This window comes from Pezoporus wallicus, unplaced genomic scaffold, assembly GCF_028554395.1.
Source record: "Pezoporus wallicus isolate ANWC-B61680 ecotype Strahan unplaced genomic scaffold, APGP_CSIRO_Pwel_v1 contig_6944, whole genome shotgun sequence".
NCBI lineage: Eukaryota > Metazoa > Chordata > Aves > Psittaciformes > Psittacidae > Pezoporus > Pezoporus wallicus.
This window is the reverse complement of record NW_026636656.1, coordinates 723,340-835,268: the sequence shown is the minus strand read 5'-3', so window position 1 is coordinate 835,268 and position 111,929 is coordinate 723,340. Positions and strand designations below refer to the sequence as shown.

Genomic DNA, 111,929 nt, shown 5'->3' with positions numbered 1-111,929 from the left:
GAAAGCTGACACAAGAACAGGCGTAGGAAGAAAAGAGGCTAATCAAGAACAGGCAGAAACTACAAAGGAATTTGTTGACAAACCATCATATTCTTTTTGGATTCCCAAAAGTTACATTCCACCACAGTCATTCCAAATTAGCAGAGCTATTTACTTTTTAGATACGATTTCCAAGATTTGTATTCCTCTGCAAAATTGAGTTAGGTGGTCTTTGCCAGCATTACCCAGGAAGGTAATCTTTTAAGGCACTTTGACCTACATGGTTTCTTGCTTAGCCACATTTTCATTCCTTATTTTTTGCAAAATTCTCACATTAGTGATACGCATATTACATTAGAGATATGGACTGCCTTCATATTTTCTTTTTCTAGAGTGGTAGATGTCCTCTCGAATGGGTATTTCTGTGTAATTGTTTGTATGTGTAGTTACATCCTTATCTTAGCTTTATCAAAGGAAAGTACTCAATGGCAAATTCCATGCTTTCATTTCAAGAAGATAAGAGATGCATTTTGTAAACACAACTTTCAAAACATTACCTGTCTACCTATGTTCAAGAATCAGTGTTAGTATTCAACCACTTGAAGTGGATAAAAAATATGAAAGGAAAATAAACCAGGTGAGTAACTTCAGCTTTATGGAAGGTGTTGACATCAAGAGCAGTTACACTGACATGGGTGTAGCTACAGCCAAATAAGGCTGTGCTCTTGTAGCTGAACTTTGGATGGAGATCTATGAAGTATGTGTGTCATGCAGCTTAATGCAGCTGAGTGTGGCGGGTAGACCAAGAATTTTACACTATAAAATGTACTTTGTTTCTCTTCTCTGAATGAGATGCTGTAAGTTTCCAGAGCCGAGAAAGCAGCAATGCGGCAGTTATTCTTTCATGATTGCCCTTCTCAGTAAACATACAACTCCTGCTTTCATCAAATCCCAAATAGACCAGTGGTTTAAGAAGATTATAAATCATGAACCAGGAGTCAGGCAGTGGTATGCACCTGTCAAGAAATGCATTTTCTTGTAAGAATTAGCATGATGAATTGTATTGCGTTGGAACAGTAGTGAATACCAGGAGAGAATGGTAAATCAAACAGTATTTTTTTGCAAAGAGCATGTTTTCCACCACTAATGAAGTGTACATGCCACTGATAGGAAACAAGAGACTGTACTAACATCTGATTACAGTTGTCTAAACCAAAGTCCTCTGCTTTCTGAGGCCACTACAAATCTGTTGAAAGGCATAGGGAGAAACACTGGAACATTTGGAATACATGTGTAGAGGCTTTAGCATGGCATTGCTTACAGAGCTGTAAAATACCTGCTGCTGGAGGGGTTTTCGCTTAGTCTCTTCCAAATCTCAGAGCCATTTGCTTTCTGGAATTTGGCCAATTCCAAAAAGCAAATGATAGGTAACAAGTTTGACAATGCCAAGTAGATACAGAGCTTGCAGAAAGATTGTAGTTGCCAGCCCAAATAAAGAAGTATTTTTTGTTCTATGTTCACTAAAGTCACGTGAATAGTCTTATTTTGCCTTACATCTACACACAGTCTCTTTCGGACACTCTTTTAGAGTCCTCCCTCAAAAATGAAAAAGCTTCCAGATTGAACATCTCTTGGCTGTGAGTAAAAATCTCAACATTAAAGAAAGACAAAAAAATTATGCATGCAAGAGGAAAGATGACTGAGATGAGGTGGTGTTGAGTCAGACATTATGAGTGTTTTCAAATCTCTTCCCCATGATTCTGCTCCATCAGACTCAAAACTGTAGCACCAATTAGCTCAGTCACCCAGGATGAAGATCAAGGTTTGGTTTAGGATGCCCAGGAATAATAAATGCAGGCAATAGGCTTTTTTAGAACATCACAGAGAAGTTGTTTTTCCCACTATGTGTTAAGCATGGGCTTCAGCCCTAGACGTCGTCCCCCTGAGCATACCAATACACATCCGTATTCAGGAATGGATCAACACTAGTCAGTGACTGTGACTGACTGCAGAGCACTCCTTTACCCTATCCTCATTTCCTCGCCTCCTTTTATTTTCCTTTCCTTCTCCACTCTGTTTCTTGCCCTGCCGTCAGCTTGTGTTTCACAGGGAGAAGGTGGGGAGAAGAAGAGGAAAAGGAGAATGTCCTCAGCCCAGGACCAAGGACCAGACGGGAGAAGGCACAGCTTTCTCACTTGCACTCTGCTCCTGAAACCCCTAAGAAGCCAGCTTCACCTGAGAGTACGAAGTGTTCATTCCTGTGAAAGCTCAGCCTCTGAACAACATATCAGTTCTCAGTTATTCCAGCAAAAAACTCCCAGTGATATTGTTTCCCATTCCTTTCCTTCCCAAGCCAAATGAAATAATAACAATAAACCCCACAAACCTTAGCACAGTGTATAATCACATATAAATACTGTCATCCTGCTAATGAAATTCGTTTAGTTTCCTAGCCTTCAGACCCCACACTGCTGTAAAAAACAGCAGTTTTCCCCAGACATCACCACTTCTGTCATGAAATTGCGGGAGAAATTGCATTGATTCTTGTCCCGAAGTATTCTGGAGCTTGGCTTTTCAGCCTGAGAACTTCCCAGGCAAATATGCAAATGTTGCTGGGACATGACCAAGTACAGATACAGAGGCACAGAAAACATGTTTACAAGAAAACACTGATTATGCTCTGGATGTTGAAGGAGATAGTACCACAAAATTGAAGCAGGTCAGTCACATATTTCCCATTATAAACTGTAACACCATGACAATGGTTTGCTTTTCAAACACCATGCAACACATTTGGATACTTACATGGAATTAAGCAGAGCACAGAATGGGAAAGGATGGTCAGTAAATCTAAAAAAGGTATCTCTGGCATGATTTCAGGGCTTAAAAACTTTAGGAGGGATATATTTAAATGTTGAAAGGTCACTGAACTACTTGGTTTCCAGATGGACTGGTTTTAGTCTGCCAAAACAGCTGTTTGTGTGCAAGAGCTATGTGGCTAGGATGAACTTGTTTCTTCATTTCCAAGGTCTATTGCTGTTATCAAGACTTCTTTTTCTGTATTTTAAAATTTCTGTTGCTATCTTTCATTTAGGACAGTAAATGAACAAGCCTTTCTTTGACATAGGTGGCATTATATTCTTTTAACAGAATAATTTCTAAATAAGCACATGGAGATTATTCAATTTTCAGTTCTGAAAAATAATGTTTTTAGAAAGTACCCAGGAGTCACAACTGAATGTGAGTTTCCAATGTAGTATTGTGGAAAATAAAGTTAATCAGATTATTTTGGATAAAACATAGTTGGCACTGGAGCAGACAATACCAGATTATAACTTTCCATTTTGGTGCTCATAATTTGACAAGTATGTTGAAAATTTGGAAAAGATGCAGCAAAAAGCTCCTGAAACTATCTGGAATTTTGAGAAAATAATGCCGGAGTCTGAAAGAACTTAATGTGTTTAGTCTGTGAAAACCTAATTGAAGGTCAATTGAAGGCCTGACTCCAGTATAACATTATTTCATAGAACACCCCAGATCAGAATGGACCTCAGAAGATCATCTTGTCCAATCTGGTTCATTTCCAGAGTAGCCAATATTAAACAGCTGCTTAATAAAGCAAAAGAAGAGACACCAGATGATGAAGATGCATTTAAGATATTGAACAAACTGCCGTCAGAGCAAACTGTTCAGTAACATGTTCCTGTCTACATCTTCATCCATTCAGTCAGAAACTAATTCCTTCTCCAAAGACAGACTTCAGTCAGACTAGCCTCAGCAAAAAAGGGAAATTGTTGAATCTAATCCATGTTATGACATACAGAACGATTAAAAGATTTTAAAGATTCTTTCTTGTCTCAAGGTGCTACAATATCAAGTGCCACTAATCCATATGAGAGGCAGCTACTGAGTGATGAGCAAGATGCAGCATTGCAATTCCCCTCCTTTTGAGTGGTTGCCCTGCTGTGACAGAGAGCTGGGAAGGGATCAGATCCCACTGAACAGCTTCCTGGCTACTCTCAGTACTGGCTTTTACAAGACAGGTGAAGCTGGGCTCAGCCTGTGGAAGCTGTGATCATGCTTTACCAGATCCTGATAATTTTAGAAGACATGAATGTGGTTAGCAGCTCTCAATCAGGTGTGTTGAGTCACATCACACACCCTGTGAGAGTGATGGGCTGCCTGGATATGCTCTTAATTACCAGCAAGGCTTGACTTAAGAAAAGGGCTGTAGCTGCTGGGCCTAAGTTTAATTGGGTGCTAAGCTAGAAACAAACTAGAAAACAAAAAGCTGTCCCACACCTTCAGCTCCTCATATGTGCTCTTCCCCTGGTCCATTTGGAGATATGAGACAGATCTATGTCATCACCTGCAAGCGTGATGGCATTGGCTCTGTGGCTGAGACATTCCGAAATGCTGTCAGAACCATATGGCTTTCTTAAGGTTTACAAATTTGGGCTCTGGGCAGTGTCATCTGCTCTCAGTCATCGCTCTGTCTAATGCATTGCTGCCTGAAAACTTGCTGCCTGAAGAGATGGAGGATTTTTTGAATGTTGCAGTAAGCTCCCCTCTGACGGGAAGACTGGAGACCAGCCAGACGTGAAAGCTAATCTGTACGTGTGGTATGAAACACTAGGTTTGGGCTTTCTGGCAGGGTAAGCAGTACCCCTAAGATTCAAGAAGGAAAAGTAGAATATATAACCCCAAGAGTCCTTTCCTGCTCTAAAGGTAATGATCTGAGGCAAACACAGCTGGAGCAAGAACGGAGCTCTTTGGGCTGCTTCAAAAAGCAATTCAAAGGATTTGCAAGAACACATCCAAATCCTGGTATTAGACCTTGGTTACAGTAATGTAGAGGTGTTTCTGACATGTCACAGATTTGGGATGTCAGTGGTGACAAGCAAATGTGTCAATGGCCTTATTGCAGATGATTTCTCAGTGACATGAAAGTTCTAACTCTACCAAATTCTATTTTCAGGATCATACAGGCAGGTCACGGGAATTGATGCCTGGATGTGCAGGCATAGTTCTGTGTTTTGTGAAGTAGACATGGCGGTATTAAGGGCTTACGTGAGCAGGAGAGGTTGTCATTGCTCTCAGGAACTTGCAATTGTGTTCAGTGTCTCAGTTATTTAAGACAAAAGTACATATGTGTGCTCATGAGCAGATACATTTCTACTGCCTTTAGCAAAAGAATGATTAGCAGCATAGCAAATTAGAGCTGCACACTGGCAGGTGTCCAACAACTCAGAGGAGGGGTTGCTTCCCTACCACATCAGAATGGGAGATGGGCTGGGTGGAGGCACCCTCTTGAAGGAGGTGGTCAGTTGAATTGGTACAGGAAGGCAGCAACGCATTTTTTCCTTCTTGCCTAAATCCTGCGTGAAGTGAGAGTGCCCTAGAGGGCTGGTACCACGGCAGGCTAGTAAAGGCAAAGAGATGTGTTTGCCACACTACTGGTGAGATAGATAAGCTAAAGATACATAGAGAGAATTTTGCAATCTGATTATGTGTTGCAATGTTAAAGATCTGTATTATCAGGTGGAATATTGTGAAGGAACAAGAGCGCTTTTCTGATCTGCAGAACACAGTACAGCTCATTCTCATTATTAATTTTCATAACATTGTTAGTGTACGTCAAAATATTTTATGCAATTTTGATTACTTTGGCATAGTTGGACCTTATCTTCAAAATATACAGTGTTATTTCAGGTATATTCTTCATGTTAAGCTTTTTTCTGTGTTCCTACTCAATAGCACAGCACAGTACTCAGGAAGGGTTACTTGCATGTGCTTTTAGATACACTTATTCAGAACTACTAACACAATCAGACAATGACAGACATAATCAGATAATGACAGACACATCATCAGACACAGGCAGGATTTCTGATTCCTCAGTTCTACCATGGTTTCTGCTTGACCCCAGGCTGGGTCAAGAGTCCCCATGGAGCTATTTCCATGGTCCATGCAGCTCCCTGGCTTGGGTGGGGTGGGTCTGGGCAGATGTTTCTGGAGGGTCACTGTAGGGTCCAGGGCAGGTCAGGCAATCCCTGAAGAGCTTGGGAGCATGGAGGGAGTTGGGGTTGCCACCGAGGAGCTTCAGCAGTGGGTAGAGGGCTTCAGGTGCCACTGAGATGGTCAGTACCAGAGGCCAAGCCAGAGGTCACAGAGGGCTCGAGACTGTGTTGGGAGTGGCACTGTGAGGAAGAGGGGGCTCCCCATAGTGGAGGCAGGACCTGCCCCACCACGCCAGCCAGGGAGCAGGGCAGGCAGGGGAGCAGCAGTCCATAGTGACAGCAACCAGGGTAAGACACAGCCCAATGGTAGCCACGAAGGCCCCTGGCAATGAGGCAAGTCCAAGGTCAAACTGGGAAGTCGATTTGGCAGGTCAGGGACAGGGGCCAGCACAGGATCAGCAGCCCATGGCTTCCAGCAAGGGCAAAGATCTGGAGCCCCACCTTAAAAGCAGATCCCACAGGGCAGAGGGGAACACTTGCCATGGCTTCCCTGCAGCATTATGAGGGGAGACTGGGAGCCTCCCCACATCTCCAGCATGAAAGGGCTGCCCTCGGCTGCACTGTTTGTAAGCTGACCCCAAGCCCTGGCAGTCAAGCCTCCAGGAGAGGAGGATGCACTCAGAGCCCTTACATGGCTTTTCTCAAGGCTGAGTTCACTTGGATGCCAGCCTCATACTTTTTTTCATCATTGTGATGTTTTTCTTCAGTGTTTGTGTGTGTCTGTAGTACTTACATCACAGTATTTCTGTTATTACCCTTTTTCACAGCTTCCTTCTTTCTTCATCCGTGTTGCAATCATTTCACTTTGTATCCGTACTCTTTCAAAGCATTGAACTCTTCAGTCCACAGTCCCCTGGTGCTTGTTCATGTCTAATACTAGTGCTTCCAGTAATGCTATTGGTTTCCTGTAGCACAGGCTAGTTCCAATAGTGGCTGGGTTTGAATAGTTCAATCTATAAAAATACATTTTCATTGAGCCCATCACTTCATCAATGTCTACTCAGAAGTTCACAGCAAAGCACGATGACCATGGCTTTCAACACTGATCAGACTTACGACTTGTCCTACCATTTAAACCTCACTGCATTTTAGTGTTTTGCATTTTATAGTTTTATGAAGATGAAACCATTTTGACTTTCTGCCACTTATTGCGAATCTAGGCAGAGTGTGCCAACAATAACTATAAACTTAATGACAGCAGACGCCTTTAATCAAAATATGTTTGCTAGTGTCCGTTGTCAACAGCATAAACTAAGTTGTTTAATGCTAGATCATCCAAAAATAGCATTTTAAAATCCATCTTTCACATGATGAAAAAAGCAGGGTTAATCCTGTGTATTTTTATTCTCCCACCAAACACTGATTTGAGCCAGTTGTCCAATATCGCCCTCATTCTTATGTAAATATTCAAAAAGTACTCATGAATATAATATACACAAGTAAGTAGTTTTCCCACAAAACAACTGACATAAAATGCTTAAAAATGTAATAAGCAGAGCTTTTATCTATATAGATATTAAATACATTCATATATGAATATAGATATTCATGTATATTCTTTAAAACACACATACCTAGTTGTATAAAGTTAGTGTAAATCCTGAACTGGGTTACCTTCTGTATCCATAAATTCTTAAAGCAATTCTTCTAGTGATGAGTACATGGAGTTTCTCTTTCTGTACTACAGCAATATAACTGTACTACTAATAATAGGATTATACTATAGTATGTAACAGTAATCGTATCATTGTATTGTGACTACATCCTGAATAAAAATTTGGAATGAGCATAAGACTCTGAGATTGCCTTCTCTGCGTATGTCAGCCAGCACTTCATGAGTCGCAAGGTGAGCAGCAAATGTCTCAAACCACAACTACTTCATGCCATCATAATCTGATATTGTCCTTTTGCTATAGCAAAATGTGCAATTGTCTTTTTCCCACAAGTTTTCCATTTCCAGGAATTTCATTGCTTCTTGAAATTTCAAATTCCTCTTTAGGAGGTGCCTTTTCAGCCTTTGTCAGTTTACCCAGGCAGTGCATGCATCTAGAAGAGTCAGCAGGAACTGGCACTGAACTGGAATTCTGCTTGCAACACCATTTCATACTTTGCTGCCAGTTCTCAGGAACCCTTTTTGTGTTTGTGTTATTGGCCCAGCCATACTGCCATACAGCTTAGCCTTTGCCATGTCTTGAGTAGTGATGTCGCCAGGCTTTTTGGTTTCTTCACCGCTTTGCACAATACTTTTACTTCTTCAGCTTCTCCAGAAGTCATGAATTAAACATTCAGTCTCTTTAACTTCTAGTTTTACAGCTTGTCCAACTTCTTAATGTTTTTTTAGGCCTCTCATAACTTCCTCCACAGTGCTCAGGATCAGTTTGCGTTGTCCACCCACTCTGCAGAGGGATATCTTTGGCATTGGTACTTATTTATCTGGGACACTTTCTCCCTGTTACCTTAGGTACCTCCTTTGCAGAGCTCTCCTGTTTCTTATGCAGATAACATCAGGATTGATTTGCACTTAGTTCTTTTTGTAATTTTACCATAAATTTTCCCACAGCTAACTCAGTTTAGCTAAGAGTCTATATCTTCCTGAGAGAAACATATACTGTCAGCAGTCAGATCTGTATCAGCCAACATACCAGTCTTGGGAACTCCTCCAGCTAGTAGGTTACAACAATTAACATAGGCTGAAGTAGAAATCACAAACCGGAGGCCACAGCTTACCTATATAAACAATCTTGCCCTGCCACAAAGGTGTCGCTGTGTTTAAGAACTGCACTGGACTGATTTATACGGAGAATATCAGTAGGAATATGACGTGCTACTGACAGAGTATTGAATTAAACACTCTGCAATACATCAAATAATTAGCTAGTGTATCTGTGGAGTTTTGGGAAAATGGTTTGACAAAGGCCTGTAGCATTTTTTTCCAGCTCTCTGTTTGAACACTTCTTAAGCACCCAGCTGTTTTCCAACTTTTGTCTGTTCAGTAACAGAGAAAAGAAGTTTTGGTATAATGGAAAATGCCATTAACAGGTTAACTTTTAACTTTTCCTTGAACTTCTTAAATGACTGATTAACTTGCTTCCTGACAGTTTACAGAAGAAATGAGGGTTGTAAACAGGACTGCTTACTTCTTTCTTATCACTTAAGTATCTGTTTAATTTAGTTATCACTCACACACTAACTGCCTAGAAACAACACGGGGTGAAGTGCTTGTAACCATGAATTTCCACAAAGTCATGCACTAGAGGCAAATCAGGGTAAAGGCCAAGAAGCCACTAAGTCCTTCTTAAGGTGTAAAAGTGTAGTCTACAGTTCAAGTGGTGCCTAAAGGCACTTTCCACTAAAGTAAGTCAATTTCACTGTCCCAGGAGCATGACACTCATGAGTGAATGTGTACTGGATGGAACCTTTGTATATGATCATCTAAGAGTGAGAAGGGGAAATGACTTAGGAGTTTGTATTGCAGTTTATCTAAAACCAGAAATGTGAAGCATTTAAACCTAGCATGATAGGTTTAAAAGAACGAGGTCTTAATGAGGAAGCACCACTGCCTTTGATCCAGGTCACTAAGAAGCAAGCAGGTAGCCCTCTCCTGCTGAGCCTCAGTAGCTCCTCATAGGCTATGTTGATGAGGCATGCTGCTATGCACAGCAGAAAGCAGACCAGGGAGGGGTGGGACAGTGTTTGCATCCAGTCACCTTTGCTTTTCCAGCCCAAATGAGCCACAGTTTTTATGCGGATCAGTGAGAACACTCAGAGAAAGTCCAGGACAAGGCCTGAATTCACCATTAAATGTAAAACATGTCTTTGAGCTTCTCTGAGCACCAAGCCGATGCCCCTGTCACTGGGATGGTTTAAAAAAATAAAGGTACCTAATGACATTTCGGAAAAATTGCTTCCTGTCTGTGTAATATTGTCCTCATCATTAAAACAACCTGCTATATTATAGTGCTGCTCTATAGCAAAGCAACTTTCTGTGTGTCCCAAGCTGGCTGTGTTCATAAAAAGCTTTCCACTTGCCCTTGACGTGCGGGAAGTGTGCCTACTAATTACTCTGAAAAGAAATTCCTACTTGTAATGTCATTACCTGTTCTGTATAATCATGCTTCTGGGGCCTACTTCTCCGCACTGAGGCAAAGGCTGGTTAAAGTGGAAGTGTCAGGTGATGGTTCAACTGGACACTCTCAGTAAAACTCCTCTTGCTCTTCACATGGAATGTCAGTGATATTTCAGCATCCTTGATCACCCCTACTTGAGGTCTGGGGAGTCTACAGAAAAACTCTGATGCCAAAATTCAGCGTGGTATTTATCACAGCTGTAACATGGAGAAGCAACACTAGAAGCACCCAAAGAGAAAAAAAACAGACTACTTTCATTGTCAAAAGTGATGGTGTATGCTCAATAGCCAGGGTGATCTCATGTCACCACACGGCATACAGCAACACCAAAGAGAAGAGATGCATGCTTCCCTTTCAGAGAACAGGACAAAAGGACCAGGGAATAAGGAGGGGCATGAATAAAGCTGGAAGCTGATATCTTAAAAGAGTGAGGGCCACACATGTAGAATAATAAAAACATAGAAGGGTTTGGGTTCCAGAGGACCTTAAGATGATCCAGTTCCAACCTCCCTGCCATGGGCAGGGACACCTTCCACTAAACCAAGTTGCTCAAGCCCCATCCAACCTGGCCTCTAACACTGCCTGGGATGGGGAAGCCACAGCTTCTCTGGGCAGCCTGTGCCAGCACCTCACCACCCTCACAGTATTCTTCCTTATGACCAACCCTCTTTAAGTTTGAAATCATTCCCCCTTGTCCCATCACTACAGCCCCTGATGAAGAGTCCCTCTCTGGCATCATTATAGGCCCCCTTCAGATACTGGAAGGCTGCTACGAGGTCTCCACCTCATAGCAGCCTGCTCTTCTCCAGACTGAACAGCCCCAACTTTCTTAGCTCACTTCACATGGGAGGTGCTCCAGCCCTCGATCATCCTCATGGACTTCCTCCAACAGTTCCATGTCCTTATGCTGGGGATACCAGAACTGTATGCAGTAAATGCAAAACCATGTGTAGGTCCCACACCAGTAATGACAGCATATTCAGGAACTGGAAGTAGAATAGCAGTTTCAGTGCGGTGCTGTCAGTGCCTGCTACTTTAAAGGTGACATTTTATTAAATCAGTTATATTCTCTGAGGATTTTTCATGGCTTGATTGCAGGAGCTCAGTCGGTGGTGGGACAAATGTTTCTGCACTATGTTCATCATGCAGAGCAGACGTTCCATAAGAAGCAGAAAATTTTCTATACTGACCAGAGAATTCTCAGTGGGGGCTACACGAGGTTCATTCTGCTGACTACTGCAGCTGTGTCACTGCTAAGGGACCGCTTGCTGTTCTGTTGTTGCCCTAGGTTTGCTACTCTGCAAATACATCCACAAACGCTGCCTTCAAGATACTACTGTTTTAGAGCTGCTTGAATGTTGGCTGCTTATGGCTGAATTAATTTCACAGGCTTCTAAAAATATTCAAGTGTTGTGCGATCCTTCAAAAATGTTATGGTAATCTGTTAAATAGCTGTAGTTTGGACTCTGAACTTATTTTGCTAGACGCAATGGTTGTAAGTTTCCAATTAACTAAAAATTAAGCATTAACTGGAATACCTTAATTGAAAAAATATGGAAACACTTTAATTAATTTCTACAATTAGAAATTAGTACGTAAGTGTTGGTAATTAGCTCCCATAAAGTTGTACCTTGTCTTTCTTCCTCAACATTGTAACACCTAGGGCCTTTCTTGAGTCACTCGAGCATGACAATTTCTTTCAGGCACATTAACTTTCCATAGCAAGTGTTACTGAACTTCTTCAAGTGTAATTTGCTTATGTTATGCCTTTTTGCTTACTCACATGACTGAAGTACTTTTCTCTCCACACAGTGGCATTACTAAGTCCCTGGGGTACAGAGAAACATGCTAGGAATACAGATTATAGCTTTCATATTTTGTTTCTGTGGGCTAGGAGCTGCTATTGCTGCTACTGCATCAAATGAGTGGAAAGTCACTAGTCGAGCATCATCTGTTATCACTGCAACTTGGGTTTTCCAGGGTCTCTGGATGAACTGTGCTGGTAATGCACTGGGTGCTTTTCACTGCAGACCTCACCTTACTATCTTCAAAGTAGAAGGTAAGTAAGTGTAATTTAACTGTGTCGTATGGAAAGCTGTGTGTATTGCAAGATGTGAGCCTGAGGAGAAAAAGATTATTTTGGCTTGTGCAAGAGATTGTGATTAAAGCATTGTGATGAGTAAAAGTAAAGGATATTGTAGGTAGAATACCAAATACAGCTTTACAGGAATGATATGTATTCCAAGAAAGACAGTAAGCTGTACTCTATGGTTGGTAATATGTGATAAGTATACCAGACAAAGTTCCAGTAAATATAGTATTAGTAACAAACTACTGTTAGCAGAGGACTAAACTGTTTTACAGCTCTAATTTCCACGCAAAAAATAAGCATCCTCTTTGATGGATGAGGAGAGGAGGAAAGACAGCAAGTTCTGCGACAGCTATCAGCACTCTTCTTAGTATCTAAGGAAATCAGATATCAAAAAGCCACTTCTACAAATACCATGCAAATATTCATGTTCTGGGAATTAAGTGCACATGCATATACTTGCTTTATCACAGACTAATAATTTAACTTTAAAGATCAAAGGTGTGCTGTTTCAGAATGTCCATTTTAATGGAAAGCATTGGATTTGAAAGCCATCTATCAGAGTGTAAAAACAAACAGGGTCTTCTTGCCTTATCTCAGGGACAGGTTTTCTCAGCAACAGGGACTGACTAAAAGTTTACTATGCAATGTGTTTTCTGTTTTGTTCTGTGTGTAAAGCGGCAAATGGAAATGGTTTTCTTTCTATTTGCTGTTAAGCATTGAGACAGTAGGCAAGATAGTTGTTTTCAGTAAAACTGCATAAGTACTCACAAGGACAAGGGCAGGGGGACCCCTCTCTCCTGGATATGGGCAGCACACAAGCAAGATGGAGTCAGGCTAGAGTGGAAAAAATGGATTAAGACACTAGTATTTTAGGAAACCAGAAGGGAAATCCTGGCTAGACAGAGCCAGTCTTCTGAAGCTTTTGTGTGACCAAAAAGAAGCACAGTTCTAAGATACTAATAGCCAGTGGCTGAACGAGATATAATATGTACTGTTGTGTGGTTATTGCCATATTACATAGACACACACACACACACCTCTCACACACATGAGGAAACCTGGAAACATGGGGATGTTACCAGTTCATACCTTTTCTTGCCTCTCATGCCCCTGCTACATCAGATTGTGTGCTGGGACATACAGAATGACTCTTACATCTGCAGAGGATTTTGATATAAAAATCAGCATGAATTTTAGTACACATTTGATCACGCCCTGCTCAAAACCATCACAGATCACATGTGAGAGGTATGAATGGATATGAATAGTTTTATTTCTTTTAAGAATGTTGTTCATCAAAAATAACTTAAAAGCCATAGAAACTAACACATATGCTTTAAAAGGAAATATTGCATCTTTGCAAAGAACCCTTTATGCATTATTTCTCTTGAAATGTAAAGAAAAAAATTAACACGTCCTCTTAGGCACATATGATAAAATTTGTTTAAAGCAGTGTTAAGTACTTCAGTAACTAGAAATTACCATTATTGTTATTACTAGTAGTACAAAAGCTGCTTTCAGAATAATCAGTTCTGTAATATGTAATCCATAATCCATTTGCCACTTTGTATCGTTAGTATCATTTTATATCATTAAAATACATACTTAAGCTTTTGAGTGAGATTTTTCTTACTTGCTGTTAAGGTAACATCGACAAGAAACTCACAACAAATTAAAGTAGCACACTTTTGTTAAGATAAGAGAGTAACAAGCTGCTGCACTGACATTTAGGAAATCTAATTTTAACCTGCCAGTGCACGCACCAGCCAAGGGTAATGTTACATGTAGCATAAACACTAAGAGGTATTTTGTTTGGAAAACCTGCTAAACATAAACTCCTGGTAATCCAGTGGAAACAAGAGTGCAACAGGGAAAGAGATTTGCACTCTCATTCCGTCCTACATTGTAAAACAATAAAACATTCAGATTAAAGAAGTAAGAAACTCCCATCTCTGTCCTCCGAGTCTCAATATATCATCATTACTGGCATAGTGATGTCAGGGTGGGCTGGCAATATAACTTTTTCTGTTGCATTTTTATGATTTCATGGAATCTATTGGCAATTTGTCCTATAGCCAAAGATAACTCTGTTACACAAGCTCCTCACTCTGTTCCTACTTATTCATCTTCAGCTTACCACACAGAAAGCATTAGCAGTAAATAACATGAGTCACTTCTATTCCAAAGCAGATTCATTTGATTATTAAAGTTTCGGTTGCACTTTGGGAGGATTTTGCAAGAGAGGCTTTTACATAAGCTATAGGAAGTTTAAAGATATTTTTTTTTCTCCTGTCCAAATCAGAGTAAACAAAAAATGTACTCCAGAGGTCTTTCTTTGAGCAGGATTACCCTGCAGTCATAGGCAGTATGCAGCTATTTACCAGAACCGACTTTCAGCTGAAGGACTGGTTGTGCAGATAGGAGCATAGCCAAGGCAGTAAGATCTCAGGTTGTGCAGCCCAGCCCACCTACAGATCTTGAGGGGTTCATGTTTCTGGACATCTGGGTTAGCACAGCCACACTGCTAACGGTATCCAAAAGATCTGAGCAGTTGCCAAATGTACACATACCTTCACATGTACAGCTGCAGTGGACTCCACTGCAGTGACTGAAACATTCAGGTGAAAGATCATGGAGGAGTATGGCTCATTTACTGTAACACCAATAGTAATAGTGTTGTAACTGCAGTCATTTAAGGCAATGCTTGTGGGAAGAAGCAGTATCTTTTATTAAATCATCTGCTCTGGGAGAAGTATGCAGCAAAGTCATTCATCAGATCTGATGCAAATACGGCAAGCTTGAAGCTAAATATTATCTGGGAACTTTGTCTCTTCAGTTAACTTGGTTACGATTATCAGTGCACCAGATATACTTATGGAAATGGCATGATCAAAACCAAGGGCCCATTGCACACATGTCACATGGCATTAGCCAGAAATTCAAACTGGAGGCACGATATTGTTTAACAAACCCACTAACCTCTGGTTATCCCCTTATCAGTAAGAAAGACCCACAAAGACCCTTCAAAGAGCAAGCCTGGGAACTGAAGCTCCTGATTCCACTGGAGTCAGAGCTGTCATAGACTCCAGAAAGATACTGACGTTTTATAGCAGAGTTTCCACCCACCTTGTCCCCTGCTGAGTCCTCAGTGACCTGCAGGCAGTGGTTGCCTCTCTTCTCATTACTCTCATGTTTATCGTCTTGAATTCTAACAATTCCAGATTTCACAAGAACTACTAGTCTCAGTAGTCTTAGTAGTCTGGCACTGCTTACACACCTTATTTAGGCATTTTGCTTTTGGTGATGCTGCAGAGAACCGTTTCATTCACGTAAAATACAGAAGTGTATCTACCAAACTGAATTGTGCCCACATCCCTTTCGTATGACACTTCCCTAGTCTGTCAGGGCAGCTACCAGGTTTCTTCAAACAATTTCTTCAGCACTTTGCATGCCAGCCCTATGACTCTGTTTCATGACTCCTCTGCACTCCCTGGTTTTCCATGCCATGCATTCAGGGAGGTGTACCAGAAAGTAGAATAATGTGCTTCTCTAAACCTTTGCTTATTTGAGCCTCATATCTTCTGCTGGCATCTCTTAGTCTTGCTAATAACTGTTTTGATGGAACCAAGTGGGGCAAGTAGCACTATCCTAATGGCGCCAATATGGAAAAGGCAATGCCCAGCTGTTTTGGGTCACATCAGCAGACAAATGCAGAGCTGCCGTTTCATGAAGCAGCCATTGTAATGCAGCTATGGGGTGGAAGGAAGCTGAAACAAGACAACTACTACTGTAGCACCTGTACCCAGAACAGCCATGAATAGGCAAGCACTGTTTGAGTTCATTGGGGTGTGGAGAGCAATTCCAGACATGCTTCAGGGTGACACTGGCAACTTTCCCAGAAAGCCCAACCCAGAGCAGGAAGGGACTGACATGAGAGTTTCCCTCACCAGAGAAAGCTTGCTGCCAGGAAAAACACACTATCAATTTGACTGCTGCCAGTCAACAACGAGCCAGCCAGGTATCTGTATGGCAGCAAAGGCCAGGCTTCACCTGAGGGAGGTGGGAACTTAGCGCTATGTCCCCCAGTGGGCAACGCCACTGCTCTGTACCGAAGTGGGGTTACATGTGGGGCAGGCAGAGTGAGGGCTGGGACTACAGAATTCACTCCTGCTCCCTGCCGACCTCTGTATCCCCATGCCCTGCCTATTGCTCCCTGCCCCCTCCCCATCTGCTGCCTGCTCCCTGCCCCCTCTCTGTCCACTTCCCGCTCGCTGCCTACTTCCTGCCCGCTCCCCGCCCGCTGCCCTCCCCGTCCTGCGGACTGCGGCCCGCTCCTCTCTCCATGGTGCTGCAGGCGGTGCCGCCGGGAGAGCGGGCGGGCGGGCGGGGGACACAGGCTGCCCTCGTCCTGGCAAGGCAGCAGCCCCGGCCTGCTCCGGTGGGCGGCCACGGGACAAGAACCTTTTCACTGTACCCAGAGCCACGGCAGAGCATCGGCACTGCACCTTCGCGAGGCTGGAAGGGGAGAGCTCTGGGCCGTCATCCAGGGGTGAATGGCTGCAGCCATCAGCCAGAAGGCAGAATTCATGGAACCACAGAATGGTTTGGCCTGGAAGGGACCTTAAAGCTCATCCAGTTCCAACCCCTCTGTCACAGGAAGGGACACCTTCCACTAGACTAGGGTGCTCAGAGCCCCATACAACCTGGCCTTGAACACTGCCAGGGATGGGGCAGCCACAGCTTCTCTGGACAAACTGTGCCAGTGCCTCATCACCCTCACAGGGAAGAATTTCTTCCTAATGTCTGATCTGAATCTTTCCTCTTTCAGTTTAAAGCTGTTTCCCCTTTCCTATCACCGCATGCCTCGTAGAAAGTCCCTCTTCTCTTTTTTGTAGACCGCCTTTACGTACTGGGGCTGCTACCTGGTCTCCCCAAAATCCATCAGGGAGGTTTTCTTCAGGCTGATGGCCAGCCACAGAAGTATCTGCTGAGGGATACTGCAGGTATTTAAAGGGACAGAGTCACAGTGGTCTGATACTGAGGTTAGAGTATAACTGTGACTGAGAAATTTCCTGTACCAAGCAAATCCTTCTAGGAAAAGCACAAACTGAGGGGAGGCATGGTTGATTTGTGTTTGACAGTCTGAGTTACCCCTCTGTTCAGTTTTTCTGAATACAATATCCATTTGCTGATTTAGGAAAAAAAGAAAGTCAAACCCACACTGGCAAAGTTGCACCAATATAAGAAGAAATAGACACTAGAATCAATAGCACAAATTTGGGAGTGGTGACCATGAGACATGGCCAGAATTCCTGGCAGGGTTTTATGGCTTAATTCCAAAGTACTCTCCATTTCTCAGCAGTCAGAAGGGTCAACAGACTGACTGAAATGCTGATGCCAGTATGGGGATTTTTGCGTATGCAGGGAAATAGAGTGCTAAATCTTGGTAATGAAAGGTTCTCTGCTCCCACAGTTTGCCTCTCAACTGTAGCAAGCCCTTTTCCATGCTTGTGGCCTCTGTTCTGACATTAGATGACTAAGTCTGCTCTCCACTCAAACAAGATAGCCTGAAGCACACATTTGGTCCCTAGAGGAAGCTGGTAATGCAGTAGAGGTCAAAAGACATCATGACCATGACAATATATAGCAAATGTTTTTGGAATCTGTCATATTGCACACTCTCTCCTCCCCTCACCCCAAAAAAGTGAAAGGAGAAAGTAAATCAAACAGTTCAGCCCAGGGAGGAGTTGTCTGAGACATAGCACATCTTATTTAGGGTGCTTTCAAGTAAGGAAAGGAATTGATTCATATGCAGCAGGGCCACTCATGAAACAGAGAATCACATTTGACCTAGCAGCCCCAGGCAGATCAGATATGAACCGAAGAAGGGGGCTAACTCCCAAGCATCCAAGAGATCTTTCCCCAGCAAGCTCCAGCAGCAGCTTTGCAGTAGATCCAGAGCAAAAACGGGGGCTTCCACAGGGGTGGTAATTTCCAAAAGAAGCATCCAGAAGACAGGAATCCCCTACAAGGCAGGACAGCTCTCTGAAACCTGGGGTTTTGGATGTCAGAGCTGAAATACAGGTTAGGGGTTTTGAGGCGGCTCAGAAGGAATCCTGCTGCTAAGCTTTGTTTTCTTTTCAAGCTCTTTGTTTCCAAGATTTTTATCTATAAGCTCTGAAAATTCATGAATGCTAAACCACAATGCTATTTACTGTGAAGACTGCCTGGCTCTGGCCAGAGCTATGGGGCAAACTGGAAAGAGGTGTGCCTACTGAGGCAACTGCAGCCAGAAAGATACATAAAAAGAGTCCAAGAACTTGCAGGACTAAACTGCTCAGGGCCAGCTGGAAAACACTGAGGGTGAGGGCTTTCACAGGCAGCCACCAGTCCTGGAGAAGGTGATGGCAGGTTACAAAGGACAGGCTCTGACACTGCTTTAAAATCAGCAGGATTGCAGGAAAACGTGCAGCATTGTAAACCAGCCCTCCTTCACAACTCCTGTTTACCCCTGGCAATTTGACAGCATCTCTTTGTGCTATAAGCCTTCTATCTTTCTGCCTCTGTACAATGGCAGAGGTTACAGCACTGAGACCTTTTTCACATTTGTCAAGGCCTGGACAAGAGTGATGCTGCTTGTGCTTCTCTTCTATCATCCTTACAGCCTTTTCCCTAGTGGACCTGCTGAAGACCACCTCAAAGGTAGTCTTCATTTGCAGAAAATCAGTGAGTAAATCTGAAAGGTATGAAGTGCTGCTATTTGCTAGGGTGGGTTCCCATGCAGCTGGTGCGAGGATGGGAATGCAAAGCTTGTTATTGGGGCATTAATAACAAAGCTCTTTCATCTTCTAATACTCACACCAGGATAGATTGTTATCTCCACTTTGCTTTTAGCTTTCTTTGATTACTCCTACATAGCAGCAGAGAGCATACTGCAAAATGAATAGGATCCAGCAGTAACTGGTATGCAGCCAATGTCTTGAAATACCCCTGTTAAACAGATTTTGTACCCTGGTCTGCCTTGTGAGCACTGGGGTGGGTGAGGGGAGCTTCCCTCTAGCCTGCGCTGAGAAGCCTAAGGCCAATGTACCTCTTCTAATCTTTGTATCAGTCATGCTGTAATCAGAACTTCATTCAAAGTTAGAGGTACAATCCATTTCATTTTTACAAGCCCCTGCAGCAGGAGGGGAGAGGAGACCTGACAAAAACAGCCCTGGTAGGTGGATGGGTGAGACAGGGAGACTGAAGTAAAGATCATTAAATCTGATGATTTTAGAGTTCACACTGCTGGGATTTAAGATTTTAAATCTTTAGCCTTCTAGCATATAGGACATTTGCAGAGGGTGGTGCAAGGGGCAGGGGAAAGAGAGGCTGAGCAGCAAGCAGCTTGAGAATGGGTAAGAGGGAATAAGTGTAGCCAATGGTCATGAGATGAGAAACTGCAAGAAAAAAATACATGTACATAAAAATCTCTCCTGCGGATACCATATGGAGCGCGCTGGGCAAGCGTGAGTTAAGTGCCAGTGTGGTAGAGAAAGAAAATTGCTATGAGACAATAGGGGTATTAAATCCCTCAGTGCAGTTGTTATTCTATGTCTCATGGTTCTTACACATAGTTTTGCAGTATCAAGCAGGATGTTCAATGGGTGCAGCTATTTTAATAGAAATATGCACATGGGATTCCTCTCCATATCCCACATGCATCAAGTCCTAGAGTGTCTGGCTATCCTTACAAGCCTTCCATGGAGTGGGTGCCATGGGACTCACTGATGGTTTAGGGTCTGATTGATGTATCTTCTTGGGTGTTTCACTGGTTCAAATGAAATCAAATCCTTGAAGCGGTGGTGCTATCAGGGGTGTAACTGAGGGCTTCAAATTACCACTTTTTTAAGGCACGTATTCCTTGACTCAGTCCTGGTGCCAGTACTGTGAGGGACCTCTGGCTGTGCCCAACAGATGTCTGCCATCCACTCAATCTTCTCTCTACAGACTGGACAATGAAGCTCAGTGCTCATGCATGGCTTTCCTCTTCAGGGATGCATTTGCTAACACAAAAGAGAGCACATCAGCTCAGATGGCTGTGCCTTAAAGCAGGGTTCTGTTATGCACAAGGACAATTTCTTTTCCCAGTCTATGCCCCTCATGGCCTCATTTGCCCAGCACAGCCTTGTAGCTGCTCATGGAGCCGCTGACCAAATGATCCTAGCATACGGATGAGCAGCCAAGGTGCAGTAGGTAAGGCAGAGGACTGGAAGCAGGGCAGCTGAGAAGGGTCCCAAACTGAATGTATGAGATGGACAAACCCAGCAGTGGGGTACCTGGCAAGGAAAGGGGCACTTCTGATGACATTTCACTATCAAAGTGAAGAAGCAGCACCTCCATTTTGATGGTGCTCAGGATTTAATAATGGGTTTGTGCCATTAAATCTTCCAGGATCTTATTACTTTTTTAAAAAAAAAAACAACACATATATCTATTCAAACTAAAAATTCAAGTCACAAAGCCAAGTGTTCAAACCTTCATTAGTTTCACTGTTAATAATAAACCAGCAAAGTCTTCCTGTTCCAAGTGTGCTTTCTGTCAGAGAGAAATGAACAAAAGGCATGAAACCAGAACCAAAGGAAACCAAACAAAAGATGTTAAAGCATCCACTGATGAGGTGGCACTGATAACCAACAACACTGAGCAGATATATACCAGAACCTGTTACTGTAGACCCTAAAACTGTCATTTAGCTATCTGAAGTCACCCCAGAACAAGGATGGTGACTAAATAGAATGGACCTGTAGAACAAGGGTTTCTACTTCATGCCAGGTGCAGGACTGTCAGGGAATAGCCGAATATGCTAGCCTGGAGAGAAAGCTGGAAAGCCAGATTCTTGTTCTGCTACTTTTATGGGATGCTGGGAAATACTGTTGCCTGCTCAAATATTAACAATTCTATAACTTAAACACTGATGGTCTTAATTCAGCAAAGCACACATTGAAATCCAGGTGCATGGCAAATCTCCTGAGGATATTTCATTCCTCTTGCACCTTAAATACCTTGTAATGGTCACCCACACATTTGCCCCTTATATTTCTAAAGAAGGATCTGAAACAAGTAGCAAAGCAGAGGCATTGAAAGCTTCTACAGGTCATATTCAACGGTCTGCTGATGTGATCACTTTACAACTACCTCTCTTTTTTACTGTGTTAACTATTCTAAATAAAATGTATGTTAGTCTGAAGGTAATGAATCAAGCTCTGGTAAAACACATCCTCAGAGTTAAACTGCTTAAAGATAGCATTTTCTTAATTCCACATCCTAAGCTAAGACTTATGATACACCGCTGAACAGTTTTCCACAGATCATGACTTCCATATAGGAGATTTGAATACTGTACACCATCAACAGTATGATTGATCTTATTTTATAATATTATTTTAGGTTAGACTCCAAAATTTCCCTTCTAGCCCCAAATTTTCCCAGAATTTAATTCTGTAGATTCTACTGGTATTAGAAAGAATACAATTACATAAACTGACAGTCAAAATGAGAAGCAAAACTGAGTACTGGAGGAATCTCATGAATTTCCTTTTATAATAATAAATGCTAATAATTCTACCAGGTCCACTCTACCAATGTTTATACTTGTTATTATTTTGCATGTGGGACTACTCTTCTGAAGATACCAGCAGACACAAAGATGTGTCTCGAGCTCATAGTCAGGGCACACTGATTCATATTTCCAGAGGAAATGAGAGCTCAGAAGTTCTAAATTTCCGCTGCAGATGGAAATCCGCCAAAATCTTCTGTTATTTGGAGACTGCCTTTTCCTTCTTCACAAATGAATTTCTGAACAATAACATGGAATGTCACATAAAAGCCTTTCTATTGATATTTCATCCTGTAAGCAGCAAAAGCAGAAACCAAACCCCAGCCACTAAGAAATGGTGAAAGTGACTCACTAACCGTATCTCAGTGCAGGGTTTCATTGGGTGACCAGGAGAACAGGACTTGCCAGAGGTATTAACACATTCTCTACTGCAAACCCACCACAAGCCCAAGCTGCTGCCCCAGGCTGGCATCCCAATCCAAGCAATTATCACAACATACTGGGCCCTGAGTCAGCCACCTTTTGTTAATAACAGAAGCAGTTATCCCACAAAGTGGGGAAAAGAGGTAATTTAATTAACTAAATTATCATTAATGGCATCTGGCTTATCAATAGCATATTTTAATGGAAACATTCCACCTTACAAATCATGATATAATTATATTCTAGCAAAACCAATGCCACAGACAATTTTGCTTTCATTTACTCTAACTTTCAACGTTTTCATACTGCAAGTAGCTTTGCTTTACTTAGTGGCTATTATGAAACCCCCAATATCATCTTTACCTAACGTTTTCCCTAGAAACTCAGCTCTTTAGAGGAAGTCAGCATTTTCAAGTGTCTGTGACTGTTGTGCCTCTGCATGCAGCAAAGCTCAGGACCTCATCAAGCAGACCTATTTGCCTAACTTGGTGCCGGGCTGGCAAGCAACGAGGTTTTTGACCCTCATGCATGCATCCCTGTTCAGATCTAAGCAAAGATGACCTTTTAATGCAAAAGCCAAAGCTTCTTCAGCTTCCTTGATGATCTGGGAGTCATCTTGCTGGGCTACAGAATCCCCACACGGGGTGTACGCAGAGGTGGGATTTGTCGAAACGGTGATACAGCCTGACCAAAAAGCTGAGAAGTCACCCCCTGGCCTTGTCAGAGCCCTGGACTTTGACTTTTAAAGCAAGGGCACTCACCACAGCCAGTGGTAAGATACAAGTGGATGGCAGAAAGCTTGCTGTCCTCCCTGCCAGGGATTCGGGTCAATTCCTGCTGAGTCAGAAAGACTCCTGCCTTCCCAGCCAGCGGACAGCAGCCAGGGCTTCTCACCCCGGTGTCCCAGAGGCTGAGCAAGCACCGCAGGCTGGCCCTGCTCACCAGGAGCTGTTAGGGAGGTCACAGCCCGAGGCACTGTGAGCACAGCATGGCCATCCTGCGTAACCCCTGCCAACCCCACGGCATTTGTCTTCTTTGCTTTTCTCCCTCAGCCCTTTTGTCCCAAGAACATCTCCAGCTGAGACCATCATATGGTTCCTCTCGTGTTTCTGGCTGACACTGAATAGCACAGGCTGTAGAAGGACCAGCCCATTGCCACTGCCTCTGTGTAGGTGTTTGAGATGGGTATCTCCTTCCAGGAGGCATAGGGAGCTCAGCTGAGGTGGAGGGTGGAATAATCAAAGGTAAAGAAATAATCTAAAGCTGGAAATGTGTGACCTTAAGGGAGCAGGAGGCCACATACAGTAGAGCCACCTTCCCCTAAAGCAAATGAGACACTGTGGTTGGAGATGGTGCAGTTCAGTGCAGGGGTGTAGCAGGGAGCAAAGAGGTTGTTCTTCTCTAGACCTGTGCATCTCTGCTGCTTTCCAAACTGTGGTATGGAGCTTACTCTCAGAGGCTCAATGGCCAGTTGGCTCTCTGTGGCTAGGACACCCTGCACTGCCACAGCCATGCTTTAGCCTGGCCTTCACTAGAGATGTGGACACCCTCAACCCATGGCTCAGTCAGCTTCCATCTGAGTGGTGAAGCTCTCCTGCCCTGGTTGTTGGCAGTGGTCCCTCCCAAAGTGCCATGTTGACACAGCCAGGGAAAGAGGCAGAAGGAGATACAGGCAGCTGAAGGCAGCTGCCTGCAGGCAGCAGTTCTGTCTGTGGGCAAACTCCTCACCAGACAGGTGGAGCAGGGGTGCCTTGGTCTGTGAGGGGGGTGGCTGCATGGGGTGGTGAGTCCTTCCCCTTCCTCCACTTGGCACACACAGAGAAGAACACTGTGTGTGTGAACAGGAACAAGCATAAATATTTCCAGCCAAGGTACTGAACACGAGTCTGTTTGCCAAGTGGCTTCCCTACCTTCTTTGGTTAAGTTTAAGAGAAATGTTGTTGCTCAAAGGAGGAAACAAGTGGGGTGTTTTCCCCCCTTCCTGTCTGCAAATCCAGGCATCTCTGGTCTGCAGTTCCTTATAAACAAAAGAAGGAGTTTTGTAGACCCTGTTGATAAGAGATACTCCACACCACCCCACATCCCACAGATCTGTATTATTATTTTTATGTTTGCAATGATACGCAAATATTTAGGTGCTTGCTAAGGTCATTTGCTAGTTGTGCTGCAGTGTGCTGGTTGCTCCAGCTACTGCAGAGACCTAAGGGCAAGCACAGGCACGACGGGTTGTCTGGGCCAGCTTATAGGGTTTGCACTCCATTAGGAACTTCTAAGTGTGCAGGACTCAGATGTGCCCCAGTGAAAGTAGAGTCAGGTAAATAGGAATGGCCTTATTTTCCACTCCTCTTTTCTGGGAACAGTGTTCAAGGAGAAAAAGACTTGCAGCCAAGGGAGTCCGTCTGGTGTATGACAGCTGGGCCACAGAGTGGCAAAAGAGCTCTGGATAAAACACATAGGCCACAGCCACCCAAAATACATCAGACAGATTGATGGAAGCAGATCATTAGGAAGCAGAAAATGAGCTTGTGAGGTGCAGGACTCTACCTTGACCTGGGATTGAAAATTGGGCCACCAGTATTCAGTATGAGAGGAACTGGGCCCAAGTTGTCCACAATCTCAGCAAAGGCTAACCACTCAACTAGGAGAAACTGGATCATTTCCAAAAACTTCTTGTATTTTAATCAAAATAAAGGGTGGGAGATCTTATTTGAGGAGTCTGAGTGCTCTCAACCACCTGTTCTTTGCAGTTTTACCACCTTGAATTGTTTCAAATAAACATCTGTGTTCAGCATCAGAATTCTGTATTGTGCCTGCTTGTTCACACAGCCTTGCAGCAAGATAGTCGTAGTTCATAATACTGGAGGGAAAGTACTGCTGATAAGGCAGACGAACTAGGAAGCATAAAATTGTATTTTAGGTGTTAAAGGCTTCTGAGTTGCCACTTAAAAGAAGAAAAAGTGACAAGGAAAAGTCTGCTTCCAAACAAGACTAATTTCTATTATGCATGAGTCATATAAAACAATTTTTAGGGCCAGAGATTTTTTTCACTGGCATTGCTCACTTTTCTCAATAACATTACTTCAAGGTCTGAAGTTCACTAGGTTACATCTGCTTTCACTCAGTTCTACCAACAGCAATATTTTCTAAATGGATTTATTTCTTTTCTTTCCCTTTTCTCCACATCTTCGCAGCCTTACTGTCTCCTTCATGCCACTAGCAGAGACAGGATCATAAATTAGTTCAGTGCTATGTCTGACATAGTACTGTTGCTCAAGTGATGTTAAGTTTTTATAAGCTATCCCCTCCTTTGCCCCAAAATATCTACCTTCTCTCTTCTAAACAACTTACTGGGAACTCAACAGAAAAAAATGCCCGCAAGCTTCTGGTCAGGTATCAGGTCTGGGGAGGTGGACCAGCAGGTATCAATCCACTATCGGGGGTCCTCTCAGCTGGGATCAGACAGTGCATGACACATAGATTGAACCATGTTGCAAAAATAAAAAAGGTAAGTCTTTATGAAAAATAGCTTGAGAGAGTTTCTGCTTGGCCTCTGCTGCAGTACTGTGTCCAGTTTGGGTACTACACTTGAAGCAAGATGCAGAGAACTTTGAAAGAGCACACAGATAAAAGCAGCTAGAATCCCTCAAGTTTATGAAACATGATCTATGAAGAAAGACTGAAGAGTTAAGAATATTTATTCTAAAGAAGAGTAGGTATGAAAATATCCTTCAAATATATAAAAAGTGTCTCAAACAGTAAAAGTGCAATCAGTTCCCCATGTCCAGTGGCAATGCCATAGGACCTGGTGAGCTTGGATTACCACAAAGACTATTAGCAGTTTTAGATTCTACCCTAAAAGTAACTGTCCTTTTTTGTCTGTCTGTGGACAGCTTACCTCTAGCCCTTAGTTTAATTTCATTACTCTATGGTTGTTTTACTCTCTGGCTGTCTGAAGCAGCCCAGCCTCACACCCTGTGGTCAGTTCTAGCTGCCAGAAGTGAAATGTCCCGCTGATGTCCTCACCTCTTCTCTCTTGGACTCCCCCTTGCAGCAGGCTTAGGTGGAAAGCTGTAATTCACAAAATACAATTTATGAAGTATCTAAGGTTCAGTTGTTGGTAGCCTTTGGTCTACAAAAGTCCTTTAGTGAATTTTGGCCTGCAAAGGTTGGCCCATGATTTGTCCTAGATATCGATAAGAGATCTACAGCCCTAAGCAAAGGCAGCACACTCACATTCATCCCTTTTCACTTCTCTGTGCTATTTTCACTGGAAAACAATACTCTCCTAACATATCTGAAACAGCCCAAAATAGAGGAGTCAGGGAGACAATATAGGCCAAAATGCTTGAAGTAATGAAGCTGTACAGTCTTGCATCAACTAAAACCAGCATTTATACTGGAATCTGAACAAAAAACACTCCTCAGTTAGTGGCCAGCTCAGGGAAGAGTCAAGCAAGGCTGGCAGGAAGGGCAATGCTTTGAATAAACTTCATGTTTTCTGTAACAGCTGAGATTTGCCATGAGATTATAATCTTGTGTGCAGAACAGAGTCACACATTAGTAATGTTGAATGGTGTGGGTTCCATAGTTCTCTTCCTGCCTAGGAGATGTTGTACTGCTTCATCAGGCACCTGAAGTTGGGTACAGATAAAGTGTTAAAATTACTGCACTGGATCTCAAGCATAGGTTTAAGATTTATCCCAGACCACTTCAGGCATCTGTGGTGTAAAATGCCATGTGTGAGCTAGTCACCCAGTGATCACCTTCTAGTCAAACAGGAAGAGGGGATCCTGTCCCCTTCTAGGATAGGTTCCATCTTATCTCTGGGAGACATCTACACCGTGTCAGAGGATCAGTCTAGACATGCCAATTAATTGACAGTAAAGCAGATGGATGATTAGTGAAGGTATGGACATACCAGCAGGATTCAACTGAATCCCACCCTGACTCAGCAGATACCTGTGGGTGAATCCTACACTACCTCAGATTACTTGGATGTAATTTATACCCACAGCTTTCAGTCCAAGCCAGAATGCACCTGGAGAGCAATTTCCTTCTTTCCTTCTGCAGCTAATTTTCCCATATTTCTCGTCTCTCCTTTCTCACAGTCAGTGCCCAAAGAGAGCCATGCTTTTATTAAAAGCTGTTGTAGGGGTAAAGCACTGAAGCCTTTAAAATGTCCATCCCACATTATTCAGTCTTCATTGAATAGACGTTTAGCTGACCAGACTCAAACCTCCTTGATGTACAAAGCCTTTTGCCCCCTCTTTTCGCACAGGCTAGATGCCTCAATAAAAACTACATTCCTCTTTAACCATAGTGATGGGCATGAGTATGGAATACAAGTCTCTGATGAGCATTCACTGGCAGCCAGGATCTCACTCATGCAAGGGGTAATGCCAGTTATTTCAAAAACTAAGCCTGCCATTTATTATTTCGATGGAGCTTTTACATAAAACATGCTCTGTGCACGCACACAGACACACACAAAGTCGAGCTATCCCACATTCTCCTTGTGCAGAAATAATCCTATCCTTCTTCAAAGATGCTTCATTAATACCAGGCTGGCGGAGAACTAGTTACAGCGGGCAAAAAGGCTAATCAAGAGGAAGGGCTGGTTTAGCTCAGTTGTTGAAAGCTTTGTCTCATTGCCAGGCAGCTCTTGGGTATCAATGGACATTTTCATAAAGCGTTTAATAGTTAGAATGCATTGAGACAATATAAACCCTTTCCAAAGGAGCCCTTTGTTGAAATGTTGGCAGCATATTTCTGGCTGGAGTCAAATAAATTAGTCATCAGATAAATCAGTCATGCCAGCTAAGAGAGTGATACCAAAATAAACAGAATGTTTTTAGTCAAATCCATGAAACAAAAGGATCTGAAAATCGTATTTAAAATTCCCCCATGTAATTGATGCATAATTAAGCTTCTAAACATGAATGCAAGTGCACTGTTCCAGAGTATGTGATGATGAAGATTGCATCTTTGGAAGTAAAAGGGGATCTACAGATGTGATTAGAAGTAATTTTTGCATTGCTGGTTCCAAGCTCCTACTAGCAAAATCCAAGAAATTCAAAGCCTGAGTCATTCCTAAATTGCTGTAGCTTTGATGCCAGGGAAACTCCACAGATTTTGATGGAGTTACAGCAGACTCAGACTGAATCAGCCAAACAGAACTTTGACCTATTAAAAATGTATTGACAAATATTTTAAAAAGAAGATGTCAGGCTAAGTTTATAGATATCACATTCTACTGCAACAGCAACAAAAATTGCGGGTGTGTGGGGTGTAGCACATGGCAACATGAGGTGGGAAAAGGTAACATGACTGCTTTATCCAAAAGATGTTGCCTTAAGTAATCTTACTAGGTCTAAAAAACACAAACAACCTGAACTCTTTTAATTTTTTTCTGTCCTAATATACACACAAAACAATAACAATAATAACTTCATAACTATTCCAGTTATCCTTATGTTTAGCTCATATATTAATCATAGAATCATAGGATAGTTAGGGTTGGAAAGGACTTTAAGATCATCAAGTTCCAACCCCCCTGCCGTGGGCAGGGACACCTCACACTAAACCATGCCACCCAAGGCCTCGTCCAACCTTGTCTTGAACACTGCCAGGGATGGAGCATTCACAACCTCCCTGGGCAACCCATTCCAGTGCTTCACCACCCTAACAGGAAAGGATTTCCTTCTTATATCCAATCTAAACATCCCCTGTTTAAGTTTTAACCCGTTACCCCTTGTCCTGTCACTACAGTCCCTAATGAAGAGTCCCTCCCCAGCATCCCTATAGGCCCCCTTCAGATACTGGAAGGCTGCTATGAGGTCTCCACGCAGCCTTGTCTTCTCCAGGCTGAACAGCCCCAACTTTCTCAGCCTATCTTCATACGGGAGGTGCTCCAGTCCCCTGATCATCCTTGTGGCCCTTCTCTGGACTTGTTCCAACAGTTCCATGTCCTTTTTATGTTGAGGACATCAGAACTGCACACAGTACTCCAGGTGAGGTCTCACAAGAGCAGAGTAAAGGGGCAGGATCACCTCCTTCGACCTGCTGGTCATGCTCCTTTTGATGCAGCCCAGGATAAAATATTTTCTTAAAGCTACTTCTTTTACCAGCGTTCTCCTTACACCACTCCTTGGGATGCCTGTCAGTCCAGCAAAGGACCGAGGTCCCAGGAGGGGAGAAGCAGGGCATGAGAAGACAACCACGTGCCTGGTCACAGTGCTATCATGTATGGTAGCACCTTGTGGGAGGAAAGAAGCATTGATTTTAAATGGGTTGAGAGAGTTTAAAATGTTGTGAGGAAACTCTTTTTATCTATTTGGTGTTTGTTTCCCAATAACTGCTATCTCAGTCCAAAATATTACTCTTTGGGTGCCTAACCTCAGATAAGTAAGCAGGTTAACTGGCCTTGCACATACAGGATGCAGTTCTCACTGTCTTCGGCTGTCTGAGCCTCTGAAATCAAGTCTGGAAGGGTTCAGGGGCAGATTCTCCTTTACCCAGAATGCATTCAGATACATCGAGTCTCACAGCTTTGATGTGAGTCTTCCACTGTTCTTCCATCCCAAATTTCGCTGTGCCAGTGCCGTCACTCCCTTCCTGCACAGCCATGGCCACCTTGTCCTTCTCCAGTCCTCTCTATGCAAGGGAAGCTGATGATCCTGTCCAAGGAGACCTGCAAGGGGATGGCGTGAGTATGGTCCCATGCCTAAGCATTAAAGCAGTTAATGCATTTCAGCTCAGTCTGATGATGGGATTCCTCACAGAAGCAGTCTTAGAGAGCTCTCAGAAACAGGATTTCTCTTCCTTTCCATTACTGAGCACTTGTTTCCATGAGAGGCCTCTCCCCAAAACTAAAAATGCTTGTCTCTTATCAAGTCCCTTAGTAGGACATATCCTAAAAGTAACAGCTTTTGTCACATTTATTCACTAATGGTGCATTCCACATGCATATACAAGAAAGGACAAGCCATCATCCCTGTACACACACACCAAATTCCACCAAAAAGAGACTAGGGAACAAACTTCAAATGTGTATTCTTTAGTGGAATATCCTCAAAGCAGAGAAATCTCACATTTCCTCATGGAAATGTAGGAGCCTTGTTAAGATTTGGCAATGTGGCAAATAGAAGTGGTAAAGTTTGACTTACATTACTTTCCTTTTACGGTAGCTTGTATACTATTGAATTCCATACCTATGATTCAATTCCAGCAATAATGTTGTGGACTTTCTCTTAAAGGATCAAACTGATGTCAGTACTGTATTTGCATCAGAAAGGCTGTGCAGATTTTAGAACTGACAAGGACTAGAAGGAAAAATATTGCTCCATAGGGTGCTTAGGGAATTTGTGAATCTGAATCTGCTTCATGCAATACTTTCACTGCTCTGCTGATGGTCAGATATACTCACTTTTTGGGGGGATTATGTCTCATGCAGTGCTCCACAAAGGAACCAAGCACAGGCATTGTGCTCTGTTTGCACTTACCAGGAACCGCTGAAACCAGAACAGTGTTTATTGTTTATTATTATTATTGGCTTCTAGGAGAACCTCTTGTAATTGGCACTGTGCAAACACAGAACACAAAGTACAGCTCTGTCCCAAAGTGTTTATGATCTAGGGAGCAAACTTCAAAGGAAGTGGGTAGGTTTATTAAAGAGAGGGAGGAAGAAGCAGGTGGAAGAAGATCAAGATTGTTTGTTCATGCTGCTTAACAAAAGCAAAAGGAAAATATCCTTTGGATTGGTGAGGTTTGTAGGCTTTATGTCAGGCTGTTCCTCCAGGGCGCTAGGAGTTACACCACCAGTCACTGCTCCATTTCCCAGCCTGGAATCATTCCTGTTACAACCAAGGAGGTACAGCACCCCAGCTCTCCTTCTGAAGTGTTTTATGGCTTACAGTTGTTGGCATCTTGAAGGAAAGGATCAAAATGTCCAGTCAGACCACACACAGAAATCAGATGGGAGCCAGAACTGTTTGCTATGATGTGACCGCTGGACAGGAAATCACATTTGTGACAGGAGTAGCCGGGGTCTTGGTGGCTCCCATGCGTCTGCAGCAGGCACCTTACTCTGCTGGGTAATGAAGGTAGCAACCCACGAGAGGCAATGTTAGGTGTGGGAAACTGGAACCAGACCTCTCCAGCTCCTGAGTTTCACATCAAGCCTTAGTTCATCTTGGGACAAAAAAATAGTCTGCATGATGAGTGGGTGAAAACAAATAACCATTAGGGGAAGAATTTTATGAAGACACATCAATAATTGCCTTGGTGGCAGGATTAAATATTTTGATGTCATTCTCTGAGATAAATATGTCTAAAAATTTTATTTTGGGATCCCTAAATTACTGTGCACAGAGAAAACCAATTTTTTTCTCACCTATAAACAAAAAGGAGAGGAAAGTGTCACATTACCCAGCCACAGGTGTTGCTTCCTGCTCCGGTTCCTGTTGCATGTTCAACTGGACTTTACTTAGAAAGAGGAGACTTTTTACAGTGGATAATCCTTTTTGTCCTTGAAATGCCCAGAAATGTGAACCTTGTTGTTTGTTTGGGTTATTTTCTATGATTTTAACTCCTATTTCTAGAGATTCAAAGCTTCATTAGTAAAAACCTAAAGCCATCCTGTTAGGATGTCCAGTCCAATTGCGACTAAGACATGAAAGAACAGGCAAATCCAGCAAAATTTCCACAACATGTAAAACGTTATCAAATGTTAATACATTTCATTTGAAATGCTGTCTTGCATAACCCTTGGATGCTAACATATGTCATTAACGTTTAAACTTACACCCAGCACTCGTTAATCTGCTTCTAGCTCCCCTTAGCAGTATCAGTGAAAAGGTATACACTAAAACTGAGGTAATTAATCTGGGTTTACATAAGTCTGGGGCATCTTATCTCATTTAAAGGGGGCTAGCAACTCCTTTCATAAGCCTGGCAACTCCAGATGAGCCTTAGTTGGAAGCACTGTGACCCATGCCATCTAGAGCAGCCCCTGCCCCCAGAGAGGTCAGGGGTTGCCAGGGAGCTAGGCACAAACAACAATCTTGTATGTAGGAATAATCTTGTAAGTAATGTGACTGAGTTGGGAATACTTCAATCTACACACACATAGTTTCAATAGCCTGTGCTGTAGTTCTGCCAGCAACAATAGAATTCCTATTCGCTGGCTATGCTAATGAAGGACAAAAAAGTAGCAGGTTCAGCACAGATCCCTGCAGACCCCTTTGGAGGGTATCATGGACAGAAAGCCACTTACGATCCAGTGAGTGCTTGGAGTCCTGCTTTAGGGTGATTTTGTCAAACTTCACATTGTTTTTACTGAGTGTAAAAAACTCGAGGTATACAACATTTAAGTACACCTACCTACCCAGAAGACCTACTCTATTCTTCTCCCCCCTCTACTCTGCTCTTGTGAGATCCCACCTGCAGTATGTTTACCAGTAGGGTCCCCAATACAGGAGGGAAGTGGACCTGTTGGAGAGAGTCCAGAGGAGGGCCATGAAGATGTTCAGAGGGTTGGAGCACCTCTCCTACGAAGACAGGCTGAGAAAGTTGGACTTGTTCAGCCTGGAAAAGAGAAGGCTCCAGGGAGACCTTAGAGCAGCTTCCAGTACCTAATGGGGCCTACAAGAAATCTGGAGAGGGACTTTTTACAAAGGCATGTAGTGATAGGACAAGGGGAAATGGCTTTATGTGGAAAGAGGGGACATTTAGATTAGACATTAGAAAGAAATTCTTTACCATGGGGGTGGGGAGGCACTGGCACAGGTTGCCCAGAGACACTGTGGCTGCCCCATCCCTGGCAGTTTTCAAGGCCAGGTTGGATGGGGCTTGGAACAACCTAGTCTAGTGGAAGATGTCCCTGCCCATGTGTCGTGGTTTAAACCCAGTCAGGTAACTTGGGGCTTGGGACTAGGTGATCTTTAAGGTCTCTTCCTACCCAAATCATTTTGTGATTCCTGGTAGAATCATATGATTCTATAATTCTATTAGGAAAGAAGCTAGATTGATTTGACATAGCTAATTTGTACCAGCTATTACACAGCTCTTCATTGTTTTACAGGTACTTACAAATAGTTTATTTCCCTACCTGTTCCAAACAAAATTCAAACAATTCATGTTAGGTGAACAAGTTTCTAATTCCCAGATGTTTCTGCTGTGTTTTTTTTAAGTTTGCCCCTTTTCTATGCTTCTGCCATTCAAAAATCCTCTATGAGCCTAAGAAGGATCTGACTATGGCATGAAATAAAACAGGCCAGGCTGGTTCAGAATTGCTTAGGGGCACACTCCAGAGTAGATATGTCTAGGGGAGAGCCAGTTGGTGTGGCCAAAACCAAGCCATAAAGTTGTACAACTGGCAACCAAGGTCTGACGCCAGAGCTCATTGCTTGGACCTTTTTTATACAGAAATATGTGTGTACTGAAAATTGCATGAACTTCCCTAAAGCTGTTACAAACTCATGGTCTCATTCCATGCTATATATAGGATTTCTGCGTTCTCCCCGTATAACAAAAGCTCTAGTATACCAGAAAAGTGGCACACAGGCACACTGCCCTGGTTGAATGCTTGCTGGGGTATTCCTGCCCCATCATTGTGCCACCAAGACATAGAGAGAACATGGCAAGGGCAGAGAAGTTTTATCCATAGAGATTTTGCTGCCACTTCTGATCTTTAAAGTTCTTCAGTGATCTTCCACTTTTAAAACACTTTTTAGAGTAAAAGGAATGCTTCAAGCAGGTAGAATTACAATGTCACACATATCACATTCCTTCAAATATGTGATATTTAAAAATCACCTTCCAAGGTTTTGGCTCTAAGTCTGTATCTAGGCATTTTTCAGACAACATTTTTGCCTGATCCCTCACAGGAGAGCAGATGGAAGTCAGGAAGCTTCAAGTCCCAGATTAACTTCAAATCATGCGTTATAATGCCAGACAGGAATGCCCAAGCTTAGTAAGTACCACTTGCATAGTGCCCTGGATGCTCCTGTGATTCTCTATCATCCCTAAATCCTATTTTCAAGGGAAATTTCAAGGCTAAAGGAAGACTCCCCAGATAGACAACAAAGCAGCAAGGTTTCCTGACACTAGCACATTAAGATAAGTTGGCCCTGGCTTCCTTTGTTATATGAGAGCTTTCAGGATGGAATAATGTGAGGGGTGTTCAAATCTCACCAGTACTACACAGGGACATGGAGAACAAGCCAAGAGTTTCGACGTCGGGTTTTGTTTACAGAGATCTGTCAGTGTGAGCATGCAAAAGGATTGCCTTTTGCTTTCGCCATGGATTCTTTGGATCTGCTTCCCTCTAAAGGCCGTTCCGTGAATTATGGTGGTGCCCTGAATGTCACTCAAGTCCTAACACAAAATCGATTCTCAGATATATTCCTTTTCTGGAGAGGTGTTTGAGCTCTGTGAGGGAGAAGAATAAATACTTTGAGGGTTACTTCTTGTTGTAAGATAGCTTAAAAGAAATAATGTTTAAATCAGATTTTATCAACAAGCAGAGGGTTTCATGATCAAATTTATCTAAAACTGAATCTCAAGCACACATGCTTTTGAAATAGCACCATATTGTACAGAAAAGGGAACCACAAAAGTGAAGTGGCTGGTCCCAGGCAGAAACTGGCATCTGGCCATCCTTTCTTCCAGCCCTGTGCACAGGGGAGCAAGTGGATCTCTCCAAGCACCTTGGGTGTTTCACTTCTCAGGCACAGCTACAGTATTGCTAGTTTTGTGTGATCCCAGGTAAGGAGCTTTCTGGTGTAGTAGAGTTTGGGCAGACTGTGTGTTATCTCAAAAGGTGAACTGTTCCTTCAGCTGAGAGGCTCAGGTATGCCATGAAATTGAGACCTTTAACTGAGGTGTTGGTCTCCCACTGCACCTAGAGGGTAGAGAGAAACCCAAGCTGGAGTGGCACGCCAGGTGTTCAAAGTTTACCTTTTTGTTGTTTGGGCAGACCGTGAGAAATTGGATAATCTCTAAGTATACTTGTAATCTGAGTAATAAACTTTGTCAACTGGTATTTATGTTCAGTTTCAGCACTGTATAGACTTCTCCAGAGGAAAGGGGATCAAATTTTAGGTAAATTGAGTACCTCTATCCATTGCTTTCTGCAGGAGGATCACAGGGCAGTTAACTCCTGAGTTAAGTAGAATGAATCAGGGCCTGAGAGGAGGGCTCATCTAACTTAGAGAGAAGGGTTTTTAACACAGGCCATCTTAAATGCCCTTAAAATCTCTGAGACTTTCCACAGGCCTCACAAACATGAAGAGGAGTCCACATCCAACAGTCACTGGAGGATACCTTAGGGCAATGAAAACAGCACTAGCCACCTATACTTATGTACCTGCATTGCTCCCTAGTTGTTTTGTCTGCTGTAATTGCCTTAACCAGGAAAGGAATTGTCTTCTGGGACTCCTTCTCTCTCTGCAAACTACAAGAATCTACATGACAAATTTGGGGTAAATCTTTTTGCTAAAGCTAGCTGAGTCTCAACCTGCCCCACTGTAAGGCAGAATCAGGAGCACTCTTTACTAGTGTTTTAGCCCCAAGTGACTCACAGCTGCTTGTGGTCCTGTTCTCAAAGACCCGATTCTCCAAGTGCAGAGTCACCCACATTGCCACTGTCTTCACCAAGCCTTTCTTCACCTTCCTCCCCATCACTGTCCACACTACATCATTTAATTCACTCCCAGCATCTTTTGGGGGGATAATTATTTAATTTGACCAAAATATAGCCGGGGATGCAATTCTGAGGATGGCAGGCTCCACAGATTGGCTTTACCAACAGGCAGCACCTTCTCCCACATGCACTGACATGCTGTATCAGAATGCAAAAAACCTTAAATTCAGTTTCATTGTTCAAAAACAATGAAAAACCCTACCTTAAAATTCATCATTATATCTTAGAGCCATCACTTACAATCTGAAAGAGATCCAAACCTGACGACACACAATGAGATCCTAGACAATTTCCTTTAGCAATAGCAAGTGGGTGGATATAAGCTACTCTGCAAACTTGGTCTGAGAGCACTGTCCCCAACAGTGCCTTTAGCTAAGCAGAGACAGCCCATAATTCTTAGGCCTTTAGGAAGGTACCAAAGCTGCTCATTAATGCAGTGTTTACAGCAGCCAGCCCAGCTGACTCCACAGCTCACATCAGTTGATAGAAAAGCCATTGCTACAGGGGGCCTGCTGAAGGTATCAGTCACAAAGGTATGGCAAGGGAAACCTTCTGCAGACTTTACCCTCTTCAAAGCAGGCAGAACAAATTCAAAATGAAGCCACCTTGGTGATTTAGATACTTTGGGACAGGTTTGCATCCTGAGCCACTGCATCGTTTTATGAGAGTGCATCTCCTTTGTTCTTCAAGCTGATCTTGCCAGTTTCAGTGCTTAAGACTGCTCATCTTTGCTTTATGCATCCATGCAGCTCACCCTGCAATCTTCTGCTTAACTTCTGCTCTTAACGAGAGTACTGCCGCATGCCTCACACTTTCAAAGGTCAGCCCCAAAATATAAAGCCCATTCAAGCCACAGAACATTCAAACTTAATAAATGAGAAATTGTTAAAATAGGTGAGAGAGCAGATATCGCCAAAGGTGTTTTGGAACAGCTGCAAAACATTAGACATAACCAGTTTTGCAAGAACTGTGTCCAGAGTATCTGTAGAGTCCAAACCTCTGTGAGAGGCTCCTGTGAGAGCAGAGAACAATATACAGTAAAATGAGATATCCTGAATACACTTAAGTACCATTTACAGAAAACATTGTGTTCTCTGGGGGCAAAAAGAGGTGTTAGAATGTGAAAAGATATAAGCTAAATCTTCTACCAAGAAGTTGTTAATAGGAAGGAGCTGTATAAGCCCAGTCAGATTTTATCTCTTGTAGACCAAAGCATCCTACAGCCATAGCTCGGTCCAGCAAATAAGGAGATAAACAGGTTAGTAATGAAGTTCATCACAAAGTACTGTTCAGAGTATGGCTGGCTTTCAGGAAAACTCCTGTTGCAGCCTCTGCACACCCATGTTCTCTCTCACATTGCTCTTAGGGAGTATGGAAGTCTGAACAGGCCTATTCCTCCATCACAGTGTTGAGTTTGGGAACTCACAGGAAATCTAGCTCCCAAAGAACAGATTTTTTCCCATCCTTGGAAAGCCTAGGTGCCCTGTTGCTGTGATGTCCTGGTAGCAAAATGTGTTCAGGTCCAAGATCAGGTGCAGTGCAGGAAAACCAAACAGCCATTCAGTACCGCAGGAGGTGGGAGCCACTACCAATCTGCACAAGCAAGACTAGAAGTGGAGGGCAGACAAGACTCCCTGGGCACAGAGCTTGGCCAGAGCTGCAAGGTCTCCATTTCAGAGGCTCAGATGGCAGTTCAGGGGATAGCAGGGGCCACTGGGGCTCTGATAGCCTTGTATGCCCCTGCCCACCGCACAGGGAATGCTGGTGGTTACTGCAGTGCTCAGCACTGAGCAGAAGCTGCATAGTAGGACCCCAGACCTTTACTGATGAAAAATACAGGCATTTCTAACAAGCCGTATTTGCACAGTTGTGGGTAAGAACAGCTTCAGACCCAGCCTGATCTTTGTGGGATGGCAAAAGGGCTGGACACAAAATTTTCATGTACACTCCAGTGTTATTCCTTTCCCCCAGAAAAGGAGATGGGTCTACAGCATTGCATATCCATATACTGCCCCACTGGTCCCCCCTTTCCAAGGATAGTTAGCAAAGCTAACAATGAACAACTCGTCAAAGCAAAGCTAATAGTCAGGCTGGTGTCTGACTTGATCCTGCCTTATCCACACTGGAAAAGAGAACCGGCTTGAAGGACAGCTGATTTCGCAAACCAGATCTCATTTCTTCTTGCTGGCAAAGCTTCTTTTCTTTCTGAAGCTCAAAATGGCTTGAGGGAATTGACTATTCCAGTGACCCTTTTCAGACCATTGGCTAAGACTCTGCCAAAGATGTTATGACCAGGCTTAACACACATCATTGGTCTGGCAGCAATACAAAGAGTAGTTTATGATCCTTGCAATTTTAACATAGTAAATCCATATGTTGATATAAGTGTTTATTTGCTATTCACTTGCTGATACTTAGCCAGCATGCAGCAAGCTTCTGAGTGATTGCAAGTTTTCAGCATGTAACCGCATGGTATCAGCAGAAAGCAGATACCCCGCAAAAACTTCTGCTGGGACCATACAGACTGGGGACTGTACTAATTGCCTGCTCCGTTGTAATTTACCCTGCTTAAATGAGAAATTTGGAAGAGGTGTCATTCAGCTTGAATTGGATGAAAACACTCAAGAGATAGGAATGTGCAGATCCCCCTGGAAAATTGTCCATACTCTTCTCATTCCCTTTTTTCATACGTGTTTCAAGTTTCAGATAATGAACCTCCCACATAAGTGGGTGAACTGGGAGCACTCTTTTTTGATAGGTGAAATTACCATTCTTCCAAGGTCAGACTCACTAGGTCAACCATTTCTTTTGCTTGCATTATCCATCTGCCACATTTCAGCTTGTTCAGGGCGATAAGGTGTGTGATACGGCACTGAGAAGTGCCATTTCTTCTTACAAGTGAAAAAATAATTACTGTTTGCTTTCCTGTGACTGGACATAGGATCTGATTATGAGCTCAGAGCTGCATAAATCTAAACTGTGGACACTAATTGAGTGATGTTGCTGTACAGCTGCCACAGTTGAGTTCATAGTCGGATTTGGGGTGTTTTCTGCTCTGGGTATTTTGGGTGAACAGATACCAGCAGACTTAAAAAAACAAAAAACAAAAAACAACTTTGTTTTCATTGAGCTCTGGTGTATTCACTTGGAAGATATTTCACAAGAGACCCCAGTCTGGTTATTAACTTCATCAGCAGACAGATTCAGGAGCCATATGTACTGGTAATTGTAAGTGATCAGAACTGAAGGAATAGTCAGCATCTACCAAGTTGTTCATTGTGACAAGTCTGCTCTAAGAAAATGAGGAGAGAATTTCACTGTACAGACTTCTTTATATGCATATATATATGATATCAATGTATCAAACATTTCTTCCAGAAGAGGGCGCAATATTTATCTCCAGCCTGTATTTGTGAATGCCAAAACCTTTTCAGACTGTTTCTCCATTTGTAAATACGGGATTTGACATTAAACATAGTAAAAATCCCATGCTATGACATTTGTGATATAGATAACTACATATGAATTTGTTTGTCTTGGTTCCTTTTACAGTCAGTAAAATGAAACAGGTGATTCAGGGATACAATTAATCCCATTTCACCCTAAATTTGACCAGCTGAGTAGCTCTCCAGACTCCTTTGACTATACTGCCTGGAGCTCCAATGGATAGCTCAGATGTGAACATCTGCATTTTGGATATCTAAGTTGGAGAGGATTCTGCTTCTTGCATTTGCCAGGTAATGCTCCACAGTGACAGTGTGGGACAGGGTTACCTATACTGTGCTTATTGCCAAACAGCAGTTTAGCATCATATGAATATGGCATCATATCCATTGCAAATTTAAGTTAACTAACTTATGGAAAAATCCAATTACTTCATTTGTGGGCTGTTATCAATGTTGCAATATAGACGAGGATGAAGGGCTTCTTTCAGAGCTAAAGAAGTCATGATGAGAATGTCTGGCAAAGGAAGGGAGAGGAAGAAGAATGTCACTGTGGTTAGATCACGCTGTTACTTATGCCAGCTGTCACACAGATCGATAGCTCTGTTTATTCTTGTGTCATCAGTCGTTGTTACCATTTCACATGGCCTTTGTGAGTGCTCTTTAAAAACTTCCCAGACCAGCGGATCTTGAGGAGTGGTTGAAAGCTTGAAGTAAGCCTTTCCTGCTAAGCCTTCCTCATAACTTCACATGAAAATGAACAAGCATGGACCATTATTCAAAATCATGACTCATTTCAGAGATGCACATGTGGTGTAGATTGTATCACCTCCACTGGATATGATACAATCTTCAAACACAGTCCTTCTATGATTTATGTATTTACAAAGAGCTTCTTTCAGCTCAAAGATGTAACCCTGCCCCTTAAGCATATATACAGCAATCATCACAAAAAAACACTTCTGCTAATGTGTCTCTGCATACTCAGGTGCAAAGCAAGAGTCACATTTCTAGCTGTGGTCCAGCCAAATAGGGAGGTTATACAGTGTGCCCTCCTGTCATCTCAGCCTACAAAGGGGGGGAAACTTTTGTATTACTCTGGAGTTTTCCATTCAATGATTGTTTTCCAGGCGCAAACACGTTTTAACCTCACCCTTACTCTCAGCAAACAGGAATAGCTAATAATTATATAGTAGTATTGTCTTAGTTTACGAAACAACAAAAGTAAATCTAAGAGAAATTCATGAGCATGCTAATGCATAAGGCAAGGTCAACCCTTACCATCACAATTTTGAGATCCTTCCTGAAGTGGGCATCAGGAAAGAGTCTGGAAGCTGGAGAAACAGCACGTGAATTTATCTGCTTCACACCTACATTAAAATACTCTGTTATTAACGTAATAACAAAGTAAATCCCTCACTGGCTTGCTTCTTACGGTGTCGATCCTTCACCCCTTCCAAAATAATCCTAAAACCCACCAGGATCAGGCTCATAACAAAGAAGGAACCACTGGCAATTGGTTTTGGGAGGGAATTATTTAGTGAGTTGGTTGTGAGCAGACATCATTCAAATAAGACTGTAAGTTGCTGGATGCACAGGGCAGAAATCATTGTGCAAACCAACAGCTGGCCGTTGTGGAGGAAGACCCCAGGCAGAGCAGGACTACAGCAGATATACATGAGCTGGCAACTTCATCCTTTCAATAGAAAATCTGGCAAACTCTACTGATGAGTACAAATTACTCCAAAATTACACGCACAAGGGAGTGATTATACAGGGCCACTGTCAAAGCTCTGGGTACTCCAAGCTTGCAAATGTACCAGGACAGTAGGGCTAAAGTCACCGAAGACAATGGAACTCTGAAGTGAAAAATAATGCATTGCAATGGTACAAAGCATGCCCAAAGAAATACTGAACTCTATCCTAATTGCCCACCAGAATATCAGGTAGGGTTTGAGAAGGTTATGTAGCCAGGCATTACTGCTGCTATAAGAAAGTGAAATCGGCATCAAATGCTGGAAATCAACAGGGAAAAAACCTCAGACACACCTCTCCATTCAAGGCTACTGCAGCTCTATTGAAAGTAAATGGAGGTTACTCAAGAACCTTACTTCCCCATTACAAAAATCCCACTGTTGTACAAACAAACCAAGCCAGAATATGATACTTCATCATAACCCGCTGTTTGAAAGGAGCTGATGAAAGATAGTGGTCCACAGTTCACAACTCGCTCATTTGGGAAATCTTCTCCAATGGATTAAACACCCTAGAGCACGTTCTAAATAGCAAGAACACAAAGAGTGTAGAAATAAAATTAAAAAGAATAAATAAATAAAAGGATGAAAATCCTAATGAAATTACTGTCCTGATGGGCATTTTTAGTCCAGGGAGTTTTAAGGCAAAACTACAATTTGTTTTGCAAGCAAATGTAGATAATTCCTGATAATGCTAATGAATTGCTTGTGTTATTACATGTCCATCCCACTTCTAGTAATAAAAATCCTAGAGATATACAAGTGGTGGGTAGTAGTATGTAGGAGTATCTATAATGCAGAAGAAATTCTGTGAATAAAGAGAAGCGCTGTGATCAGACATCATTTGTAATCTCGTTATAGATTTCTGTAAGGAGAGGGAAAAGAACATTTTTGTCTGCTAAGGGAGGGCTGGGTTACTTTAGACTCCTCTATTTACTCTAAACCTTTCTTTCTCTTGCTGTTTTTGAATTGGCTTCATCTGTTTCTTGTGGTAATACTTATTGAGCTGTATATCTGTTTAATTTTGTTAAGAAAAGATCAAGCTGTAGTTGGTGGGGTTGTTGGCTAACAATTTTGCTCCTATATCAGGTAAATAGCAGTTTGGATAAAGAAAAGATGTTTCTGACACAAAGATCCTGATCTTTCTTTCCTATTCCAAGACATAAGGCAAGGATGTAAAAAAGTCTTTGCATCACAATCTTTCAATATATACAAATATGTATATACACACATACGAGTGGGTTTACTTGCTTTGTTCTAAGATGTGAGAGATTTTTGTTGTGAAAGGTCAGTGATTGGTATTTCAGTCTGTTTGACAACCTGCAGAGAAAATGCTGCTTTTAGGGATGTGCATCCCAGTCTTATGGCTTTCTTTTATTTACTCATGTATATTAATATATTCAATGATGCATGTGCCACATAAAGGACTTGGGATAATTTCTCAAAATTATTAGTATGTGGCATTCTCCTAAGCAAAGCTACAGGCTTTGATATATTCAAAGGAGGGCTTTCTCTGCCGAGTTTGAAGTTCAGAAGTTCAAAGGCACTTCTCATTAGAAATTAACTATGACACTTTAACAATGAGAAGGGAACAACTTACTCCATGCCTGAAAAACTTGGCAGAGGCCATTCCCACAAGCCAACAGATAGCAGTGTGCCGAGAACTGTTGCAGAAGAGGGGTTGAGGTCAGGGGCAGCACAAGCAGGAGAGTGATCTCTTACAGTGCTGCCTTGGAAAACACTGCCCCTTGGCTTCTCCAAGCCTTGTTTGGAGAGCCAGGTCTGCAATATGACTGTAACAAGCTTTATATCTTGAATATCCAGAGGGACGTCCGCCCTTGCTGCTTCATACCAGTCTCAGAGAGTTCAAGCAAATCTTTAACTTTCATGTCTTCTCTGGTGTGGTCATAGAAACCCTTAAGCTGGCAGAAGAAGTCAGCAGGTTAATCACTGAAATGCAGCTGGGCAAAGAGCCTGTGAGCCATGAGGCATGCATCCAAAGATGACACTGGTCCCTGGCAAAAGCCAAGAAACACACCGGCGCCCATGAGGTTTGCCAGGCAACTGGGCAGTTCCTGCCTCACGAGACACTCTCCCATGTGAGCCACTGTTGGAGACATGAGAGGGGCAGAGAGATGAGGGCTCAAAACTTGAGGATGCCCATCTGCTGAGCCACTCGTGGTGACTCATCAGCATGACAGCAGGCAGATGATGTATATGGTGGGAGGCCTGGAAGAGCACAGGATGATATTGGGCTAGTGGAATGGTCAAGAAGGGGGTGCTCGGTCAGTGCTCCAGGAGTGAGGCTTGCTAGAAAAACACGAGAAATAACTTTTGTTGAACCAGGGGAAGGATTTCACGTTCCCTTTGTTTTAAATGTATTTTTTCCTTTCTATACCTTAAACTAAATCATCAAAAAAACATCATTTCTTTCATTTCTCTGGTTAACCTGTGTAGAGCTGGGCTGTAACAGCTGCCTGAGGCTGGTGACATTCAGTCAGCATCCCCACAGAAGCAGTGGCTTGAAACAGAGCTGCTATGGGGTCCTGCAGAGAGAGACCACAGGCAGGGGAGAGGGACTTGCACCTTGGGTCACCCTTAAGCAAACTTCAGCCAGCAGAGGTATCCAGTGCTGGGGCTTGTGCTGCCAGAGCTGGAAATCAATTGTGGCAGAGCTGGGTAAAACCTCCTGCAAAGTATAGACAGCAAAAGGACTTGGAGCAACCTCCAGAGCATTACACTGGCTTGAGGATCTCAGCTTGAGGTTAGCTCCTGTTTGGGATGGGAGGAAAACTGAAACAGGTTCAGGTATGTGATCCCAGAATCAATATTTTCACAGCTCAGGGCATGTGACGTGTCACCGGAAAGTGCCTGACAAGGACAATGGCTGGCACAGGACCACAGCTCTGCAAGGCACTAGTGCCACTGACCAGCCTGTGCACAGGTATCTATAAGCTGATGCCTTTGCCCAAGGCAGTTCCTCTAGGTTTCCTTCACGGGCAATAGCATTCATCTCAGAAGTCTGCACATCTTCCTATATTCCTATAGATTCCCTGTATTTCACGGGGACTAGAAAGGGTGTGTGTGTGCAGGGTTTATGACTGGGAATTGAATTTCATGCATGGTTATATTTTGCATTTCATACTGAAGTACAGTATTAGCAGAATATTCAGCAATAACACAAACACTTCCTCCAGCTGAATTTTAACATTTGTGTCAGGTTCTTTAATGGGTATGGCAAACCTGCAGCTCTTGTGTACCAGATTATGTACTAACTGGATCCTACCTTCTCTTACCAAACTTTCATCCTGCACTCTTACCAAATCAGGTTTTCCCCATATGTGCATAGCAAAGTTAACACCTGAAGGATACCACATTAAAAAAAAAAAAAATGCTCTAAGCCATCTTTCCAAATAAACCCTTAATCCTCAGACATCACCAAAAGTCATTTTTGTCAACAGCACACTATCTTGTAGAAAAACAAAGAGCAGTCACTACAATAACCACTGGTGTCTCCAACCTCACTGCTTGGCAGCCACTGGCATTTGTATTTTGTTGGTATTTGTCAAGCAACTCAGAATCAAAAGCCACCACTTTGTCAGATGGAGACTTCTGAAATTGAGGAATTTGCTGTTGGAAGTTTTCTGACTCCTCTCTAGACACAGGAGGTATGATAACTACACCAGACACTGGGAAAGAAAAACAGAACACATTTTCCCAGAGCTGGCACAAACCAAAGAGATAGCTTCATTATCCCATCTTCTCCCTCTTTACAATTTTTCTTACTGAAAAAATATGCAATGCAATATTTAAATATTCAAAAATAAAGGCCTTGCCACCAAAATCACAACTGTTGGCCATGTACATGAGGCATCATTCACTGCTCCAGACTTTTCTTAAAAAATGGAATTAAGTCAAAAGTTCCAAGAATTTCTCCTCTTCCCAAAGTTGAAATGCATTTCTGGCATGAAAATAAACTTTACATCATTTCAACACTAAATTCTCAAAAGTGATTCTGCCCTTCTTCAGCTGGCTTGCAGCTAAAATGAATTCAAAAGCTAGAATGGAGGCCTTATGGCTCCTTGCAACTACCCAGAAGGAGGCTGTAGCAAGGTCAGTGTAGATTTCTTTTCCCAAGTAACAAGTGATAGGATGAGAGGGAACAGACTCAAGTTGCACCAGGGGAGGTTCAGAGGATATTAAGAAAAATGTCTTCCCCAAAAGGGTTGTGAAGCACTGGGCCAGGCTGCCCAAGGAAGTGATGGAGTCCCCATCCCTGGAAGTATTTGAAAGACATATAGATGTGGCACTTCAGGACATGGTTTAGTGGTGAACTTGGCAGTGCTAGGCTAATGGTTGTACTTAATGATCCTTAATGTCTTTTCCAACCTAAATGATTCTACGATATAAAGCAACCACTGAAATAAATAGCTGAGAAAAGACATTTGAACAAAAAGGGAAACAGATATACACAGTGCATAGCTAAATCTCTATTATCTGTGGAAAATGCTTTCTTTCTTTATGGAAGGGCAATGGTAAGGTAGAGCTACTGCAGTGTAATGCAAGAGAAATATTTTCAGTATAGGAACATGAAAGCATTGACATACAAGGCAGAGCACATTGTGTCCTGTTCTTGGTGTACATCTTGTTGGCTACTCTGAACTGTGACCCAGCAAAAATAAGCTAGGTAATCTACCGCTTCATTAACTACATGCAGTAGACAGTGGGAGACTTTTCTCAAGAGTGTGGAGACACAACATTGCACTGAGGAATAGGAAGACCCCGTGCTGCACACAAACTGCACACAAAATGAAGCAAAGGACTGTTTGCTATGCTGAAAAACTTGTGTTGGGTTGATCTGACTTTTGATAAGGCAGTGATCTCAGAGGATGGAAACATAAGGAGAACGTGACCATGGTCTCCAGCATATGCACGTTCCCATTAGCATCTATATTTTTAAGGCATTTTTTTCTCCCCAGATCTCATTGCTGTCAGTTTCATTTGAGAGGAAGTTTAAATCTGACTTTAAATCTGTCCTCTTTATCAAAGAGCTTCTATGCCTGCAGGCAGCCCCTCTTTTCACTGACTTCTGTCAAATCGGTCTGGCTATCACTTCCATTTCAAATACACACCTCACTTCAGAAACCAAATCAAACCAGTGGGACCCATCAGTACTGCTGATGGATCAAATGTACATTCATTTCAACCTGTTTATCAATTTTTTTTAATCTATATCTATCAAAAGAGTCACACAGTATTATTTCCTTATTCCCTTTGTTTCTGAGCTGCTTGAGAATGTTGATCTAAGTCAGCTTTTAACTCCGCTTTGTCACCATGACTTTTTTTTGATCCCAGGCCGTTTGCTCTCAAATTGAGTCACACTACAGGAGCTGCTTTGCTCCAGGTTGTGGTTTTCATGCTGTCAGTTAAACAAAATCTTTCTATGCCACCAGCCGGTACAATTGGTGTCTGATAAACAGTAGGGCCAGAGGCAGTAAAGCACACCATCTTCTTTATGGCACAACCCTTCTCTGAGTAAATAAAGGGCCGCTGTGGAAACTGGGGTGAGGAACCAGAGGAGGGCATGGGGAAGAGCTTCCTTGCAGATAGAGATACTGCAGTGCTTATTATAGCTTTAAGTGGCACACTGGTGCACTAATGATTGCATATTATTCTTAAGCTCAGAATACGATTGCATGTGGTCCCTGCTGCCCTGTTATTTAAGCCATACACTGAAATCTTCTTTTCACATATATGTGTATTTCAGTTCATATCAGCCATACATATATCTACTTTTCCACTTATTTACGCAGAGGTAAATTTTTTCCAATGGTAGCCACTGTATTTGATTCAGTGAGGTAACAAAATCATAGGGTAATAGAATAATTCAGGGATGTCCAGAGGTCATCTAGTCCAAAACACATCTAATCAGATGGGTCATGTTCAGTTAAGTCTAGAGCATCTCCAAGGAGGGAGATCCCACCGCCTCTCTGAGCAGCCCACTCCAGTGCTCGACCTCATTGTTTACAACGATCCTCATGGTAAAAGATTTTTTTCCTAATACCTAATGGGAATTTTCCATGTCCCAGTTCACAGCCCTTGTCCTGCTGTGCTCCTCCCAGAGGGTTGGCTCAGGCTTGTCCAAATCCTCTAAGTGGGAGCTATCCCAATACCTGCAAAAGTTGACAGACTCCCTGTGCCCACATCTACCAAGTGCTCAGGAAACAGCAGAGAGCAGCTCTGGCACACAAGGGCAGAGGACGCACTTGGTGGGAAAGCATTCCCACTCTGGAAACACCATGGTCTCAGCTCTGGCATGCAGCTCAGACACCAGGCAGAATTCAACCTCTTCATCTTTATGGATCACTGCAAGGATTGCTTCTGAACACTGGCTGTTTTGGAAAGACATTTGCTCATCTGCCTCCCACCTCGACTAAATCCTTTCAAATTCCATTAGATACAGTATTCTTTTATTATGCAAACCCTTTCTAAATCGCATTACATAGGGCCAAACGTTCTAAAGATCAGTCTGAAAGCTTCTCTCCTTTCCACTGCAACCTACTTGTGTTCAGTAAAACTTAACTTGACATGGAGGCAACTTCTGAAGCTCGAGAGCTGCACCTGTACTGCTGGCCAGGAGGAATGCATCTCCAGTAAAGTAGGAGATGCACTGCTTCACATTTCCTGCTCAGTTTGTTAAACAGGTTATATCTATTTTTAAAGCATTATATTGCAAACTTTCAGGGAGCAACACCGGCTTTTTCAGCAAACTTAAGCTGAGCTGAAAGGAAAAAAAAAGAAGAAAGAAACACTGCATTTATCTCAGTGTCAAGAAACAAAGCCTGCAATGTCCGAACATGCTGCACAGAATGGGAGAGGGGAAAGTTTATTGGCTTGCGGAATGCAATTTTTCATTCCTTTAAAATGCTTTGGGTTGTCACTTCCTATTAATTTTTTACTTTTTGTTACGTAATATATGAACTGCATACCTCAAAATCATTCTTATCCTGGCATTTCACAAAAGGTGTGCAGTAATTCAGTGTAACTCATTTCTGGTAGCTTAAGAAAAACAGCAGTGGTGACCCCACCAGCACTGACTGGTGATTATTAACTGATGTTCCCACTCTGATGGATTTTTTCAGATGACACAGAAACATTCTGTGTCTGCTCTCCTTTAAAGGATCTGGCTGCTCACTTTTTAGGTGGTACTTTTTGTTCTGCACAATGCAGAAGCCTCCTCCTTTTACGATTGCGTCTATCTCCTCTAACGCATATGCCAATTTGAGGTGTATCCCCCAGATCTATTATTGACAGTGGACCTGACCTTGCCCAGGTGATAACACTCTTACAAGCCTGTCTATATACCCTGCATGTCTGCCTTACCTTTCAGCATTCAAATCCTCAGGGAAACCCTAGCAAACAAGGAAGTTGTCCTTCAGGCTTAGAAAGATAAAGTTGGTGGGGGTTTTCTTCTTACACCAGTGCTCTATGCACCCTGGAAATCATAAGATGGCAGAGCCATGAAAAAGTCCCAAGTTGCCCAACCTATGCATGGTAAAATTACAAGAAAAATTACTGCGGAACAAAGGCATGACGACCCTAGCCTGCTTATCCTGGCTGCAGAACAAATGCTGTTGTCATCCAGTGTTTAACTTATGAGGCAATAACGATTGCTTGTGATTTTGATCCTGCAACAGCTAAAATAATATCCTGTATCTGAGACCGGAGAGCAAAGCTGTTTCTGAAGTACTCTTCTGTACTTAGCAATACAATAATCTTTTGTACATTACGAAAATCCAACCATTGAATAATATTCAATTCTGATTTGTAAAATACATGTAGTTCAAAAATCCTGGGAATCTGGGGAGGTCCCTCCTGAGTGGAAGTTAGACAGTATAATTCCAATTTACAAGAAGGGCGTGAGGAAAGACAAGGGGAACTACAGACCTGTTAGTCTAACCTCAGTTCCTGGAAAATTTACGGAGAAGATTATACTGGGTATTACTGAAAGGCATCTAAATAACAATGTAATCATCAGGCACAGTCAACATGGATTCACAAAGGGAAAATCCTGTTTAATTAATATGATATCCTTCTACAGTAAGGTCACCCACCTAGTGGGTGAAGAGAAGGTGGTGGATGTAGTTTTTCTGGATTTCAGTAATACTTTTGGTACTGTCCCTCAACAGCATCCTTCTAGACAAGTTGTCCAACTGTGAGGAGAGCAGGCTCACAGTGCATGGGGTGACGGACTGGTTGAAGGGCAGAGCTCAAAAGGTTGTAGTGAATGGGGCTACATCTGGCTGGCAACTGGTTACCTCAGACATTCCTCAGGGTTCAGTTCTGGGGCCAGTCCTATTCCATATATTTATCAATGATCTGGATGTGGGAGTTGAACACACTATTAGCAAGTTTGCTGATGATACCACACTGGGAGGTGCTGTTGACTCTCCTGAGGGACAAGAGGTCTTGCAAAGGGATCTAGATAGACTGGAGCATTGGGCAATCGTCAGTGGGATGAAATTTAGCAAGTGAAAATGCTGGACTCTGCACCTAGGACATAGCAATGCCAAGCACAAGTATGGATTGAGAGAGGAGTGGCTGGAGAGCAGCCCTGCAGACGGCTATCTGGAGGTGCTGTTTTGACAACAGGCTCAATAGTAGTCAGCAGTGAGACCTGGCAGCTGGGAGAGCAAACCACCACATCCTGGGGTGCATCAAACACAGCATCCCCAGCTGGTCAAAAGGGGTAATTGTCCCACTGTATCCAGAGCTGGCGTAGGCTCACCTTGAGTACTGTGGGCAGTTCAGGACCCCACCATTTAACAACAACATGAAGGTCCTTGAATACATTCAGAGGAGAGCAACAAAGCTGCTGGCAGGGATGGAAGAAATGTCCTATGAGGAGCAGCTGAGGACCTCGTAGGCTTGTCTATCTTGGAGAGAAGGAGGCTGAGGGGCAACAAGGCTGAGGAAGGGAAGTGGAGAGGAAAGTTCTGATGTCCTTTCCCTGATACCCGGTTACAGGACTTGTGGAAATGGTTCAAAACTCTGCCAGGGGATGGTTAGACTGGACATTAGGAAGCACTGCTTTACCAAGAGGGTGGTCAAACACTGGAACAGGCTTTCTAGAGAGGTGGTCGATGCCCCAAGCTTATCAGGGTTTAAGAGCCATTTGGACAAAGCCCTTAACAACATGCTTTAACTTTTGGCCAGCCCCAAAGTGGTCAGGCAGTTGGACTAGATGATCACTGTAGGTCCCTTTTAATTGAAATAGTCAATTCTAAGCACTTACTAATAACTCCCACTCCCAATGCCATTTTTATGCCCAAGAGTCAATGAGACTTCCTACAGAAAATGAACCACAAGGGTTGATATTCTAACAAAAAGGTGTGAGTACTTTTCTTTCTCAGTCTGAGGGAATAAATCCACATTCATTCAAATGACCCAGTGCAAAACCGTGTTAATGCAATGATCTGATGTACAGAAAAGAACAGGAAGCAGTCCCACAGTGGTCTGAAGAACTTCCAAAAAGATCACGAGTCACAGCCTGTCCCAAAACACAGGAGCAAGAAGCAAAGCAAAGGCCAAGTCTTTCACTCTACTGTATACGTTTAAAATAGTAAGGAAAGCCAAGTAGGAAAAGCCAAAGCTGGTGGCAGAAAGACAGATGTTGAAGGGAGTTACAGGCATGTCTTCATATGGATATTAAGCTCCTACCACAGGAACAGAGAGAAAAGGGACCATTGTTTTCTGGAAGACTGGAAGCTGGAAGATGTCTGAGTTAAACTCATGACAGAGGGACTTGGAGTTGCACAAGAGAGAGGAGCTGGAAATGTAATAAGGGGAGAAACAGCCTCACAGATGAATGTTTTCCAATGTCTAATCCCTGCAGATCCCAGCCAACACAAAGAAAATGCCAAAGGGGAAGTCTATCTCTTCCAACTTCCCTTACTCTTCAACAAGGGGGGAATACTCAGCTGTGAACAATGTCATTTTGGGTTTACACCACCACAGGTGAGATCAGAAGCTGAACTCCATGTTTGATTTTAGATGGGAAAGACAGTAACAACTGGACCAGTAACACAAACATCCTCAGAAGCAGCAGTATCAGGAGTAGAAAAGAGGAGCCTTTCCCTGGAGCTAAAGTGAGCCTGGGTCTCATACATACATGCTGAGACCACTTTACATATTCTGGATAAAATGGGGTTTTCAAGGAAATGAATATATAAATTTTCAGGTTGGATATAAGGAGGAAGTTCTTTACTGTGAGGGTGGTGAGGCACTGGAATGGGTTGCCCAGGGAAGTGGTGAATGCTCCATCCCTGGTGGTGTTCAAGGCCAGGTTGGACAAAGCCTTGGGTGAGATGGTTTAGTGTGAGGTGTCCCTGCCCATTGCAGGGGCGGTTGGAACTAGATGATCTTAAGGTCCTTTCCAACCTGAACCATTCTATGATCCTATGAAATTAGCCCTGCTGGAATGGTCCTTACTGACAGGCAGAGAGTGGGTTTGAGGTGGAATTAGTTTCATCTGTCCTAAGCTACCTTCATGGGCTCCCTCTGAAGTCCCTGTCAGTAGATGGGTGCCTGTCAGAAACACATGGATCCGTGCTGCACATCATAGCCAAAGCCCAGCTCTGTTAAAAGCACAGTGGTCTGGGACAGCAGATTTGGTTGCTGGAGATCACAGTCAGAGCCCACAGCAGCTTCAGCAGGGTTGGTTACCCCCTTCAGCAGGGTCACCCACCTAGCCTGCCCCTTTCACAGGCCCTGTGGGAAGGGATGCCTGCACTTGTCAGGAATCTCCTCTTCCTTCTCCTCTTCTTCCCTGGGGTTCAGACATAGAAGTCTCCAGGTTGTGCCCCTATCCTGCAAAGCTCGCTCCAGCCTGCTGGTTATAGTGTGGCAGTACACTGAAAACCTCTGATGGGCTCTGGCCAAAACTTGCCCAGGCACTAGTCCCTGGATTCAACAAGCTTTACACCAACTAGAGCAGTGTTATCAACAAAAGAATAGGTCAGCTCCCCACATCAAGAAAACACAATGACCCAGACCTGGTCTCAAGTCTCCTGGATTAGATCCCAGCTGATAGCTGCTTGGATTGGCCTAGCATTCCACCACCAAGAGAAATCCAGTCTGCAAGAGCTCAAAGTGCTATCCTGGTGGCAAAGATTAAAAACAAAACAAAACACCTTTTTTTTTCTTTCTTTTTTTTTTTTTTTTTTAGCTTTTTGCTGCCAGGCCCTACAATAAATCACGGAATCACAGAATGGTTTGGGTTGGAAGGGACTTTTAAAGCTCATCCAGTTCCAACCTCCCTGTCACAGGCAGGGACACCTTCCGCAAGACCAGGTTGCTCAGAGCCCCACTCAACCTGGCCTTGAACACTGCCAGGGATGGGGCATCCACAGCTTCTCTGGGCAACCTGTGCCAGTGTCTCACCACCCTCACAGTAAAGAATTTCTTCCTAATGTCTAATCTAAATCTATCCTCTTTCTGTTTGAAGCTGTTTCGCCTTTTCCTACCACCACAGGCCCTTATAAAAAGTCCCTCTCTAGAGGAACTTGGATTATAATGTCATGTAGGTAAGACTTGGAGAGTATTCGGAGAGTACCTAGGAGGCAGAGAGCAGGCAGAAAGCCACCACATCAGTAAATGTGGCTGTGGACCCCATTTTATCCTGCTGGGGCATTAACAGATCAGCACCCTGCTCCCACTGAACTCTGACACACACCCCAGGGTACACCTTACTGTAGCTGGGTTTTTTCCCCTCCCCCCCCCCTTTTCTTTTTAATGTCTATAAGATGATTACATCCGGGTTTGTGTCCACATGGAAAAAACAAAGAGCATTCATCAGAAGAATAATGATGTAAATGTGGCTTCTTATCCTCCACTGATTGCCTGGCTGGCAAAAAGGTTTAGAAATTGTAACAATAGTTTTGAAATAAATAGGAGGAAAGTAAAGACCGGCAGTGTACTTTCCACATCAATGGCAAATATATTACTGATGTAGAAAGTAAACAGCTTAGAAAAAGAGGAGAAGCCATGGTGGATAATTTCAGCCATGCGAGCTGCAGGCTCAAATGCCAGTGCATTAAGACTGAGATAGAAAAGCCCAGTTCATCACTACACATTGCAAAACCAGCTATTAAAAGCTGTATCCTCTGTGGATGGGTAGTAACAGGAGCACAGATGAAATCCAGAGTGTTCAAAAAGCCTTGCTATGTCATTTCAAAAGCTTACCTCCTCGTATGAACCTGGAGCGCTCGATATGGTTGGCACATATGTTTTCTACAAGCATTGCTCAGAACTAACCCCCGCACGGCTATTTTGGAAGGGGAAAAGGAGAGCGTCTACATGCAGAAGGAGATGCAAACCTGAAACTACTAATGCTAAGGAAGCATCTGCCGCGAGGCTGCCCGCTCTCCCTGCGACGCTCACCTGCGGGGCAGGGAGAACCCAAAGCCTCTTTAGGGGCCGCCCCGCTGTTTGCCCGGGGCTTTGGTGTCGGGGCTGTTCTTTATTGCCCCCGCGAGGGGCGCTCCGCTCCGGGGCGCGGCCGGGGGACCCCGGGGAGGCGCCGGGGGCCGGGCCGGGCGGGGCGGGGGGGCTCCGGGAGCTCCCTCTGCTGATTGGGCTGCGCGGCCCAGGGCTGCCGCCGCCACCGCCCCGCTCCTCCGGGCTCCGCTCCGCCTGCCCCAGCCGCTGCCGCTGCTGCCGCCGCCGGGTCTCCGCCGCTCCCGGGCTGCCGCCGCCGCGGCTCCGCGCCGCTGCCCGCCCGCCCGCTGACTGCTTGCTGCCGGGCCCATGGCGAGCACGTCGGCGGAGATCATCGCCTTCCTGCTGACCATCTCGGGCTGGGTGCTGGTCTCCTCCACGCTGCCCACCGACTACTGGAAGGTGTCCACCATCGACGGCACGGTCATCACCACCGCCACCTTCTGGGCCAACCTCTGGAAGACCTGTGTGACCGACTCCACCGGCGTCTCCAACTGCAAGGACTTCCCATCCATGCTGGCGCTGGACGGTCAGGCTCCCGCCGAACCCCATCCCAATTTCCCTACCACACATCTCACCTTCCGTGCCGGTCTGCAGGGCTGGGGGCTCCGGGGCTCCTCCCGGCGGGGCCGGCGGGCAGCGGGGGTCCGGGGAGTTGTGATCAGGGCCGGGGGGGCGGCTGGGACCCCGGGAAGGCAAGTGCCCTCATGTCCCCTAGCAGGTGGCAGAGCACTAGCTGTGCACGCCCGTGGAAGTGTCTTTTAACCCCTAAAACCTGCCGATTGAGGTTGTATTTGGAGCCCAACCGCCCGGTTTAGCTTCTCTCACTGCCTTCTTGTTTTTCCCCCATCGGAAGACTCCATGCGTGTGGATTTGACACAAGAAGAATGCAGAGGAATTTTTCTTGCTGGTTTATTTCCCGACCGTCGTGACATTCCTCTTTTCCTATGGCTTCGCCAGCCATGCAATGGTCGGTGGAGAAGAACAAGCCTTGGCGTCGTTTTGTTTTAATTAATGTTCCTTTGCTTCTCTTGCTAAGCGGTTATTAACTGGGATGTAATTGCGTCGTTGATAAATGACAGTGCAAAAGCTTGGGGCAGTAAGGGATGCAAAGGTATGCAGAAGCAAGGCATAGTTTTACAACAGAGTTATTTTGTGTAAAGCTGAGAGTTTTGCTGCAGTGCCTAAAACTAAAGGCCGAGTTAGTGGGGTGTCCCTTCCTTGGTTGAGGGGAAACATTTTTGCTCTTTAAGGAAGGCCTAGCGGGAAACTGTCACTGCAGGAAATCTGTGCAACTGGACTTTCAGTTGATAAATCTGCACTGGTTATGATAGAATGATTGGGGTTGAAAGGGACCTTAAAGGTCATCCAGTTCCCAACCCCCTACTACAGGCAGCAACACCTTCCACTAGACCAGGGTGCTCAAAACCCCATCCAGGCTGGCCTTGAACACTTCCTTATGGCTGGCAGAAACAGGGAAGGTGCAGATGTCATCAGCTTACATAGTCTCAGGAATGGCTATAGAGAAAGGGAGCAAAAGTTTTTAAAATCATGGCACATTTTCCAATTTTTTATAGCCGTAACAACGCAACATACAATGTCCCAGGGGCTTTGATATAAAAAATCAGGCCTACTGTTCACAGTCTGGCCAGACATTCTCTCTGCAGTGGAGTCTGAGGGTGGATTTTGTAGTGAAAGGTTTGCTTAAATGAAAGTGTGTTAATGAAATCACTAACAGTGATAAATATTATCATTACAGGGATTAATATTGTCATGAAGCTAATTAATATCAATATCAGAAAACCTCTGTAGGGCTAAAATATGTCAAAATACTAAAAAGAAGTAGTGCAGGCATCCTTTTAAGCATCACTATTGCAGGATGCTTCCTTTGGGTAGAGAAGTAGCATACCCCAGACCTTCTCTTGACACAGCCCCATGGTGACAGAGGGGGTTACTGGTTCCTCCGAAGGGGTGGAACAGCTGGTGGGCCTCCATTTGCATCAGTCACTTTATGGCCAAGTGCAGCAGCCAAGAATACGGTTTCCAGGCTTGGGCAAGGAGCTGTGGTCTGGTGCAGGCCGGCACAGAGTGATCGCTGGTGCGTAACCTTTCAGATCCACTGAATCTATTGTTCAGCTGTTCTTTTAGTTTTGGGTTAATCTGGGTTTTAGAGTAAGAGAAGTGTAGTTACAACATGTATAGAATTGGGAACATTTGAAATTCCAAAGAAGAAACTTGACAGCAAAGTCCTTACCATCCCTTTCTCCAAACACTTGTGTGTTGAAAGCTTGTGCGTTGGGTAACAAGTTCCAACAACTTCCCCAATAAATGAGTTTCTGAGGCATCTTCTTCACAGGTGAAGCAGCCATCAGAGCACTAACTCATTTAGGGCAGAAGTCAATCTGACATGCTTCTCTGGAAGGGCTATATCCCAGGCTCCTGGCCAGGGTGTTTATCAGTAGCGGAAGGTTCTTGGCTTCAGTGTTGCTCAGTGACATCTCTAAATGCTATGGGGTGAGATCCTCATTCCCAGACACAACATGAATGAAAGTCATGCTGGAGAGAGGCTAACATAACCCCCAGCTCCGGCCAGGCAGTGAGGGATGGAGCAAAAGGGCACCCACCAGAGTGAGAGGTGTTTTCAGTAGCTAGCCTAGCCTGGACTGCCCTCCTCATGGTTACAGGCCCTACTGGGAACCCGTCAGCGCCCGACAGTGGGTGTGTATATTCCCCTTTTGACCCAAACCCTTCCCCAGTGCAGGGGCTGTGGTGCATCACCCATAGCTTAGGATTGGTGTGTCAGCATGAAGCTGAATCAGCCTCACCCCTCAAGTAGCCTCTTCCTTCCCTCCTCTTCTTCTTCGCACTGACTTCAGTGGCTAAGCTGGATCCCAGTCCCTGGGATCAGGAGCATGGGAACTTCTAGTTGAAGATGTCCCTGCTCATTGCCAGGGGGTTGAACTAGGTGACCTCTGAAGGTCCCTTGCAACCCAAACTATTTTATGAATCTATGATTCTTCATTCCATCCCCAGATGGGGGACTCAGAAGACATAAAAAAAGGCAGATCAGATCTGACTTTCCATTTTCCCTCAAATGTTTGTGAGCGGAAGCAATAACCCTGTAGAGATATATATAGCAATGACATGTAGCTCTCCTCCAAATGGTAGGGCAGGACTGGGAAATTACTAGAAATACTTTTGCTGCCCCAGGGAAAGGTGGTTCTGCTCCATTCTTTCCTCATGGATCTGGAGAGGATTTGCCTCACAGAGTGATTCCTCTTCTATGGAAATGTTTTTTTGTCAAATCTGAAACCTCTGAGTTTTGCTGGACTTCTTGTCCAGAGAGACTGCTCAGGTCTGCCAGAGGATCAGAGGCAAAACGGCAGGTAAGAAATCAGGCTCTCACTATGCCAGTGGCTGAGGCTCTCCCATGGGATGCAGAAGAAGTCCTTCTTTCTTCAGGAGCAGTGTCATAATTCAGGTCAGAGTGATCCAGAGATGGTTCCCCATTACCCTTGTTTTAGTTTGCATCACAAACTGGTCTTGGGCTGTGGTCCCCAGGTTGCTGAGGGTGGTATTGTGTTGGGGCTGCCTCAGTGGCTCTCAGGCCACCACAAGAGTGGCCACCACGAGAGTGGCCACCAGAGAAAATTGAATGTGATGCCCTTCCACCTTTATGCATACATAATCAATTTGGCCAGCCCTTGTTAAGGAGCCAGCCCCACATTCTGTGTGCAAGCAAAAATGTTCTTGCTGTCTGTGGGACTCAAAAACACTTCAGGTTTACTTTTGTGTGCTACTGGGCATGGGTGGAAACTTAGTGATGAAATCACCTCTGCAAATGAGGACGTACCAGTTTCCATGTCTCCAGCAATGGATCCAATGACCTTTTGCAAGAACAAAAATGTATTTATGAGCTAAAAGAGGGTATTAGAGCTTAGGAGAACATACAAAAGCAATAGGTGTGTACTTCTGGAAGGAATCTGTGCTTTATCTGTAAGGCAACCTCTTATATTTCATATGATGCAGACTTCAAGATGCCACCAGAGGCATTTACTGTGAAAGTGACAGTCCCCAGAGCGTGGCGCATATATATATATATATATATATATATTTATTTATTTATTTCTGAGTGTTATATGATATGGATATATGAATTCCTCCTAACTCTTTGTGAGCATGAGAGGCAAGCATGAGAGCAGCGAGGCAAGAAAGATGAAGTTCTAGAAAGATTAATTTTAATGCAAGACAAAACACATTTGTTTTAAAAAAAAAAAAAGCCTTGAAATTGGTTTCTCTTGGAATGCTGCTAAACATGACTTTATGAGTAATGCATGTTTGCTTGTCTGCTTGAAACACATGGGGGTTTGTTGCTTGGGAGCTTCATTTGGGTGGTCAGTACATATAGAACAAACTTCCTGCAGGAGCTGGCATAAATACAGACAATAGACATTTGGAAGGGGGATGGTCTTTGGTCTTGAGTGGAGGAATGTGAAGAAATAGGCAGCTCCCCTTTACATTTCTCTGAATGATAAGCCTTAGTAAGCAGTGTAATGTTCTTGCTTTCCAGGAGGCAAAGAAGAAGTTTAGTTACTCTTACAGCCAAATGCTATACATAGTTTTAACTTCAGGTCCATGAAACAGGAAGCCGGATTTGGTGAAAAGGTTGATTATACCCTTTGATGCTTCCTAATGCTCCAATCAACTTAGTGGGACTGACAGGGTCTTCTGCTCTTCCATGTTACTGGTGTAGATTGTGATCTAACTTTTCCATACATTTTGTTCTAAAAACATGTGCCAGTTGGGTGATTGCTGTGGTGAACTGAAACATGTGCCCGCTGCAGCTGCCCTGCCCAATTTGGTGAAATATTTAGTGAGGAAGGTTATTCATTCAGCAGAACTGAGCAGGCCTCCAGCTCACGCTGTTTATAATTGAAAATGATTTCTGGGTGAGTGAGTTAATTATTTCTTGCTGTCTCACTACCCTCTACCTATTGTAAAACCGTGTACTGACCTTCAGGAACTGCTAAATTTCAGCCCTGTGGTTCCCAGCATATGCTGGTTATTTTGTTTGGGGTGAATATTTACTGTTTCTCCTAGGAGGTTTGGGCATAAATAAAAGTTTACAGGACCTCCGGGTAAATGTGTTCATGGTTCAGCACTTTAATGTGTCAATTAGCTGCTAACAGTGTCAATAAATTGGACCTGTCAAAAATAATAGCTTCTTTGCCAGTCTTCCTCTCCTGCTTTACCTTTGTGCTACAGGAAATACATCACACACCACCAAAAGTAGTAAAAGCCAATTTTTCCATGCCTACAGCAAAAAATTAACAAAGCAGAACTGCTTTCTTCAGGCTTGAGTCTGGCACAAATGACTCTGTCTCTTACGTTCCAACATGCGAGTCGTATGACAGTTACAGTCATGGACCATTGTGTTTCTATAACAGATGGGCTACAAAAACATGTTGCAAATGGAAGATAGTCTATGTATGCCAACAGAGGTAGATATATGCCAGTAAGTTGTGTGCAGCACAGCACTTGAATTCAGTAGGAATGGTGAAACAGGGTGTTATGTGCCACAAATTGCTTCTTGTGTGCTGCGTGTTGCACAAAGCTGGGAATTAAGGGTGGGTGCGTGTGCATGTTGAACACTCTTCGAACACAGAGTGGTCATCCTGGAGCCCATTGGCCTCCAGCAGCGGCTAAAGTGGCTGGCACTAAGGAGAGCAGAAGGCAGCCAGGCAGCAGTGGTAGCCACCTGCAGCGCAAGGGCCTGCCAGCCAGACACAGATTTCTCTTTAATGAATGTATGCAGTCTCTTTCTGAATCTCTGTAAACCTTTAGCATCCACATACCGTATGGAAAGGAGTTCCACAACTTTGTTATATGAACAAACACGCTTTTCGTTTGGAATCTGCTGCCTTCTATTTTTATTAGGTGTCCTCTATTTCCTGCCTTTATATATTTATTTCCTATAAATGAAAGACTTTTATGCATGAGGGATGGTGATCTCTTGTTATTATGTAAAATTTGCTGTAATAGGCAATGGAAACGTGGTTTAGCTCTCAACATTTTCACTGACTGGAGATCAAAGCGAAAACGATGAATGCCCCAATAGTGGAAGTACATTTTCATTTTAAATGAGATGTAACAACAGGTTATAAAGAAAAACATCTTGTGATGGTTATTCAGCTGTGTAAGATTGCAGCATTCCACCCTGTAAACAGTGATATGAGATTATCACAGTCTTTCAATTACAAGATATTCTTGGAAGAGAGAAGAGGCCAAGCAGCCCATTGTCCTGCTGAAAGGCTCTGCCAGCTCAGGGCAGTGTCAGCCAGCACAGCAAAGCTGTATGTAGCTAAAGCCAGCCAAAAGCCATTTGTCCAGGCTTACATATGACAGTGGTTTGTTTTATCTCAAGGGTCTACTGCCGTCTGTGAAGCTGAGCAAGCATGTGATTTTCTTGCAGAATGCGGGCCTTCTTGGTGAATCCACTCCAAATCAGTGGCATGTACAGGCAGGCCCAGGACCCCAGCCAGTGTCACTGCTGCCAACCTGCTGCTTGTTGTATTACATTTGCAGCATACACACAAGAAGACTGACTTATTTTATGCACACAGAGTAGCTCTGGAACCTGTGACAGCTATTGCACAGACCATGTGGAGCTGCTCTTCAAAACCTCTTGGGTACAACCTCTTGCAGATACTATACAATGGGATTATTTTTTCGCAGCCCTGTATACCATAGTGTGTCTCTTATAAACTGGGCTCAGGTGATGATGCCATGTGAAGGGCACACGTCACTTTGAAGAATACATTCAATGAATGGCAAGTTGACATCAGTCCAGCCAAGGTCTGACTGGATTTGCAATAGTGAAGAGTGCCTATCACTGCACGGAGGGAGAGGAGCTACAGTGAAACCCATTGTGGTCCCAGTTCTCACATTAGCCTTACTCTTTCTCACTGCAGGTTACATCCAAGCCTGCAGAGGACTGATGATCTCCGCCGTGTGCCTGGGCTTCTTCGGTGCCATTTTTGGACTGGTTGGGATGAAGTGCACTAAAGTTGGAGGCTCTGATCAGACTAAAGCAAAAATAGCTTGTTTAGCCGGACTGATTTTCATACTCTCTGGTAAATATACTTTATGTCTCTAAGTTTATGTATTTGAAGTCATATCAGAGCTGCTTCTTTTCCGCAGAAATCCGGGCACAATTCTCCATGACTTCATTGGCTTCAGGGTCAGGCCCAAAGCTCTTCTGCTGGCTCCACTGAATGGTTTGTCTTATGCTTTTCAGGGTTGTGCTCTATGACTAGTTGTTCCCTGTATGCAAACAGGATTACGTCTGAGTTCTTTGATCCTTCTTTTGTTGCACAAAAGTAAGTACTTTCCTATACCCATAAATCTTTCAAAGATGTAGACCTTAAGTTTCGTACTGTGCACCAGAGCCCTTTTAGACAGAGCGTGTGCTTCTCCTTTATGGCGGAGGAGGAGAGTGGGCTGCAGTTTTACTTGATCACGTTTTCCAACTGGAGTATCCATGTGCTGAGATTTAATAATTTAACCTGCCGGTAGGGTGATTTATTGCTCTGTCATCTTTGTGCCCAGGCTCATTGGAGCTTAGCAGGGTTCTGCCCTGCTTACTGCAGAGCAGAGTGGGTTAATCAGAAGTGAAGCTTGTGGTTTTGTCAGACGTGCAGCAAAAGGATTGCACAAGACAGGCACTCATTGGGTGCATCATTCAATACAAGAGGAAGAAAATTATTTCCTCAAGCTTTCGAGAGGTGGTTTCCATAAAGGTGTTGAGCACTGCGCAGTCCTGACTCCTCTTGAAGAGAGGTTTCTGCAGGCTGTGTGGACTTTTCACTGACAGATGTTCAAATCCAGGTGACTGAAATTTGGATCATAAATCTTGTTGTAATCCATGATCTTATATGCACAACAGGATCCATACCAGAAATAAAGAGCATCCCTAAAGACTCCATTTAAGGTTGTGCAAGTTCTTAGGACCTACATAGGCAGCAATTCACAAACCAGTGCTTGGATTTTGGATCACGTGTTCACTACCAGGTCTGAAAACACTGGCTGTGAATTACAGCATCAAAGACTTTACTATTTTGGCTTCTTACATAATGTAGATTTATCTTTAAATGGGGCTTTGAGCAACTTGGTCTAGTGGAAGGTGTCCCTGCCCATGACAGGGGGTTGGAACTGGGTGGTCTTTGAGGTCCCTCCCAACCCAAACCATTCCATGATTCTGTGATCTTTAAAGGCAAGAATTGCAAAGTGTTTTTGGTGGTGATTTCAGGATATTTCAAGCATTGGGTATACATTTCTCTGAGACCCAAGTAAGGGCTCAGTAAGGAACCCTGGGCATTTTCTGTTTCTCCTTGATAGGAAGAAAATGGTCTGAATAAATAGCATTAACTGGATCCATATTTGCGGTAGGCTGGCACCTGCAGCAGTAGGGCTGTCCCATCTTGAAAATGAATTCATATTAGTTTCCTCCATAATTCTAATACAGTTTCTGCTTGTTTGGTACAGTAAGGACAGGATCAAAAGGCCTCCAAAAGAAACAAGGTTGTGAGGTACTGTGAAGAAAACGGATCTGTCTATATAGCCCAAAGTTAATTATTCATCAGGCTTACTGTTCCCTAGTGAAAAATGCCGTGGTTGTTGCCAGAAGTCCCTTTCCTACACTGTATTCCTACACTCTTTTGCTGCAAAAGAGCAAGCAAACCCGGAAGTAGATTTTTACTGCGAGGGAATGGGAAATAGTGAAATAAAGGTGGCAAAACATCCTCTGCAGGAATTCCTTTTTTCCCTGGACAACCAGCATAGCTCAGCTGTGGGCACACGTAATCATGACTGCAAAGATAAAGGCAGAGAGGAAAGCCAGAAGCTGTAATTTGAGTTCTGCATGGTGTGTGGAGCTCATGCAATGGCCTTGTGTTGAATGAAGCTAATGGTGGCATTCAGCATCTTCCTCTCTCAATCAGTGTAAAATATGTTGGAGTAATGTATTTCACTGCCATCTGCCAACTGATATGCATTGTGGAAGCATTTAATTTGCTTCACTGTACATTGTGAAGATTTGGCATTGGCTCTTCACTGAGAGGGTTTCAGCCTTTCACCTTTTACTGCACATTTCCCTCCTGAAGTTATTCTGGCAGTGTTAAGGACAAGCTTGAGATACTGTTAGTGGATAAACAAAGTGACACAAGGTGTTTAGCATCATCTCGGCTGTCAGAATTTCCCTCCAGCCTTCTGCATTTGGAAGAGGCACCCTGCCTCCATATGGGTGCAGGAGGAATCAGACACCTGCCTATAGTTGTTCCCCAATAGACTCCTGGTTTAAATGGTGTACCTAACTGAGGAATGACAGGTACCAAAAGGACAGCCTAAACCCCACCTTACTTAGAAAAAAACCTTAGGCTGGATTTTGTATCCCGATGCAATCTTTTGCATTGCCAGTTTAAGACAGGTTCAAAGGAATTGCTTGACCATACGTAATAACACACTTGGAGGCATCCTGTGCCAAGGTATCCCGTGCTGGCTTTGCGGCACGGGATACCTTGGTGCTTGCAGCCAAAGTGGATTTAGTTTTTCTTCAGACACCTCTAATAGGGAAAATCTATGCATCTCTTGCTGTTTTGTTCACGTTGCATCCCACAGTTTCTCTTAGGAAACTATTTTGTCACTCTACTACTTCCAGTTAAAAACCCCCTCCTCTCTAGACTTTTTCCTCTTTGTCCCTTGCCACAGTTTGAACTCCATAAGCATGATCATTCGTACTAATAAATGGGTTTAGTTCATCCAAATTATCTGACTAACTTCCCATTCTCTTTTATGGAGAATCATTTCCCTTCATCTTGCTTGTCTTGGAATGGATTGTGCACAGTTCACACAGGCCCTCTCTCCACATTTAAACCTATTACATTTAAAAGTGTTACATTTAAATCTAGTTTTTATTTTCCAAGGATTTTTTTCTTATTGCAAGAATAAGAATCGGACATTCAAAGTGTGCATTTCCCTCAGGTAGTTGTGCTGATTCTGTTGGGGTTTTTCATACGATAAGGGTTTTTTTTACATACTGGATTTTGATGGGAGGTTAGGGTTGGCTTCTTAAATGCTGAAAAGATGGATTGGGTAAAATCCAGGGGACCGTAATGTCCTGATTTCAGCTGGGATAGAGTTATTTTCTTCCTGAACCACAACACGTACTCAGATTGATACACAGGTGAAAATTTTAAGTCTTCCTCATAAGCACCAGGGTAAATCAGAAAGTTGTTCATCTGTTTAAAGATGTGGAAGAAAGACCAATCAGGCCACCTCTGCAACCCATTAATCTAGCCATGCGGCAACCACCTGAGAAGGGTTTGTATATGCAACCTGTTTATCCATGTTGTAACAATAGCTATATATATAAAGTAACAACTATATATAACACACACACATATATATATATATATATATAGTAACAAACGTTGCTTACAAAGTAGAAACAATCTTAAGAACAAAGGCAGGACACCCCGTCTTCTTTCCCAACGCTTAGGCAACAGCCAGGTAACCCTTCTCTACCCAATTAAACCCAATGTAACCTTGATTTCTTTTCTGTGCAACTGAAGAGCTTCAGGAGGGGAGATGGCAGTTTGTCTCCTCAGCCTCTCCTATGTTAGCCTTGGGCCAACTGTTCAGTGTTGTTAGGTGGAAATGTGGAAATGATCTTGTGTTTCACAGTTTCTAGGCAAATGGTCTTGGCAAGCAAGTTGTTACAGCAACAGCCTTACTGAATCTTAGTCCAGATATGTTCTCCAGCTCTGCAGTGGTCTGCACTGACTTTCGTGGGGAGTCTAACCCTGGTCCATGTACTTTAGGGGTGCTCTGGCAGTACCTGTGGGGTTTGAGGGGTCCCTAGCCTGAGGCTTACCTCACATTGGTGTTAGTCACTTTGATCTGCCTTTACAGCTTGTTAAAATAGGTGCCTTGGGGTGTTCTAGAAGCGAACTTTGTGTGTATTAATTTCTTGCATGTTGACTATAACGGGATCCTAGGTGAGGAGCTCTGACGTAGATACCCGTTTCTAATCAGAGAACCCCCAGTCCCTGAGCAGACAGAAATCTGATCAAGTCTTGTGAAAACCATGGTCAGAAAGGTGAGAATAGTTAGAATAAAAGCTGTACACGTTTGTCAGATTACCAAGTCAGAAGAAGCCGGGTGCAGAGTTTCCTAGGGTGCAAGGCGACTGAGCTATGGTTTAATCTGGGGGTTGGGTGCCTACGTCCCACCCACACTGGGTATTGAAAATGTTTGGGGAAATCTGATCCTTTTTTTAGCAAGGGGTGATAAATAAAAACTCTGGTTAGATGATGTGGACAGAAAATGAAGAAGCCTAGAGGTTAGAGCATTAGCAGGGCCATGAAGAGTCAGGAGCAAGCCCTCATCAGTATCCTACCTCTGAGCTCCAGTGTCTCCGTCTCTTGTTGGCAGTAAGTCCCTGAGTCAGCAATGACTTGAACCTGGATATTCATAGCATCCAGGATTGGTATCCCAAGTGTGGCTTTTTATCCTGTGTGCCTTTTTGGTTTTTTTAAAGTCTGTGCTTAACCTTTGGTTAGACTCTCAGGAAACATGGAAAAGTGATCTGTTTCTTCTCCAGCCAGTGTTCACCCTCGTGTAACCTGTTACAGAATTTGCTAGATCATTTTCTGGGTGTCTGCTCACAGGCAATTTCTGAGTGTTGCTGCGGTGTCACCTTTGTAAAGGCACAAGTTTTGTAGAACAGCTTACAGGTGCTTTCAGTTACGTATTTTGGCTCATGTGAAATTAGGGTCTCTTCACATGGAAGTGTTCAGAACTAGCTGAAAAGCATGCAGCTGCACTGTGAACAGTCATTCGGTTGTACAGGGAGGCTGTCAAGTGGAGGGTTTCATTCGGCTACCTCACCAGAGCTTACACTAAATAAACAGACTTACTAACAAAGGCCTGAACCGCGCAGGCACCTGACCAGTAACTGTGGCTGAATCAGGGACAGGGGCCTGTGTTTTCAGTGCAGGATGCCAGGAGTCAGGAAGAGATAAAGGTTTCCTCAAGGAGGAACTGGAGCAGAGAAGAAGGAGCGAGAGGCACACGATCTGTCCTAACAGTGAGGAGTAAGAGACTGTTGGGCCTGTCCTCTAATGCAGGTCATCCTGAAAGTGTTTTAAAGAGCTGTACCTCTGGCAAAGAGCCGGGGAATAGACCAGACAAGTGACAGACATGGTTTGCTGCTTGTCTTGAAGCTCCAGAGATCAGGCTGTGGGTGCTGAGCAAAGATGAGGAAAGAGTCTCTTCCCCATGCCCTTCTTTTCCTTCATTTCCTACTGTTACTTTAGAAACGTGGACTCACCCTTGCGTGATAATGCTCCTAAAGCGCCACCATCTCCTCTCAATCTCAAAGTGAGCTGTTTCTGGCTGCAAACACTTTGTGGCTGCCCTGGAGCAGAGGGCATGCCCATTGGTGACGTGGAGCTGAGCCCAACAGCTCAGAGAGGAGACAGAACCCAGCCGCAGGGACTAGATAAGCAAGAGATGCTGGCGTGTGCACAGATGTACACCTGCATATGTGTGCATGTATGTATGTATCTGTATATGCATATATCAGCTACATCTGTATGTGCATGTGCATGTATCACGTGTGTGTATATATGTTGCATATGCATATTCTGTATATGTACGAAACACTCAAGTTTTAAGCAGGGTGAGTGTGGATAGGGAGGGGGAGAGATCCTACAAGCCAGAGGGAAGAGTTAAGGAGAGCTGTTGGCAGCAGCAGCTCTAGTCACAGGCTCAGCAAAGCCCCAGTCAGTTTGGGAGCCAACAGAAACAAACCTGAAATGCTTTAAAAGCACTGAAGAATCACACAGTGCCACAGCCAAGCTATCCAGGAGGAGACGTGGAAAAGCCAGGCACCCTGGAGAGAAGCATCACCCAAGTGTACCACAGGGACAGAGTTTGCTACCCACGGAAGAGGGGAATAATGAACAGAATGTGGGTGAGTGGCAGAGCTGCTGATTTTGCAATGAATAATGTGTCAATGGAAAGCTATTCAGGAACAAATAAAATTTAGTTCTTTTATGCTGAAAAAAACCAAACCCTGGTAAATCCATGCTCTGTGTTGTTAAACCCATTTATTAACTTCCTGCAGGTATGAATTAGGAGCAGCTTTGTTCATTGGATGGGCTGGAGCTTCACTCTGCATAATTGGTGGCAGTATATTCTGCTTCTCAATAGCTGAAAACAGCAATTCTCCAAGGTAAAACACAAGTTGTCCTTATCCAAAGAAATCAATACTAGCACATTTGTACCCACTATGTGTATACGGTTTGATTACTTTTCCAAAACACTTTGTAGTGAGGGTCAGAAAAAGATGGTGTGGATGTAAGAAAATAACGGGATTTAAGGATAATGCTCTGTCCATCATTAATGTAATTAAAGAAAGCTATTAAACAAGAACTTACATATACATCATAAATTTACTGCAGCTGAGAAAAAATGCATATTCAGTGACGTAGGAAAAGTGGTCAGGTCACTTCACAGGTGTGAATAGGCAAGTTTCTTTACTCCAAATCATCAGATCAAAAATGAGGGAGGTGAAGGACAGCAGTGGTGGCAGCAGGACCTCCAGCAGCAGAAGAAGGTAATAATGAGGCACAGCTGCAAGGACTAACTACTTCATAGGATCTGCCACAGCCCAAATATTTCATGATTGGGCCCTAATTTACTTAGCTGTGAACAAGGGATATGTGTTCATAGAAAAGTGAGTTGCAAAAAGAGATGCTGGAGGCAGAATGTCAAACCAGGATGAGACTACACAGGGAAAGGTGTCCCCCTTCACCCTCCTTTGAGATTTATCATTGTTGGAAGTACATTCTTCTTCCTTTCATCTAGTTTTATGTTACTGTAACACTTGGATGCAGAGATGTTTTCCCTCTGTGGGATAAGCTGTGAATGGTTGATTCTCTTTTCAGGAGGGGGTATGCATATAACGGAGCCACATCTGTGATGTCTGCTCGGACAAAGGTCCAGAACAGCATTCCAGACAAAACCACACCGAAGCACTTTGACAAGAATGCTTATGTTTAAGTGTACTGTGGGAAGATTCAGAGCGTTTTAAAGATGAGTTTGTACATTTCATTCAGAATGATTTCCCCCACCCCTTACTCCAATGTACTTACCACCAAGACAATGACTTTTTAAAACATTAACTTGCAGCTTTTTACATATTGATGTAAATTTTATTATATAATATTTTACGATGGATGTTGGTATTGTAGAATTTATACCTGGAAATCATGAGCTGATGTTGCATTCTTCATAAAAATAAATGACGTATTTACCAATTTGGCTTGTCAGTTGTTTATGGGAATGGCATCACATGCATTGTTTTGACTGCATCTGTTTCTGAACTGGGTTCAGTACTGGACAAACCAACCACACTCTGTGCAGGTTAACACATAAAGTATCTCACCATTGAGTAGCAGTGACATTGGGATAGCAGAGCACATACTAATGGCAGTCCAGCCGACCACAGTCAGTGGGAATTAGGAGGCTCTTATCTCCTTATCACGCTACAGGGGTGGGAGAACCATGCAGCTTGATCAATGTGGTGCCATAGGAGTAGGAAGAGACTGAGTGAAGTGAAAATAAGTATGGGATTTGGGGAGGCAAGAGCAGGCATTAAGAAGAGTCAGGGCCAGCTGTTATGGAGAGGGTTTTGCATGGTCTAAGAGGAATGTATGCATGAGAAGAAGCATGCATGTGTGATCGTAAGCTTTCAGGTGTGTGGTGGGTCAAGCAGAGGCTGAGTGAAGCTGCAGCCCACAGGGAATTTTGTGGTGGGGAAGCCAAGGTTCCAAGATGGTTCCTACATTCTGCACCTGCGTCGTGACAGTGGGCTCCTCCCTGCCTCAGCACTCACTCCTGCTGGTGACAAATCACTTCTAGGGGGGTTGGTTTTGTTTCCTCAGGCTGGGCAGGATGGAAATCTTTTGCTCCAGAGTGGCTCCAAGCCACTGGATTAGGAAAGCAAAACCTTAGGCAATACCACCTGCTCCGCCATTGACATTCCTCAAAGTGACCAAATAAAAGCAGGCAACACTTAACAGCACTGAATTAGTTACAACACTTAAAAAAATCATCTAGTACTTTATTTTTTACCTGTCCATCAGCATGTGATGGTTTTTGAGGGAATACTCGCACAATGAGTCAGTAAATGAGATCAGAAGTTATGGATAACCACAAAATGCCTTCTGGACTGAGACCTTAAAATCACATACAAACTCAGGTCTCCCTTGAGGTTTGAACTGAGGGACCCTTGGGGTTTCAATGCATTAGTTCTTTTGGAACAAAGGTATAAATATAAAAAATTAATAGCCCTACTTATTAATGGCACAGTATGACACAAAAGGTTTTGTACCTGACACCATCTAAAATGCATCAGAACTACAAAGCCAGTTGTTCCTCTTCTACTTTATTTTGTATTTCATTAAAGTCAAAACAGTATTGTGTTTTTTAAGGAGGCAGCCGACATGAACAAAACAGAACTAAGAAAATACTTCCGGACTGGCAGGTCAGTGCTTTCCTCACCTTAGCTTCATGTTTTGGCGTGGGGTTTTTTTTCTAATGCTTGTGCTTTTATGTAAACTAAGAACCAATTCTAATGAATAAATAAATAAAAAGAATAAAGTCCCACAATATGGGGCTTTCAATAATAATCAGTTTTAGAGCTGAGGCCTTTTTTTTTTCCTTTCCATTTGGTGTTTATTGTAAACCATGGTAAAAACTTAACATTTTAATAAATGGAATTACTGTCTTTAAAATTTTCACCATTTTATATAAAGTTTATGATAAAATACAAGAAAATATGTGTTTAAAATATTTGTAAAGCAATACTCTGCAGTCACTTCTGTTCACTGGCTAACATGCTTTCTTGCAAGACCAGTTTCAATCTTTAATGTAAACATCAGAGGCAAAATATTCAGCTCAGTGACATGAAAGAGACTTTCACCATTGAATTCATGAGAAAGAAGAATTAACTCTCAATTTTCAAACAGACATGGCCAGTAACATGTAGATGAGTATTCTTGTTTCAAATTCAGGACTGAAGACATCAGAGTTCTGCAAAGAGTACTCCTCGTTTTGTGATCAATATGAGAAATTAATAGGAATCACTTGATGTTTTCAGCCATATTTTCAACACCAACTGAATCCAAAAGTAGTGCCTCCCATCAGGAACACAGCTATTACGTATCTGAAGAATCACTCCAATCTGTTACGGTGACTAAGCTGCTTTTTAATGTGCTTGTGTTATCAGCTTCATGAAGGCCTGTTAAAATAACATAACAATATTAACAATTATTAATACTATTTTGGGGGTATTTTTACTTTGTATTTATCTATGAGATAAAATGACAAGCCATGTGAACAAACACCTGTGGACTTCAGGAAGTCTGGAATTTCAACGAATGAGGAAATTACACGTGCTGATAACACGAAGGCAGGTTCTTTGACAGAATACAATGCACAGTACAAGCAGTCAGTGTCAACGTTACTTTCCCTTTAAAAATAATCTGAAGAATCTTTATATAACTGACACAGCTTTAACCTTTACATATATTGAAATGTTAACACTAGAAACTACTATGTAAATTCTATGGAAGACTGAGGCTATTGCTTTACCAGCAGTTCAAATATTTATCTCAGCCTGGTAGGTCACTTAGATAGCTTGAACAAACCTGAAATTTTAGTATTATTACTATCAAGACTAAGTGAGAATGTTTCCCTCCTCTCTTAAATTTGGGAAGGGATTAAAAAAGCCCAATACTTGATTTTTAAGACAAGGTCAAAGCCTGATGGTACTATACTTTTTTTAAATCTCAAACTTAAGTTTCTTGGGACCTCTGTGTATTTGTGGTGTGTTATTTACATACAAGTACGTATCATAAATATCATACATGATATTTACACGACATATAACCAAGCACACAGTTGTTCTTACATGTTCCTTTCTTACAAAATACCATATATTGAGTTACAATGTGTAATACACTATACTTGAGTTCTTCTCTAGGTGTGTCAGTTGCTTAAAGCTTATAATGTAGAAGTACAAATGTGTTACCTTCCTCCTTTGGTACATTTGTCTTCGGAACAGCCCATGCATGTACCGTAGATGTAGCATTTGACTCATTTTTCTGAACTGTCAATGCCTTCTGACCTCTGTTGTCTTTCATCAATAAAATGTCATCTTCTACTGATGATATATCCCAATCATCATCATCAACTTCTGTGAACTAACAGAGAGAAGAAAAAACATGGATTTTTCCTCTGTCTATTCAAGTTGTGCTGAGATCTTCCATATACTCAGCAATGTGAAACTGCTACAGAAAAATGCACTGGCACACCCCTTTACGACATCTATCACCATAATTTTAAAATCCAAAAGACATGATACGTTTTCATGCAAGCTGGCAGGTCAGTTTGCTATATAAGCATTCTGTATACACATTAGAAAAATTTCTCATTGCAATGAAAGCCTTTTCAATTTAAAACTAATTTATTTAAAGAGAAAATGAAATAATGAAGGTTTAAAAACCCACATGTGCTTGAAGTTACAATACGTATTCCTCTTAACACTCACCATCAGCATGTACAAGCATATTTTTAATGAAGTGGAGGATTTGCATAGTGAGTTCACAAAATGAGAGTCAAGTCAAACAGAAGAACACGAAGGCAGTAAGCCTGAGGTCTGCCTTACCTCACCTGCCTGAAAACTACATATCTTCATTCAGCTTTTGAAAGAAGACTACAGCATTTCCCCGCTTGTCAATCAGATGTGGTTCAACAGAATCATGCCATTATTAGAGAGCCTAACTGGGGAAAGATGTTTTCCCACAAAACTAAAACCTTGTTTTACTGGCATCTCTCAGTATTACAATAAGATGCAGAAGGTGCTTCTATTGCACAGCAGAAAGATTCAGATGCTATTAGAAAACAATGTGAGGTATGTACATAGTAGAGAAAAATCAACAAATATGAACGTGTCATATGTCTCGAAAGAAGGGAAGAGACTGCAGTAATGCTCTACCTTGCAACATAACTCTATTTTAACAATGCAAACTTTTTCAAAACCTGACAGATCTGATCAGTGTGCTATATTATTAACATACCACGATTCAACATCTTGCTGTTTTAAACTATCTGCATTTAGAGGGTGTGTTAATGGGAAAGTCAAAGTCACATAGACTAAGAAATGCTGGAGGAAGTTTCATCAAATATTCACTAAGTCTCAACTGATTTTTAAAGTATAAAATATAGAGAAAAAAGGTCAACTTCAAACAGAAATCACTTCAAAGGGTGTAAATACACAGCACCAATCCAAACTGCTAAGAAGTTTTATTAAGTCCAGGACTTACCCTAAAAGAAATACCATTAACCACAATGTCTGGTGCAGGTAAACTCAGGTCATACATCTTCAGGTAAGCACAAAATTCATTTTCTCTAAAATGCTTCTGAAGTAACTTCTGTGAAACATGACCTTTATAAAATATACCACCCTTATAAAGGTTTATGGTATTGTGGGTTTTGAGAATGACCATTAGCAGCTGTATTTCAGCTATTAGTATTTAAGCTAATAAAAAAACCCTAGACTTTTGGAGAAACCATCATTCCAGTGGCACTTTTTGCTTATGTCTTTGGGCACCTTTGAATATCCCTCCTAAAATTTGACGAATTAACTCGAGCTATACATCTATATTTAAACATATAAATATAGATCTGAATATATGATCTGGACTCACTCCAACAGGTCCACGTCCACAGGCCCCAGAGCTAGAAGCAATACTCCAGGTAGGGTCTCAATGACAGGGGAATAGAGGGGGAGAATCATCTCCCTCAACCTTCTGGCCACACTCCTGTTTATGCAATCCTGATGACCCTCTGTACTGGGAGTGCACGCTGCTAGCTCATGTCCAATCTTTCATCCAATATCCCCAAATTCTCTCTATAGGGCTGCTCTCAATACATTCATTCCCATGTCTGTACTGATGTTGGGGATTGCCCTGACCCAGCTGCAAGACCTTGCATTTGGCCTTACTGAAGCTATGAGGTTCACACTGGTCCACTCCTCAAGCCTGTCAAGGCCTCTCTGGATGATATTCCTTCCCTCCAATGCATCAACTGCACCACTCAGCTTGGCGTCACCTGCAAACTTGCTGAGGGGGCACTCAATCCCATTATGTCATTAAAGATACTGAACAGTACTGGTCCCAGTATGGAACCTTGAGGGACACCATTTATTACTACATTCTACTTGGACATTGAGCCACCGAGTGTAATTCCTTGGACACGGCCACACAGCCAATTCCTTAGCCATCTAACAGTCCCTCCATCAAACCCAATGTCTCCAATTTAGAGGCAACAATGTTGTGGGGGACTGCCTTCCAGAGTTCAGAAGATGACATCCATAGCTCTTCCCTTATCCATTGATGCAGTCACTCCATTGTAGAAGGCCACCAATTAGCCAGGCACAATCTGCCCTTGGTGAAGGCATGTCAGCCATCTTCAATCACCTTCCAGTCTTCTGTGTGTTTCAACATATCTTCCAGGAGGATCTGTTCCATCATCTTACCAGGCACAGAGGTGAGGCTGAGCGGCTGGTGGTTCCCACAGTGATCCTTTTTACTCCTTTTAAAAATGGGTTTGCTGTTTCCCTTTCTTCCAGTCAGGGACTTCACCTGAATGCCATGATTTTTCAAACATGGAGAGTGGCTTGGCGACTACATCAGCCAATTTAAAACCCTGGGCAGCATCTTCTTCAGTCCCATGGAGGTTCAGGTTCCTCTGGTGGTCTCAAACCTGATCTTCTCCATGACTTCATGCCCCCAGTGCCTGCCTTGAGGTTCAGGGGCTTGAGGGATATGGTAAGAAAGGTTATCAATGAAAACGATGACCACTTTAAAACACACATTTTACAGCTTATTTTGCTACAGTTCTTAGCATGTGAAACTAACATAGTGGCTCACCATCTATAGATCTTTACAAAATCTAACATCCCTTAAATTTAACTAATAACATTTTACAGTCTTCTATTATCTGACATTGAAGAGAATCTGAAAGTAATATTTCTACATAAAATTACACTGAAAATAGTCATGTCTGAGCTGGTAATTTCGAGTCTGGTGGAATTTGTAGCTCCCACACAGTCAATGGACAAGTCAGGTGTCACCAACTAAAAACTAAAAGCACAAAGGCTAAACGTGATTGCCCTACAATTACATCCAAAGTTGATTAAGACAATCGCCCCTTTCTGGAAACTGAAATAGAAGAGTCACTGTTTCTGGGAGGAGTGATAATTTTCAGATTTAACTGGCAGCCAGGAAGCCCTAAAGTATCAGTTTTATTATGGATAACAGGATTCTTAGTAATTATTATTTGTTTATTTAGTGAAGAAAATATTTTCTTGAATGCTAGAACTAGTGTCTGGCTGTCTATTTCAATCTAATAACAACTACTAGAAGTCAAATAAAAAGCATTATCTGCTGTTGACTTCTGGTTTGGAGTAATTATTTTTCCTTTTAAAAACTGTTCAGGCAAAGATCAATGTGCATCATAGTAGTTTACCAATTATAAAACTGTAAACTGAGGGGAAGACTAGGACCCTAGGAGCCTGAGGGGTAAAGAGTAAGTTGTGTTAGCATTGTGAACACATGCCATACTCAAAAATGGAGTTTTCCCCCCTCATTTAAAACTTCCATATCAGATGAAGCTCTAGAAACAAAAATATTTTAAATTATTAGATAAGCAAATAAATTTTTTCCTCCATGAAAACAAGATACTAGGAAAGCAAGTAAAGAAGGGGTCTCTCTGTTACTAGAATAAGAATCACAGAATGCTTTGAGTTGGAAGGGGCCTTAAAGATCACCTAGCTCCAACCCCCCCGGCCACAGGCAGTGACACCTTCCACTAGACCAGGTTGCTCAGAGCCCCGTCCAGCCTGGCCTTGAACACTGCCAGGGATGGGGCAGCCACAGCTCCTCTGGGCAACCTGTGCTGGTGTCTCAGCACCCTCATAGTGAAGAACTTCGTAAAATCTTATCTACATCTACCTTCTTTCAGTTTAAAGCCATTACCCCTTTTCATATCCCTTGTAAAAAAATCCCTCTCCAAATTTCTTTTAGTCCTCTTTAGGTACTGGAAGGCTGCTGGAGGGTCTCCCTGAAGCCTTCTCTTCCCCAGACTGAACAAGCCCAACCACATCTTGTCTCCATAGGACAGGTGCTCCAGCCCTCTCAGCATCTTCATGGCCCTCCTCTGGACTCTCTCCAACAGGTCCACATCCTTCTTACATTGGGGGACCCACTACTGAATGCAGGTGGGGGTCTCAGAACAGGAGATAAAAATGACAGCAATTGTGCCCAAACTTTGTGCTAGCTGTTAACAATCCAGAACAGTCATGGTATAAGGTAATAAGCAGTGTACACGAAGAAGTCACTTGCCACAGCTCACTTGCTAGCCCTTTTCTATATACCAGTGCAGGCCTGCCTGGAGAAACTATCTAGCTGTAACTCCAAAACAGTATTTTAGAATGAAGTAATTCAGTTTCAAGATAGTTTCAGCATGAAAAAAAGTAATACACATATATATATAGTTCAAATATTTAATGAAATAATAATGACTACTAAAAGAGATACCTTCAGTTCTTTCACCTCTTCTTTCTTTATAAACGCCTCTGCAACATTAACCCCTCCAGCTGGTTTGTTCTTATTTCCATGGTTAGAAAGACTCTTTCCAACTTGTTCAGTCAGCTTTTGAATAACTGTTCCTAAAGTTCATAAAAGATATATTGACAGTTTCCATTCACCTGGAAGGAGCTTTACTGTAAACATCCTGGAAATCTTCCACAAAGTAGGAATAAGTAAAAGAAAGCTCTCTGAGGCAAAGATTGTGTCTTTTTCTGCACTTACATAAAAAGCATGACGCACATCTAATTTGAACTTACATCTTTAAGTACTATATTAATATAAACACATGAGCAAAAACAAAGTGCGTACAAATATATACACATTCTAGACTAGTCTGCCTTCATTAAGTTTTCTAACACAGAAATATTATCAGGAAATGGAAAATCATGCACAGCTTTTAGGACATGCATGTACAAAAGTAGGGAAAAATACCTTTTGAAGTTTTGGCAGGTGTTTCAGTTCCAACAATTCCGCTTTCCTCTGTCCCATCCATATTGCTTTTGCCAGAAGCCTTCTGAAGAACACTGACTTTGCTGCTTGATGTTTTTGACTGTTTTTGCAACAATTCTGGTGATATGTAAGACTGTTTAATGTCATCTTCATCTACTTCTTCTTCTGAACTGAATGGTGGAGTTCTATGCAAAAAAAAAAAAAAACGAAAAACAAAACACCAAAACAAAACAAACAAAACCCAAGGACTTACTGGGTTTCAGCAACTGCATTGAGATATATATATACACACACACATATATATGCACACACATATCTATATTTATTTAACCTTCCTTTCCAATAACATGCATTTTCCTTAAGTGAAAAAAACAAGAGCTCTAATATTTTAACTATACATAAAAACATTAAAAAAAACAAACCCACAAAAACCACACTGCTAAGTAAACTCAGAAATTTATCATAAAATGATCTGTTACATAGATGTGACTACTTCCATCTATGCAACTATCTTTTATGAAGTAACAGACCAATGTATAAGAAGTCTTGCTAGGCAAACAAAGACAAGCAAACGGATTAGCAGGGAGAGCAAAGATAAGGGTCAAGGAATCTGCACCACAGAACATCTGTTATGACTGTGTTAGATGAAAATAATTTAGGAAATCTTTTTTTCAGTGCAGGAAATAAAAAAGTGACATATCTGAAGTGAGTGGAATTTGAAATACTGTGCTTAATTTTGGTCATAGCAAGAAAATGTCAATAAACAGAAAAAAAAGGTCACACCAGTCTTTAACTGCTTTTAACAGGGTCAGAAAAAGCATCTGAGAAATAAACTGAAGGAAGTGATACTGCCTGATTTTACTGAATGTCCCTCTCTAGTTCACAACCAAGAAAACATCTGATAAAAGCAGAACAGGCTATCTTTCAGGGATTATAATAACAGACTCAAATAGTACTTTAAATATGAAATACGTGGTCCAGAAAGTGTTTATAGTTTTAGCTTAATTAATAATAGCTTTTGTGAATATTCAGTGAACAAAAATGTTTTCTTCAAAAATACAAGGGAACAAAACATACGTGTTGCTAGATGTCTTCTTGGCAGCAACATTTCCCAAAAGCTTTGTGGATCTAAAAACAACAAGACAAGTTGTTTCAAGACTGACAGTCAACTAAGTAAGAATAAAGTTTATAAAGAAGTAATATGAATTCTTTGCTCAGTTCTTTCAATACTAGCAGGAAATCATTACATCAGCCAAAAAACCCCAAGCCCACAGGATGGATACGTAAGCTATGAGTACTGTGAGAACAGCATCTCTTACTTGGGTGTAGAGGTATTCTCAGTGATGGCTGGTCTTTGTTCGGGTGGGCAGACAGCAGTTGCAGAACGTTTTACTTGTTTTCGTGGTGTGGCAGATGAGGAAATTCCCAGTTGATTGTGCCTCTGTTTACCTACAAGAGAAGTTATCTATTGCATCATTAGAAACAATGTTTGGTTTCTTTCATATTTAATTTCTCAAAGTAAAGATGCCTCTGCTGCAGATTATAGTTTTACAAAAAAAGAAGGAAAAAAGGTTTTTTTTCTTCAAAACAGTTCAGAGTTACCATGTGTCTTGCCAATGCAGGAGCTAAGACTTCTGCATTTAAACACAATGTCAAGAACCCTTTAAAGAAAACTGTTTAGCCGGTCATAATGATACAGAATATTTATACAACAATTTATGAAAGCAACTATATAGAAATGTTGTTAAGCAACACCTTAAACAGCAGTTACAAAACATAAGAGAATGAAAAAGCCAAAACCCGCTTTAACCTTCTGAAGGAAGCTGAGGACAGGAAACAGGTCTATTACAAGACAATGATTTCTCTTCAGCCCTAAAGCTGACTTGGCGTTCAAGATGCTCTCGAATTCGGTGAAAGTCAGGCTCTTGCTTCTGTTTGCATTCTCTAGCAGATTCAATAGCATGCAATATTTTATTTAAGCGATCACTTGGGATACCACGGACACCCTAAGGAAACAAAATGTAAACAGAGGGGCTATTATTTCTGGCATTTATATCCTAGAATCATATACACTCTTTCAAACTTCAAGTATTACAAAGCTTGGACAAAAATCATGAAAGTTGATAACACTACTTACATGTGTTGCCATATCCTTCACAGCTGTAATTGATGGCCATCCTCTCAGGTTAATGAATTACACTTATTTGTAACGTGGAAATTCAGCTTTGGATTTTATAGGCTGAGGGTTGTGGTACAAGAGTGAAAGACAATACCGAAAGTGGGACAAAGATTCAAATAACTCAAAATAATCTTACTGCTTTAATTCCCAAAGATTCCAGCTTCTCCTCCAAGGCTTGCTCCAAAAATACTCGTAATTTTTTAGTTAAAGAAGGATCAGTCTTCAAAGCATTTAATAAATACTGGTTACTTCTACTTGTTTTACGATCAACTCTCTCAGTTTCTAAAATAAGAATGGAAAAGTGCACTTAAGAGACACTTGAAAAACCTACAGTACATGGGACAATTAAGAACTGCTCTGAAGCATGCATTTTTGATAAATACCATAGACATACATGTGCACTTTTGGTCTCCATGGAATTGTATTCCTTTTAAAATCTTGGGCTACCTTACAAAAGTCAGCTCACCTGGAATCTATATCTCAGCACCTCATACCACCACAAGTATCCTTTACTTTTCTTGCTACAAAATCACTGTAAAGTTATATGCCTGAATATTTAGCAACAAAGATCTTTACTACTAGAACTGTACTTGGTAACTTCTGATAATGAAAGACCATCCTCTGATAACTAAGTTCTCTAAAAGTGTTCTTTCAAATCAAAGCTGAAGTCTAGCAGGAATTAAAACAAGAATATACCAAACTTATTAAGAAAAGCTTTAAACAATGTAATGCTCCCTAATGAGAAACACCTACTGAAACTGGATCTTCGGAAAGTAGTAACACTTTCAAAAGTCTTGGTAAAGACAAAACCTGAGTCTGAGGTTTTCTCCAAAACTCAATCAAGGACAAAGTTCAGTGTCGTGTTTTCTTCTATGCAGGTCTATGACATCATACATACTTGAAAGCAGACAAAGAAGTTTCTATCTTCTTCCCTTGCTTTAAGCATCAGTAATGACAGAAACTCTTATGCAAGAAATAAAGAATTATCTAGACAGATTCTTTCATTGAAGAATCTTGACATTTAAGTTAGGCTAAAGTATTATAAGGTCATACAGGGGAGTAAAGAAGCAAAACATACCCATTTGGAACCTGCCTATAAAGGGTTTCTGGAAGATGAAATTTTACTGAATGCCACTTATGCCAAGTGAACCAATGATCTGCAGGACTATGGTAGCTGCTTCTGTCTGGCAGTGGTCAGCAAAGCTGGCAAAGCATACACAACATCCCAAGAAAGTGTGCTGTAAACCACACGCCCAACTTCACCCCCTGAAATGGTACATCTTGGGCAGGAGTTTGTTTCTTTCCAATATGCCTTACAAGGCAGCAGAGTCATTTGCCAGCCCACAGACAAAGATATAAATGAAGAAATAATCCCATATTATGACTTTTAAATGTTTTCTTTCAAAATAAACATGCAACTTTTTCTATTTTTAAATAATGGTTGCTTAAAAAGCAGCTCCATTTACTTTTCATTTTTCTGTAAGGGAAAGATAAGCACCAGGAAGAGGACCCAAAAAAGTCTCAAGATACACAAATGGTATATTAGGCTACTGTGCAGGATTGGCTTCCAATAAATAAAAGAACTATAGGTAATGCAGAGTGAACAACAGTCCAGCTACCATACTAACAGATCTGTGTTAAAGAGGACAGAATCCAGCTGAAATCTTACCTGGCTTTGGGAACTGTGTGGGCAATTTAGTCCCTGACAGAGGTGGGATGAAAAGTGATTTGAAAGTTGAGTCCTAGAAGAGGCAAACTGCTGGTTGGTGAGGAAACAGAGATCTATCAGATAATCCCCAGTCAGGAAAAGGTGCATTATATAGTATGAAAAACTCCCAGAAAGCCAGACAGGAGACATTTTAAAATGGAATGCTTCAAGGAGCCTTCTGAAAATCCCACTCCTTTCAGATGTTAATCCTCACAATAAAATAGATCAATGTAAAATAATTTTAAAATTCCTAATTGCTACATACTAATATGTGTAACAAGACTATCCAGCATTATCCTTATTAACGAAAATATTCTTTCTTGCTAATTAACTCAAGCCAAATCCTCTTTGCCAGAGCCAACTAGTTACGGATCTATTTTCTCCCTCATTCTTGGGTTTTTTAAAAAACAAACCCTAAATGCTAGATCTAACAACTTTGAAGAAAAGGGACCCTAAGTCTGGATCACTGTCTCAGCTCCTACATAATTCTATGAAATAATGCACCAAGTCAAGAATTTTCACACTCCCCCTTACAAATAGCTGTCACCAAAACCAAAAAAATCTGGGTCTATCTTTTCAAACTGCATTCTTTCCTTCCCTCTTTAGTACTGCAGGCCATGCCTTTAGGCGCAGCAGAAGAATCAAAGACAATCCATCAAGAGAGATGATGGCAAGCAAGAGAAATAGCAGAAAGAATGGTAAATATGTGGGCAGTCTTTATTTCAGACTATTCAAGAGTCAATGGATTTTCCCTAGGGAAACCTCTCAGTGACGCACAGATGTATTCAAATAATAATTCTGCTTTCAAAACAGCATAATCCCTTAAAAAATTTAAACTAATTGGCTATAAGGTTCAAGACTGATACTGATTTTTGCACACAGTACAGATTATTATACTATTCAGCTATTTCGTGTTTCATGTAAAGTACTGTTAGCCTTCTTCAGGAGAAGAATACCATGCAGGATGAATCAATGCTTTCTGTTCTGTCACTGTAAATGTGGCCTTGTCCAAGTTTTCCTCAGATGAAGCAGAAGAACAGCTGCCAACAGTGGGCTACATCATTTCATTTGGAATTGCACAACTCTGGCTGGATCTGTAGCTGCTTAGAGGTAGGTGTAATTTAAGATTACTTGCAAAAGTATCTTTTGGTGTGTTTGTGAAAGTAGGCAGCTTCAAACTCCACCACCAACTTCCTTCTTTTATCTGAACTCTTCACCCTCTTATGCAGAGTTTGAAAAAGAAGGAGCACCCACTGCAACAGCATCAGCATCAAACATTTTTGCTCTGCTTAGCCCAAGTGCCTCTAGACATATGGAATATGCCTGCTTCAAAAAGTTTGCCAGACTTTCACAAAAACATTGAATTTGGATAAGGAAATGGTAATATTTACAAGCATCAATAGCAAATAGGAGACTGACACAAACAAGGAATGTTCCCACCCAAATCACATAAGCATGCTGAAATACAATGAAAACCACCACAGGTATCAAATAATATTTACTTTTTTATTTCCAAGAAACACATGCCACTGTACTTTTTGCTGAACCAACCATTACCTTTTTCCTCTTCTGAAAGCTCCTCTATGGGCTCCAGCATATGTACCAAGGGTGCCTGCTCTAACAATGAGGAAGAACAGGAACACCAGACAAACAGGACAGAAAAAGGTCAAGGTCCAAAGTGCGAAAGGCAAAAAAAAAAATACGCTGATGTCAACTTTCCTGATTGCTGACAACCTGCTGAACAATCACAAACCTCATGCATCATGACTTCTCACTGCCTTGGTGGTACACTTTTGTAGAGAAGACCCTAATACAATGGTCACTTCAGGAGTGATCCAGTTGCCCATGCATGTGTGTCTACTGCCATCAGAGCTTTAAACCATCAGCACAGGGCTGGCTGATAGCTCAACACAACTATAGAGAACCCCATACCCTTCTGAGATGGCACCCAAAGGCCAGGTCGGATGTTTTTAGGCATCTACAATGACAAGACCACCTAGAATTAAGTAAATTAATACTATCATTCATTTCCCATAAGAAGAATTTTAATTTTACAATTTATTGTAAAATATTGTTCTGTGCAATTTGATACCGGAAGTTTACAAAGGCAAGTGAAATGGACAGGCACAGAAAACCTCAAAAACATATGGGAAAAATGTTAACTTATTATTCTGCGGAATTATTAAGTACTGAATTTGTACATGCAAAACGTAAGGAAACTTCACATATATATATTTACGATAATTCCCAATAAAACTAATTTAAAAACTCTTTTTGATCACTCCAGTATAGTGAGAGTCAGTATTACCATGTGCTTTAAAGAAATCATGAAATGTCCTGTGCTGAAAACAGCTTCCTAAACACATTCAAATTATCATTCCATAGGCTGCCAGGTACAAAGTACTGCTGTACTTAAGTACACTCTAAAATACACTCTGTAGACTTCAGATATAAGAGATGCATGAAAATGCTTATATGTAGATTAATAAAAATCCAGTTTTTAAAAATGTTAATATTCCCCTTCCATAAATTATTTCAATGAAAACTAGAAATTGAGTTTCTTCTAGGGTTTATGACAAAACCAGAGATGTGCAGACTACACTTAGAGCGTTCAACTAATGGCAGTATAGAAGAATACAATTTACTGGCCAGTATTTTGGCCAGGTGTTGTTTTTTTTTGCCTCGGCCTTCATGAGAAACCTCAGGTACTATAAATGGTCGCTACACTCGATGGCGAGAAGGGAAGGAAATGACACTGCAGTAAAGATGACTGCTTTTCAGTACTTCTTGTATAATGAGGTACAAACATAGATGCACTGTGATGGGTAATCACAGTGAAATGAGCACTTGGAACAAAGTGACACAGTCACATCTCCAAATTATTCTCCATCTAAAGAGGACTAAAACTGGTGGTGTAAATGTTTAGGTATGGTAGCTGCTCTCTCCATGCTTTCCATACTTGCAGCTATATTCAGCCTCTCACCTGCTTTTCCAAGCAGGTAACCAGATGTGCTCCCACATAATTTGTACTAAATAAAAAGTTCTTAAAAAAAAAAAAAAGCTTCTCACACCACCACAAGATGATAACAAGATGCAAATGTCAATATATTTTACCGAAAAAACAGCAAAACTGAGAGACAAGTAGGCTTCCGGTCTTTCAGACTCTAAGGTTGTCAAATTTAACAGCGGTCAAAGCGTTTCTGGGCACTTGAACATGATCCTCCACACTATTGGTACTGGCACACTGTTGCCCTGCACCAACTAACATTCTCCAAAACAGTGTTCGTGCACAGTTTGGGATCGTTCCCAAAAGCCTACACTGAGCCTGTTTTGGAGGACAGAGCCTGAAGCACAGATGAGATCTGGCAAGATTTAATTTAGCTGCATGGGCATTGAGGCCTCTGAGTTTCTTGGCTGGACTAGATAGTAAGCCAGTTGCTGTATAATTGGATTCAATCTATACTTGCTTTACCTGTACTTCACTCAAATGCAATCTGCTTAAAGGTGCTGACTCATCTCTGCACAAGCCCTTTTCTGGTAACTTGACAAGAAAAGCTCAGTCCTCAGAACTCAGACCTGAAAAGAGTCTGCTGATCTGGCAAAAAAGGTACTTGCTTCTTTTCTTCAGTATACTAGAAACAGAGGAAGTTAAAGATCAGTAACAGAATAGTTGCAAGAGCAAACCCAAAATGTATTACTGTTATGTGTAACACTGTTGTTCATGGCATGATGACAGAGGAGGCTGAATGCTAAGACATGGGGGAGTGTGGTATTTGGAAACACCAACTCCTCCAACATAAGCAGCCTTTTTCTTTCTCTTTACCATAAACATATTCTAAGAGATATTTATTAAACATCACATTGGAATCAAATCTAAAACAATGCTGCTGATACAGACTGAAATCCTAACTACTTTTAATTACTGTGAACTCTAGTTCATCCAACCTTTTTTTGCCCAAAATCTCTCCAAGCCACAATCCAATGCTAGCCTTAAACAAGTAATCACTACAACTTCTGATTTAAGAAGAGCCAGTTACCATCATGTCAATTATCAGCCCTAAACCTAGTTCAGCTGACCCTAGGAGATGCTGCTCTACGTCAGCATCTTCAACATCAGATCTTGCTGGTCAGGATCTTACTCCCACCTTTCATCCCAGCCTGAGTGTTGAACCCAGACAGACTACTTACCTTCTTTTCGGACTCACACCTAGAAATAAATTAGTTGTTCCTAGTTACGTCTTAGTTCGCTACTCCAGCTGAACAGCCATATTGTGTCCTTGCCTTACTGGAAGTGGATCCCAGAATTAGCCTTCTAGGCTAATTAGCAAGGCAGAAGGCATGTTGTTCTAAGCAGGTCACCTGCTTTGGACTACTAGGGTACTGGCAGAATTGGAGATTACATCAGTCTTGCAGTTCAGATCCAACCTCAATTATACTTTTTTCATTGACACAATGTGATTCCTGGCTCTCATCTCCACCCATTTCTTGGCTATAAAATAGAGATAAATTTCAATTTTATAATTAAACCAGTCAGGTTCTGCTAATACTTTGCTTAATTGATCCTTCTTAACTTGATCATAACTCTCTTTTCCAACCAATGCCTATTTAAACCTATTCCTAATCCTAATACAAGCTCAGTGATCCCTGTAAAACCCTGGTTCAGCAGTAAGAAGATGTCTCTGGCTGATACTAGCCCTTTGCAGATCCTACCATAAACCAGCAACTTCTGTTGTCATGGACCACCTTAACTCCAAAGCTAATTCAGTACTTCCTCCTCAGCAGTCTCACACCTGACCCTAGCCAAACAACATTATTACTAAATTCTCTACCTAGCCCCATCACAAATTCTAGACACATCCTCCATGTACGTCATTAGCTGGCCTCAGTCCCAAACCTACCCCTACCTTTATCCTCAGAAGAATAGCTCCTGTCAGCCTCATGCCTGAACCTAACTAAATGGCAGCTTTCAACACCAGTCTTTATGCAGGCTGGATGTACTCTTATCTCACTGGCCTGAATCAAGACTTATTAATACTAGCCATAATTAAGGCCAGCAACCTTAAAATCACCTCCACAATGATGTCTGTCATCCCGCATCTTTCAGAATATCTCTTCTGCCAGCTAATACACGTGGAGAGATAGAAGAGATGTATCAAAAGTCTTAATTTCTTCAGTGGATAATTAATTATACCACTGAAAAATTCTGTACCTGGCATACTTTGACAAATCATTTAATATCTGTTTTAAAAAAATATTTGAAGACAATTTCCATGCAGGTGGTGTAGGGAAATATATTTACCAATAATGAGGAGTTCAGGCTGTGTATATTTCAAGCATATCATACATTAATTGTCTGTTCTTATCTACTCGTTTCATTAAAAAAACCCACCAATATTCTGATCATACTACTGGAAAAAGAGTCTTCTGGCCAGCATTTAAAAGAGAAATGCTGTTTATTTCCTCTAAAATATTAAATGCTAAAGAACTTCTACCCTGATCAAAAGTGTAACAATTACCTATAGTGGAGTATCACCTACAGTAAGTACTTTGCACTTGCAGTATGAAAACCCAGGATAAAATGTAGAACTTCTCTGCTGTAAATTGCTGCACCTCTTAAAAGATGTAAGGACTGTAAGCCATGATAGTATAGTCATGATACACTCTTTTAATTTATACTCAAATTTCACATCAAAAGAGCTGCCAAACTTCATTTGTGATACCTGTAATTTTGACCATCATATTTGTATCAACACACTTCATATATTTTTCTCCTAACTAATCAATGGGAAGCCATATACTGCACACAGGCAGCATAAATATTAATTTTAAACCAATATTCTTAAATATTATAAATTTTTGACACTTACCTGAGGCCTCTAAGTTAGGAGCCTAGTCATCTCAGACTCCTACAGTCAACGAAGAGACATAGGCAAAGAGCAATTCAGATCTTAGTTCAGGTGAACCAAACTCTGAAGGTGCCCCTTTTCTCTGTTAACTGTCTAGCAAAGCTACTTTGCCTACATTTTCCTCAGATGCTTCAGCTATGTCCCTAATGATAGCTGAGCCTTAGTTTACGCCATGTTTAAAGACTGAGAGGTAGGTTTTAATCAACAACCTAATTTATGTATTTGTTTTTTTAATTACTGTCTTCAACATTATACCTGATATTACTGACCTAACAAAGATTAAATATTGAACAAGTATCAACATTTCAATGTAGGAGGCAAAGCCTGATTTTAAAATATGACTTTTTAAAATAAAAAATCATAATTAATCTGTTGCCTTGTTGTGAGTTTGACGTAATCTTGAAGGCTAAGACTTCAGTTATATCTGCACAAAACCCTACAGCTAGCTCAGAAATAGAGAGAAGAATTGTCAGCCAGGATGGCATTCAGGGCACACTATTAGCTCCTGCAAGAAATCAGGAATGATAATACAAAAGCACCAGGCTAACACAGTTATTGCACTACTTTACACCTAGCATACCTCACTTGTAACTTACATTATCTTTTCATTACACAGATTTAAGATGTGCAGAGTGAATACAAAATCTTCCAAGCAACTTCAAAAAGTGTACTGAAGTTCACATTGGAGAGCCTTTTTCCAGAATTAATTTTCTTTTAAGAAGAAAAAGAAAAGGAAGATATTCCATATGCAGGCAACTGCTTTGTAGGAAAACTACAGCTCTGGTGATTCCAGAGATGCTCTGTGCTAAATATATTTGTGAACAGAAGTTATGAGTGAGTGCTTGCATTTTGATAATGGCACAAGATGCAGCCATGAGTCATAATTCAGTATGTAATTCAATCCCTTGAGGAGCCCTGAAAATTTTGTAGAAGACACTATAGCCTCTGCTAACCTCTATATCCAGAAATTAGGTAGGGTAAGTTTAAAAAACTCCAGAAGGGAAGAAAGGGGACAGACAGAGAGACCTGCAGAGATAAACAAAATAATCATCAGCAAAGGAATCTGAAGGAAACACCTTCGTTAAGGTTTCATAATAAACTGATAGTGAATCTTTTGTGTATCAATGGGAGGAACAGCCTTTTCTATCTTAATAAGTTTCAGAAGGTGCCACAAACTTCCTATTTGGAACAGCAAGAAATTAGGAAAGATCTGATGACCTGATTAAAATTGTCAGAGTACAGAAAATACTAACGTTCAGAGAACTGTTTTCCTCCTCAGTACAAATGAAAGTAAATGCACTAAGAAAGCAATGCTTTACAAATTTGCTGTGTAAGCCCTTAGTAGCAACACTCTTCATAAAACTTGTTTCTTAAATTCTGGGCAACAGCTAAGCTACCTGCCCTGAGATCTCTTAGCAAGAGCCAGCACTACTGTGACGGTGCAATGAAGCTGGTTTGAATGAAAAAGAATGAGATTATTTAAAATACTTTTGCTAATAACATATTAGTACTTTTCTCCACAAAACATTTCATCTATACATTTTCACATAAAAAGCTTCAAGCAGTGAACTGCTAACCTTGAATATGTTAGGAAGAATTCTCTGTATTATTCAAATGATGTTACCATATAATGATCTATTTTCCTTCATTTAATAATTCTTGTCATTACAAATATTTTTAAATCAACACGTCATAATTTTCATTTCTTAATGAAGTTATATTGAAAGCTTCTGTTGTATACTGCCCTTCTCCCCGTATGCCTTTTCAGAACTTTGCATTTGTTGTACAAGACAAATTCTGTACATTTTTCTTACACAAATTCCATTTTGTCTCCCTATGACAGGTTTTAAAACTAAGAGATATAATGATTAAAAAATATTTAATTGCAATTCGGTGATTCAAATTATTAAACTGGTTTTTAACATTTAAGCACTTTACTTGCTCAAAAGGTCATTTTTCATTACTTTTCTACTTAAAATGCAAATAACTGATTGCAGAATATTGGTACGGCAACTATACTCTCCATTAATTTGCATATTGAGAAAGAAAACTATTTTCACAAGGTACAAAACAATGCAAATGGAAGTTCATCCCTTTCCCCCAATTCTAAACAGTATCACAATGCCCCAAGTTTAAATAAATAATGATCTATATTTAACTACAGATATACTCTGGAAGAACTATCTACACAGGATGGCTGTCTATTCTGTTTCTTCTTTTGTATTTTTCCTCCTTGCCATTAGACCTCACAAGAAAAATACACTATTTTGGGACTTAAAACCAAGTATCTCCACATATTTCCCTACACAAATCCCAGTACATGTATATACCTATCCAGTATATGCATATACCAGATAAGCACATTTTCTGTAAGAAAATGACATTTCATTTCCTCAATTAGTTTTATTTACCTTAAAGTGCTTCAACACTATACACGTGCTAGGAAATGTTCTCAAATTGTTTGCTTTTGGTTTTCATTTACTCTTTTCAATAGTACATCTTTACAATTACTTGACAGGCATTCTCAGTGCTGACATAGACATATAGCAAAGCAATTCCAAATACGGTCTTTCAATGTAACTAACTACTCTTACAGCTATGATTCAACAAGCAACACATTTGAGAAGACAGAGAGTTAGATTTGAAAGTACTGGATCTGGAACTATCAAAAAGCCTTACCATGCATCAGCTGTAGACTTGGTTTAGATTCTTGAAGATGCTCTACAGTAGTGTTCACTAAAATTGCATAAGAGTAAAAAAAAAAAAAAAAAAAGTATTATAGTAAGCAATACTACACATATACAGAGTCTAAAACATAGCAATATTTAATCACATTTATAAATCATTTAAATTTTTGCTTTAAGGAAGAAAACTTAAACAAATCATTTAGAAAGTAAAAAATGGTCCTTCACAACATAAAAGTATGTCTTTATATATGCTTAATGTTTTTAATACTTCTGGAATCAGGAAAAGAAACTAGTAACTAAATCATCAGTGAACTGGAATGTGATCATCTCTTTGGTCATATCTGTATGCTGTCTTTATGTCTCAGGAAAGAAGTCTTGGCCCAAAGCTACTTAGTTAAGTCTAACCTGATCAAGGCTTATATTCCCCAAAGAGGATCTACTACACAAAGCCTATACATATCTCATGTATAGAGTGTAGCCTTGGAGTGAATCACCGCTTCAATTCTACACTCCTCAGATAAGCTTGGGGCCTACGAGCAAAGTCACTTGTGTGCCATGGTCTTATACTTGACTGTTCTTTAGTGTGGCTGGATATCACAAGCTCTAGCTGAAAATGCGTACAGCCTTACTGTTACTATGTTCTCCTCAAACCAACCTACTCCCTGCTGCTAGATTCAGTTCAAACCAATGCCTTGACAGTAAAGCAAGATGGTTTCCAAACTGGGATCAGAATTAATTCAGATGTCATCATCTATTACAATAAACTTGTTTCAAGCCACTGAAACCGCAGCACCACCAATATGGGCGTTTGTGGTGCAGGACTAGATCCTAAAACACTATTACAAGGTTTAGTTACTTGTAGGACTTCAGATGTTAAAGCACCTCACAGACAAAAATGACAGAGTTAAAAAATTCTTTGAACATCTGTACCCTAAATGAAAAAATAATAATTTTTCTTCCAGTATTTTGGCTTTTGTGAGTTCTGCAGCCTAAGGATAGTCAAGCATGCCAAAACAATTAAAATTACACTTCATAAAGCAAAGCCTAAAGCTGCTTACATAATACAAAATACAGCTGCTGCATTTCACATCTCTTTACTATTCAAGCAATCATCTTTCTACATTATGATTCCTTACAGATGCAAAACATGAACTTTGCAAATCATGACATGAAAAGGGGTAGGTACCCTGTGAAACACAAAATGCCAATACTGATGTGATTTCAATAGTTAGTTAGTAAAGTTGATGTCTCTATGTTTTAATGAATTGTAACATTCATTTCAGCCAAGCTGCTGAAATCAGAAAATCTGATTTTTCTTACAGATTGTACTTACCTTCATATGGTTTAATGTTTCCAACTGACCTTGTGGACAATTCTTTAATCTAGAATAGGGAAGACAGATAAATAGTTACAAATGTAAATGATCAATATCTAAAAATGAACATTTAATACAAAATACCTAGTTTCAGTACTATTCCATAACAGAAATTATTGGTTATGATTTGGAGAGAAAAGTTACTACTTTTGTGGAACTCTGTTCTACTGCTTAATGTGTATTTCATTCATGCTTAATGACTACTGAAGACTTATTTCTGTTTGTTGTCTTTTGTGGACTTATGCTTTGTGTACCCTATTTTTTACAAACTATAAAGTGAAATGAGAGCAGGCTTAATAGACCACTTCAGCACTCACAGCTTCAATACTTTCTGCTTCAGCAATTCATGTTCAATTTTGCAAGTCCAGCTCCACTGCAGGGAAACACTTAATTACACGTTTATTTGAAATGTATGAACAGTTCTCCAGTCTGCTCTACAGTTCTGTCTATTTGACACCCAAGACATGCACTGAATGAAACTGAGAGTGTAGAGGAAACTATCTGGCTGTAATTCAGTCTAAAGAAAACAGTAAACTTGTGAGTCCACTACAAGCAAATCACTGAGTTGCTGGAGCATGTCCAAAGACCAAGGCAGCTGATGAAGGGTCTAGAGAACAAGTTTTATGAGAAGCAGGTGAGGGAACTGGGGTTGTTTAGTTCAGGGGAGACCTTATTGCTCTCTGCAACTATCTGAAAGGAGGCTGTAGTGAGGTGAGTGTTGGCCTCTTCTCACAAGTAACAAGCCACAGGACAAGAAGAAATGACCTCAAGTTGAGCCAGAGGAGCTTTAGGTTGGATATCAGGAAAAATTTCTTCATTGAAAGTGCTGTCAAGCATTGGAACAGGCTGCCTAGGGAAAGTGGTGGAGTCCCCATCCCTGGAGGTATTTAAAAGACGTTTAGATGTGGTGCTTTGGGACATAGTTTAGTGATGGACTTGGCAGTGCTAGGTTTATGATTGGACTCCATGATCTTAAGGGTCTTTACCAACCTAAGCAGTTCTATGATTAAAACAATGTTCTGCACTCCAATTCCCCAAACAGAAGTCCAAGCCATAGAGACACACAGTCAATATGCAGTCAGAGATACATCAAAGACCAAATGCCAGTAAAATGTTTCTCTGCGTTCTATGCTCTCTGAAACATCAAATGCTTCACAAAACAGACCTGCTTCTTCTGAGTAACAATCAGATCATTCTGCTCCTGAAGCCTCTGCCCCAACTCTTCTATCCTTCTCTTGTAAAAGGCATTATTTTTATTCAGGTCTTCTCTCACTGATAATTTAAGTTTCTCAATCTGTGACAGCAGCTAGAAAGCAATCAAAAGAAAAGTAACTTCATATTATTATAGAAAATATTTTAATACTAAACAGTTTAAATAAGCAAATGTCATGCTTAAATATTTTTAACTTTTTTTTCCTTTTCTTATTTTTTTTCCAGAAAAACCTTAATGTCTCCTGTGATTTCATTGGGATTTGCGTATTTTACAGCTGTCAGGATCACTTTTTATTTACACAAGGAAGGCTACCTAAATCTCAATACAAAGAAAGGGACATGCAAACACATTGCTGAGATTGCCTAAAAATAAGATTTCAGGAAACAGCATACAATTCTACAAAAATATGTGGTTATAAATACTATCAAATAATGTAATCAAATAAGGAGATGAGATGTGAATTTGCATGAAAAACCCTTTAGCTCTGAATGTAGAAAAAAAGGGAACAATATGTCTTAAGTGCACCATCCCAAAAGTAATACTTACATTACTCCTCCCTTATTCTATTCTTGCATTGTATGTGGGTGTATCATTAACTACATCCTTTTTGGGGAACGTTCCATGGTTCCTCCCCACTGCTTTCTTGCCAGAGGAGGAGAAGCATTGGTCAGACCACTATGATCTGCTCAGTTCTTACATGTTCACGCAGATGAAAGGAAAATGAAAGGAAAAGAAGCAAGAGAAACAAAGCTGGAAAGAGATTAAAAAGAAATGTAGACATAAAAAAAAAATCTGAGGAATAAAGCTCTGTATAGTAAAATACATAAACTGATGCAAAATAAAATGCCATGGTGTTTTTTCCTGGAAAAGCTGAACAGATTCTGCATTAGAAAGCTGCAACTAAAAAAGCAGCAGAGAAGTGACAGAAAAGAAGAAAAAAAAGGAGACATACGGCATAGGTACATGGCAGCAGAAGGTACAGGGCAGGTGAAAGCTACGTGTTGGCAAGTTATATCTAACTTTCCAGCATATCCATGTAACACAGAAAACACTGTATAATGACACAGTCCTTGAAGAACTAATTGTAAGCTCTTCAGAAGAGAGATACAGTTTCAAGTGTCTGTCAGATTCTTAAGTGACAAATTCTGTTTCAACCTCAGCCTTGACTGAAATGTCAAGCTCCTAGAAAAGAAAAAGGTAATAAATAGGTCTAAGAGGATACACTCTTACAACTCTTGGTATCTAGGCTTTCTAATGCAACAGATGTATTACAGCATATTCAGAACTACTGAAAGGGTAATAAAAGTAAGAAAAAAAAATCTCCTGTTAGTTGGTTTGCTCTGCCACTTACCAGGGACTTTTCTGTCTCATGGTCATGATTTAGGGCTTGTATTCTAGATGTCCACTTATTTTCCTGCATAGATGAAATTAATATTTACTCCTGTTAACAATACATTACCATTTTAGTTTGATATATGTAGCTCTACTTTTCTAAATAAAGCATAAATACGAAAAAGATTATTGATGATATGAAGCTTGAGTAACCCCATATTTAAGACCTAGAACAGTCATCAGCATGTTTTATACATCTGAGTATGGTTTTCTTACCAATCACTCTAGAAACTACATATCTGCTCTTTAATTTGTATCCATAGTAACTGTAAGAAATACACTAGTATTTTGATGCATCTCTGTGTATTAACAATTAGAGTAGTAAGAGCAGGGCTTTTTTTCCCAAAAATAATGTCATTTCAAGTACTCATTAGCAATGTATTTTGTGTAACGTTGATTAAAAAAGATATTAATGTATGAATTTCAGAGTGAAGTGGATCTTCCTTGATGAAATAAAAAAAGACCCATAAAGTAAAACTAACTGAAGTATCTAAACTTCTGGATGTTTAGATACTTCATCTTGATATAGGCAACTTTATATATCAGCAATAGACAAAGATCTTCACATTCCAAGAACCATGAAATATATAATGCATGTCTCAAAGCGTCAAAAAAAGGAGTAAAAAGGTTTGTGGGTGTTTCTTACAGTCTTTTTTTTTTTGTCTTTTTTTTTTTTTTTTAACAGGAACAACCTGGACACAGAGGTGAGTCTCAGAACAATGCAACAACCTTGGCCCCTGTGGCCCTTTCTAGCTCAATCTTTCCTACAAGTGGGACTTTGGATTGTCCAATTGATTTGCATCAGCGCCAGCATCTGTGCTGGTCAGATGATAATAGTCCTGGTACAAAAGTTTAACCTGCCAAGCTGAAGTGCTTCATATGGCCCAAAAGTCTTGTGTTAACAGATCCCATCAGAAAGTTTCTCAACTTTTTTTTTTCATCCTGGATAATGGACAATTCCAATTTTTAAGTGGCCTCACAGATGAGCAGACATAAATGCTTTACCAGAGCACTTTGGAACCGAACTGCAAGCATACTAGGTAATACTAGTTATATTTAATCACAAAGAATAAGAGAATATAGATAAATAACAATTAGTTCATTTATAAAGGATAAGCAAAATAATGTCTCTATCTCTATTATAAAGATTGTACTAAGTAACAGTAAATCTTCAAAAAGAAGATACTGTGGGCCTTAAGAGAGATGAAAATTTTACTTACGTATTTAAAACCCTATTCAGAGATGTACAAAAATAAAAAGAACACAAGTAGTCTGTCAAAAGCAATACATTAAGTTATAGTGCTACCTGTTTTTCAAGAAGCTTGACCACGCTGTGATAATCCTGAGGACTCTGAGGTTCCTCTTCTGTAAAGTCCTGGCTGTCTTTCAGTGTCCCTAAGTTGGATTTTTGTGGCATACTAGACTTTCGTAATTCTACCAGTTGCTAGAAGAAGGTGGGGGAGGGAGGGGGAGGAGAGAATTTAAGAACATGTATACACATTTTGTTATTTAATACACAATTCACTTTAAACATAACTATACAGAGACTGCATCAGATACTTTTCACATTTATGATGAGTTCAGCATTTATCGAGTTTCACATAATTATTAATACATACATCTAACATAAATATGCCTTGCAAGTGCATGCAGGACATAGCAGATACAAAATACAAACTACTCTGGTAATACTGTGCGTATTTTGTTTTCTGAGCCACCTATACTTCTACAGCTCTCTTTCTGGTGAAAACTCTGGAAAGCATTTCTAGAGCATGCATTGAAAACACATGCAGTTATACTGTCAGGACTACAACCCAGAGGTTAGTCGCCTCCATGTCAGTTACGAGAATATTAGTGTAAGCACACCTAACAGACATCAATCGCATCTACCCATCTGTAAACAGACATTCAAAGGTTGAAAAGCAAGAAAAAACAGACATAGTTGCTGAAGGCATAATTCATTCATCTAGAACAGTGCGATTTAAAAAAGAACTGAAATTATATTCCTAAAGCATCAGTATACAAAGAATTATGGCTATTATCAAACCATTATTTTTAGAGTTTTGTAAGAAGACCTCTAAGATGACTACATCATGTTTCAAATATGTGAAGTTCACTGCCATCTATTATAAGGGATTCATGCCTTAAAATGTTGGAAAATGTAAATCACTTACATTTTCTAAAGTTGAATTTCTTGAAGACAACTCTTTAAGCTCTTTCATAAACATCTCTTTCACTTTTTCTATTTCATCAGCCAATTTCTCTTTCTCCTCCTCTTTCCATTTATGAAATGACTGCAGAATTTCTTCTTCTTTTGATTTTTGCTGTTCACATTCCTGAAATTATATGAAAAGCATTATTTGTTATTTTTCCCCACACGCAATACCAATTCAAGCACCCAAACTATGTGTGGGAAGCAGTCACTTTCAGTGGGCAATACTGTCACAACAAAAACCATAAAATCCACCAGTTTCAGAAGAATTTTGGGGTAGCAAACTATACATTTTGCTATATTTTGGAAAGACATTTTGGTAGTTCATTATTTTTCGCTGAATAACACACGAACGACCTTACTTGGTCATATCAAAGATCTGCTTAATTCAGCATCCTGTTTCTCACAGAGGCCATATCCTGTTTCTCACAGAGGCCATAAGCATTTAGGTGGGAAAAGATAATACCAGGGCAAACAAATGCACACATTCTCCTTAAAAGCCTCCAAGCTGCCAACTGTTTCCAGCTCAGAGGACTTCCACAACCAGACAGAGTTTTGTAAACTCGGTAACCTTCAATACATTTCTCTTTGTACACTTTTGCAGTCATCCCTTGCGGCTGTGTCAGCTTTTAGCAACTGCAACATCTTTTGCAATGAGCTCCACAAGTTGAATGAGGAAGCAAATTTTGGTTTGTTTTTTTTTTGGTCTGAATCTGGCTCCTGCCAGGTTCATTTGATGGATGCCAAGTCCTGAACTGGAAAAGAAAGTGAATGATTAATACCTATTCACTCTATGCAACTCATCATTTTGCAGCCATCAGTACCTCGCCCTCCATCTCCACCAAGCTGTTGTCTCTTTTTCAGACTGACAACTCTTAGCATGCTCAGTCACTCTAAATACAGATTGATCAACTTTGTAGACCATCTCCATAACTTTTATTAGTATATCATATCATATTTGAGATGAAGGGACTAGACCCACACATGGAATGTAGGCTGTGGCTCGCACAGACATTTTTCAGACTGATTTGTAACACTTGATTTTCTTTGCTGACTGCTATTAACCACTGGGCTGATGCTTCTATGGAACTATGTATCTATCACAACCTTAAGATCTTCTCCTTCAGTAAAAAAACTCAGCTCAGAGCCCATAACTTTGTAGACAAAGTTAGAACTATTTTTCCCCATATACAGTTAACCCACTTTATCTGTTAAATTATTTTATCATTCCATTACCTAGTCATTCACTTTTCTATAATCCTCAACTTGTTTGAAGTCCTGCATTTCACTGCCCAGAATATACACTTTGTAGGCAATCCCTACATCTTTCCATCACAGATTCACTCTGAATTTGTTCTCTGGCTAACTATAACAAGTAATCATTGTACAGTCATGAAGAATGGGGTCTTCCGCATCCTTTCACCTCAAAGGAGTAGAAGTGACCAAGAATTGGAAGTATGACAGTTTTTATCCAAATTCCCTCCAGTAGTGGTTATCCTAAAAAAAAAAAAAAAAAATCAAAGAGAAAGATCTTCTGCTCTTTCACTCAAAAGACAACAACATAATGATACCTGAATTGACAGTGGGTGTCAGTCATGGCAGACAATCTGCAACCAGCCACACTCCACATTCCTATCTTGCCTGAAATCCCAGAAAAACACAGAAGCTTTGAAAGCTCCTTGTTGTATAACACTGCAGGCTGCAACTTCAGGACATTTCAGGTAGTCCACTTGTAGTCAGGAGTCTCAGCTAAAACAAGTGACTTCAAAATAGAGCCCATAGGCACTAAAAAGTGTACACTGCCCTGTTACGCACATTCCAAGTCCCATTTCATAAGAAAAACGATTTGTTAGGAGCAGGAGAAATACATAATTGCTGTACCTCTCAAAAGTGAAGTACAGAATGAATGAGTAGCATGCCTAGCACATGTTCACAAAGGGCTTACATTCCTAAGTAAAACTCTAGCCATGTTCTTCATCTGGTAATTCAGTACTTTTGAAAATGAAAAAAAAACAAAACAAAACAAAACAGGAAGCTGAATGGCCCTGAGAAAAGGGGAACAAGAAGACTGGAGAAAGAAGAGTCTGAAGCAGTGTTCAGGGAAAGAAACACTGTATGTTTTACAGAAGACCAGATTTTCCTCTGAAAACGAGGAATAAAATAATTAATGGTATCTGTGTTTTCTTTATTTTCTTTAAATTCAAACTGCAAGGTTTCTTTCAAAATAATGGTTGGCTTTATGTTTGAAGGTCCTCATACTCCCCTAGGAAAGCCATTAAGAAGTTCCAAATATTGAGAGAAGGTTCTCACAAGTTAGGTTAACAACCACAAAACACTGCTTTTGAATGTAATACAGGGCAAACTGCAACACAAAGATCAGCATTTAACTCAATCATGGGACATACTTTTTTCTTATGCCAAGAATTTGCTCCTCAAACTGAAGCACAAAGCCTCTCCCCTGCTAAAAAAAAAAAACAAAACCTACCCCTATTTCTACAGCAAATTATGGTTGTATTTACTTAAACAGAAATGCAAACTGTGAGATGACTTGAAATTATCAAAGTTAAAAAAAAAAAGTAATTATACAGGTAACTTAGAGATTCTAGTTTCTCTTTCTGAGGCAGTAAGTATACTTAGAAGATTCAGTATAATACTAAACAAAGCCTTGCGTGTGATTACAAATAGATAATTACTGCTTTAAAATCATTCTGGTTTAGGGTCTCTTCATTCACACAGCAGTAGCTAACACTACTTTCTGCTTTTGCTCTCTGGTCAGCCAAATCCTAAGGGTTTACAGATCAACACGCAAGCTCCAGACTGCTTTTTTTTTCTCAGCCTCTCTTCCTTGAACTGCTTTACATCTCTGTTAGACAGTAAAGTTCTCCACAGCAAAGAATAAATCTTACTCAGTTTGTAAGGTCACATATAAAATCACAGTTAGATCTAAGAAAGACTTACACACTACAGAATATCATAATGCCAAAAATAGCTTTTATTTCCCCACAGCAAGGCAATTTTATTTGTTTCAGTAACAGCCTATACAGCTTATGAACTCGCAAGTGCTCACAGAAGTGCTGCCTCAAGTATTTATTTAAAATATGTCTAAAATGAAAGTGAGAAAGTGGATATAAGAATTATATAGTATTCTATTATTAGATACTATAATATTAGACAGAGCCTTGGGCAACATGGTTTAGGGTGACGCATTTCTGCCCATGGCAGGGGGGTTGGAACTAGATGATCTTAAGGTCCTTTCCAACCCCAAGCATTCTATGATTCTATGAATTACCTGAGGCAAAGGAGGGCTATGTTTTCATGCTCAAGCACATCCCTGCCAGACAGGAAAGTTGTAGATACATTTTGTTCTGTTTCAGTTACAAAATGAATGAACGCAGTCCAAACTACTAATGCTTTTGATACGTTCACATTACTTAGCACATGTTACCTTAGAAAACCTGACCACGTTAGCCTGCTGTTCAGCCTCTAACTGCGATTTGGTGAGCTGCAACTGCTCCTTCAGTTTATCAATCTCATCCTGCAATTTGTCTGTCTTTGCTTTCCTCTTCTGCTCTGCTTAAAGGAAACACAGATTTTTAAAATGTTTGTTGCAGTTTCTGGAGATGTGATACTGCAAATGCATTTCTATAGTGTTTCAGTAGCATCTTCACAAAGTGTGGCTTTCTTAGACCACTTCCCTCCCACTACTATGATTCACCAAAGATATTCTTAAATATATATGTGCTTAACTGCTAACTTATCCTTAAAGACTGAAAATACATGTATCAATGACACATGGAATAGTTTATACAATATTTAAAAGTATTCTATAACCTAATTTCAAAGTAATCTAAGCAATACAGGCTCGAAAATGACACGTGAAGGACAAAGTGAACCTCATTAATTCAATTCTGTTAAGTTTAATTTATTATTCTAAATAACTTTTGTAAGGAATCCATTTGGAATACAACTCATTATTTATCTGGAATGAGCCAGGAAGAATGTCACTGTAAAAAAAACATGTTAAATATGGAAAAACTACAGCAATCTTTAATCTTGAAACATTTTACTAATTTACCAAGGATTTACTAGCCCATCATCTAGGAATCTGAGCACAATGCAGAATATTATTTAAGAAATAACTGTATGGAGTATTTCCCTCCCATTTCAGCCATTTCAGACTAATTCCTTGTATAATAATTAATTCTACTCTTTCTGCAGCACCTTCCACTACCATTTTTATCAAGCATAAAGCACACAAGCTTTCTTCTACCAATATATTAACGCTTACTCAGATGCTTACCCAGACCCTCTCACTCTTCCTGCTGTTTTATTTGCCTGACAAGCTACAGTTCAGATCCCACTACATTCTTCCTTCTACTTTCTCCTCCCAAACGCTCTTTTTTCCTAACTCATTTCTAATCACTGCCATTTGTCAATACCTATTAGTCCTTAGCAATAAATCATAAGCATGCAGCCTAACGGGAAGGAGAGAATTTAGGGATGAATCAAACAAATTTTGAGAGCATTGCTTTTTAACCTAAGTATTTTTCATTTCAGAGAGGCAAAAGTATGTAAATTAGTGGTATAGCAACAGAGTTTACCATAAATACCTGAAGTTAAGATTATTCTTGATAGTTTCTCTTTCTCACTATATTTTAGTCAGTTTAGTTCATGAGAGTCTGATCCTATTCAAACTGATTTCAGGTGAGCTGGATTATTATTTGACTGATAATTCATATACATACATATATTCACAAAATGTATTGTCCTTAGTGCAATTTATTCATTTTACACACACCTTCATAACACACATGCCTACACACAAAAAGTGTGCCCTGAAGTCTGCTACTGACTAAAGTATTCAGTGGAAATATTGGTTTGAAAAGGTACTGTAAATATGGCATAAATTTTTTGTTCATTATTTTCTATAGACTGAAACATGTCACCCAATACATTTTATCGTCAGTGTTGCTTGCATTCACACAAATTGGTATCTGCCACCTAAAAATGGAACCAAAAATCATTCTTCCCAGTTACACAAAACCATGAACTGCACATCCTTACTATATCACATACACCATTTACCTTAAATTTTTTGATAATACTAAAGTACATACCAATCTGAGATTCTTCTGGATGACGTCTTTGCATGTGACTTTGTAAAAAGGAATAGCTCATAAAAGCCTTTTGACAAAGGTGACACTACAAAAAGTAAAAAAAAAAAAAAGAAAAAAAGATGAAACCATGTTAGTAATTGTTAGTAACATCTGTTTGGCAAACCAAGCTCAAATTCAAATATACACCACAGATAAGACACGAGTATGTAAGGAAAAAGTAAGACAACACTATTCAGCAAAATAAACATTGACTCCAGCCAACTAACAGCTCAGGTATTCTTAAGATTCTTGTATTACAGCAAAGGAGAGCACCACACAGCTGGAAAAAAAACCACAGAAGATGGGTTTGACTATACGTGAGTTTTCAGAAGTTCAGACACTCCAAGATAAGGTAACAGTACATCGGTTTGCAAAAAAAGTACATATATTAGTATGCTAACTAGCACAGTTCTGAAGCATAAAGCTGTTTTCAATTACTGTTCCTAAAATTTACTGTTTTTTAATTTCAAGTCAGATTTTAAGTCAAATTTGGATCCTACTTTTTTGTTCACCTTCAAAGTCCATCTCTCTAATGTTCAGAATATTAAAAACAGATGGGCAGTACAAGGACAGAAGCTACATCTACAGATTTTCCATTGCAACATACTGGTAAGCCTAAGAATCAGAGCCCCAAATCGCTTTAGGGAGGGTTGCTTCTTACTTCTTTCTCATACCCTTCTTTTCAAATAAATACATTTTAATAAACCACAAATGCTCAGCTGAGGCCTTTTTTCTTTATCAGTGTAATATGACTGTGACTGACTTAACATTCAAGATCTTGCCACCATACTCAAATTCCCAGATTTCATCTAATATTTACACTACTTCCACTGATGGTCAAGTATCCTATTAAATACCTCTTTCAGCAAACTCTAAGGACATAAATTATTCAGACAAATTTTGTTGAACAAATGCAGAAAAAAGTGCTAACATAAAACCATAGTAAAAAGGGAGAGTATGGCAGCAAAGCATTACTGCCAACCAAGAGGGATCTTACAGTGGAACAGATTGTACATGATTTATGGAATGAAATTGGCTGTGAAATAATGTTATCCATTCAAGCACAAACTTCATGTCACTTGACCTGCTGGCAGTGAAAGCAAGCTCTTACTTCAGGAGACAGGTTTAACACAGGGAATATTCAGATTTTGAATTATGTGACATTATTCTTGCAACTACTTTTCACAGAGTTAGACACAATGTGCACTTCATGCCTACGCTGTGTGTGAGAATGTAAGATTTCTGAACAAAGTATCAAAAAAGTGAAAAACTTATTTAAAATTAAATGTGTACTACTCAGATGAAGGTACGGCCAACAAGTCTTAAATTTAGGACTTACAGGTACCAAGTACCATTTTACAGTAGTATTTCAATTGTGTGGAAGACAACTTCCTTCTGCAAGTAATAGAGGAGCCAACAAGGAGAGGTGCCATGCTTGACCTCATGCTTACCAACAGGGAAGGGCTGGTTGGAAATGTGATGTTGCCCTGGTTGTAGTGATCACGAGATGGTCGAGTTCAAGATCCTCAGGACAGTGAGAAGAGCGTGAAGCAAGCTCACTGCCCTGGATGTCAAGTGAGCAGTCTTTGGCCTCTTCAAGAACCTGCTCAGTAGGTTCCATGGGTTATAGCCCTAGAGGGCAGGGGGCCCAAGACTGTTAGTTGATATAAGGATCACCTACTGCAAGCTCAAGACTGTTGCGTCCCAACTAGAAGGAAGTGGAGCAAGAGAGCCAGGAGACCTTTTTGGATGGATAAGGAGCTTCCGAGGAAACTTAGAAGCGAAAAACAGAGTCTTATAAAAGGTGGAAGCAAGGACAGGCAGCCTGGGAAGAATACAGGGATATTGTCCAGGAAGCTAGGGAGACCAAGGCTAGGAAAGCTAAGACCCAGTTAGAACTAAACTTGGCTAGGGATGTTAAGGATAACAGGAAGGGATTCTATAGGCATGTAGCGAATAAAAGACAGACTACGAACAAAGTGGGCCCTCTCCGGAAACTATCGGGAGAACTGGCTATCCTGGATTTGGAGAAGGCTGAGGTTCTTAATGACTTCTTTGCCTCGGTCTTTACTGGCAAATGACCACACCACCCGAGTCTTGGAAGGTAGACACAGGGACTGTGAGAATGAAGACCTTAGGCCCACTGTAGGAGAGGATCTGGTTCGAGACCATCTCAAGAACCTGAACGTCCATGGGACCTGACAAATTCATCTGCGAGTCCTGAAGGAGCTGGCAAATGAAGTTGCTAAGACACTGTCCATTATATTTGAAAAATATAGCAGTCAGGAGAAGTTCCCAAAGACTGGAAAAAGGGAAATATAACCCCCATTTTCAAGAAGGGGAAAATGGATGACCCAGGGAATTACAGACCAGTCAGGCTCACCTCTGTGCCTGGCAAAATCTTGGAGCAGATTCTCCTGGAAGGCATGGTAAGGCACATGAAAAACAACAAGGTGCTTGGTGAAAGCCAGCATGGATTCACTAAAGGGAAATCCTGCCCAACCAACTTGGTGGCTTTCTATGATGGGGTTACAGAACTGATGGAAAGGGGTAGAGCAGCTGAGGTCATCTATCTGGACTTGTGTAAAGTGTTCGACACTGTCCCACACAACATCCTTGTCTCTAAATTGGGGAGACATCAGTTTGATAGGTGGACCACTCAGTGGATAAAGAACAACTGGATGGCCACACACAAACAGTTGTGGTCAATGTCGCAATGTCCAGCTGGAGACCAGTAACGAGTGGTGTCCCTCAGGGATCGGTGTTGAGACCAGTCTTGTTCAATTTTTTTTGTCGGTGACATGGACAGTGGGATTGAGTGCGCCCTCAGCAAGTTTGCCAATGACACCAAGCTGTGTGGTTCGGTTGATACGCTGGAGGGAAGGAATGCCATCCAGAGGGACCTTGACACGCTTGTGAGGTGGGCTGATGCCAACCTCATGAAGTTTAACCATGACAAGTGCAAGGTCCTACACCTGGGTCGGAGCAATCCCAGGCACAGCTACAGGTTGGGCAGAGAAGAGATTCAGAGCAGCCCTGTGGAGAAGGACTTGGGGGTGTTGGTTGATGAGAAAATGAACATGAGCCAGCTTCAGTGTGTGCACTTGCAGCCCAGAAAGCCAACTGTATCCTGGGCTGCATCAAAAGGAGCGTGACCAGCAGGTGGAAGGAGGTGATCCTGCCCTTCTACTCTGCTCTCATGAGACCTCACTTGGAGTATTGCGTGCAGTTCTGGTGTCCTCAACATAAAAAGGACATGGAACTGTTGGAACAAGTCCAGAGAAGGGCCACGAGGATGATCAGGGGACTGGAGCACCTCCCGTATGAAGACAGACTGAGAAAGTTGGGGCTGTTCAGCCTGGAGAGGAAAAGGCTGTGTGGAGACCTCATAGCAGCCTTCCAGTATCTGAAGGGGCCCTATAAGGATGCTGGGGAGGGACTCTTCATTAGGGACTGTAGTGAAAGAACAAGGGGTAACGGGTTAAAACTTAAACAGGGGAAGTTTAGATTGGATATAAGGAGGAAGTTCTTTACTGTAAGGGTGGTGAGGCACTGGAATGGGTTGCCCACGGAAGTTGTGAAGTGGTTGTATTCAAGGCCAGGTTGCAGAGAGCCTTGGGTGACATCATTTAGTTTAAGGTTTCCCGCCCACGGCAGGGGGGTTGGAACTAGATGATCTTAACGTCCTTTCCAACCTTAACTATTGTATGATTCTATGATTCATGGTTAAACTTACACTGGTGGTGGATTAAAGTAATTAAATCTGAATTCCAAAGCATGGTTACATTAAACATAAAATGTACCTCCACTAAAACAGGCGAGTAACTATTTACAGACTCCTTTGCAAAACAGACAAGACTTTAAGGTGATGGAATCTGAAGTACCCCCTCAGGAACACCAGTAACCCCTATTATCTGGCACTGCAGACCACCCAAGATCATGGCATGGGTAAGTAACATACAATTATTGTTTATCACACAACTATTGTTTACTGAGGACACTGCTACTCTGCACTTACAAACCCTAGGAAGAGTTGCATTTACCTTTGGCACACACACTCAGAACCCTGGAAACCCTGTAGGAACTGCAACAACTGTTCAGTATCACTCCCTGGACTTAATTTTTCCCACAGGAACCTAAATAACTTCTGGAGACAAGAATTTTCTATCAGAGAAAAGAAAAAAATGGGGACATCAGATGTTTACTTTATATGAAATGAAATTAAAAAAAGGAAATTGCTTTTCCATGTCTGCTTTATTGTAATGCCACTGAACAGAAGCTTACTGATGAGCCAAGTTCACTACCATGTTCTTCAGCTTCCACTGGGACAGCTGCACTCTACAAATATTTCAGGAAAACTTGGAAATACTTAGCTGGAAATCACAGTACCAGAATTATTTCAGTCCACACATAAAACGATGAATGTGATCAGTTTTCTTGTGCAGTGCAGTGCACACAAACTGCTCTGTTTGGCTTTTTAAAATTACACCAGCTTGTTCTTAAGACTAACACTTACATGCATTTAGACAAGGCTTCTTCCATGAAGTCTACCATAAGTATAGCTCTAGTGTTGGGGCAGAAGGTACTTCTTCCCTCACAGAAACTCCTGAGCCAACTTAGCTGATGTCTTGAAATATTAAACTTTACTAGCCTGCTGAAATTGATATCATACTGTGGGATAGGATTGGATGTACTATAAGAAAACTTGTGTTGGTTCTGTATTGCAACTATTCCATTGATTAAGGAGAATTTCAACAATCAGGACTATTAGTACCCAAAGAATTAATAAAACAAAAACAACAACAAAAAAAAAACTAGAACTTTAAACTCATAGACACAAAGAGCTAGCCCAAAATCACATCAAGTCTGTCCAGTGTACTCTCCAGACTTCAGACTACATTTCAAGCTGCAATCTGCTTCCTGCAACCTGTTGAAAAATGCTGAAGCTGAAAAATATTTAAACCAAACTATGACACCCAGAACACAAAAACCCCTCCCCAAAAAAAGAGTGCCGTAACACAGGGAGACAGAACAGCTATCTACTAAGACTCTTAAGAAGACCCTTAAGGAACAGATTGTTGTGGAGTTAGGGATTAGCTACCTCACTGGGGCTCTTTACCATAATGCCTGAGTCACTTCTGAGTCACGTACACAAGCAGAAACTTTGTGCCTGAAGAATGTTATTGAAGGAAAGTGGTAACTTGCAGACATGCAAGTCACTGCCTAGCACCAGTTCTGATGTACTTGCCCTGTGTGTTTTCTGACCGTGTAGTTGATACAAAAGGAAAGACAGCAACAGAAAGTAGCAACACATTAATCACAGGTTTTGTATGTGTGTGTATCTGACACTTCACACACATCAAAAGCAAATCCAAGAATAAAGAGCACTTGTTAGTAAAAAGAGGGCTTGTTAAAGATGATGCACCACTCTCCCGAATGTCTGTGATACCAACTGAAAAGATGGGAAGCAAAGCACCTGCAAGCAATATACTCCCTTTTTGTAGTCACCAGTCCCTGCAGCTCCAGCCTTTCACCCAGCAAGTGAACGTACTCAGGCAGAGCAGAGCTGTTCTGCTGCCTATCCCTGGCAAGCTGTGGGTTACTGGGCTATCAGGACCTCTCCTCTCACCTGGTGGTAGCTGGCTCGGGCTTCCAGCATCATCTGCTGAGTGCTGATCATCTTCTTCCTCCGCCGGCACTCCTCTTTTAGCGCCTTGATCTCCTGTGAGCACTGGGTCATTTCCTTGCCTAGCTGGTCACGCTGGGCCAGGGCGGCTCGCAAGGCCTCCTCCAGGCTGCCGAGCTGGGCGCTAAGGTACTCTTGGGAGTGCAGCAGGTACTCGGTGCAGAGCTGGGCCAGGCGCAGCAGCTTCAGCAGCAGCGGGTCGGCGGGGCCCTGGCAGTGCGGACAGCGCTCCCGCTCGGCGTTGCAAAAGGTGACGTGCTCCAGGTGCTCCTGCAGGGCCGCCACGTCCCCCTCCCGCGACACCCGGCACACGTCCACGGCGCTCAGCCGCCGCCAGTCCGGGCCCTCATGGCGGTCGCGGAACTGAAAGGCGGGAAACGGCACCGACCCTGTGCCGGCCCCGGCTCCCCCCGCCCCCGGCGGATAGTAGGCGCGCTCGGTGAAGGGCTGCGAGAAAGAGACACGGCTCAGCATGGGCCGGCACCCACCCCATCCCACCTCCCGCCCTCCCTCTAAAGCGCTCACCATGGCCAGGATCTCCGCTCAGCGCCGGCGTCCTCCGCGTTACTATAGCAGCCTCGGCCTGCGCGGGGTAGAGGCGGGAGTGAGGCACGTCCCCGCCGCCTCCCGCCCGCCCCGCCGTCCCCCGACACATGGCACACACTCCTCCCCCCCGTTCCCCCGCCCTCCGAGCGGGTCCTCGGATCAGTGACCGACATAAATCCCGTCCCCTTCCTCATCCCAGCATCGTCTTTCCCCAGTATCTCCACGTTCTCCTAGCAGTGATCCGCTAACCAGCCCTCTCCCGCGGACCCCAGTGCATCCTTTACTGTCTTCACGCAGGACTCACAACAACAAACATATCCCCTGCTACACTATTACATATACGGCCCCCTATCACAGCTACACAGCATATGCTTTCTCTCTCCAAGTTCCCTTCACTTCGATGAAGCCTACACATGGCACCCAAGGACACACTTCACTGCATGGATGCTCCCCACTCACCACCCTGTCCCTCCTTCATGCTACTCCTGACTCACAAACCTTTCTCACTCTACCACACTACACTCTACTGTTGTGCTGTCCCAGGCCCTTCTTCAGCCTCACCTACTCATCTCCCAGATGTGGTGACACCTGTCATGTCCCCACCATCAGCTTATGATACATATGTCATTTCTCTGCACATCTGCTTCATGTTGCTGTACCTCCTGTGCCTCCGTACACAACTCCACATCCTCCCTATGCCTCTGCCAGGTGTTTTCACACACCCTCCCCACCCTAACACGGCCATACAGCCTTTGCATACTGTTTCCATGTGCTCTCCTCCCTCATCACACCAACACACCTCCACTGGGTATCACCACGCATCACACTACCACCTGCAACCATGCAACCCTACAGCCTCACTATGTCTGCCTGTCACTCTGCCTCAGCTCTACTGATCACAGAATCATAGAATAGTTAGGGTTGGAAAGGACCTCAAAAACTTCACCACCGAACACCTAGTCGCTTGTGTACATCAGAATTACAAACTCTTAGTTTTATGTAGGTTTTTATGTTGTTGTGCTGAAAAGCCTGTTTGCTTTTCCCACATACATGGATATATTAAAATACACCTGGCCTCATTTAATTTCCCCATATTAGCAGACACAGGTAGAATGCAATGCACTATTTCAGTTGGAAGGGACCTACAACAATCATCTAGTCCAACTGCCTGACCAAAGTTGGTCAGGGTGTCTGTAAGCTGACCAAAAGTTAAAGCATGTTGTTGAGAGCATTGTCCAAATGCCTATTAAATACTGACAGGTGTGGGGGTTGGAATGTATCAAGGCTTTCAGAGACCATGGGGAGGAGAAACTACAGCTGGCAATTAAGAGTGACCATGAGAAGGAGGAACTACAGAAGGCAATTAAGAGTGACCTGTCCCTGACTGGTACTTGGAAGATGTTGGAACTGGCAAGGAACAAGGACATCAGAACTGGAAAGAGGATGTCGGTAAGAAAATCAGATAGACCTTTCACCTCATGTAACTGCAAGGCAAACACAGATGTGCTTTGCTAATTGCTTGGAAGCATATAAATATCGTGTCATCTTTTCAATAAATGATCCAGCTTGCACTCTACCTCTGGGTCCATGCCTCCATCCTCACAGACAGGCTTGGGGCATCAGCCACCTCTCTAGGAAGGCTGTTACTGTGTTTTACCATTCTCTTGGTAAAGAAATGCTTCCTAATGTCCAGTCTAAACCTCCGCTGGTGCAGCTCTGAACCATTCCTGCAAGTCCTATCTCTTATGACTTTTTCTTAAATTAGAAAGATAGTGTGTGGTGTTTGTAACACTGCAGTCTTCTATAAGGATGCCACCTCATTTTTTACAAACAGGGCCTCAGCAATTGCTATCTTCAAAGAAATCTATTTAACATTTTTTATATATCTCAAATACAGATCTGCCTGGGTTTACCACTGAACTTCACACTGCTCTGACTCCTGAAGTAGGTAAGAAAGTATGTCCTCTAGATACTGCAGATGCACTTCCATTTAGAGTGTCTAAATATACTTTCATCCGTAAGCAGCTAGATTTGTAAATGCTCAAATACTACTGTTGAAAGTGTTCATGCCTTGAATTCCTTAAAAAACCTCGAAAACTGCTATTTGGATATTATTCCTAGTGAAAGGGACTCCTAAGTTGTATGTTTTGCAGCAGATCCTCCTGGAAAGTTGTACAAGGCCAGGTTGGACAAAGCCTTGGGTGGCATGGCTTAGTGTGAGATGTCCCTGCCCATGGCAGGGGGGGTTGGAACTAGATGATCCTAAGGTCCTTTTCTACCCTAACTATTCTATGATACTACGATTCTACGTAACGAAACCTATCTCCCAAAGACCGTAGCCTACCACATGCTCTATCTATTCGACATATGAGAAATTTCTTCACATAGAAAGCATATGAATTTTGTAAACTAACAATCCGTGTGTCAAGCAGGAGAAGCCTTAAAAAGCACACAGGCAATATGGTTGTCTAACTCACCGATGTGCAGGTTCAATAAAAAACCCCATAGTACTTAAAGCCAGCAAAGTTAAACCAAACCTGTGGATACACTTATGCTCCTTGAACAACACATTTAGTCGGGAATATCCATACAGAGTTTCTTGCTGCTCCAACTAAACCTGCTTTAACAGAGCACAACCTCACAGCGGTGCATCGCAAAGCTGACGCGAGGCACAAGCCGCCCAGGCATCTCAGTGGAGACAGTCCGTAGGGGCTGCGACAGCACTTTCGGATCTGTTTTTCCCTTTCTGTCAGGTTTACTTCATCCTTGGAGCTGAGCCCATGCAGAAGTTAGGCCCATCAACCACCCGCAGGGCCCCTCTGTTAGGAGCAGCACCACTGTAATGGACGCGTGGTGGGCAGCGGCGGAGGCCTGGTCCCCCGAACACCCCTTCCCACCGGGAAAAACGGTCTTGCACCGTGGTCGTGCCCGCAAGGCAGACCTAGGCCCGGCAGCGGGGCGTTCGGCGGAGTGCAGCCGAGCAGGGCCGGGCCTGCGGGAGGCCCTAAGCCGAGCTCCCTCTTAGAGCCAAAGCCTCCGGCTTCGCTTCGGAGAGCGGCCTCCCGCCCCGCTCCCTCCCGCCTCCCCCAGGGGAGAGGCCCCGCCGCCCGCGCTTCCCTCCGCTCACACCCCGGGGGACAGCCCCTCAGCTCACCTCAGGCTGCCGTGGAGGCGTGGTGGGGCCACGGCCGATCCCCGCTCCGAACTCGGGCCGGTAACGGAGCGTACCACGGAAAGAGCCAGCTCCGGCCTCGCCTCCCCTGTCCCGTCCCGTCCCAACCCGTGCCCTGGCACCTCCCACCGCCCCGGGGCCGCGGAGGGTGGGTGAGTCGGCTCGGCGGCGGATGGGAGCGGCGAAGGGGACCGAGCGGCTGCTCCAGCGTGTTTTCCTGAAGTGGGGAAGAGGGCACCGTGGTCAGGGGAGGGTACGGCGGGAGTAGGCTTTTTCCGGAGGGAAATACAGTATCAGCGATCAAAATACCTATCGTACCATGCAGGTAGAATCACCCGAACGGCTGCAGGTTCCATCAGATCCTCCTAATTTTTTATTTATTTAGTTCTTCCCTGTAAGATTTTGAAATGTGTTTTCCCAGAATAAACACCATGCAGCCTGTGTGGCAAGGAAGAAAACTCCCAACAGTCTGTATTTAATGTAAAATATGCTGGAAAATTGAGCAGAGGAGATGGCCATTGCACACCTACACCACCTCATCTGCACTGAGGAGTTCCATTTGGCCAGCGGGACACCGTTTTCTTCCAATAAGCATAAGGAAAACTTTTGGCTCTCAACATGTGTGCTCAGACACATACCAAGACACCGGCTTTCCTTCATGAACCATGAAATTCTGTTGCGACGGTGTTGACATGGGCACATATGCTGCTTGAGTACACCAGCTTTAAGAAAATAAGTAACCATTTGGATGCTTCAGGTTTTAATGCCCTAAGGGTACCTCAGATTGGGTATTCAATCTAGAAGATCAAGCTAGAGTTATTCTGAAGGAAAACCTGAACATGTGTAAAATGTGGATGTCAGGTCCTCAGTACTGACTTGCTTCTGCTGATCTGCTCCTGTTGGGCTACTAAAGCAGGCATTGCCAGAAAAAGATGGGGATATCAAGGCTTTAGTGTGGTAAACCTTAATTAACACTAATAATGAAGAAAAGACTTTGAAAACTAGCAATGTGACAGCCACAGCCTCTATGGGTCAGGCCTAGAGGCAAATATGCAGTAGGAGTTGATGAGCACATTATGTGAATGGTTAGAGTATTCACTTGGAAAGCAAAATGTACCTAAGAGGCTTTATATCCCATGCCCTTAAAGTGTCCTAATGGCAACACCCTAGTCTGTCCAGTGAACCTTCTAAAGATCTCTTGCTGAAGCTGTTTTTTACATCAAAGTAAATGCTAACTAGGTAAGAAAATGTTAGAGATTCTCATCAGTGGATGAGGGAACGTGTGTACAAAGTGTGCAGAAACACTTGGATCTTGGTCACTTATTCTAGTATCTGTTTAATATAAAATACATAAGCAGCCCTTGGAACAAGAACTAGAACCGAGTTTTCCATTCTGTAAGGGGAGGACCATCACCCTGTCTGCTAGACAATCTCATTCTTTCCCTCTTGCTTCCTTGCAGAGCTTGATTAATCTTTAATTACTTGCTGTAAGTGGTACAGCCTCACTTGGCAATAGCAGGTATTCTTTAACCCACATTACTGCCTGGTTCCTCCCTCCTCATATCTCATAGGCTGGTGACAAAAGTACTCTCCTAAAACAGACATGGATTTACTAGGAGAAGACAAGAGCATTTTAGCTTTTCCCCATCAGTATGACTTGATGCAGGAGGTTTAGGACAGCCAGCAGGCTGGCTAGAGCAGACAAGTGATTACTTTTGGTACACAAATGAACATGGTGTGCAATCACCATATATCTACCTCAGATAAGGTTTCAGCTGACACCCGGCCACACGGACACCATGTACCCCCTGAACTGCTGCCTTGGGAGACAGTAAACTTTCTCCACTGGCCATCTTCCGAAGTTCAGTAATCATCACATTTAACATGTACTGTGGGAACATGTGGGATATGCTCCTGTGAACTCACCCTAGGTGAATTAGCTTAAGGTATGCCCAGCTTGTGTCCAGCATGAAGCACTGAAAATAACTCAGAGCAGCTCATTCTTTGAAGACACAGTGCTGTGGGTGTTTTCAGACAGGGTGTATTTTTTTTCTTTAGTTGCCTAGGAGACAGTGAAATACTTCCTTCTGCAGTTAGCTACCAACCTTTTTTTTTACAGTAATAGGATACAGCTCAATGGGAATTTGAAGAACCTAAATTTGCACTGAGGCACTAAAGACTTTATAGAGTCCTGACTCAAAGCTGGTTCTTCCCCCTTGTATTGTTTTATTCTCGGCTGCTTCTACCAAGTCACACTTCTAATCCTAAACACTTACTTACCCTATTCTAGCCTGTACATCTCATTACTATGCACTAACACATTATTTTCCATGTGCCACCCTACTGTAGGGAATGGTTTAAAGTTGTCCAGGTTTATCAAATAATGTTAAGTCTATGTTACTACTTACATCCTCTACTTAATGTGGAGGACTCTGGCAACTAAAAGAGTCCTCCAGAGGTAGTTTCTGTGCGTGACAGTGTTATAAAACTATGGTCTGTTGTTCTAGGAGGATTTTTCATATTCTGTTGACACGGTGCAATGATGAATATGGGGTGTTTTGGCAGAATTCAGGAAAGATGAGTAAGGAAGAACTGAGATTTCTAGGAAGTAGAAACATTTTTACAGAAAGCTCGTGAGAAAAGCTAGGGAAGAATAAAGATGGGATGAGGAAAGTGAGTTAAAGTGCAAGAAGTAAACCTAGAATATTGATTGCAGCAAGGTATTTGTGAGGCTTATAGAGGGTACCTGCAACTGGAGAGCGCAAAAAGGAGAGAGCATTCTGGCTGTGGGGTGAAATCCAATGACCCTATTGGGAAGTGTGCCGGGCAGCA

General features: G+C 41.9%; 2 protein-coding genes and 1 long non-coding RNA gene across 4 annotated transcripts in view; 2 read left to right on the top strand and 1 right to left on the bottom strand.

Moving 5' to 3' along the window:
- LOC130594887 (uncharacterized) overlaps positions 1-1,617 on the top strand; it is a 9,568-nt gene extending 7,951 nt beyond the window's left edge. Inside the window, exon 3 of the long non-coding RNA XR_008971183.1 lies at positions 1,546-1,617. This is a non-coding gene — a long non-coding RNA (uncharacterized LOC130594887). The remainder of the gene's footprint in view (positions 1-1,545) is intronic.
- A 10,285-nt stretch (positions 1,618-11,902) lies between these two features.
- On the top strand, positions 11,903-68,018 carry CLDN10 (claudin 10). 2 transcript variants are annotated; one of them, XM_057401145.1, is made up of 5 exons: positions 11,903-12,185; positions 60,608-60,769; positions 60,934-61,015; positions 66,823-66,930; positions 67,646-68,018. In XM_057401145.1, the coding sequence occupies exons 1-5, from the start codon at positions 11,972-11,974 to the stop codon at positions 67,758-67,760; spliced, it is 681 nt and encodes a 226-aa protein (XP_057257128.1). In that variant the 5' UTR covers positions 11,903-11,971; the 3' UTR covers positions 67,761-68,018. The 2 variants fall into 2 exon arrangements, with proteins under 2 accessions (XP_057257128.1, XP_057257127.1); XM_057401144.1 differs by lacking the exon at positions 11,903-12,185 and adding an exon at positions 53,855-54,165.
- Positions 68,019-69,121: 1,103 nt separating this feature from the next.
- DZIP1 (DAZ interacting zinc finger protein 1) lies at positions 69,122-110,950 on the bottom strand. The gene is made up of 21 exons (XM_057401121.1): positions 110,856-110,950; positions 109,736-109,819; positions 109,080-109,314; positions 105,323-105,826; positions 99,655-99,739; positions 97,983-98,107; positions 94,500-94,661; positions 93,632-93,769; positions 92,285-92,347; positions 90,886-91,026; positions 89,679-89,727; positions 88,338-88,394; positions 81,310-81,369; positions 78,181-78,326; positions 77,676-77,871; positions 77,185-77,314; positions 76,943-76,993; positions 75,848-76,050; positions 75,365-75,495; positions 70,795-70,966; positions 69,122-70,002 (listed from the first exon to the last, which is right to left on the bottom strand). The coding sequence occupies exons 1-21, from the start codon at positions 110,948-110,950 to the stop codon at positions 69,920-69,922; spliced, it is 2,910 nt and encodes a 969-aa protein (XP_057257104.1). The 3' UTR covers positions 69,122-69,919.
- Positions 110,951-111,929: the final 979 nt, after the last annotated feature.

Excerpts from the sequence above, each read along its gene's own strand:
- CLDN10 (XM_057401144.1), top strand. The coding sequence starts at position 53,946 with ATGGCGAGCACGTCGGCGGAGATCATCGCCTTCCTGCTGACCATCTCG. Across the intron at positions 60,770-60,933 it reads ACTGATTTTCATACTCTCTG|GGTTGTGCTCTATGACTAGT; the intron begins GTAAATATACTT and ends TATGCTTTTCAG. Across the intron at positions 66,931-67,645 it reads GAAAACAGCAATTCTCCAAG|GAGGGGGTATGCATATAACG; the intron begins GTAAAACACAAG and ends TTCTCTTTTCAG.
- DZIP1 (XM_057401121.1), bottom strand. The coding sequence starts at position 110,950 with ATGGCCAGTGGAGAAAGTTTACTGTCTCCCAAGGCAGCAGTTCAGGGG. Across the intron at positions 76,994-77,184 it reads GAGAATACCTCTACACCCAA|ATCCACAAAGCTTTTGGGAA; the intron begins GTAAGAGATGCT and ends TGTTGTTTTTAG. Across the intron at positions 76,051-76,942 it reads AAGAAGACATCTAGCAACAC|AACTCCACCATTCAGTTCAG; the intron begins GTATGTTTTGTT and ends TTTTTTGCATAG.